At 42.9% G+C, this 144,179-nt stretch overlaps 1 protein-coding gene across 1 annotated transcript; it reads left to right on the top strand.

The window, feature by feature from the left end:
• The first annotated feature begins 82,739 nt into the window (after positions 1-82,739).
• LOC126174809 (uncharacterized) lies at positions 82,740-139,724 on the top strand. The gene is made up of 3 exons (XM_049921184.1): positions 82,740-82,957; positions 96,935-97,130; positions 139,020-139,724. The coding sequence occupies exons 1-3, from the start codon at positions 82,751-82,753 to the stop codon at positions 139,328-139,330; spliced, it is 714 nt and encodes a 237-aa protein (XP_049777141.1). The 5' UTR covers positions 82,740-82,750; the 3' UTR covers positions 139,331-139,724.
• The last annotated feature ends 4,455 nt before the right edge of the window (positions 139,725-144,179 follow it).

The raw sequence follows: 144,179 nt of genomic DNA, 5'->3' as shown, positions 1-144,179 counted from the left end.
CTCATATAGCATCAGCCTATTAATCATAAACATACCTCAGCAGCATAATACACATCGTCATCATAATAATAACATCATAACACCTCAGTCAAATCTCAAAATCGTTGTAGCTTCCTCCAATAATTTCAAAACCTAAAGAAAATTCTCTGCTCATTTCAGTAGTGTCATCTACCTCAAACGTACTTTAAAAATCATGATCCCATACCAAATATATCATTCAAAGTTCTCATAATATCACAATGGGTCTGAAAAAATATGAACAGTTCACAAAGTACAGACAAAATGCAACGCAATCTGACTTTCAAAAATCCCTACAAAAGAATGGCCCTGACTAACATTAACCTATACCTTTCACAAATCACTTACCTCACAAAAATCTTCGTTACTCGAACTACTGCAATACAGCGAGCGCCACTACTGCCAGCTAAATAAAAGATTCAAACTACAGAAGGCACTAACTACTGATAGGTATAGTTAGCAAATGAAAGTTTTTAATAGAGAACAAACATTGTATTTACCTTAATAGTCATAATATATATAGCAGTTCATAACATCCATTCTTACAAATATCAAAACTCCGCCATTTCTCTCCCCACATCCACCACTGCTGGCGGCTCACCTCCAACTGCCCAACACTACGCGCTGTTAACAGCCAACAGCCCAACACTACAATGGCAGACAACAATGCAAACTAGCCACAGACTGCACACAGCACAGCCAGTGATTTCATACAGAGCGCTACGTGGCATTGCCAATATAAAAATATAAACAGCCTACTTACACCTGTACTCGTCGTGGCGAACTATCACAAGTTCATCAGGGCACTGCTGATCCAGATTGTCCCACGCCTCAACGCCGATTCGGCGTAGGTCCCGCAGAGTGTTGGTGGGTCACGTCGTCCATAAATAGCCGTTTTCAATCTCTCCCAGGGATTTTCGATAGGGTTCATGTCTGGAGAAGATGCTGACCACTCAAGTGGAGCGATATCGTTATCGTGAAGGAAGTCATTCACAAGATGTGCACGATGGGGGTGTGAATTGTCGTCCATGAAGACGAATGCCTCGCCAATATGCTGCCCATATGGTACCTCTATCGGTTGGAGGATGGCATTCACGCATAGTACAGCCCTTACGGTACCTTCCATGACCATCAGCGGCGTACATCGGCCCTACATAATGCCACCCCAAATCAGCAGGGAACCTCCACCTTGCTGCGCTCGTTAGACAGTGTGTCTAAGGCGTTCAGCCTGACCGGGTTGCCTCCAAACACGTCTCCGACGATTGTCTGGTTGAGGGCATATGTGACACTCATCGGTGAAGAGAACGTGATGGCAATCCTGATCAGTCTATTCGGCATGTTGTTGGGCCCATCTATGCAGTGCAGTATGGTGTCGTGTTTGGAAAGATGGACCTTGCCATGGACGGCGGGAGTGAAAATGACTGAGCACTATGGGGCTTAACATCTGAGGTCATCACTCCCAGGTCGCACGGTTCCAGACTGAAGCGCCTAGATCCGCTCGGCCATCCTGGCCGGCGGCGGGAGTGAAGTTGCGCAACATGCAGCCAATTGCGCACAGTTTGAGTCGTAAAACGATGTCCTGTGGCTGCACGAAAAGCATTATTCAACATGGTGGCTTTGCTGTCAGGGTTCCTCCGGGCCATAATCTGTAGGTAGCGGTCATCCACCGCAGTAGTAGCCCTTGGGCGGCCTGAGTGAGGCATGCCATCGACAGTTCCTGTCTCTCTGTATCTCATCCATGACCGAACAACATCGCTTTGGTTCACTCGGGGACGCCTGGAGACTTACCTTGTTGAGAGCCCTTCCTGACACAAAGTAACAATGCGGACGCGATCGGACCGCGGTATTGATCGTCTAGGCGTGATTGAACTACAGACAACACGAGCCGCGTACCTCTTTCTTGGTGGAATGACGAGCTGATCGGCTGTCGGACACCCGCTCCCCCTCCGTCTAATAGGCGCTGCTCATGCATGGTTGTTTACATCTTTGGGCGGGTTTAGTGACATCTCTGAACAGCAAAGGAAGTGTGTCTGTGATACAATATCCACAGTCAAAGGCTATCTTTAAGAGTTCTGGGAACTGGGATGTTGGAAAACATTTTTTATGTGTGTATTTCTGAGATGTAGGTTACGTTCGATAGTACGATGTAGAGAATAAACTACTTAGAAATCAGTCTACATGTGGAGCTAAACACCCAGTTGTAGGGAAATTCATGCCAATTCCTACAGCAATGTAACAGTGTGAGAACTGCTTCCTCTCTTAAAATGAAGAGTAATGTTTATTTCCAGCTGAAATGAAGTTCCACCAAGAATAATAAGAAAAAAAGGTTTTTGAGAACGATTACTCGTCAAAATCTTTCGGCTAAAAATAGAAAAACTTTTTCTTTTGATTTCACGAGCGTAATCGGACTCGTTAATTATTTGTACTCTTCCTACTGCTGCATCTGTGGTTCTTAAATATCCTTCCGTTGTCAGAAATGCTAAACGTGCTGCTCACATGTTTACCGTAACTGCGCAATTTACATAATTTGCAGTGCTTTATATTCAAGTGATGGAGACTGTTATACGAAACTCCGAACAAAGCGTGCCATTCTGAATAAATGTCATTTACTCCCTGCATACGGGCAGTAACAGCTGCGTTATTCGTCGTGAACATTGCAATAACCGTTTGCTTCTTTCAGAACAGTTGCAATATGCGGAGACGAGTATCATTTCAGTCACACACAAGGGCACCACAATTTATCTGGTTCCTAATAAACACGACGATAACAATGAATTGATACTATCCCACTCGCTATATCCGAGGATTGTATAGTTCCCTGCAGGGCTTGTAATCGTTAAGTTCCATGCGCTTAGCAGAATTCAGACACAGATATTCTTTCTAACATGAAGCTTACTGAACGAACCAAAATCTACAACGTACTTTTTCAATTATAGTGCGTCGATAATTTCAGTAATCTAGGCAAGATAAAATACTGTACATATTTCAGTATTTATTAAAAAGAAAGATGATATATTTAAAAAATGGAAATGATTAATTTTTTCATGTTTGCAAAGAAAATCTACTGAATTTATGTTTCTAGAGTAGACCCATTTCCTGTTCTCTCTCTCTCTCTCTCTCTCTCTCTCTCTCTCTCTGCTTTAAATCCATTGCATAAAAGTTTATCTTGATTTATAAAAAATACAATTAGACAACAGCATTACGTACTGCATGCTGAATTTTGCTCTCATAAACATATTCTGCCGCTCAGAACTGTAGTAATGTACCTACAGCGTCAAGGCAGACAAAATTCTGAAGAGAAGTTACGGTACAACCCAAGACCTCCTGTGAGTCAACCTGTTGTCTTTTGTTTGAAGTACAATGAATGTACCAAGTTTACCCACACGACCATCTAATCACAGGGAATATTACAATTGGTTTTGGCAAGTTAAGGGGTGGATATTACTTCAGTCGTACTCCGGTACGATGTAACATAGGGTAAACAAAGGACTGATTCGACATAAAATAAGATCTGCAATAAGAGTATACGAAAACGAGTTAACAAGACGAACACGGACCACAGGATCCACACTGGTAGTATGCTGTAAAAATCCTATTATGAACACAATAAGAAATGATAAATCGCCGTTGGTACACATTTGGGATATTTCCAATCCAGTCCACGTTAATGATTATATATTTTTAATAATAAATTGTTCTTTGTACGTCCTGTGAGAATTGTTTCAAAAGTTGCGGATACAGAACTGAATATTTGTACAGGTCTGTAAGTATAGTCTTGATAGGAGAACAGTGTACAAGAACCAGAGTTGTATATTACAGTCACACTTATTACACATGTTTTCAGTCTCGTACACGTAGAGACATACATCTAAAAGCTGAGTGTTCCAGATTATACGCTGCAACACGTAGGGATCTAGCCAGTTAATTGAGATTTGGTCTTTCCCTGGCATTCAATGTACCTGAAGCGTTAGATTAGCAGCGCAGGGACTTGTACCTTGATGTTGGCACTGTTGACGGGCTCGTACAGTAGCTTATACGTTGCAACATCGTTGCATGCTAACAAGGTTTGGATGCTGCTTGGGAACTGATGACCAAGAGCCCGAAGGTTACTAGCAAGGACGTTTGTGTACTGCGTGTTCTGAGGACATCATAGAAATATTTGGTTCGGTTCTTCTCCCTCTCTGCAAACCCATTGAGAGGTGGCCGTTAGGATGTTGAACTTAAATTTCAGTTGTGCTATAATTGACATGAAGCTCCTTGATTATACCTGCTGCATTATTATACCATAGTAGTCTTGGAATCGATGGATGCGTTAGTGCATGAAGCTTGCCTTAATTTTCATTCCGCGACGGTTCCTCATGCCAGTGCGATGACAACCGCTTTCTGAGCATAGGTACTATATCTGTGAGAGAGAGTTTATGATATTTAATTAGCCCAAGCAAAGATGTCTGCTTTGCTAGGGCATATACTTGTTCATTGCCAAGGATACCAGAGTGGCCTTTCATCCACACCATCACGATGTTGTGACAGTTCCTCCGCACCCGAAACACAACGTCGACAACTGCTGCAACTATGGCATTGGCACAGCTACTACGATAGTTTCTTATCAGTTGTAGGGGCTGACTTACTGTCAGAGGTGATACTTACTGTGTCTACTGTGCAGTCTACGCGAATAGTAGGGCTTCCAATATGGCTATCAGTCCCACCATATAATAATGGTGTGTGAATCCAGCTGGTAAAGGCTTTGTCGTTTGCTTTGGGATACCCAGTAAGCACCGCCAGCACCTTCACTAGGCTTGGATCCATGTATGCATGCCACACACGCATCGGAATAGTGAGACAGGAAATTTCATTGATGATGCGTTCGTTGAATCATGGTTCTGACACGTTAAACTGGTCCTGGCATCAATTCCTGGCATCAGTCTGCAGAGTCGACGATTCTTACGTCCTGCTGTAGTGTCGTAGGAGAGGACTCTCCCACACTTGGTGCCTTAATATCTACATCTCCATACATTCAGATGTTCCAGGTGGAAGATGCTTATTTATGAAACGTCTTTCGCACAGTCAGCGGGTTGTTAACTCCGGATTTTGTCGTCAAAGGGTGATGCATCGCTCCTTTCGACACACCGAAATTAAACACGTAACCTGTTTGTAGCTGCCATACACTTCTTTAGCCCGCATCTCGTGGTCGTGCGGTAGCGTTCTCGCTTCCCACGCCCGGGTTCCCGGGTTCGATTCCCGGCGGGGTCAGGGATTTTCTCTGCCTCGTGATGGCTGGGTGTTGTGTGCTGTCCTTAGGTTAGTTAGGTTTAAGTAGTTCTAAGTTCTAGGGAACTGATGACCATAGATGTTAAGTCCCATAGTGCTCAGATCCATTTGAACCATTTTTTTTACACTTCTTTATTACAAACACAGGCACAGATGTTTCAAAATTTACTCAAGCAATTTTCAGTAATCAAAACAATGTTCATAAACCCCGTTAATAAAATTTAACAGACATAACTGAATGCTTCATGATTTACATAGGAACTGGGTTCCATATCAAATTCTAAAACTGCTTCCATGAACTGATTTTAATCAATTGCAGCAAATTAAAGTATTATCAGATTAATGCAGTTGACTAAGCTTCTCTTTAGTATTACTCACAGGTACGAGATCACATACATAATAATAGCATATTAAATAGTCTTAACATAGAGCCATTACAATTTCTTTCTATACTCAACTTTGGGCTACAATTAAGCTTCCAGAAAACCACAACGCTCCAACGGAAAGATGGAATTTGCAGGACACTAACAATGTAACCACAGACACCGATCCAGCTCCTTAAATTTCCCTCCTCCACCGTGATACCCCGATCGGAGTTTGCTCGCGTCGACCACTTCCAATTATCTGAAACAAACACATTAACGGCAGACAACATTCTGGTGCATCAGATAAACATATCTGCCCAACTGGTTATAAATAAACCTTTAATTATACACGACACCAATGAACCCAAGTCTGACTAACCTAGATGAGCACCACACACATCCATGCCCAAGACATGATTCGAACCTGCGACGGCAGGGCTCAATTCGCTTCAACCAGTAAAGCGTTGATTGGTGTTGACATGAACGCCTCAATAACTATATGCAAGGCTTTTTGCTGCATAGTATCGAGTGCAGGTGCTGTGCAGATCTGTTTCAGAAACTGCTGATTGTATACAAGTTTTTATTTAAAATACTAAACTTTCTGAGAGCTGCAGGTAGTGTGAGATGCTACTGATGTATAAAATACTACACTGCTCAAATAACAGCCCGTATATCGAACTATTCCAAACTGCTCGTCATTTATTGGTTTTCTGCGACAGATTATACTTGTCATAAGAAAACACTTCGACCCCATTTCTTTCTACTTACACTAAATAATTAGAAACATCCTGAAACGTTTATAAGTGTCTGCAGGGTACATTGCGCTGAGAAATAATGGTTAAGAAAAAATCGATACTTTGCACCGTTTTCCAGTTAATGAGTAATGAAATGAGCCAGTCAGGCCATTGCGGGGGCAAATTCAAGGGGCCCGCCAGATGCAATTAGCCTTATAGCGCAGATGACAGCGCACGAAACTGCTCAGCCTTTGGCTCCGGTTCGATCCTTACTACCGTCCCAGGTTCTATGTTTGTGTCGCTCTCTTGTCTGGTTTTAGGAAACCAAATGAAGGACACGGTTAGTGTCATCGTCTATACAACGTACCCTGCAATAGCCTTACAAGCATTTAAGACTGTTTCTGACCATCCAGTGTAACAGAATTGTCGTATTAACCCTTCTCGTTCTATGAGTCGCTGGTAGTTACAAATTAGCGCTTCACACACGTGCTCAGCGTCTATCACCAACTTATAGTAAACCTTTAGAATCAATCATCCAAATTTTTGTACATGTGGCCTATAACTTCTTTATCGAATTTTCTGCGTTCCTGGAAACTATCGTTGCTTTTGTGGACATTTCAATAATTTTTCACCAACCGAGCATTTCATTTGGTATTGTGTTGCATCGTTTAGGCTCCTACTTGCCTACTGCTTTAGATCGCGACGGTTTGGGGTTGCCATTGACTGAAACGTCCCACTGCTCTGTCAGACTCTAAAATGGTTTGTCACTCTCCACAACTGAGAAACGATATTGATGTTAATATACCTGTAATGTTGTTTGTCGAATTTTAGAACATGTGAACGTACTCTAGATTACAAAAATTAGAAACTGCATACAAATACAACAAATAGGAACGACATGAAGCAAATGGACAGTATTTCTACCACATAAAGTGTAATACAGAATCATTGATATCCGATCATACTAAGGTACGGGTAATTAAATGTTCGTTCGTTATTCGTACACTGACGTACATACCCATCAAATATCGGGTATCCGGAACACTCAGCCGGGAGCAACATGGTCGAATATGTGTTACTATGTACTCGAACAAATAGATCGGCGACATAACAGCTACTATGTTCCAGCCTCGATCCAGTCAGAGAGTGGTCTCACCTATTAATTAGTGCAGTAGTCTTAGTATCTGACTGCTAGCGAGACTTTCGCCAACATTTCCGAAAGTACTTCACAAGGAGGTCCTTAATTTCCTCCACCAAGCGTATTAGGCAGAATATACTGCCCAGTCAGATGCTCATATATATATATATATATATATATATATATATATATATATATGTGTGTGTGTGTGTGTGTGTGTGTGTGTGTGTGTGTGCAGTCTCTGTTGTTGGTGGAACACACGAGTTCCCTTACGATTTTCCCGTTCAGATATATGTATATTGTGGCTGAACGTGAGCCTAACGGACGTCCAGCGTCATGCCCTTCAATGACCCCTAGCGGAGAAACTGTGCACCTGTGTCACTTTTGCCGCATGATGAAGTGTTTCATTTTATTCCTTCTAAACACTCTACAAACAAATACACTGTAAACTTCTTTCAGTGAAACAATGAAATCAAGCTATTCCTTTTATATGTACGAGGGGTGTCTGTAAAATAAGGTACCCAATTTTTTTTTCACAGTGTGAAACATACCTATTTCATGAATGCGTACAGTTTTGGAAAGTTCAGACTTTAATCTATTTTTCTACACTGTCGCCACTGAGGTCAATTCATTTTTGCATGCGGTGTACGAGCTCTTGAATGCCCGAGTCAAAAAAAATCTGCCGCCAAGCCGCGCAGATGCCTGAGAATCGCTTCTTCGAGCTCTTCTTTGTCGCCGAAATGCGTTCCACTCAGGTGTTTCTTCATGTCAGGGAAGAGCTGGTAGTCACTTAGGGATTAGTCCGGGCTGTAGGGTGTGTGTGTGACAATACCTAATCCAAATTTTGCGATGAGCTCGTTGGTGGCTTTAGCGGTGTGCGATCGAGCGTTATCCTGATGCAAACGCATCCCCTTGGACAACATACCCTCCTCTTGTTTTGAATTGCACAGCGCAGTTTTTTCAGTCTCGCAGTACCCGGCAGCGTTGATTGTTGTACCGGTGGGCAAGAACTCTCACAACACTATCCCTTCCTGTCCCGAAACATTGTTGCCATAACTTTGCCGACACTTTGGGTTTGTTTGAATTTTCGCGATCTCGGCGACTCTGGGTGCTTCCATTGTTTGGACTGTTCTTTGGTTTTGGGTGCGTGGTAGTGCCCCCAAGTCTCGCCTCCAGTGACGATGGAGTCGAGGTATTCCTCACCATGAGTTCCGTGATCTTGAAGAAGTTCTTGGGCCGCTTCAACGCGTTGACATTTGTGGTCTTCGGCCGACATTCTTGGCATCCACTTCGCGCAAACCATAGCATACCCTAGATGCTCCGTCAAAATCTTGTTAATAGAGGTTTTGCTGACATTAGGGATCATTTCTGAGAGCTCACGAACCGTCACCCTTCGATCTGAGAGCACCTCTGCCTCCACTTTTGCGATTGCTTCGTCAGAAACAGATGGCCGTCCGGAATGCTCCTCATCATGGGCGTCAGTACGCCCGTTCTTGAACTCTTTGCATCATTTGCGCACGTGTACGCTCATACACTTATTTCCATAGATTTCGCATAGCTGTGAATGTATTTCTGTCGGGGCAATGTTTTTTGCAGACAGGAAACGGATCACCGAGCGCAGCTCACACCTGGCGGGCGAAGCGAGGGGGAGATCCATCACGTACGCCTGCCAAGCCAAGACTGAGCTCCGCAGGCAGCTCACTAGGGAAGGGATTTGGAGTGGGGGAACCAAGGTACACTACAGAATCGCGGGATCCACCGTAACAGCGCTTTTCAGGACTGTAGCGCCATGGGAACCTTATTTTACGGACAATCCTCGTATATGTATTCGGCCACACAATGAGATTACATCATGATTCATCACAAATGTTATTCAGACAGCTGATTGCAGTATCGTCCCCTGTGAAATTAGAGTGTTCTTTACCCCTCATGGTACCTGCAAGTAGCCGTCACGGTCCAGTTTCCCATCACGTTCACCTCGCGTATAATAGAGGGGTTAAGCTGTAGGTCCTCACCCCTCATACTTGTCCGCGTGATGCGCCCACATTGGTGGACGACATTTACGCAGCTGCCTTGTACACTGTCAAAGGCTTGAATAACCACCTTTGGCCACGCTTACCGCTGCGAGACGTCCATGAAAAAAGTCAGTGGTTTCTCAAAGGTAGCGACAGGGATGTGTAGTCATGCCGACTCAAGTACCATGGTCAGCTGCGCCAAGGTTTCTCTGTTGAGGATCCACACCACGAACAGCCTGATCAGAGTGGTCCCACAGATTCTCGATTGGGGAGTTTGACGGTCAGGAGAGTACGGTAATCTCATCTTGGTGCTCTTCGAACGATACACATACGCTGCGAGATGTGTGACATCCTGGTAGATGCCGTCGTGCCGAGGAGAAACAAACTACATGTAGGAGTGGATATGGTCCTCAGGGATACATGCATACTTGTATTGATCCACAGTGCTTTCCAAAATGTCTGATATTGACGGGGAAGGCCATAAAGACCTTCCCCAGACCCCAAAGCTCACTCCTCCGCCGTGGACCTTTCCAAAGATTGTGGCAAGGTATTTGCTCTCAGACGTTGCACGTCGATGGAGCGTAAAACGGGATTGATCTGTAAAGATCACCTGTCGTCTATCAGTGGACGTCCAGTTGACGTACTGGGATTAAAAATTACAGCGTTCGTCGCCGATGAACAGAAATCAGCATGAGTGCATGAATCATGTGCCTGCCATGGAGCCTCATTGGCAGTAACGCTAGCTGAACAGTCGTTGAGGACGCACTGTTGGTTCATCAGGACTGTCAGTTGCTCATCCGTTGCACGTATATTCGCCCGTACTAACTTCCGTACAGTACACACTGTCGTTCACCCCCATGCCCGATAGTGCACCACAGTTTCCTCGGCGTCTGTTTTTGATAGCACCATTTGACCATGCTTGATATACGTAACTTAGCCGTTTCGGAAATGCTTCCATTCCCGCCCTTCTGGACGTCAATAAATAACTCCGTTTCGGCATTACGACAACGACTGCACTGTTCTCCGCATACTCTGGATGCGCTTTGTGTATTCTTCTCTGCTAGTGCTGCCACCTGCCGCCTGACTGTGGTGATTGCGCGGTCAAGTCGAACGTAGGCGGTTCTCACATTACGTGACTGTACCTTGTAGAAGACAGGTCACTTTATATCCGCTAGTACTAAATGCAGTTCTTACGTTCATCTACATGGATACTCTGCAAATCACATTTAAGTGCATGCCAGAGGGTTTGGACAAGCGTAGTGTAGGCGGTCTCCTTAGTGGGTCTGTTACATTTTCTAAGTGTCCTGCCAATAAAACGCAGCCTTTGATTTGCCTTCCCCACAACATTTTCTATGTGTTCTTTCCAATTTAAGTAGTTCGTAATTGTAATACCTTGATATTTAGTTGAATTTACGGCTTTTAGATTAGACTGATTCATCGACTAACCGAAGTTTAACGAGTTTCTTTTAGCACTCATGTGGATGACCACACACTTTTCGTTATTTAGGGTCAACGGCCATTTTTCGCACCATCCAGATATTTTTTTCTAAATACATACAAAGGAGTGTAATACACAAGAGGCAGTAAGCTGATAACCAGAAAAATGGGAGAACGTACGTAAACTATTTATTGTTCAAAAGTAATGGCCGTATCTATTAACTGATTTATCTCGTTGCAAGACTAGACAGTCAGTGCCGTGATTGTACCCGGGCGTGCACCTCTTCATCCGAGGTAAATCGACGGCCACAAATGACTTTCCATCAGGGAATAATATGGAAATCACATGGGGAGGGATCAGGAGTTAATGCGAAACTTATGCAGCCGGCTCGAAACGACCTTGCCAATATGTGTGAGCAGCGTCGGTCTGGAAACCGCTCTACACGTAGTTCCGACGTATTTTGGTGACATTTGCCATAAAAGTCGACCAATTCTTTTTCAGTAATGGTATACGCATTACTAATGATTCGACTGCCACTATGTTTTACAAGTATCGTAGTGTAAATGAATTGGCCGGCCGGAGTGGCAGAGCGGTTCTAGGCGCTACAATCTGGAACCACGCGACCGCTACGGTCGCAGGTTTGAATCCTGCCTCGGGCATGGATGTGTGTGATGTCTTTAGGTTAGTTAGGTTTAAGTAGTTCTAAGTTCTAGGGGACTGATAACCTCAGCAGTTAAGTCCCATAGTGCTCAGAGCCATTTGTAAATAAATTGCAATACTCCACATACGGCTCTCTCTGTCGTGTGTTCGAGTTCTCCTTCGGGCATGAGTGTGTGTGTTCTCCATAGCGTAAGTTAGTTTAAGTTAGATTAAGTAGTGTTTATGACTCAGCAGATTGGTCCCATAAGACCTTACCACCACTCCCCATAACAAACCTAAAGTAGGAGGGCGTGTTGGAAAGTAATTACTAGAAATTTTAAGTGAAGACTCTTCAGTCCATTTAAATAAAACAGGCATTATTGTCATTTTACATCTTTATTCTTCAGGTCTACACATTTACAGCCCTCTTGCGCTAGATGGCTCCGAATTTTAGCATGTAACACGGCGGGGTGTAATGTGGCTATGCCGGCGGGTGAGAAACAGCTTGCTTTAACAGGGTTCCGAACTCGAGGAGTTGTGTACGAATGGATCACCCTCTCCTTCATCATTACAATGCCACACCACACTCGAGCGTCGCGGGACCTGCAACAAGCCGACACGTTGGGTTTACTGTCATCGATCGTCCGCCATACTGTCCCAATTTGGGCCAAACCAATTTCCATCGGTTTTCAAAACTTAAAAAAAAAAACACTTTCAAGGACTGTGACCGAATGGAGCGGTGCAAGCAGAGGTGACGTCGTAGCTCCGTCACTAAAGTCAAATATTCTACAGAGAAATTGGTGTCTCGTTGAGAGAAATGGGTTCGTCGCCAACGAGATTATGTAGTGAAACAAATACGTAGACATGAACATAGATGTACAATTTTATTGATGTTTGTTTTATTTGAAAAGCTTTAAGAGTTTTCACATATAAAATTCGGAGGCATTACTTTTCGGCACGTCTTCGTATATCAACAGTGGTGCCACTGCACTTCAGTCAACTCTTCCTGACGGCGACTTGCAACTGGCGGCGTATCTCTTGCCTCGTCCGTCGAGGTAGCTTATCATCACGTACCTATCGCCACGACGGCGGAAGATTGCTTGGAGAAGGACGTAAACATCCGACTCGCAGGTCATTCAACAGCTGTAATAACAACACAAAATTCTGTATATTCAATGTAAATTTACTCGGTGATCGTTTGTTTCATCTACAAAAGAGTTGTACCACTGACTTTGCCTCTTAGAGTTCTGTTATTCTGCCACAAAGAAAACCATAGTTCAATTAAAAAAGAAGTCAGTACCTATATATCCGCCGGCCGGTGTGGCCGTGCGGTTAAAGACGCCTCAGTCTGGAACCGCGTGACCGCTACGGTCGCAGGTTCGAATCCTGCCTCGGGCATGGATGTGTGTGATGTCCTTAGTTTAGTTAGGTTTAATTAGTTCTAAGTTCTAGGCGACTGATGACCTCAGAAGTTAAGTCGCATAGTGCTCAGAGCCATTTGAACCATTTGAACCTATATCTCCATTATTAATGCAGTTGCGAGGACGCATTGCTGTCTCATGAGCACCGTTCGTGCAGGGGAATACAGATCATAGATGTCCTTCTTGTCCTTTTTTTTTTTTTTGAGTCATCAGTCTTCTGACTGGTTTGATGCGGCCCGCCATGAATTCCTCTCCTGTGCCAACCTCTTCATCTCAGAGTAGCACTTCCGATCTATGTCCTCAATTATTTGCAGGATGTATTACAGTCTCTGTCTTAATCCACAGTTTTTGCCCTCTACAGCTCCCTCTAGTACCATGGATGCCATTCATTGATGTCTTAACAGATGTCCTATCGTACTGTCCCTTCTCTTTGCCAGTGTTTTCTACATATTCGTTTCCTCTCCGATTCTACACCGAACATCCTCATTCCTTACTTTATCAGTCCACCTAATTTTCAACATTCGTCGGTAACATCACACGCCAAATGCTTCAATTCTCTTCTGAAGCGGTTTCCCCCCAGTCCATGTTTCACTACCATACAATTCTGTGTCCAAACATACATTCTCAGAAAATTCTTCCTCAAATTAAGGCCTCTTGGCTAGGAATACCTTTTTTGCCAGTACTAGTCTGCTTTTGATCTCCTCCTTGCTCTGTCCGTCATTGGTTACTTTGCTGCCGAGGTAGCAGAATTCCTTCATATTATTCGTCACCATCAGTTCCGATGTTACGTTTCTCTCTGTTCTCATTTCTGCTACTTCTCATTACTTTCGTCTTTATTCGATTTATTCTCAATGCATATTCTGTATTTATTAGACTGTTCATGTCATTCAGGACATAATGTAATTCTTCTTCACTTTTACTCAGGATAGCAATCTCAGCAGCGAATCGTACCACTGAAATCCTTTCGCTTGAATTTTTAATTCCACTCCTCATTTTTTCTTTTATTTCCATCATTGCTTCATCGATGTGCAGTTTGAACAGTGGGGGCGAAAAACTACATCCCTGTCTTACACCCTTTTTAATCCGAGCACTTTGTTCTTGGTCGTTCACTCTTATTAATCTCACTTGGCTCTTGTACATATTATATATTACCCGTCTCCTCCTATATCTTACCCCTATTTTTCTCGGAATTTCGAATATCTCACACTGTTTTACGTTGGCGAACGCTTTTTCCTGGTCCACAAATCCTATGAACGTGTCTTGATTTTTCTTTAGCCTTATCAGCCGCAACATCAGAGCTGCCCCTCTGGTGCCTTTACCTTTCCTAAAGCCAAACTGATCGTCATCTTATACATTCTCAATTTTATACTCCTGTAAGTAACTTTGATGCCTGAGCTGTTAAGCTCATTGTGCATTAATCTTCTTACTTGTCAGCTATTGCAGTTTTCGGAACCGTGTGCATGATATTTTTCTGAAAGTCAGATGGGATGTCGCCAGACATATATTCTACACACCAACGTGAATAGTCGTTTTGTTGCAACTTCCCCCATTGATTATAGGAATACTGCTGGTATGTTATCTATTCCTTCTGCCTTATTCGACCGTAACTACTCCAAAGCTCCTTTAAATTCTGATTCTAATTCTGGATCCCCTTTGTCTTCTAAATCGACTTCCGTTTCTTCTTCTAGCACATAAGACAAATCTTCCCCTCATAGAGGCCTTCGACGTACTTTTTCCATCCATCCGCTCTCTCCTTTACATTTATCAGTGGAATTCCCGTTGCAGTCTTAATGTTACCACGCTTACTTAAATGTCACCGAAGTCTGTTTTGACTTTCCTGTATGCTAAGTCGTCCTTCTGACAATCGGTTTCTTCACATTTTTCATGCACCCATTTCGTCTTAGCTTCCCTGCACTCCCTCTTTATTTAATTCCTCAGCGTCTTATATTTCTGGATTCCTCAATTACCCTGAATATTTTTGTACTTTCTTCTTTCATCTATCAATTGAAGTATTTTTCCTGGAACCCATGGTTTCTTCGCAGTTACGTTCTTTGTACCTATGTTTTCCTTCCAACTTCGGTGATTGCCCTGTTTATTGATGCCCGTTCCTCTTCAGCTGTACTGCCTACTGAACCAATCCTTATTGGTTTGTCTATAGCCTTCGAGTCTCAACCTATCTCGTCGTTCCTTAGTACTTCAGTATCCCACTTGTTTGAGTATCGATTGTTCTTGACTCTTCTCTTAAACTTCAGCCTACTCTTCATCACTACTACACTGAGATCAGTGTCTATATTTGATATTGGGTACGCCTTACAATCCAGTATTCAATTTCGGAATCTCTGCTTGACCATGATGTAATCTAATTGAAATCTTCCTGTATCATCCGGCCTTTTCCAAGTTTTGTCTCCTGCTCTTGTGATTCTTATTTATTTATTTATTTATGGATCCTGCGGCCAAATTAAGGAGAAGTCTCCATGGTCATGGAACGAGTCAATACATGAAATTATAACACGATATTAGAAACAGATAAAATGAAATATAAAAAAAACATATTCAGGTGACAAGTCGTAAGTTTAAATAAAGAAAATCAACAATGTAACACTGGAATTTGCTTAAATTTTTTAGCTCTTTCAGGAGCTCCTCGACAGAATAGAAGGAGTAAGCCATGAGGAAACTCTTCAGTTTAGACTTAAAAGATTTTGGGCTACTGCTAAGATTTTTGAGTTCTTGTGGTAGCTTATTGAAAATGGATGCAGCAGAATACTGCACTACTTTCTGCACAAGAGTCAAGGAAGTGCATTCCACATGCAGATTGGATTTCTGCCTAGTATTAACTGAGTGAAAGCTGCTAACTCTTGGGAATAGGCCAATATTGCTAACAACAAACGACATTAAAAAATATATATACTGTGAGGGCAATGTCAGAATTCCCAGACTATTGAATAGGAGTCGACAAGAGGTTCTCGAACTTACGCCACATATAGCTCGAACAGCCCGTTTTTGAGCCAAAAATACCCTTTTTGAATCAGAAGAATTACCCCAAAAAATAATACCATACGACATAAGCGTATGAAAATATGCGAAATAGACTACTTTTCGTGTTGAAATGTCACTTATTTCAGACACTGTTCTAATCGTAAATAATGCAGCATTTAGTTTCTGAACAAGATCCTGGACATGGGCTTTCCATAACAGCTTACTATCTATCCGAACGCCTAGGAACTTGAACTGTTCCGACTCGCTTATAATATGCACATTCTGTCTGATCAAAATATCGGTTCTTGTTGAATTGTGAGTTAGAAACTGTAAAAACTGAGTCTTACTGTGATTTAGCATCAAATTGTTTTCCACAAGCCACGAACTTATTTCATGAACTACATTATTTGATACTGTTTCAATATTACACACAAGATCCTTCACTATCAAGCTGGTGTCATCAGCAAACAGAAATACTTTTGAATCACCTGTTATACTAGAAGGCATATCATTTATATAAATAACAAACAGCAGTGGCCCCAGCACCGACCCTTGGGGAACGCCCCACTTAACAGTGCCCCATTGGGACTGAACATCACTACCACTCTCACTATTGCGGAGAATTACCTTCTGCTTTCTGTTCTGAAAGTAAGAGGCGAACCAATTGTAAGCTACTCCCCTTACTCCATAATGGTCCAACTTCTGCAGTAATATTTTGTGGTCAACACAGTCAAAAGCCTTCGTTAAATCAAAGAAAACACCTAACGTTCACAACCTTTTATTTAATCCATCCGAAATCTCACAGAGAAAAGAGAATATAGCATTTTCAGTTGTTAAGCCATTTCTAAAACCAAACTGTACATTTGACAGCAAATTATGTGAATTGTGCTGCAGTAACCTAGTATATAGAACACTCTCGGTAACTTTAGTAAACAGCGATGGCATAGAAATAGGCCTATAATTGTCAACATTATCCCTGTCTCCCTTTTTATAAAGTGGCTTCACTACCGAGTACTTTAATCGGTCAGGAAACCGACCACTCCTAAAGGAAAAGTTACAGATATGGCTACGTAATGGGCTAACATACATAAAACAATACTTCAGTATTCTGCTAGATACCCCGTCATATCCATGAGAGTTTTTGGTCTTTAGTAATTTAATTATTAACTCAATCTCCCTCTTGTCAGTATCATGGAGGAGGGTTTCAGGTAACAGTCTCGGAACACTTTTTGTTGGACTAGGTTTCTATTTAGTTCACCTGCTATATTCAGAAAGTGGTTATTAAATACTGTACATATATGCGACTTATCAGTAACACGAACATTCCCACTACGCACTGATTCTATATCCTCGACCTGTCTCTGCAGACCAGCCACTTCCTTTACGACTGACCATATGGTTTTAATTTTATCCTGAGACTTAGCTATTCTATCTGCACACCACATACTTTTTGCCTTCCTAATAACATTTTTAAGCACCTTACAATACTGTTTGTAATGGGCTGCTGCATTTAGATTTTCACTGTTTCTAACGTTTTGATATAATTGCCACTTTGTTCTACAAGATATTCTTATCCCTCTAGTCAGCCACCCAGGCTGCCTGTTTGTGCTAGTACCCTGTTTTGAACGTTCTAACGGAAAGCAACTTTCAAAGAGCACGAGAAAAATCTTGAGAAAAGCATTATATTTATCGTATACTGTATCAGCGCTATAAACATCTTGCCACTCTTGTTCCTTGATAAGGCTTACAAAGGTCTCTACAGCAAATGGATCAGCTTTCCTAAACAGCTGGTGACTTTGTTTAACACGTGTTGCTGCACAAAAATCTTTTAGAGTTAAAATTTGTGTATCATGATCTGAAAGGCCATTCACCTTTTTGCTAACAGAATGCCCTTCTAGTAATGAGGAATGAACAAAACTGTTGTCTATGGTTGTTCTACTGTTCCCTCTCGTTGGAAAGAGTACGGTTTGCATAAGATTATATGAATTAAGGAGGTCTACCAGCATCCTCTTCCTTGCACAGCCACTTATACAATTAATATTGAAGTCACCACATATAACTAACTTTTTGTATTTCCTATAAAGTGAACCAAGAACCTTCTCTAGCTTTAGCAAACATGTCGTGAAATCGGAGTCTGGAGATCTATAAATAACAACAGCTAGAAGTTTAGCTCCGTTAAATTTAACCACACCTGTACAACATTCAAACACCTTTTCAGTGCAGCACTTTAAAACATCAATTGACTCAAATGGGATGCCGTTTTTCACATACATGGCTACTCCCCCACACCGCAAAGAGCTCCTCGAAAAGCTGCCAGCCAACCTGTATCCTGGTAAAGGAAACCTCTGAATTATCTCCTTATTTAAGAAGTGTTCAGATATACCAATAATTTCAGAGTCAACATCTATAAGCAGTTCACTAACTTTATCTCTAATACCTTGTATATTTTGATGAAATATGCTAATTCCCTCATTACTCCGATACCTAAGCTTTGTCAAAAGTGGTTCCTTTGTTAGGGAGACTTCCCTTAAGCAGGAATACCTATCAGCTGACTTCAATCTAAAAAAATGTGCAGCTCTAACACCCACTACTGCAGGAATTTTCCCATGAGTGATCCCACCAACCCCACCTATGCTGTCACCTATAAGCTTTGCCAACCTCCCCTTCCCATACCTGTTGAGGTGCAGGCCATGTCTAGTGAAACCCGTCCTGCTGATAGACTCAACCGACACCACTGAAATGTGACCCATGCTTTCTGTCATCAGCGCACCCCCAAGTCTCATGTTATTACGCCTGACGGCTGTATTAAGATGAGGCCGATCGTGACGCTGAAACAGTTCCACGAAATGCACATTCGTGTTGCCAGTCTGAGCGGCTATCTTTTCCAGGTCAACATCGATGTCATATTCCCCATCCCTATCAATCAGCCCCACCCACAATCACAACCTGATCCTCTTTAGTAAAATCCCTAGATAACCCCCCTATGTTTTCAGTCACATGAGCCAATCCTGCATTAGGCTTCACAATGCTGGTGACCTGGTCCTCACTCCCCAGCACTTCCTGCAACTGCTGGCCTACACCCCTGCCATGCGAACTAATTAACAGCAGAACCTTCCTCTTCGACTTTGCAACTGTTCTAGGCACCGTAACTACTGATGTCTGCTCCATACTTCATACATCTACAGCTACTAGAGATTCCTCTCCACTAGACTCTGACAGTTGGTCATATCTATTGTAAACACCAATAGTAAAACTATCTGAAAATCTTCTTCTCCTAGCAGATCTCTTGCCAACAGCCAGCTCCCATTCCCCAACCCCCTTCTCCCTCCTCATCTAGCTCCTCCTGTGCTTTTTTCAAGTGCACCTGAAGGGCACAGATCTTACGCTCCTGCTCCTCTTGGAAAGAGTATTCGCTATTACTAGCTAAAACCTGTTACAGAACTCAATTAGTCTTTCTCCTCTTTCATTCCTTGTCCCAAGCTCATATTCTCCCGTAGCCTATTCTTCTACTCTTTCCCTACAACTGTATTACAGTCCCTCACTACTATTAGATTTTCATCCCCCTTTACATACTGTATTACCCTTTCCATATCCTCATACACCTTCTCTATCTCTTCATCTTCATCTTGGTGACGTCGCCATGTATACCTGAACTATCGATCCCAATGAGAACAACCATACCACTGAACTGTTCTAAAGTTCAAATGTGTTTGAAATCTTATGGGATTTAACTGCTAAGGTCATCAGTCCCTAAGCTTACACACTACTTAACCTAAACTATCCTAAGGACACACACCCATGCCCGAGGGAGGACTCGAACCTCCGCCGGGACCAGCCGCACAGTCCATGACTGCAGCGTCTCAGACCGCTCGGCTAATCCCGCGCGGCACTGAACTGTTAACACTAACACCCTCTCTGCCGTACCTACCTATTCATAACGAATCCTACGCCCGTTATACCATTTCCTGCTGCTGTTGATAATACCCTGTACTTATCTGACCAGAAATCCTTGTCACAAAGGGTTAAAAGCGATTTAGTCAGTCTTGTATTTGGAAACACTTCTTAAAGGCATACCGTAGTACAATACGATTTTCACTCTGCAGTGGAGAGTCAGCAGCTCGTGGTCGCGCGGTAGCGTTCTCGCTTCCCGCACCCGGGTTCCCGAGATCGGTTCCCGGCGGGCTCAGGGATTTTCTCTGCCTCGTGATGACTGGGTGTTGTGTGATGACCTTAGGTTAGTTAGGTTGAAGTATTTCTAAGTTCTAGGGGACTGATGACCATAGATGTAAAGTCCCATAGTGCTCAGAGCCATTTGAACCATTTTTTTTCTGCAGCGGAGTGTGCGCTGATACGAAACTTCCTGGCAAATTAAAACTGTGTGCCAGACAGAGACTCGAACTCGGGACCTTTGACATTTACAGAAAAGTGCTCTACCAAATGACCTACCCAAGCACGACTCACGACCCATTCTCACAGCTTCAGTTCTGCCGGTACCTCGTCTCCTACCTTCCAAACTTCACAGAAGCTCTTCTGCGAACATAGCAGAACTCGCACTCCTGGAAGAAAGGACAATGCGGAGTCATGGCTTAGCCACAGCCTGGAGGATGTTTCCAGAATGAGATTTTCACTCTGCAGCGGAGTGTGCGCTGAAATGTAACTTCCTGGCAAATTAAAACTGTGTGCCGGACCAAGACTCGAACTTGGGACCTTTGCCTTTCGCGTTCAAGAAGTTCGAAGGAGAGCTTCTGTGAAGTCTGGAAGGTGTAAGACGAGGTACTGGCAGAACTGAAGCTCTGAGGACGGGTCGTGAGTCGTGCGTGGGTAACTCAGTTGGGCACAGTCTGCCTTTGGCAGCGGTGCAGCTCGAACTTGTTTACGTCCTGGGTGCGAACGTTCGTGGAAGAAGCGGTGTTTACACCGTCGTCACTCGCGTGTGTTAATGTTTGAATCTAACGCAATGGAGCACAATTTCCGAAAAACTTCGATACAGTTCACGTTCTGTAACGAGTATGCAAGACCGAAGACATTCGAAATCGAAGGTTTCTTGAGGGACGAAGTGCATCTTAATTACACGGAGATTATTGGAATTCACTTATCAATCGTGAGCAGCACTCTTTAGGTAAAGATGATTGACGACGCAGCATGCGATAGAATCAGTTAAGCCGCCAAACAAAGATTCCAGTTCCGACAATCCGATAGTCATATTGGCGAAGTTTTAGTAGCTCATTCGGGCCTGGGCGTGCGTACGATTCGAATCTTCGATCTGCCTTTCGAGGTACCCGAATCATTGGTCACTGAATCACTCCAACCATAAGGCAGAGTTATTAGTCATACAGCCGAACGTTGGGCAAATTTTAGCACGTATCCAGTGCTCAGTGGTGTCCGACATGTGCGAATTGCCCTTACGAAACATGTGCCATCGTACATAAACATCGGCGGCGGTAGAGCTATTGTCATTTATGATGGACAGCCCCGGACATGCTCCAGGTGTGGTGGTGAAGGACATCTTCAATCTGCATGTATGCAGAGGAGACTTATGCAACTCCCCAGCGGAGACTTCCAGAATCCGGCTACACCAACGTCACTGCCGCTGACTTTCGTGACGGCACTTCGCTGGGAGGTGACGCCGAGGTCGGAGCGTACTTTCGAACCAACGCCCCAATTGATTGAGGCGCCTTCGGGCCCCACTGAAGGAGGCATGGCTCCGACCGGCCTCCAATCCCAGACACTGCAGGTGGTGGAGAATGAGAATGACAGCATCACGCAAGGCATGGAAGCAGAAGTGGAACGCCGGCCGGAGTGGCCGTGCCGTTCTAGGCGCTACAGTCTGGAGCCGAGCGACCTCTACGTTCGCCTCGGGCATGGATGTGTGTGGTGTCCTTAGGTTAGTTAGGTTTAATTAGTTCTAAGTTCTAGGCGACTGAAGACCTGAGAAGTTAAGTCGCATAGTGCTCAGAGCCATTTGAACCATTTGAGCCTGAAGTGCAACGACCCCAGGGCGTTGTGACGGTGGCGAGACAGCCAACACCAGAGGCCCAGGCTAGGGCCCCCAAAGAACGCTCGCCGAAGCGCCGCAAGAAGCGCCGACTAAACTCTGCGGAGACGCTCCCTTCTCTTCTTGGGAGCCCTGATGAGTCTAACACTATGGACCCGTCTGACTTGGAACCACAAGCTTCGGATGTCCCTTACCATATGAGTTCGGACAGTGAAAAGATGTCATGTAGTTCAGACGACGTATCCGTTGATGCTCAGGGGCCCGACACCCATTCAGCGGCGGAGTCTAAAGCTGCGAAAGATCCACAGATGCCACACATCAGTGCCGCACAGGGCAGTTTGTAGCACCCCAATAATACCAGCTGGGATGCGCACGACGAAGAAATCACCGATGCGGACCCTTCCATTGGTGGGGACTCGCATCCGTCCGCATCTCAAGAAACCTAACGCCGCAGGGTGACGTACGTCGGGAGACCCTCTGCGGATGTGCAAAGGGTCTATTGATACGGTGAAATTTCGTCATTTTAACAACACGGGGAGATACAGCTACTCGAACCCAGGCATACAGAATAGGGACAGTGAACGTAAATACCATTAGATCGCCCGTGAAACAGCAATTGTTTAGGGACATGATCTACGCGTCGGATGTGGATGTATTGATGGTGCAGGAAATTTACATTCCTGAGTTCCAGGAAGTACATGGATATATCTCCTACACCTCGCCTCACTCGAACAACGACAGTGGAACGGCGATATTGATCCGGGACGGTATTCCGGTTCGCGACCTGGCTTATCTCCCTTCGGCACGAGGACTGGCGATAACTGTTAATGGAATTCGTATTCTCAATGTTTATGTCACTTCCGGCACAGACAACAGACGGGCGCTTGCGAGATATTATTCGGAAGAAAAAAAAATGGTTCAAATGGCTCTGAGCACTATGGGACTAAACATCTGTGGTCATCAGTCCCCTAGAACTTAGAACTACTTAAACCTAACTAACCTAAGGACATCACACACATCCATGCCCGAGGCAGGATTCGAACCCGCGACCGTAGCAGTCGCGCGGTTCCGGACTGAGCGCCTAGAACCGCTAGACCACCGCGGCCGGCTATTCGGAAGAGATTGTGCCCTTATTTACCGACAGATTCGATCATTTCATTATAGGTGGTGACTTCAATGGTAGCCCAAAAAGAGCAGTCTCCGCATTACAATATCTGTAGTGCACTGCGAGTGCTATGCTGGGACCTGGAATTATGCGACACCTGGAACAGGATTCATAGGAACCGTGAGGGATATACTTATTTTACCAGTCACTCAGCGAGCGGACTTGATCGAATATATGTTTCGGTTGGACTACGGGACAAGGTGGTCGACGCGGAACGATGGCCTGCGGCAGTTACTGATCATCTGGCTTACATTTGTACCATATCACTCCCTCGGCAAAGTGTGTGGAGAAGCCCCTGGACATGGAAGCTCATTTAGTCACTTTCGGCGGACCCCGAATGTCGTCAGAGAGTTGAGGAGGTATGGGCCACATGTAAACGCCATATACCAACATATGCCTCCGTGCTTCAATGGTGGCTCGAGTGTACTAAGCCGGCAATAAGAAGAGCTCTAATACAGTATTGTCGGGATAAGACGAGATGGCAAAGAGACACTCTTGATTATTATTACACCATGCTTCGTGAGTTGTCATTTCAAGTGCCGTCTGCAGAACATCATGCAGAAGCTCATTGTGTCCAGGCAGAAATCCTCACGATCACGTGACGATGACTGGGTGGCATCCCAATACGGGCAAGATGTCTCGACACCATCACTGCGGAACGTATCTCGATGCACCATGTGTCGCGGGAACTAAACGTTACCGCCGGGCATTGGTCACAGTGCTCAACGGTTTTGATGGCCGTCAATTGACAACACAACAGGACATTGCAAATGAATTTTTAGGGCATTTCCGCCACCTATATGCCGGAACACCGACGGACCGTCGAGTGGGGGAAGACACATTGCAAAATCTGCAAACGACACTGACAGAGACGGATAAGGCAGCACTTATGGAGGCACTCACAGAAGACGATATAAAGGTGGCACTCAGAAAAGGAGCGGCCCATAAATCACCAGGATCAGATGGGATTACGTTAGAGTTTTATCGAGAATTCGTGGACATGATGTAGCCACAGTGGGTGTCGATGTACAATGAGGCGATGCGTCCTGACATGCGCCTACCGTCGGATTTTGTGACGGGCTTTCTTCTTCCCATACCGAAGATGGCGGGGAGTCGCAGTGTTAATCAATATCGGCCTCTCACTATGCTAAACACCGACTATAAAATCTTTGCACGACTACTAGCGTCTCGTCTTAAACTAGCGATATCCAGGACAAGATCTCCTGATCAGGCTTGCCTAGGGGTGCGAAGCAACATCTCCTCCGCGTTAAGTGAATACCGTGACGTTATCACCCTTGCGGAAACATGTAGAATGCGAGCAGCGATGATATCTGTGGACTTCGATCGTGCGTTCGACAGGATAAACCATGACTTCTTGGTGTCAGTCATTAGCCGAATAGTGGTTCCACCTGTTTTCATCTCCATCGTTATGAGGCTAATACGAGGTGCTACATCGAATATTGCACAATGAGGAGACAACTGGCCCCCACCTGTTGGCGCCAGTTATGACAGGATTATTTTAACGTGTTATAAAATAAAAAATAAAATAAAATAAAACAAATAAAAATAATTAAAAAAAGACGATGGTAACACCGAAACCGCCTCAGATAATGGTCCTTCGAATGGTCGACGCAGAAGAAACACATGCCGCCCTCAATGGCAGATATGGTGAAGATTAAATGGCTGGATGCCAGATTCAAGATGCGACACCGCGTGCTGCGGGGATTGTAATGCAGATGATAACTTTGTTTTCTCTCCAGCCCGTGACTAGGATTGTCATTTACTTTATTCATGTAAAAAAAAGGGGGCGGCCTTTACGTTGACTTTATGTTTTCGAAATTGTTTTAGGTGTCTCGATACTTTTCTTATCCCTAGGACAGCACAACTGTACGATTAAAGATTGTTTGTTTACCCTGCCTTCCTGAAAAAAAAAAAGAAAAAGAAAAGTTGATTGAGTACTTGCCTGCAAAAGGCAAAGGTCACGAGTTCGAGTCTCGGTCTGGCACACAGTTTTAATTTTCCAGGAAGTTGCATACTGTAGTAATTCGTGCACTATGGTCTCGACTGTCATAATGTTAGAAGCACAGCTTCCTTCTAGTCTGCAAAGCAACGTCTCCTAGCATGCGTGAAACATGGTCCTGGTCCGTTAGGAGGCTGCGATACTTGTGCGCATTCAGTGTTCCGTCTGTGAAACGCGGACCTGTGAGCTGAAGGTTCACTGTCCCACACCACACGTTTGCACTGCTTTAACACTGATGTTCCACCTGAAGAAGCCACGGGTACCGTCAACATTGCACGTTTCGGTCGTGGACCTGGCCGTGATTGGTATTGTGGCTTCATATCTGAACTTGATACACTATGAATGTGGAGTATTCTGTGATAATGCCCATGTAAAGAAGTTAATACGATTGTGATAATCGTTTCCATGCAGCCCTTGATAGAGAGGGATGGAACCAATATCGCTGGAGAATGCTTAGGACGCTTGCCTTATTCATGCCACTTCCTCCTGTGATTCCGAGGGAACTAACTTGGGCATCAACTGCAGCAAAAGGAATAGGTTTCCTGTCTTCTGTCGTCACCTGTTTCCTTCCGTTACGTGGTTTAGGTGTTCCACTACCACATTCATTCTACTGATTGAAGAGGTTGACAAATAATTGTCGAGGTGGTTGAAGTCTGTTGGGATATCTTACCTCATATACCGTACAAGAACCAACTGCATTCTTCCTACGCTCTCCATGGACCATGAGCATGCGGTTTTTTCTGCATTAGTGAATCCCATCGTCCACTCACGACCTACTGCTTGGACTATCACACACTGACTGACTAGCAAGTCCCAATGCAATCAAGGAACACACAACCATACTGTAAGCAAACGTAAGAAGATGATGCCTAGCAACTACGCAGGTTGAATGGCACAAGCAAGCGTCAGAGTGGAAACTTTTCGAAATACATCTGTAAATGACACGTACAGGAATCCTAAAACAAACACAGCTGACATTTTAATTTGTGCTAATTGAGTTCTTTAAAGTGAATTAGTTGGTTCAAGTGGCTCTGAGCACTATGGGACTTAACTTCTTAGGTCATCAGTCCCCTAGAACTTAGAACTACTTAAACCTAACTAACCTAAGGACATCACACACATCCATGCCCGAGGCAGGATTCGAACCTGCGACAGTAGCGGTCGCGCGGTTCGAGAGTGAAGCGCCTAGAACTGCTCGGCCACTCCGGCCGGCAAAGTGAATAAGTATTGTTCCATTATAAAAGTGTGTGTTTGCAAAAAAATACACTTTCTAAGTATTATTGCAATGTGTGTATTGGCTAACAGTACGAGGCCCTGACAATCAATCCATTCTGTGAAAACCGCACATCAATATCACTTTCCACTTCCGCAGTATTTGCGATGAAAGCTTTGGGTGATTCAACCTCTATATACAGCACTGTACTCTAGAAAGTGCGGACGAATGAAAGGTGACTGCATCCCAGCCGACACCCTCTGCAGTACATCGTTTGGCGACTGGCGGAGCATGTATGTGGCTAAAAATGTCCCAGCCACTTATATTCGTAAGTTGCTACATTTCGCTTTGTGCATCTCTTGTAGGTGTTATGATCAACAAGATTTTCATGCTGCTCCTTTTGTGGTGGGAAGGAAATGCATGCAAGCTGAAATCGGTATACTGAGAAGATTAACGGTACTACTTTGAGAATCTGTGTGGCTCTTCGGATGCCGGACGACAGTGCAGCGTAGTCTACGTTCTGTCTTATTCGGAGGATTCATTGGTTATAGGCTGATAGGGCGAAGCAGGCCTCAGGAAGTGCTTACAGCCGCCATCTTCCGCTACCGCTACTGTCCTCCGGGGAAATTAACCGACGCCGTGCGTCACGCAGCCGTTCGGCGGAGACCCGCTGCACCCGTCTTGGAATGCGTCCAATTTCCACTGCCAAAGGGACCGCATCGGGACGCGGCACGCCTCAGCCCACCTCCTGATACGCTAGCAGGCCGACGCGGCAGCAGAGATCTCCGGACGGTGCGCGGACTAGAGAGCTGAGGAATATCCATCCACCTGCCGTGTGTTGGTCCCAAACTTCAGTTCTGCACAACAACCACTTTCGGAGTTTTGCAGCTGAAGAGACACTCGTATTAAAAATTTACCGTTTCCATGCGTTGACTGTTAGCATGTGAGCCAATTTCTGAAAAATAGCTCAGAGTTCATTCCGTACCTAGGCAAATAAGAATGTTAAGAGACCGGAATCACCACTAAAGCAACAGACATAGTTCTTGTACACTACACATAGTTGTACTAAACAGCTGGATAAGTGTCTTCATCTATTTGTGGAGTAGGACAATGATCGCAGGACAATGATTCTTTCGGAGACATTTGTAACGACGAACAGAAGAAAGAAACGATTATAGAAATTTTAATTTCCACGTGGGATCGAAACATCTGTTAGTAGTCAATCGTGTTTACCTTCCAGGTTATAAAAATTGTTCAATCTGACGACTATCTGCATCTACGACACCCTATATAACTCACTAGAGACACCATTTCACAATTGTCCGCAGCACTATCTGGAAGGTGGACCTGCAGGGGCGCCGACTTATAAAACATTTGGGGGGGGGGGGGGGGGGCGGCACACTGGGGGTCTTGCCTCGGGAAATTTTCGGTGAAGAATGGTGAGTTTAAAAGTTTTTTAAACATTTTAGATTCATATGATCAACATTAGAACCCCGAAAACTGGATAACTGGACACTGCGGGAAACTCGACAAGCCTGGCATATTTTTTGGCTTTGAAAAAAGAAACAAAACATAAACACGAACGGTATTTTCGTAAAAAGCTAATTTAATTTATACTAGTAATCATGCTTATAGACTATTACAGAGCAGTGAATATACAGCTCTGAAAAGACTGAAATTATATTTAAGTAAATCCTAAACTATCATTAAAAGAATGTCTCACAGTTACAGCACGTTAATTAATAAGTGAAATAGCTAATTTAAGCTTAATTTGAATAAGGCTCAGGGTTCATTAAATAAAAACAATATCTCAAAGTTAATGCTTTAATACAGTTAATAAAGTTAATTCAGTATGCCTAATAGTTTCAGTCAAAAAGTATGTAAATAGCGGGTTTTAATTGGGTCTTTTAAGTATTTGAAAATAACAAATACAGTACTATAGTAATATAGTAATACAGCGCTAAAATAGTACTAATATTTCGAAACTGAAAATTTAACATTATGTACGTCTTTTATTCTCTATTTCATAAAAATTTTTAATATGGCTTTAAATGCCATTATTAGGACTAGAGTGTCTTTGTAGAGGTGCAAATGTCGACCGTCTGACTGGATTACTGAATAAGAAGTCGTTGATGACTGGTCGGATATCAAATTCATCCAAAACATCTCGGTGGGCATGAAGAATAGCCAGGTTGTGCAACCGCTTCGGTCCCATTGTTGATCGGAGGTATGACTTCAGACGTATAAGGGCGCTAAATGACCGTTCTGCTCTTGCTGTTGTGATTGCAACTACTTGGAGAAGCTTAATGCTCTTCACTACGTCACATAACATTTCTCCATTTCTCCCACTGCAGGCTCTTGTGTAATGTACTTTCTTACATCACACATGTTTTTTAAGACCGTTGCTTTTTTATTAGCGATATCGGCTAACATATTCAAGTGTAAGCGCAGTCTCTCAATGTCTAGGTCATTTTTGAAAAACTCAGCTGATTTTTCCAAATTTGTTGATCCCTGTTTAACAAAAACAAGCACTTTTGTTCAACTGCAATAACCTGTGTGAGTCCAGTTGAAGCAAACCGCTCAATATTGCAAGATTGCACCATTACACGAACTTCAATGTAAATAGCTTTGTAGTCTTCCTTTGGGGTTTTGAAAGTAAGCGGTGAGCTGGCTTCGTTGTTTTCATACTTCTTTGGTATACTTCGATTCCGAGGAAGCGAAGGATCATCAACTTGTGAAAGTTTTTCTTTCAAACACAATTCCCAAAAGTCTTCAGAACTATCACGCCCTCCATTCAATATAAAAATCAGGTCTTCATATGTCTTTTTCCAGATCAGCAACACTTAGATGAAGACATTGAATTTTTTCATTGACATCCTCTACTGGGTTCATTGCATGGCAATGAAAACGTAAAAATAAATAAGTCTTGAATTGTAACATTAACTCAAGGTAGCCTTCACATTTGTAACCTGCCTCTGTTTTGTCCTGTGCAGAAAATGTTTCAAAAAACTCTAAAATTTCTTCAAAGTTTTTCAGTATGCTCAAGATACTCCTAGCTTGCATACTCCATTGAGTCGGGTAAAGGGGTCGTAAACCAGCTTGGTCGTTAGCGTTCTCACAGCGTATGCTTCTGACAAGTCCCATCCTTTTGTTGGATTCCTTTATGGTGTTTATTAAGCCATGGCTAAAGCCATAAAATCCCTCGTAGACGTAAGATGGCGGAGACTGTCAATCACTGCCAAGTCTAAACTGTGGGCAGTGAAGTGCTTTTGGTTGTATATCCAAAACCAACTTTTTTTAGTCCTTTGAACTTACCTCTCATATTCGAGGCACCATCATAGACTGTCCTCTTAAGTTTTCCATTGACAAACCAAGACGATCAAAAACGTCTTTTAAAATAATAAACAGGGTTTTTGATTCAGTGTTGGGGTCTCGTATAAGCCAATAAAGTCTTCGTTGATGATTAAGGAAACATCTATAGTACGAATACAAAACGTCACTTGTTCGTGAATCGAAGAATCACTTGTTTCGCGAACCATAATATACACTACTGACCATTAAAATTGCTACACCAAGAAGAAATGCAGATGATAAACTGGTATTCATTGGACAAATATATTATACTAGAACTGATATGTGATTACATTTTCACGCAATTTTGGTGCATAGATCCTGAGAAATCAGTACCCAGAACAACCACCTCTGGCCGTAATAACGGCCTTGATACGCCTGGGCATTGAGTCAAACAGAGCTTGGATGGAGTGTACAGGTACAGCTGCCAATGCTTCAACACGATACCACAGTTCATAAAGAGCAGTGACTGGCGTATTGTGACGAGCCAGTTACTTGGCCACCATTGACCAGGCGTTTTCAATTGGTGAGAGATCTGGAGAATGTGCTGGCCAGGACAGCAGTCGAACATTTTCTATAGCCAGAAAGGCCCGTACAGGACCTGCAACATGCGGTCGTGCATTATGCTTCTGAAATGTAGGGTTTCGCAGGGATAGAATGAAGGGTAGAGCCACGGGTCGTAACACATCTGAAATGTAAAGTCCACTGTTCAAAGTGCCGTCAACGCGAACAAGAAGAGGTGATCGAGACGTGTAACCAATGGCACCCCATACCATCACGCCGGGTGATACGCCAGAATGGCGATGACGAATACACTCTTCCAATGTGCGTTCGCCGCGATGTCGCCAAACACGGATGCGACCATCATGATGCTGTAAACAGAACCTGGATTCATCCGAAAAAATGGGGTTTTGCCATTCGTGCAACCAGATTGGTCGTTGAGTACAACATCGTAGGCGCTCCTGTCTCTGATGCAGCGTCAGGGGTAATCGCATCCATGGTCTCCGAGCTCGTAGTCCATGCTGCTGCAAACGTCGTCTAACTGTTCGTGCACGTGGTTGTTGTCTCGCAAACGTCCCCATCTGTTGACTCAGGGATCGAGACGTGGCTGCACGATCCGTTACAGCCATGCGGATAAGATGCCCGTCAGCCTCGACTGTGTAGTGGTTAATAAAAAAGAAAAAGGAGAAGAGAAGAAAAGATTGAAAATGTGGGAAGAAATGGTGAATAAAAAGAGGTTTTTAAAACCGTTAATGACCGTGAAAAAGGGAAAGAATGAAATGCAAATCGGACTTCGTATTACAGAAAAGTTATCGGGCTTCATGATTTGGAAAAGCTATTGTTGCGTGGTCCTTGTGGCGTTTCTGATCAAAAGCCGAACCAATCTCCACTACAAAAATTATTTGAAAGAGAACAGAGAATAACAAAATTTGATTAACAGGGGGAAATGGCGTAGATAAGAGTTCAGCCTTTACCATGTTAACATGTCTTCTTTCGTGCAGCGTCCAGGTCTTGTTCTCCAAAAATCTCCTGCTGCATTTCTGCGTGAAAAGTCGTAGCTGCTCCGAAATTTTGCAATTAATTTTATTGTCCAGGAAGTACTAATGTATACAAAAACCGTCTTGATATTAAATGCTATGTATTTTACGTTGCTGCTTTCATCCAAATTTTATATAAACTTCCACAATACGTCGGCACATCAATAAGTTTTCTCGTCTTAATCCGACCAAGACTAGCTAATAAGTAAGTTAAGCTTCCGCTCTCAAGACACAAAAGACGGATAGATAACAAAAGGAGTTACAATTTTTTGTACCTTCATTTTCTTATTTTCTCTGCCGTCGAGCGCTCATACCGCTGCGACGGTATGAGGGAACGAGTGTAGCGCGGCGAAATTCAAAGTCCCGCTACGTCGCCGCCTCGACTGTCACGCTAAAACATTTAGCGTGGCAGGCTATCAAACAATATAATAGATATACCTAAATGTCAATATATACATATTTTCATAGGAAAGGCGACGTACATTCATGGGGGATAATCTTTATCAATACTTAGTTACTAAACCTATATACTAAATACAATTGTTAGAGTTTTGATCCGTTTTCAAAATTAATATACATATATTTACATAGAGTTTGTTTGAGCAAGCTGCTCGCCAGAGCAGTTAATGTTGTGCGCTTCCAGCGTTGGTTTTCCAATGCATCTCTGGCAGCACATAGTCTTTGCGCATGCGCAATAGCGTCACTGAATTTCGCGTGCGGCAGTTTCAAAATCGCTGTGTTATGACAGTCTTGCACAGTATTCACTTTCACATAGTGTTCATTACAAGTTGTTATTCCAGCATAAATGGCATGCTAAGTCCGGTGACACCATAAGATTAAGCGTGTGCGCGATCTGAGGCAATGTCCATGTCTTCTGTTACGACACAACACTCCAAGTCCTTGTGTGTTTTCATGACTGTTGTTCCCGGGGCATATGTGGTTGATGTAGTTTTAGGCTCCACATCGCCTATGATAGGTGCTGAGTTTGTTGTCTCCAAAGCATCTGAAGGCCGGCCAGGAACAACGGCGTCGAAGTTCGCAAAGGTAGTTGTTCATCATGTTGTTTCCAATCGCCAACAAACGTTCATTTGCAGTGTGAAAATCCTCATTATCGTCGAAGTAAATTGCAGTTTATATCGGTTTACAAACAGTTATTTGGTTTATGCACCGTAAGTTTCACAAATGACACCAAATTCGTCGTTTATAACGTTCACAGTTTAACACAGTTTGCAACACTTCTTTCCCATATATATATTTAAACAAAGTTACGCCCATGAACCATGGACCTTGCCGTTGGTGGGGAGGCTTGCGTACCTCAGCGATACAGATGGCCGTACCGTAGGTGCAACCACAACGGAGGGGTATCTGTTGAGGGGCCAGACAAACGTGTGGTTCCTGAAGAGGGGCAGCAGCCTTTTCAGTAGTTGCAGGGGCAACAGTCTGGATGATTGACTGATCTGGCCTTGCAACACTAACCAAAACGGCCTTGCTGTGCTGGTACTGCAAACGGCTGAAAGCAAGGGGAAACTACAGCCGTAATTTTTCCCGAGGGCATGCAGCTTTACTGTATGGTTAAATGATGATGGCGTCCTCTTGGGTAAAATGTTCCGGAGGTAAAATAGTCCCCCATTCGGATCTCCGGGCGGGGACTACTCAAGAGGACATCGTTATCAGGAAAAAGAAAACTGGCGTTCTACGGTTCGGAGCGTGGAATGTCAGATACCTTAACCGGGCAGGTAGGTTAGAAAATTTAAAAAGGGAAAAGGATAGGTTAAAGTTAGATATAGTGGGAATTAGTGAAGTTCGGTGGCAGGAGGAACAAGACTTTTGGTCAGGTGAATACAGGGTTATACATACAAGATCGAATAGGGGTAATGAATAAAAAAATACAAGTGCAGGTAAGCTACTACAAACAGCATAGTGAACGCATTATTGTGGCCAAGATAGACACGAAGCCCATGCCTACTACAGTAGTACAAGTTCATATGCCAACTAGCTCTGCAGATAAAGAAGAAATTGGTGAAATGTATGATGAGATAAAAGAAATTATTCAGGTAGTGAAGGGAGACGAAAGTTTAATAGTCATGGATGACTGGAATTCGAGAGTAGGAAAAGGGAGAGAAGGAAACATAGTGGGGAAATATGGATTGGGGGAGAGAAATGAAAGATGAAGCCGTCTGGTAGAATTTTGCACAGAGCATAACTTAATCATAGTTAACACTTGGTTCAAGAATCATAAAAGAAGGTTGTATACATGGAAGATTCCTGGAGATACTAGAAGGTATCAGATAGATTATACAATGGTAAGACAGAGATTTAGGAACCAGGTTTTAAATTGTAAGACATTTACAGGGGCAGATGTGGACTCTGACCACAATCTATTGATTATGACCTGTAGATTAAAACTGAAGAAACTGCCAAAAGGTGGGAATTTAAGAAGATGGGACCTGGATAAACTGACTAAACCAGAGGTTGTACAGAGTTTCAGGGAGAGCATAAGGGAACAATTGACAAGAATGGGGGAAAGAAATACAGTAGAAGAAGAATGGGTAGCTCTGAGGGATGAAGTAGTGAAGGCAGCAGAGATTCAAGTAGGTGAAATGTCGAGGGCCAGTAGAAATCATTGGGTAACAGAAAAAATATTGAATTTAATTGATGAAAGGAGAAAATATAAAAACGCAGTAAATGAAGCAGGCAAAAGGGAATACAAACGTCTCAAAAATGAAATCGACAGGAAGTGCAAAATGGCTAAGCAGGGATGGCTAGAGGACAAATGTAGGGATGTAGAGGCTTATATCACTAGGGGTAAGATAGATACTGCCTACAGGAAAATTAGGAGACCTTTGGAGAAAAGAGAGCCACTTGTATGAGTATCAAGAGCTCAGATGGAAACCCAGTTCTAAGCAAAGAAAGGAAAGCAGTAAGGTGGATGGAGTATGTAGAGGGTCTATACAAGGGCGATGTATTTGAGGTCAATATTATGGAAATGGAAGATGATGTAGATGAAGATGAAATGGGAGATACGATACTACATTAAGAGTTTGACGCAGCACTGAAAGACCTGAGTCGAAACAAGGCCCCGGGAGTAGACAACATTCCATTGGAACTACTGACGGCCTTGGGAGAGCCAGTCCTGACAAAACTCTACCATCTGGTGAGCAAGATGTATGAGACAGGCGAAATACCCTCAGACTTTAAGAAGAATATAATAATTCTAATCCCAAAGAAAGCAGGTGTTGACAGATGTGAAAACTACCGAACTATCACTTTAATAAGCCACAGCTGCAAAACACTAATGCGATTTCTTTACAGACGAATGGAAAAACTGGTAGAAGCCGACCTCGGCGAAGATCAGTTTGGATTCCGCAGAAATGTTGGAACAAAAAATGGTTCAAATGGCTCTGAGCACTATGCGACTTAACTTCTGAGGTCATCAGTCGCCTAGAACTTAGAACTAATTAAACCTAACCAACCTCAGGACATCACACACATCCATGCCCGAGGCAGGATTCGAACCTGCGACCGTAGCGGTCGCTCGGCTCCAGACTGTAGCGCCTAGAACCTCACGGCCACTCCTGCCGGGTGTTGGAACACGTGAGGCAATACTGACCCTACGACTTAGCTTAGAAAATTGATTGAGGAAAGGCAAACCTACATTTATAGCATTTGTAGACTTAGAGAAAGCTTTTGACAACGTTGACTGGAATACTCTCTTTCAAATTATAAAGGTGGCAGGGGTAAAATACAGGGAGCGAAAGGCTATTTACAGTTTGTACAGAAACCAGATGGCAGTTATAAGAGTCGAGGGGCATGAAAGGGTAGCAGCGGTTGGGAAGGGAGTGAGACAGGGTTGTAGCCTATTCCCGATGTTATTCAATCTGTATATTGAGCAATCAGTAAAGGAAACAAAAGAAAAATTCGGAGTAGGTATTAAAGTCCATGAAGAAGAAATAAAAAACGTTAAGGTTCGCCGATGACATTGTAATTCTGTCAGAGACAGCAAAGGACTTGGAAGAGCAGTTGAACGGAATGGACAGTGTCTTGAAAGGAGGATATAAGATGAACATCAACAAAAGCAAAACGAGGATAATGGAATGTAGTCGAATTAAGTAGGGTGATGCTGAGGGAATTAGATTAGGAAATGAGACACTTAAAGTAGTAAAGGAGTTTTGCTATTTGGGAAGCAAAATAACTGATGATGGTCGAAGTAGAGAGGATATAAAATGTAGACTGTCAATGGCAAGGAAAGCGTTTCTAAAGAAGAGAAATTTGTTAACATCGAGTATAGATTTAGGCGTCAGGAAGCCGTTTCTGAAAGTATTTGTATGAAGTGTAGCCATGTATGGAACTGAAACATGGACGATAAATAGTTTGGACAAGAATAGAATAGAAGCTTCCGAAATGTGGTGCTACAGAAGAATGCTGAAGATTAGATGGGTAGATCACATAACTACTGAAGAGGTATTGAATAGAATTGGGGAGAAGAGGAGTTTGTGGCACAACTTGACAAGAATAAGGGACCGGTTGGTAGGACATGTTCTGAGGCATCAAGGGATCACAAATTTAGCATTGGAGGGCAGCGTGGAGGGTAAAAATCGTAGAGGAAGACCAAGAGATGAATACACTAAGCAGATTAAGAAGGATGTAGGTTGCAGTAAGTACTGGGAGATGAAGAAGCTTGCACAGGATAGAGTAGCATGGAGAGCTGCATCAAACCAGTCTCAGGACTGAAGACAACAACAACAACAACAACAACAAAGTTCACTGTATCCCAGCATGTTTACATCGTTAATTATGAAAGCTTACTCCTCGTGGTCACATTTCAAAATATGTTGACAATATGCAAAGTTTTAACACATATATAAATACACATAAATTTACAAGAATATGAATGTGAAATATTTACACTAAAAATTATACTAAGTCCCATTGGCTGTTTTTTTCTGGGGTTTATGGTCATTTTGAGTTTCTTTATTAAGGTTTGGGCGTGCCAAGGGATATCACACTTGATATTTAAAGCACGGGCTTTCCTTCATTTATTATTTCTTTCTTTTCATTCCGTATCTGGCTAGTGGTTGACCAGGCTTGTAATGCTATACTTAATTTTCTTCATGTCTTTTAATTCATACCTGAAAGTTTCCTGTCACACAACATACTCTTACATTCCATAAACAAACAATACCCAGCTGCAGGAGGTGGTAGGATAATGGAGAAAGAAAGAAAGATAGAACGGAAGAACCTATCCACTACCTATAGACTACCAAATCCTACAGCTACTACATAGAAAGAGAACATAATACATTATAACGTTTGCATCACCTTCAAGGGGTGTGTGAAAGGAGGTGCTTAGAATTTACCAAATCATGGGTAAATGTAAGTGTCCTTACGTCAAGTCTGTGTAGTGTAACATCATGACAGATCCTCTGTTTGTGTTCTGACTGTCCATATGACTAAGTGTATTATACATTAACAAATCCTTGCATGAGTAAAGCACATAGCTGCTCAGTACTTCCTTGATATCTCCACTTCTTGTGGATACCGTCTATACAAATGGAAAATATATCTCACAGAGATTGTCTCTCTCATAATGTGTATTATATAATACCGTATCAAATTTCCTCTCACGAATTCAACCATGAACTTCCTTCTACTTTAGTGAAGGTTAAACATCATGTATGTTGTGTATATATATCATTTATTTCTATAAAACATAAATAAAGAACATAGTATTATAATTGACAGTAAAATATCTCTTTCTTGGCGTCCGTTGCTCGACGTCGGCTGCACGGGTGGTCACTGCTCCTTTGCATTTACCTTGCATAGCCTGAAAAGTCAAAAGTTGTCTTCTACGTCGATGTAATTTTGTCATCTGTTCGCTTAAGTGGAGGTGTTATACGAGTCGCAAAACGGCCTTAATAACTCTCCTATCTTTTACTTCCTCAGGGTTTTCTGTTGTGTGTAAGTATAGTAAAGGGTAACATGGCACTAAATTTCACTTCCGTATACACAAATGTATCACACGAGGGATGTGTAAAAACTATATTTCAATTTAAGTTCCTTAAAATATAGTTCTCCTGTCTGAACATGAACTACAAATGTTTTCTTCCACACAGTGGCTTAACAAAACTTAACGAAAGGTTACTAAGTTACACTTCTGCAATAAATTAAAGCTAATGTGTTTCCAAGTTACATTCTTATTACACTTCTTTCAACAGCTGTAATCATCATTATGTTCACTCTGCTTTTCTTGCATTCGTTCATTTTCAAGGGCACTGAAAATAGATTCACATTTAACATCTTGTACCCACGTGTTCTAACTCATCACAAATGTTTTCTTTCATACTGAAATTCTTATGTAATCTTAAAGATGTAGACTGTTTACTCACTTCTCTATGTAGCACAATATTACCAAAAGATTCTCACTGACAAATATACATTAAATATATACCTCATCAAACGTATATATATATATATATATATATATATATATATATATATATATATATAAAACATTAATATATCACATACTTGGAGCCATCTGGCACTTCCATTCTCATAAAACTCTAATAATATTTTCCTCAAATAATCTCTTGTCTCCATCAACTGCTTCACAGTAACTTATCTTCTTATATTAACCTAAATATTAACTCATTCTTATATCCTCATTCATTCTGCTACATACCTATGTCATTACTGATCTCAATAGCTACTATCTCCTGTCATTAGAGTGCCTCGAAATAATTAACTAGTTGTTGATTCACCTTATAATTTACAATTAACAACAAATGTAACTTGCGTAGATCTCATTCCTTTAGGAATATCTTTTCTCATTCAGTACGTGTACTTACCTGGGTTTACATAAGTATGTGTACAAGTGTAACTGCAGTATATAATTTCCATAAATTAACGTTTGTGTTCTTATGCTGTATAACTTAATGTTTATGTATTCAATACAAATATTTACGATCTCGTTTTCACAGTGACTTGCTCATGTTCAAATTAGTTGTCATTATATTATGTTGTTTTAGTGCACAAAGGGTTTCAAATGCCTGTGGGGATGCAGCACCCTTGGCTTGTGAGATAATGGGTATTCTAGGGAGTAACAACAAGGGTAGGTATGCTTGCTATTCTGTAAGGACCTGAATATAATAGCTGCCATTTTCTGTTCAGCTGTTTTAATTTTGTAGACTTGGGATGTGAACGCAAAAGAGCGAGGTCATCAACTTTATAGGTTTGTGTATTTGTAACATGTTTGTCATACTTCTCTTTCCTGATCTTGGCTTTATTGCACAATGTAGTGTATGCCTGTCTTAATTTCTCTCCCAAAGGTATATGTGTTGTGGATGCGGTTAGCTTAAGAATGGATATAGCCCACTTGTTCTGTTCACGTTTGTTTAATAATAATTCCTGTGGTGGGTATCCTGTTGAGGCATGAGGCAAATTGTTTACTATCTGCTCAAAGGGTGCAAAAAATTCAATCCACTTCGTGTGTTTGTGAGGTGAATGTATTCTCATGAATTGACCGAACTCTCTAAAAATCCTTTCTACTGGGTTCCCTTCCGGGTGAAATGCTGATGTAAGAATATGTTTGATGTTATGTGTGGCAACAAAAGATTTCCATTTTCTTCCCGTAAAATAGGGTGCGTTAGCTGTTAGCTGTTAGTCAAACATCTAGCAATAGCAGATGCGTTGACAGTGCGGATAGCATACAATTTTAAGTATTTTGAGAAGACATCAAGTACAGCAACGACGTATTTCACACCTCCACGAGCTCTGGGATAAGGTCCGGCGATATCCAACGATACTAATTCCAAAGGTCGGGTTGGTACAATAGGATGTAATTCATTCAAAGATGATCGGTTGGAAAATTTTGCTTTTTGGCAGAGATACATTTACGAACAATTTGCAACACTCTCCGACGCAGATTGGGAAAATAACAATACTGTACTATTTTATCAGGGCATTTGGTGACTCCGTAGTGTCCCCAAGCTTTGTGTGTGAACAGAATAAAATCGTCAACATGTGCGTCTGGTAGACAAACACACCAATGGTGCGAGTCTGGGGTACGCCTAAGAAAAAGTACATTTTTGTGTATTGTGTAATATTTTTGCAAGTGAGAAGAAGGATCTGTACGTGGTTTTCTTTTGATGTTTGACCACCTGGGGTCGCTGTCCTGAAGTGAAGCAAAGTTCTTGCACTTATTGCGGTAGTATGGGGCGTACGTACCATCGTACATAAGTAAAATGTTAGAGTCTAATGTTTGCTCGGAAAGTTCCGAAAAATCATGTATGCCTTGCCGCAAACGGGACAGGGCATCGGCTACTACGTTTGATTCACCTTTAATGTAAATAATTTCGAAGCTGTACTCTTGGAGTGAAAGGCACCACCGGGTGAGCCGTGAATGAACCAGCTTGCATGATAGCAAGAAAGGAAGGGCTTGGTGGTCTGTGTTTATGCGAGTATGTTTACCCCAAAGAAAGTAGCGAAACTTACGGAATGCCCAAAAGATGGCATGAGCCTCCCGCTCCGTCACCGAGTACGACCTCTCGCACTCCGTGAGCGTGCGGCTCGCAAAACTTATCGGTTTGATGACAGATCGTCTTGATTCGGATTGAATTTGAAATAGAAAAGCTCCAAGGCCGTATGATGACGAATCCGTGGCTAGGCAAAAATCTGACGTCATGTCAGGTTGGCAGAGGAGGGGTGCGTTCACCATTGCTTCTTTAACAGCCTGAAAATCAGCTTGGCAAAACTCTGTCAATCTCCAAATTGCGTTCTTTTTCAGTAGAGTTAGCAGGTGAGAGCTGTTCAGAAGCTGTTGTGAAACAAACTTCCGAAAGAAAGAAGATAATCCTAAGAATGCCTTCAACTGTTTGCGGTTTTGTGGAGGAGGGAAATTACGAATAGCATCACTCTTCTTAGAATCGGGACAAATGCCTTCAGTCGAGACAATATAGCCTAAAAACTTGATTTCACGCCTTCCTACTTTGGACTTCGAAAGATTTACTGTGACTTCAGCTTGTGAAAATTTAAATAAAATTTGCTGTATCAGATCAATATGTTCCTCCCACGTATTGGTTGCCACGACAATGTCATCGACGTACGCCGTGACGCGTGACAACAAACACGGGCCGAGAACGGCGTCAAGCGCCTCGATGAACACGCCCGCGCTTACGCGCAAACCAAAAGGCAACACACAAAACTGATAACTGCGTCCTTCACAAAGGAAAGCAGTGTATTTACGACTGTCACTGTGAAGGGACACCTGCCAGTACGATAAGCGGAGGTCAGTAATAGTTAGGTATTGTGTATTATAAAATTTTAGCAACTGTTCGTCCAAATTGACGGGTCTTGTGTTAACAGGTATAATAATTTTGTTGATTTCACGTGCGTCTAGCTCCAAACTGACATTGCCATCTTGCTTGCCTACCGCCAGGATAGGACTGCAATAAGGGGAATGTGATTTTTCTATGACACCCCAGGTCAACATACGCTCGAGTTCACGTAAAACTGCAGGTTTCTTCGCCCATGGAATATTATAATGTGCCCTACAATAAGTCTTATGTGGCTTAACATCCATTTTATAGCTATAACCTCGAATTACACCAGGCCTCTCACTGAAAACTTGTGCATAATCAAATAATAATTTGTACAATTCTTCTTGCTGTTGTTTCGTTAGTCAGATTCAACACATTTCTGATACAATAAATTCTGCTCAGTCTCCTGATGGTCTGAATCTTCAAGTGTTAAATTACTACACTAACTATGGTAGGATATACCAATTGAAATTGACTTACTTCCTAATGTTTCTGTCGTGGTTCAATCGTCTTGTTAAGTTCAACATTAATTAGTTGTTCTCCTACAGATAACTGACATATTTCTTAAATCTATGATTGCTTTGTGTTCATTCAAGAAATCCATCCCTAGGATGCAGTGTACAATAAGCTTGTCTACAATTAGAAAATTACACTTGAACTGTGTATTGGAAAACGTGAAGTTAACTAGGGCTTGCATGCGTATGTTCTTAGATTTAGTACCTGTGAAACTAACCACGTGGCAATTCTGTACAGGTAAAGTAGGTATGTTTATAATTTGTTTCAATTCATTATAGAATGCGGTTGACATCATACTTGCAGCAGCACCAGTATCGAATAAAATTTGTACATCATAATCGTTAAACTTAACCCATGCCATAGCTTGTATGAATTCTTTAACACAACTGTCTGATTTAATGTTTTCCTCGTCGGTTAATTCCTGTTCTGTTGTCATTTTGTCATCGTACCTGAGGAACAAACCGTCTCAGGCGTTGCGCTCTTACAACACCTCACGACCGAAGCACGAGCGCTTAGCTCGGTCGTCGACTGTTTTCCGTCGTCTGCTGTGTTTGGTTGGGTTCATTGACCAGCTCCACTATGTCTACATTCCGGCCGGTTGGCGCCCACGCGTCATCTGATGGCACGCCGCAAATGTCATTGCTACTTCGTGGCGGGGAGTGCATAACTGTACTAGGGAACGGTGGCGGATTCCGTGGAGGGTTATGATTTGCCATGCGTGAATTTTGTGTGTTCCACATATTCTGTCGGTGATGGTTGGGATTGTTGTTGTTTTGGTGGTAATTATGTCTGTTATATGGCATGTTCCTGTCAAAGTAGCCCGGGTTGTACCGGTTATTCTCACGTCTCCTATTGCGGTTGTTGTTGTACTGTCTACATGTAGTTACCATTTTGATATGGGTGATAATAATAGTAATTATTATTATTATTATTCCACGAATTCCTGCGGTTGTTCCTACCGTCATACACGTTTCCATTTGAATATGTTTCGCGCGCATGCATCGTATTGCGTCGCGCCGCGGACGGATGGTTCCACCAATCACCGTCACTACGGTTCCTTTGGGGTGTGTGCTGATTTTGGTTACTAATATGAGTAAAATTTGAATGCCGTGAATCGCCTCTGTAAACTATGACCATTTGATCTAAGAAGTTTAAGAAAGTCTTAATGTCATTCTCCGGTACTCATATTAATCTGTCTCGGTATGGAAAGGGTAAGTGGCTCTTTAAAGTGTCAATTATCGCTGGCAAGTCGGCTGGTTTGGACCAGTAGAGTGTCTTCTCTAGGTACCTCTCAAAGTATTGTCTTAATGTCTCTTTTTTAGGATCATAGGTCTCGGGGTAGCACACTTCTCTCCTTAGACTCTGTTGCTCATTCTCGGACCAGAATTCGTCCAGGAAGGCTTATTCGAACTGTTCAAACGTAAGGCACCGCCGTTTCATAGCGGCACCCCACTTAGCTGCTCGTCCTCTCATGAGATTGGTGACGTATCTGATTTTATCAACTTCTGACCAATTACGTGGAAAAACACCGTCAAATGTTCTGATAAACATAATAGGGTGGACTTTGTTCTTGTCCTCACTGGAAAATGTCTGGAAATACCCATGCCTTACAAACGTGTCATCGGCCATGCCGGTTGGCATAACTGTATTGACGTGGTTTGTGTCACTTGCTACTCTAGGTGTCGTACCGTAATATTGCTCGTTTGGTGGAAAAGAAAGCGGCACATTGTAATTTTGATTGGAAATAGGTGATTCCACAATAGGTGTTCTGTCTGTGTCATTAGCCATGGTTTTAGCTGTTCTGTCGTTCCCTGACGATGCCTTTGCACCAATCGCCAAATACGGCACAACATTGTCTCGTAATTTTGTCACTTCGTCTTCTATGTGTTTTGTCTCGTCTTTAACATGTATCTTTGTTTTTGAAAGTATGTCCTGTGTAATTGTTACATTCATGTACAATTCTTTCGGCCATGTTGGTGTCGTTGTTTAGTCACGCGAGGTCCACTCGATCTTCTAATTTTTCTATCTTTTCTTTGAGGTAGGTTTGTTCAAGAACTACCATTGTGAGCTGTTGGGTAATATTTTCCACTTCTTCAGTCAGCTTTTCTTGGGTGGAGCTAACTGAAGTGTGGGCTTGAGCTAACTCTTCCACGCGGGTGTTCACTTCCTGCTGCACATTAGAGTTAACTGATTCTCACATCGGATGATATTGTTTTTTGTTTCATGTGTGAATGTAACCAAAGTTTCTTCCTGTTTAGTGACTCGGTCGGACAATCTCTCAAATCGCTGGCTGAGCTGTTGAGTGGTGGTATTTAATTCTGTCATCTGTTTTGTCGTTCGTTCAAAATTTTCGGTCATAGTATGGTTTAATACGTCAATTTTCTGACTAACGTCACGTTTCATGTCTGCAAATAATTCTAATAGTCGGTCCAGTTTGTCAGTCTCCTGTGTCCGATTTGTGTCACATTGCTGAATTTGTCTCATATTCGGTTCTGACATTGATGTTAACAATGGCGCTGACGGTCTAGTCTCGTGTCCATTTCAGATTTCGTCATTTAAAGTCGCCATCTGTGTATTATCACAAATTTTGCGAGTTTGAGGCAAAATCATTGCATTGATCTGTGAACTCGTCCATAGAGGGAAACGCGGACTTTCTTGTTGGTTGAACGATGAATCTAGTTCACTTAACTCATCTGCCGAAACTATCTATACCTTACCGCGTTCCATTGTAATAGGATGTATAATCGTAAGTCAAAAAGGGAATAATATAAGTCTGATTAATAAAGATTTGACTCAAATTTGGGTTGAAATATTTTATCGTCAATGTGAATGATTACTCTATTGCAACAATGGTTTGAGAAAGATGCAGCAGGGAGGGCAAAATTCTTCATAACAAATGACTGTTTGGCGGTCAAATTTACGATCTTATGTGCTACAACAATACTATAATTACCACAAAGTACAACAGAGGTAGATAATTTTGGAAAAATCTAGAAGAAAACTACAAGATGTATGGAAAGGGAAAAATGGATTCTGCAGTTGGCTATTGAATGTTTGAATGAAACATAATTGTGTGACTTACCATTAAATTTTCTGTCCTGCAGCGGCTGGTCAATCACTTCTGCGTAAATCGAATTCGTCAAAATATGGATTTTCTTAATACATCTCCATCGGATAATCACCAAAAGATCTCAAAATAACAGTTTTGCAGCAATATATGCCATGCAAAGAAAAACAGATTGAATTAGTTACAAAAATTCTTTACAATGTTGTTGTATAATCATTTGCTTTGGCACAATAAAGTTGGTCTTTTAGTTACCATTTAAACTTCACGGTTTTTGGTTATTCTCTGTTGGGAAAAAATACAAATTAAAGTTTCAAATTTGCTCAAAAACGACACATCCGAAGATTGTGTCCTGTCACGGTCGCCAGTTGTAGTGGTTAATAAAAAAAAAAAGAAAAGGAGAAGAGAAGAAAAGAAAAGGTTGAAAATTTGGGAAGAAATGATGAATAAAAAGAGGTTTTTAAAATCGTTAATGACCGTGAAAAAGGGAAAGAATGAAATGCAAATCGGACTTCCTATTACAGAAAAGTTATCGGGCTTCATGATTTGGAAAAGCTATTGTTGGGTGGTCCTTGTGGCGTTTCTGATCAAAAGCCGAACCAACCTCCACTACAAAAATTATTTAAAAGAGAACAGAGAATAACAAAATGTGATTAATAGGGGGAAATGGCGTAGATAAGAGTTCATCCTTTATCATGTTAACATGTCTTCTTTCATGCGGCGTCCAGGTCTTGTTCTCCAAAAATCTCCTGCTGCATTTCTGCGTGAAAAGTCGTAGCTGCTCCGAAATTTTGCAATAAATTTTATTGTCCAGGAATTACTAATGTATACAAAAACCGTCTTGATATTAAATGCAATGTATTTTACGTTGCTGCTTTCATCCAAATTTTATATAAACTTCCACAATACGTCGACACATCAGTAAGTTTTTTCGTCTTAATCCGACCAAGACTAGCTAAAAAGTAAGTTAAGCTTCCGCTCTCAAGACACAAAAGACGGATAGATAACAAAAGGAGTTACAATTTTTTGTACCTTCATTTTCTTATTTTCTGTGCCGTCGAGAGCTCATACCGCTGCGACGGTATAATTTATATCTGAGGGAACGATTGTAGCGCGGCGAAATTCAAAGTCCCGCTACAAGTGCTAGTGATACGAGGCCGTTGGGATCCAGCACGGCGTTTCGTATTACCCTCCTGAAACCACCGATTCCATATTCTGCTTACAGTCATTGGATCTCGACCAACGCGAGCAGCAATGTCGCGATACGATAAACTGCAATCGCGATAGGCTACAATCCGACCTTTATCAAAGTCGGAAACGTGATGGTACGTATTTCTCCTCCTTACACGAGGCATCACAACAACGTTTCACCAAGCAACGCAAGTCAACTGCTGTTTGTGTATGAGAAATCGGTTGTCGGTCCGTTGTAGGTGTCACCACCGGTGCCAACCTTGTGTGAATGCTCTGAAAAGCTAATCATTTGCATATCACAGCATCTTCTTCCTGTCGGTTAAATTTGGCGTCTGTAGCACGTCATCTTCGTGGTGTAGCAATTTTAATGGCCAGTAGTGTACAAATGTTCAGTCTTCTTGATTGAAGCCAATACCTTTCTCAACACAGACTTTCCTAGTAGATCAGTGATCTCATCTTGAATATAATGTGACGCCCACTTATACCCCGAACGCCCTAAGCAATCTTTAAACTCAGCTATGTCATTCTTTCGGAGTTCCAAAAACTGAAATAAAATTGAGTTTACACTTTGTGCCTTGTAATTGCTAGTTCTTATCGGCATAGGAATTGCACGGCAGTTGAAAGTGTCTCAAGAGCCAAACGGCCTTTCTTCTTATCACTATCTAATTTTCATTCAATTGGGAGGCCACAATTCGGTTAGTGATAGAATTTAATTTCAGAACACCTTCTTTATGCGTAAACGGATTTTCTTGAAGACGGAATTTTTCCAAAGCCTTTTTCCAATTAGAAAACTCTACGGAAGTAAATGCATCTTCTTTTTTTGAAGAAAATTGTAATAGATATTTAGCATCTGCCTCTTTGCAGGTTCTGCAAGAAACTTTTTAAGTAGATGCTTCACATTCTAGCCATGTATACTTGATCAACCAAGACTTCTGAAATGATCTTCCCTTACTAGATTCTGCAGTTTGGGCTGTGAACGGTTCTTTCCTGAAGACGATGAAGTAATTGATGACACAGCAATTGTTGGAGATTGACTTGCTGTATCATCAATTTCCAGGCGCGCCTTATTGGTAACAAATTTATCCATTGCAAACTTAATTCACAATACACTAAGAGACTAAAGTAAACGAATAAAATATAGTCGTATAAACACTAAACAAGTATGCAGCATGCACTGAACGGAACTATCCACACTGAATGACTGCGACAGCAGGGTGGGCTTTATATATCCGCGGCGTCGTAATGTCTCGAAGCGTCAAGGCGACGCGAGGCGAAGGGTTCCAGGCGTTTCTGCTCCAGTCCTTTTGATGCTGCCGCGGCCGCAGCGCTGGCCCGCCGGCGCCAGACTTTACCCGAAGTTCTCGCACCGGGACAAATCCTAGGTGTGCCCGCAGCACCGTAACACTGTCATGATTCACACCATTCGTGTTCAGTTAACCTGCTTACTACCGTAATAATTATTTGTTTTGACTCATTACTGAATGTATTTTAAAAGGTAACTATTGTCAAACAAGGAAAATAAAAAATTCCAACATAGTTTTGTGATTTTACAAAGCATAATGTAACTAATAATTTTCAACCTGAATAGTCAATTTGCTGCCACTTTCCCCAATGATTTTAGAAATTCTGATGCAATGATATATATCTCTTCTACCTTGCTTGATTTTTAAATCCTCCAAAGCTCTTTTAAATTCTGCGTCTAATACCTTATACCCTATCTCTCCTAAATCGACTCCTGCTTTTTCTTCTATCACAGCAGAAAAATCTTCCCCCTCATTGAGGCCTTCAATGTACTCTTTCCGTCTATTCGCTTTCCTCTCTATATTAAACAGTGAAATTCCCCTTGTACACTTAATGTTACCACCTTTGCTCCTAATTTCACCGAAGGTTGTTTTAACTTTCCTAAATGCTGATTCAGTCCTCCCGACAATAATTTCTTTTTCAATTTATTGACATTTTTCATGCAGGAACTTCGTCTCAGCTTTCCAGCACTTCCTATTTATTTTATTCTTCAGCGACTTACATTTCTGTATTTCCGTGAACATTTTTGCGCTTTTTTCTGTCATGGATCAGATGAAGTATTTCTTTTGTTATCCATGATTTTTTCGCTGTTACCATCTTTGTACCTAAGTTTTTCTTTCCAGCTTCTGTGATTGCCCTTTTTACTGCCTACTGAGCTATTCCTTATTGCTGTACCTATAGACTTAGAGATCTTCAAGCGTACTTCGGCATTCCTTAGTACTTCCGTATCCGTTTCTTTGCGTATTGATTCTTCCTCACTAGTCTCACATTGTGATCTGAGTCTATATCTGCGTCTTGGTACGTCTTACAATACAGTATCTGATTTCTGGATCTCTGCTTGACCACGATTCAATCTAATTGAAATCTTACTGTATCTCCCAGCCTTTTCCAAGTATATCTCCTCCTCTTGTGGTTCTTTAACAGAGTATTCGCTATTACTAGAAATTTATTGTAGAACTGAATTAGTTCCTTGTACCAAGCCAATTTTCTCCCGCAACCTTTTCTTCTACTCCTTCCCCTACAACTGCATTCCAGTCCACCACGACTATTAGGTTTTCATCTTCCTTTACTTAGTGTATCCCCCCTTCAGTATCCTCATATAGTTTCTCTATCTCTTCATCTTCACCTTGCATAGTTACTGATGTTAGTTTGCTGTCGATTCTGATAAGAACAACGCTATCACTGAAATGTTGACAGTATCACATTGTCACCCTATCTTCCTATTCATAACGAATCCTACTCCAGTTATACCATTTTATGCTGCTGTTGATATCACTCTACACTCATCTGACCATAAATCCTTGTCTTCTTTCCATTTCACTTAATTCACTCCTACTATATCCAGACTGAGCCTTTGCATTTCCCTTTGCAGATTTTCTAGCTTCCCTACCACATTCAAGATTCTGAAATTCCACGGCCTGACTCGTAGAACGGTACCCTTCTGTTGCTTATTCAATCTTTTTCTCATGACCATCACCTCCTACCGGAGATCCGAATGGAGGACTATTCTGGAATCTTTTGCCAATGAAAAGGTCATCATGACATTCTTTTCAACTACAGGCTACATGTGCTATTGATACACAGTATGTGCCTGTAATGCAGTGGTTTCCATTGCCTTCTGCATCCTCATACCGTTGATAATTGCTGATCATTTCAGATCCTAATCACCTGTTAATGCGGAATCACCCCTGAAATGCTGTCGAAGGAAGTCACTCAGAAATTGAGTGGCCAGCGGTGTGGCGCTCAGTTCATCAACCATATACCTGGTACATCGTCATCACCGGTAAATAACCGACGCGATACAAACTCGATGCCGTCCCCCTGGCAGACACACCCCCCGCTACCGCTTCCAGCACCAATCTGCCAGAGGTGTAATGTGGACGACAAGGACAAACCTCTGTGCCGTGGCTGTAGACGTATGGTTCCTTCTCCTGGCTGCCATCGGCCATGATTGTCCCCAATATGCTCTTCTATCGGGACGAGATGTATTTTTCACCTTCAAAGACGTATGTGGGCCGGCGTGAGTGACCGTGCGGTTCTAGGCGCTGCAGTCTGGAGCCGAGCGACAGCTACGGTCGCAGGTTCGAATCCTGCCTCGGGCATTGATGTGTGTGATGTCCTAAGGTTAGTTAGGTTTAATTAGTTCTAGGTTCTAGGCGACGGATGACCTCAGAATTTAAGTCGCATAGTGCTCACAGCCATTTTTTATGTATGTGGTTACATGGGTATGGCCGTCCTTTATCTTTTCCAAACTGGCCCCAAGAACGGGATCTATTTTTGGACGTTTTTGCTGACACGACACCACATAATGAGACGTCATGTCAAATACCACTCCACTTTTACTAACTACAGGGCTATTACAAATGATTGAAGTGATTTCGTAAATTCACTGTAGCTCCATTCATTGACATATGGTCACGACACACTACAGATACGTAGAAAAACTCATAAAGTTTTGTTCGGCTGAAGCCGCACTTCAGGTTTCTGCCGTCAGAGCGCTCGAGAGCGCAGTGAGACAAAATGGCGACAGGAGCCGAGAAAGCGTATGTCGTGCTTGAAATGCACTCACGTCAGTCAGTCATAACAGTGCAACGACCTTCAGGAAGAAGTTCAACAAAGATCCACCAACTGCTAACTCCATTCGGCGATGGTATGCGCAGTTTAAAGCTTCTGGATGCCTCTGTAAGGGGAAATCAACGGGTCGGCCTGCAGTGAGCGAAGAAACGGTTGAACGCGTGCGGGCAAGTTTCACGCGTAGCTCGCGGAAAATTGGCTCATGCCACAACTGGAGACCGACAGCGCCGACTTCATCTTTCAACAGGATGGTGCTCCACCGCACTTCCATCATGATGTTCGGCTTTCTTAAACAGGAGATTGGAAAACCGATGGATCGGTCGTGGTGAAGATCATGATCAGCAATTCATCTCATGGCCTCCACGCTCTCCCGACTTAACCCCATGCGATTTCTTTCTGTGGGGTTATGTGAAAGATTCAGTGTTTAAACCTCCTCTACCAAGAAACGTGCCAGAACTGCGAGCTCGCATCAACGATGCTTTCGAACTCATTGATGGGGACATGCTGCGCCGAGTGTGGGAGGAACTTGATTATCGGCTTGATGTCTGCCGAATCACTAAAGGGGCACATAGCGAACATTTGTGAATGCCTAAAAAAACTTTTTGAGTTTTTGTATGTGTGTGCACAGCATTTTGAAAATATTTCAAATAATAAAGTTATTGTAGAGCTGTGAAATCGCTTCAATCATTTGTAATAAACCTGTACTTAGGGAGCATTTTAATCCAACCCGTCCCATAGTTGGAACCTCCCCGTTGAGCAGTTTTATGAATGGATGTCCGAAGGAACATTGCATGGTACCTCTTGACAACACAGGCACTGCATTATAGTACACAAAATGTCATCGTGATGAAGATATGTGCAGGACTTAGTCGTGATGAAAATACATGCAGACGCAGATCGACTGAAGGAATCATAAGAAAGTGTAACTGACGCATGTAATAGGTCTCTTACAAGAACCCTCGTACGTGAAGTTCTTGAGTATTGTTACAGAGATGGTTTAAAGGCACTAATAGAATAGATTCAAAGACTAATGTGCGACTCATCATAAGTTTGTAAAGTCAGCGGCAGAGCGTCGTTGATATGTTCAATGACCTGCGGTGGGAGAAGAAGCTACAACGTAGATGCTACTCATCGTGGAAAGCTTCACTCACAGAATTAAGGGAAGTCACTTTCCACCAGCAGTGGAGAAAATATTGCAGCCTCGACCATATACGTCGCCTAACGACCGCGACGCCGCCATTATACGAATTCTAACGCTTACGAAGGGGGACCGACAGTCTTTCCTTCAGCTTAATGTTCATAAATTGAATGTGATGAGGGAAGGACTTTGTAACGGAACTGAAATGATGGTGGGCTGACAGTAATTTGGATCCCGCGCGTCGGAAACGGGCGCGCTTGTGTGAGACTGCCAGGGAGTGCACCCTGATGCCATCTATTGGCGAAACTGGGAATTAGCGCTGGCTGTCAGACAATGCACTAAGCTCTCAGAGTCAAATGTTTTATTTTTCTTGGTAATTATAAGTTATTACTGTATAATTTAATGTTGTAAAGCGCTAGTAGTAAATTATTATGACTGGTATGGACTCCAGGGTAGTAAATATAAATATTCTTAAATACTAAATGATTTCGGTAAAAAGGTGGTAGGGGAACGCCCCCACTCTTGGTGATACGAGCGTAGCTAGGGGTAGCTGGAGACACAGGGACTGAACAAGGAAATGGCCTGGGGAGTGTTGATGTGATCGGACGTGCGTAACTGTGCTCACGCAAAAGTGATTGTGCAACAGCGAAGAGGCGAATATCGTCGCCGTTTGTGGAGTAGAACGCGACGAATGGTTGTTGAAGCCGCCTCTATGCCACTGGGGCTGATTGTAAGAGTTCCTGCGCCCAGAATTTATGGCGGACGTGCAGTAGCTTATACGAGTGCTACAGCTCGTAGTTCCAGCCGCCATTAAGGGCATGAGGCGTGAAGAGCTGCGTTAGCCACGTGCATCTCACCACCAGCACCGACACGTCTACCCAAGGCAAGACTGCTTGCAATTGTTAAGTCGAACTTTGTATACATGTAAAAGGAGAATACCAGTTTTCTTTTATGCAAGTGCAGAGGACAGAATATAGTAATGAGTAAAATTACGACGCATGTTGTTCATTGTAAAGTGTAGTAACCTCAAACATAGTATAGTGAAATCAGACTGAGGCCACCATCGCCTCTTTCATTTACAATTCTTTTGGTTGTAGAATACTTTAGCGTATAAGAATGTTGAAAAGAGCAATGGTCACACCAGAATGAGTCGCCTATTTACAGTTACTTAAATTTTTCTAAGCAACCTTTCAAGTAAAGTCACCTAACTAATTCTGTATCAATGGTCCAAAGAGTAATATCCAAAATCATTAAATAAGTTGAAGGATAGAATTTTGTTAACCGAAGTTGCATAAACTGTCTTGGTAGTAATTACCAAGCCACCTCACAGAAATTGAGAGAGTATTTGCTTTGTAGAATCATCTAGAATGATCAGAAATAGTAATATTCAGAATTAAGTTTAAATTCAACTCAAGCCATTTCACTTTGAAACGAGCCCAAAAATTGATTTATTCTTTTGCTCCTTCAGAGCTGGCAACTGTAGTTATAAGTATTTTCAGGAGGATTCGACGGTAAGTCTGCTGCTCTCGTCGTGCTGATAGGATTATCCACTGCTGCTAGCAGTGGTGATTGGATACATAAGCTCACTACCAAGTTAAGTGGGTCAGGTAGGCAGTGTTACCGTGTGAACTGTAGGGCACTGTAGGCCGTGGATCGAACCCGTTCAATCATCACAGCTCTTAGGGAAATAGTCCGGTTAGGAGTGTACTAATCATTAGGTAAATACTGGCGAGTAACGGTCAAAAATGTATACGCAAGTGAATTTAGCAAGGTCCACGTAGCACCTAGTTAATGTGGTGCAATGGCGAGGGTAGGAGTGGAGTAAAAGTGAGCTGAGCTTGTGGCAGCTGTGCTGGATTCAAATATTAACTACGTGAATTCACTACTGCCTCTTACCATTGGGACTGAGCTATTTACAGTTAAAATACGTAGCAGTAAGCGCAAAGGCGTGACAGCTACAAGTCCGTATTGGTTTTATACATACGGAATTGGGAAGTGGGTCATTCCGTCAGTGGAGGGGGTTAAAACAACCGAGTCAGTGGAGAACATACCCCATTTACTGATGGAAAGATTCAGCGGTTCGGTCGCAACTTATATAATGTATAGGCCAGGCCACTTTCCGTCACACAAACGTACATATTTAGATGTTGACCATAGTTACTCTTCTGCAGATGACAACAGTAAAATACGCAATGCTTTATTCATCTACCACTTTGTCAGCAACCAGTTCGAGACAAAAGCGGCTGATACGAGCTACACGTCAGTATTAGCTCGTAATGTAAGAGGTAGCAGTAGGAAAAAGTTAATTTCTATGAAAAATATCCTAGGAAAAAATATCACAAGCTTTTTCATTCCTAGTGATAGTGATTCCACCTGAGTAAACTCCTTTTTTTTATTTTTTAACAATAATTTATTATTGCCAAAAGGTCATAACACGTTTTGATATGCCTGTTTACAACAGTTATGACTGGTCCTTAAGAGGGGTGTGAGAAGGGGACGGGTGATGGGGAGGCACGAGCCACAGGTTTCCGAAGGCTATAAATGTATTTCGCAGTCAAATGAAGTTACAAATTTTGGTGGCCACCGCTGTATGAAGTGCTGATGGTTGTTTTCAAAACACAAGATGAATTAACACTTTAAAAATCGTAAACAGCGATAAATCACATAAATTATTTTAAAAAGTTTTATGGCTTGATGTGGAACCACATGATGTGGATGAGACATGCAGAAGCGCTGAACGCAATCGCCCAGTCAGAGCCTCACAAAAAGCCATGAAATGTTCGGAAAATAGGTATTCAGGATTGTCTTTTCCAATACGTAGATGAAATAAAAGCAACGCGTCTACACGAAATAGCCTTAAAAACCTATTCTGTACATAGATTTCACGTCGCAATCAGCATTTTATCGGCATCAGCTTTTTCTGATTCAAGAAAATAAGCTGTCACTTTACTGTACGTACAGAAAATAAATGTTATGTTCAATAATATTCAATGAATAGAACCTAGATAAATTCTTCATAAGGGTCGTACGAGTCAGGAAAGGTCTGATACTGCGCCACGTCGGTGGTGGATTAATATATCAGTCGCAGGAGACTAATACCCAAGGATAAACACCCAGGAAAAGCGAAACAAAATGGTCTCTAATGAAGATCATCAGTTCTAGTATGAAGATTAAAACTACCATGAAATTAACATAATAAATTACGCAAGATATATATGTATTGTGCGAAAAGTGGCAATTGACTATAAATAATGAAATCGTTGCCATCCACATGAGTACTAAAAGGAATCTACCAAATTTCGGTTACACCATAAATTACACAAATATAAAAGTTTTCAATACAGTTAAATAACTAGGAATCGTGATTACGAATAACTTCAATTGGACTAATCACATAGATAATGTTGTGGCGAAAGCAAACCACAGATTGTGTTTTATTGGCAGAACGGTAAATTCAACAGGCCCACTAAAGAGGCTGCTTACACTACGCTTGTCTGTCCTCCTCTTGGTTATTGTTGCGTAGTGTGGAACCCGCATCAGGTGAGATTGACAGAGGACATCGAAAGAGGTCAAAGAAAGGCAGATCGTTTTCTATTATCACGAAATACAGGAGAGAGTGCCACGCGAATTCGAATGGCCATCATTAAAACAAAAGCGTTTTTCGTTGCTGCATGATGTCTTCATGAAATTTCAACAGCAAACTTCCTCCTTAGAGGGTAAAAATATTTTGTTGGCATCCACCTACATAAGAAGAAATAATCATCAAAGTAGAATAAGAGAGATCAGAGCTCGCACGGAAAGATTTAGATGTTCGCTTTTCCCGCGCTGTTTCGATAGAGAAACGGAGAGATATAGCTTGAAGGTGGTTCGATGAACCCTATGCCAGGTAGTTAATTCTGAATTACAGAATAATCATGTAGATGTGGGTGTAAATGGCCTAATTATGTACTCTCATAGCATAATTACCTGTAGGGAATCACAGGAAAGATTGAGACCATTAAATGTAAAGCAGAGCGATCATACATTTCTTTAATTGTAATAAGAGAACATAAACACCGTGTTTCATGGGAAATAACTGAAGAAGTAAATTTGATGACGGAAAACACTGCACTGTCTCCGATGTAGGAACCGTGCACTGACGTCATGACAGCTGTACATGTTAAGCTGAAAGGATATAGTATTTCAGCCCTCGCACTGGATTAATAGGCACTGCGAACGCGCCATCATGGCGCCCAGAACAAAATTATTACAATTAACTGTATTTTAATAGCTGGTATTGTGGGCCTTCGGGACGCTAGTTGATCCTTCTTTTGAATTTCCCAGCACGGACATCCACACCAGTATTTTCAGTTGTTGTAGAAAGCCATAACCAGCAAACGACTGTATACCTCAGATGTTTGTAAGTAACATTTAATACTATAAGAAATTTCTAGAACGCATTGCTAACCCTTCTGTCCCCGTTTCTGTAAGCTCTAGGGGCATGCAACTTTTTTTTTTTTTTAATTGTTACTTGAGTTCAGTCCGAGGAGGTGGGTATACAAAAGCCTCTCTTGATTCGAAAATGAAATCCACTTTACAAACTTTGTACAATACAAAACAAATGAAGTTGTTATTGTGGTTTTAAATACTATTTTATTTATTTATTTATTTAACCTGGCAATATTAGGGCCATTTGGCCCTCTCTTACATCTAACCAGGCATTCTACTTATTTTACATTCGTATGTTTTCGTAGGCATGTAAACTACATCTAGTACAAAAAAAAAAAACAATTACAAAGGCACACTTGGAAAAATACATACATATGGAGTTTATATTCGTAGATGATAAGTACTGTTATAATTAGACATTATGAAAGAGACAGATTGTAGATAGGAGTGCTAGCAGCAGGGAGTATGAGGGAGATTGATGGTGAAGAGAGGAGAAGAATAGAGACATGGTGAAACATAGTTAAGGAAATATAAAGGAATTGGAAATTGCGTGGCTAATGGAGATAGATGAAGAGGAAGAAGAAAATGGAGCAAGATAGGAGACACTAGCTGTGCTATTTGACGGAGTAAAGGACTGGCCTTGGGCCGGATGGAGTTGCCGAGCGGTTCTAGGCGCCATAGTCTGGAACCGCGCGACCGCTACGGTCGCAGGTTCGAATCCTGCCTCGGGCATGGATGTGCGTGATGTCCCTAGGTTAGTTAGGTTTAAGTAGTTCTAAGTTCTAGGGGACTGATGATCACAGCAGTTAAGTCCCATAGTGCTCAGAGCCATTTGAACCATTTGATTGGCCTTGTACATTAACTTCGCGGAAAACGTTATGAGGATGATAGCAGGAAATGCTTCAGCTTCTTCTTAAAAGCATCAGGTGATTGAATTTTGCGCAAGGTAAGGGGCAGTTTGTTCCAGAGGTGGACAGCGGCAACTGAGAAGGAGTTTGCAAAAGTTTTTGTTTTGTGAGTGGGCACAGTTAGGATACCAAGTAAGAGTGACCTCGTGTTTCGATTATGATGGCATGAAAGGTGTTTAATCTCTGAAGCAAGGTACTGGGGTGCTTGCGTGACGGCCGCAGCCACCTTAGCTGGGAGTATGAAGCACTAACAAGATCATATCGGCGAATGTTGCAGGTGTAACGCACACAGGCATTCATGGTTAGCTCTAAACGTCTTTTGTTTTCGCTACTCATGCCTTGTTGAATTACATCACAATAGTGGAGACTCGGTAGAACGAGTGCTTGCAAGAGCTGGCATTCAAGTCCTGTGGAAATACGTTCCGAAACTTCTTGACAGCACAGAGACAAGCGGAGGTCTTCCGGCACACTGCGACTGTATTCTCCGCCCAGTTGAGATGCTCATCCAAAGTTACACCCGGGTTCTTAACTGTTTTCTGATACGGTATTGGAATACCGTCGAGCAGGATAGGAGGCAGTCGTTCGCGGAAATCTGAACTTATTAATTTCTGATGGGCTATTAATATTGCTTGTGTCTTTTTTGCATTTAGTTTAAGCCCCAGGTATTTCGCCCATGTCACTACTGAAGACAGATCATCATTCATCTGAGCGATTGCAGTGTTTACATCTTTAGGTTCAAATGGTTCAAATGGCTCTGAGCACTATGGGACTCAACTGCTGTGGTCATCAGTCCCCTAGAACTTAGAACTAATTAAACCTAACTAACCTAGGGACATCACACACATCCATGCCCGAGGGAGGATTCGAACCTGCGACCGTAGCAGCAGCGCGGCTCCGGACTGGAGCGCCTAGAACCGCACGACCACCGCGGCCGGCTTACATCTTTAGGTCTGACGCTCAGGTAGAGCTGGAGGTCGTCGGCATAGAAATGACATTTACAGGAGGACAGAACCGACGAAATATCGTTGACATATAAAGAAAACAAAAGTGGTCCTAAGACCGATCCTTGTGGCACTCCCGAGGAGACATGTTTCCAGGAAGATTTTTCATTTACGCAGACAACACATTGCTGTCTGTCTTTTAAGTAGCTTTCAAACCATCTCACTGCACTATCTGAGAAATTAAGCTGTTGCATTTTTCTGAGCAATATGTCAAAGTTAACAGTGCCGAAAGCTTTGCTGAAATCTTGTAGCGTCAATATTGTCATTTTTCGGCTTTCGATGGCAAATTTAAATAATACGTAGATTTGAAAGTGTAAATTTAGAACTGACCGATGAATTTACTAGTTGTTTTGTAATGCATTAGATGTCGATGTTGGTCTTTTTATGTAGTGGCAGCTTTGATCATGTAAATGAAAAAGTTTTGTGATTTGTCCTTGAAAAACCGGGAGAGGCAACAAATATTAATTGACGCTAGGTAGACAGAAGGAAGAAGAAACGGAAGGTTAGGTTGGGTTGGAGCTAAGATTTAGCATTGTTTGCTGTAGCTGGTAGTAGAGGTAGTTATGCGTGTTGCGATCCCTTTCAGGGTTCGAAACCGAGTATCAGAAGAGGACATCGCGTACTGGGACTGGCTTTATTGTTAAAGTATTGGGCTCGAAGTCGCTAAAGGCAAACTGTCTTAAATAGACGTCTTGAAGTAGTATGCAAGCTGATGAAGGTAGTTGCATGCAAAAGGTACGTGTTTCCCTTTTTCTATTTCAAGGAATTTACTTTTAAAACAAGTGGAGATAAATCAGGCTTGGCACAAGTTACGATGGGACGAATGATGGTTCAAATGGCTCTGAGCACTATGGGACTCAACTTCTGAGGTCATTAGTCCCCTAGAACTTAGAACTAGTTAAACCTAACTAACCTAAGGACATCACAAACATCCATGCCCGAGGCAGGATTCGAACCTGCGACCGTAGCGATCTTGCGGTTCCAGACTGCAGCGCCTTTAACCGCACGGCCACTTCGGCCGGCTGAATGGGACGAATGAGGAATCTGTAATTGAGGATAACGCTAGAAGGACCCAAGCGCAAATCCTTTGGTCAGGTCAGTTTGGAGTTCCATATGGTACGCGCATATATTCCAGGTAAAATCTTACGTAGCAGCGGACTGCCAAAATTTCTCTAAGTATCTACTTTCCAGTGACGTTCAAGTCGGAGATTGGTTCAAATGGCTCTAAGCACTATAGGACTTAACATCTGAGGTCATCAGTCCCCTAGACTTAGAACTACTTAAACCTAACTAACCTAAGGACAGCACACACATCCATCCCCGAGGCGGGAGTCGAACCTTCGACCGTAGCAGCCGCGTGGTTGAGGACAAACCGGAGATTGAAGTAGCGATCAGACAGGAGACCACTATCCTAGAAAACCATGGAATTTTATTTATTTTTACTTAATTTTGGATGTAGTATTTCAGAAATGTAGCACTGAGAAGGTGTCAGCTTGAAAATAAGAAACGAAATTACTTAGTCCGAACTGTTAATGTGGCTGAACCGTGCACGTATTTATGGCAAATAATACTGCTCGTGATTTGTTTGCGTTGAGCGGAGCTCTGGGTGTTATCGCTTGTACCCAGTTGTAGCGGAACAGGAAAGGTCACGTGGAGATAAACCCCTTGTGTGTGTGTGCTCGCGCGCTAGTCTGCAGTGGCCGAGGCGCTAACCCGCTCGTTGGCTGTTGTTGAAAGCGGTTGTTGACATCGGCCATTCAGTTTCTCGCAGAACAGGTACTGTGACCAGTAAGAGTTTTGTACAGTAAATTGTCCCATTGGGGTCAGTGGTGCAGCTTCCGATACGCGTACCTCGTACGTTAGCGTGATGTTCACTCTTTTCTTCTGAGCTACAGTTCACCTAGCTGTCGCCGTTGACATTTGTTTATTTTATTTTCTTCGTATGGCGGTTTTGCATTACTGTGTGGTTGGCAGGATTTCATTATTTGTTCATTCGGTTGCAAGGGTCTTCCATGGGCCACGTGAGGACTTCTACCTCTCTCGGTGTTGTGGTTGGAATTATTGTTTAAAGTAGAAGATGAGACAATTAAAATTCAGTGAGTTAATGAACTTGGTACTTTAAAAGGGTGGCCTGCTCGAGGAACTGTTGTGCCTGCGTCACTGACTGTGATATCTCGTATGTTGTCAATTTTGTCATGAATCTGCCGTGATATTTCCGTGATTGGGTCCCATAAATTCTTAATATTTAATTTTCCATGTGTACCGGTATCTGCTGTTTTTTTTTTGCCACCTGACTGACACGTAACTGGTATCCACTCGTTAAGCCCCGAGATGAGATACTATACACGACCGCAGGTAAGACTCTCGCTTTATTGAGACGCACTTTCGTATTAATGTCCAGTTATCAGCTGAGGAAGAACGGTAGCAGCGGTTTCACCGTACCCATAGACCACTGTGGTTTGTCTTGGACTTGGTATCTGACAGCACGTTTCAAGTCAAAATTGCCATCGAGGTATCTGTCTGCCCACGACATTTGTATTTGATGGCTTATAGTTGAAGTCATGTTCCAATCTTTGGAATTTTGGTGGCAAAATCGAGGAAGATAGTATTTTAGGACTGAGTTAAACCTTAGTTTTGCTGCATTATCTTTCTCTTTCTGTCTGTTGAGTCTTCTGTGGTCGAATGTTCGCCGCATGGTATCATCTACTCGTGAGAGACACAGTATCGCCTGAAAATTGGGCAAGGAGTGTACTGTAGTGGATCTGGGTGTCTTCAGCAAATATCGAAGAGTGCTGAGGAAAAAAACTTATCCCTAAGAGAGTTTTGCTTTTGACATATTTGTTTCTAATCTTTGGCCTATTTTTACCACGATTCATCGTCGTTGGAGGTAGGTGGCTATCAGCTATCGAGAATCCTGGTTTGTTGTCGCAGGCACGCCATCTGCTAGTGACATCTTCACCTATATCTCTTCCTATGCCGCCTGGCAGCGCTCTGGCCATGTCGCAGAAAGGTACTTGAGGGATCTCTGTATTCCCTGCTCTAACCTCTTGTAAATCGAGCTAATTCGGACTGCTTTGCCGATCGTGCGCTGTCCTTGCTTTCGCGTCAACTAACAAGCTGTGTATGTCAAACCTTTAACAGCGACAGTTAAGAAATATGTAGCTGTTTGCGATGTCCGTAAATTCCGCGATTCAGCGTCGCGACTTCTGAGGGATTCCCACACTTTCTTGATTTTTGTACTGGAAAGCGTTACGTATTTATAAACTAAAACCACTAACTAAAATGATCCGATTCTATTAGTCAGGAGAACCGTCCGAATTTTTTTCCAAAATACATACATTAAATCACAGAGCTGCACAAAATAATCTTTTATTTTACTTGCTCAGAAAAGATGAACAGGTTCAAGAGAATATTACATATAGATCAGGTATATCCACATATAAAAACGAAATACCGTCGAAGTTCAGTGAATTTTCTCGAACAAAATTCCAGTTGAGGATGTGAATATTTTGCGGGACTGTCATTTATGACAACTGTAATCCTACATCTACATCTGCACGGATACTCTTCAAATCACTCTTAAGTGCCTAGCAGAGGATTCATCTAGCCACCTTCACAATACTTCTTTATTATTCCTCTTTCGAACAGAGCGCGGAAAAAATGAACACCTATATCTTTCCGTGCGAGCTCTGACTTCCTTTATTTTATTATGATGATCGTTTCTCCCTATGTAGGTCGGCATCAACAAAATATCTCCGCATTCGGAGCAGAAAGTTGGTGACTGAAATTTCGTGAGACGACCCCGCGGTTCCGAAAAAAGCCTTTGTTTTAATGATGTCCACCACAAACCTTGTATCATATCTGTGACACTCTCTCCCATATTTCTCGATAATACAAAACGTGCTACCCTTCTTTGAACTCCCTCTAAGTACACTGTCCATCTTCGTTTTTATTCAGTTTGAGTAATATATAGAGTGCGAAATTTTCTGTTGAGTTCCTTCCGAAGCATAAACACATACGCAACTGATGTATTCGTTAATTTGTAACTATTTTGTGGTTTCCTCAAGACACACAACTTCTTTAGCAACACACTCATTTCATTTGTACATGGTTCCTCGCAAGCTGAAATTGTTTTCATATTTTGCGATTCATGATCAACATCTTGGTCGTGGAGGTTAGTTTGTGACGCTTTTTCTCTAAATCCTAAAGATTCGTTGTGCATTTTTGTATTTCCTTCCTTTCTTTCGACTGTGAGTGAACTGATACTTTTCTTTCTCGGATTCCACATTTCATTTAGAAGCGTTATTTATACTCGTATTGAATGTTGTGAGTAAGTATTGTTTCCCACGCTACACGTAAAATTGTGTTCTTGTGCACTTATGTGTCGTTGTAACCTTCTGTAGTTTCTATTAGGTAAATAGCTCTCGTGATAGGCTATGTATGTTGTATTCTGCATTTGGACCATACTTGCGCGACAGAGGAAAAAAAAATGAGACAGTGTAACTGAGAGAGGAGACAGCAACAGTGGGATATGCTGTAAATCAATGGGTGAAAAAGGAGACAGCGGGAGAGAGTCATGTATAGGCAGTTGGAGTGAGAGAGAGAGAGAGATTGGGTAAAAGGATCTGGAATGTTCTGCGTTAAGCGGGAATATGTGCGCGGCCAAAATGTTTGGTGACGGAGGCGGAATGAGGATTGAGGAAGCTGGTTCCCCACTTTTCTGTAAGCGTCATTTAAAGAGGGGCATATTCAACTTTTTTGTGCTCACTAGCTGTATATTGTATTGTGCTGTCTGGAACTGGGGACCTAGAAACGACGGAGAGGCTGTGTCCCTGCCGTAGCCCTCAGTGGTTCACAACCCCCCAACAGGCTACAGCAGTCCACTCACCCCACCGCCACCCCACACCAAACCCAGGGTTATTGTGCGGTTCGGCCCCCAGTGGACCCCGACGGGATCCTCTCATTCCAGACGAGTGTAACCCCGATGTTTGCATGGTAGAGTAATTATGGTGTACACGTACGTCGAGAAAGTGTTTGCACAGCAATCGCCGACATAGAGTAACTGAGGTGGAATAAGGGAAACCAGCCCGCAATCGCCGAGGCAGATGGAAAACCGCCTTAAAAACCATCCACAGGCTGGCCGACACACCACGCCTCGACACTAAATCGCCCGGTGGATTCGTGTCGGGGACTGGCACGCCTTTCCCTCCGGAAAGCAGTGCGTTAGACCGCACGGCTAACCGGGCAATATTTAGCTGTATATTACGTCTTTTTCTGTAGCTTTCACCTATTTTCGAACATCTTGCACCATTTTACATGTCGAACAGGGAAGGGGAGCAAACAGCAAGGTTCAAAAATGCTTCAAATGGCCCTGAGCACTATGGGACTTAACATCTGAGTTCATCAGTCCCCTAGACTTAGAACTACTTAAACCTAACTAACCTAAGGACATCAAACACATCCATGCCCGAGGCAGGATTCGAACCTGCGACCGTAGCAGCAGTTCGATTCTGGACTGAAGCGTGTAGAATAGTTCGGCCACAGCGGCCGGCAAAAAAGGTCATTGGCTCCGTCGGATTAGGGAAGCATGGAGAAGGAAGTCGGCCGTGCCCTTTCAAAGGAACCATCCCAGCATTTGCATGAAGCGATTCAGGGAAATCACGCAGAACGTAAATCAGAATGGCAGTAGGTGGGCTTGCACTGTCTCCTCCCGAATGGGGGTCCAATGGCTAACTGCTGCGCCACATCGCTTGGTATTTTCTAGGTCGACGAATCCTATGAAGGATTCTTCCATTAACAAGCTTCCATTAACAAGCGCGACGTCAGTGCTGCCTCTCTGGTGCCCTTACCTTTCTTAAAGCCAAACTGATCATCTAACAAATGCTCATTTCCTACTGTCAAGCCCATATGCTCCATGTCTTCTGTTCCTTACTCTGGCATCAAGTCACCCATAATTATTCAACTTTCATCTCGATGGACGTATTAAACTACACTTTCAGAATCCTCACGTACTTTCTCTCTCTTTTTGATCTTCTGATTGTGACATCTCATTCTCTTCTTTGCTTTATCATCCATGCTGTATCCTACACTTGTTACACAATTTGTTGTTGCTGTTGAGCTTACTTTATATTCGCTTAACTAGAAATGTTTATCTTCTTTCCATTTCACTTCACTGGCCCCCGCTATAAGTAGTCTGAGTCTTTTCAGACTTAATGATTTCTCTACCACATTCAGGCTTCTTGCGTTCCAAAGGCTAACTTGTAGAATGTTATAATAATATTATCTTGGAACTGTTTGTAGAATGTTACCCTTCCGTTAGTCACTGAATCTTTGACAATTCCCTCCCGGAGATTCGGGAGGAAAACTAATCAGAAATCTTTTGCCAATGAAAAGACGATGAGAGTTTTAGGTGACATGTCCTGTAAACAAACATTGTTTCTCTAATGCAGCTGTCTCCATTGCCTTCTGAATTCTCATGCCGTTGATCTTCGATGAATCTTCCGCATTTTAAGTGTTGTTGCCCACCCTAAGGCCAAGAGGGTGCCCAGAACCTCCGTCCGCTTCCCTTACCCTTCCCAGATCCGTGTTTCTTTTGCATCGTTAAAGATTTCGTCGTCAACAGCTTACTACCTATCCACCTTGTCCTTCTCTTTTTGCTTCTTTATGAATAGCGCTACAAAGGAACTGGCATAATGGGCCTTTTAGGGCCTTCAGTCGCCGTTAAAGATTTAATATTTCCGATATTCATCTGTTAACTAAAACAAAGAGAAACGTATACATCCGCATGTCTTGTAAAATTTCTAGCAAACGTAATGATACTTCTTATCGGCGTCCTGCATCTGGAGGTTGGCTGTTTTCTTTGACATGGAATGTACTGTACATTTCGGAGATCTGCCGTATTTTGGTAAAACTCGGTGATTTTTATCTCTGATGGCATGTCTTAGTGCGTCCATATGATTTGTGGATTAGGGAGGTCGAATTTATTCCCCATGGAGAAAAGGGGGAGGAGGAGTTAAGTTCAAAATTCAATGTACCATCAACAATTAATGTATTCGGAGAATATGGTACATTGCACCTTATTTCTGGGTTAACATACTGATTAAAATTTAAAATGAAAGAAAGATTTTACTGAGTTTCTCAGACAGCTCAGTTCAACAACTATACCTCTTCTTTTTATTTGTTAGTCTGGGAAACAAACAAATCAGCTTTTTGACATATTTTTTCATATTTCTGCTCACTAATGCAATATGGAATAATTTTCGGAACAGCGCATTACTTCGAAACAATACACTGATTGTCGAAAAGCCAGCAATGAGAATAATGCGAGATCAGCTGTAGTAGTGTTGTAGGCTCTTCTTCAATGAATGTAAGCGAACACTGATAGAAAGCCTATTAAAGCTGAAAGTTATGTTTACTTTGGTCATTCCCATCATGACGGATGAAAGACAGTTACATCAGTTTTTGTAAATTTACGAAACTGAGCTGGTTTGTATTCAATAAACGGCCAGAAAGTATACATACCAAAAAAAAAAAAAAAAAAAAAAAAAAAAACTTATACGCAGTCCGTAAAATGACTTGTTATAATTACACGTTACACATCGTTTTGACAGAAACTGCTCAAGTAAACAACCAACCAACCTATCTATATACCGATTTGTATCCGTCGATTTGAAGGACTTATTCGGGTTATATGGATGTTTCGGAGTGAGCTTTGTATTTGGGCTGATGGTCTCATGCTGTCCATCCATAAAAACGAGGTGGGAAGACGGTGGCACTGAATAAAGAGGCTTTTGTTTTCATTGGCAAATAGTTCCTAATAAATACTGGTGCTTCTACTAGCCACACGGCATTTCCATTTGCTCTCACAAGTTATACATTTTCTAGTTCCCCTATTGTGCATAGGTTGAATACAATGATCTAATGTAACACATGTCTTTCACAGGAGAACCCGTAAAGTTATATATTATTACTGAATTGTGTTCTGTTTTTTGAAAAATATATTGTCTCGGTCTTCTCGGCATTTTTTCCTGTTTGATATACAGGATATATCACTTCCAACGTAAGCACCGTGTCAGGCGCTGCACGTAAACCAATACACAGGCGACAAGGCTCCAATCGCTGCTTGCGCTGTGGACCATTCCTCAGACTATGCCTGGTAGCGTATCGGCTTTAGCCAAGCTTGACAAGTTACTAGCGGGCTTGGAAAATAGTCCTAGAAAACTGTTATCCAAGTTATAACTGGAGGTTTCCGTGTCATTAGGTGCAGCCCACGGGGCTGTAGACAAGCTGAAGCTGAAAATTTACAAAGTAACAGCAGAGATTCGGATGACCTGTTCCGATGTCCTATAATTCTGTCGCTTCTCCGTATTATGTTTTCCACATACTCCTTTGCTCTTCGATTCTGCGAAGAACCTCCTCGTACCTTACCTTATCAGTCCACCTAATTTTCAACATTCGTCTGCAGCACATCTCAAATGCATCGATTCACTTCTGTTCCGGTTTCCCCACAGTCTATGTTTCAATACCATACAATGCTATCCTCGAGACGTACATTCTCAGAAGTTTCTTCCTCAAACTAAGGCCAATATTTGATATTAGTAGACTTATCTTGGCCAGGAATGCCCTTTTTGTCATGGCTAGTCTGCTTTTGATGTCCTCCTTGCTCCGTCCGTCATTGGTTATTTTACTGCCTAGGTAGCAAAATTCCATAACTTCATCTATTTCGTGACCATCAATCCTGATTGTTAAGTTTCTCGCTGTTCTCATTTCTACTACTTCTCATTACCTTCGTCTTTCTTCGATTTAGCCTCAATCCATACTCTGTAGACTGTTCATTCCGTTCAGCAGATCGTGTAATTCTTCTTCACTTTCACTCAGGATAGCAATATCAGCAGCAAATCGTATCATTGATATCCTTTCACCTTGAAATTTAATTCCGCTCCTGAACCTTTTATTTCCATCATTGCTTCCTCGATGTACAGATTGGACAGTAGGGGCGAAAGGCTACATCCTTGTCTTACACCCTTTTTAACACGTGCTCTTCGTTCTTGGTCGTCCACTCTTATTATTCCCTCTCGGCTATTGTACATATTTTCAGAATTTCGAACACATTGCTCCATTTTACATTGGCGAATGCTTATTCCAGGTCGACAAATCCTATGAACGTGTCTTTATTTTTCTTTAGTCTTGCTTCCACTATTAACCGCAACGTCAGAATTGCCGCTCTCGTGCCTTTACCTTTCCTAAAGCTAGTTTCCTAAAGTCATCTAGCGCATCCTCAATTTTCTTTTCCATTCTTCTGAATATTATTCTTGTAAGCGACTTGGATACATGAGCTGTTAAGCTGACTGTGCGATAATTCTCGCACTTGTCAGCTCTTTCTGTCTTCGGAGTTGTGTTGATGATGCTTTTCCGAAAGTCAGATGGTATGTCGCCAGACTCATACATTCTACACACCAACGTGAGTAGTCGTTTTGTTGCCACTTCGCCCAATGATTTTGGAAATTCTGATGGAATGTTATCTATCCCTTCTTACAGAAATCAATTAGTCTTTCACCTCTCACATTCATTGTCCCTATCCCATATTCTACTGTAACCTTTTCGTCTACTCCTTCCCCTACAATAGCATTGCAGTCCCCCATGACTATTAGATTTTCATCCCACTTTACATACGGTATTACCCTTTCAATATCCCCATACACATTCTCTATCTCTTCATCTTCAGTTTGCGACGTCGGCATGTATACCTGAACTATCGTTGTCGGTGTTGGTTTGCTGTCGATTCTGATAAGAACAACCCTGTCACAAATGTTCAAATGTATGTGAATTCCTAAGGGACCAAAGTGCTGAGGTCATCGGTCCCTAGACTTACACACTACTTAAACTAACCTATGTTAAGAACAACACACACACCCATGCCCGAGGGAGGACTCGAACCTCCGGCGGGAGGGGTCGCGCAGTCCGCGACATGACTCCTCAAACCGCACGGCCATACTGCGCGGCACAACCCTGTCACTGAACTGTTCACAGTAACACACCCTCTGCCCTACCTTCCTATTCATAATGAATCCTACACCTGTTATACCATTTTCTGCTGCTGTTGATATTACCCGATACTCATCTGACCAGAAATCCTTGTCTTCCTTCCACTTCACTTCACTGACCCCTACTATATCTAGATTGAGCCTTTGCATTTCCCTTTTCAGATTTTCTAGTTTCCCTACCACGTTCAAGCGTCTGATATTCCACGCCTCGACTCGTAGAACGTTATCCTTTCGTAGATTATTCAATCTTTTTCTCATGGTAACCTTCCCCTTGGCAGTCCCCTCCCGGAGATCCGAATAGGGGACTATTCCGGAATCTTTTGCCAATGGAGAGATCATCATGACACTTCTTCAATTACAGGCCACATGTCCTGTGGATACGCGTTATTTAATTTAATGCAGTGGCTTCCATTGCCTTCTGCGTCGTCATGTCGCTAATCATTGCCGATTCTTCCGCCTTTAGGGGCAGTTTCCCATCTCTAGGACAAGAGAGTGCCCTGAACCTCTGTCAGCTCCTCTGCCCTCTTTAACAAGGCCGTTGGCAGAATGGGGGTGACTTACTATGCCGGAAGTCGTTGGCCGCCAATATTGATTGTTATTCAAAATTTGAGCAGCTGCGTGATTCGAACCCAGGACTGAAGACATTTTGATTATGAATCGAAAGACGCTACCACGTGTGCTACAACAGATTACTTTACTGTTTGTGACGGATAGATTGATCCTGAAATGCTGTTTCTTCTGATGAAGCATGGTTTTACTGCAACTAACTGCTGCAGGGTGTGCGTCATGGATAGACTGATCAAGAAATGCACTTCTTTTTTTTCTGATGTGTGTGGCTTGCAGAACAGTTGACGTTGTTCTTCTGGAAGTCCTCATCAGTTACACCAAGAGCCTCTACAAGTTTTAAAAACAGGAGAGCGATTTGCAAATAGTGCAACAGCTCTTTTCCACCCATACTATAACCCCTGATATGTTTGTGAACAATATATTCCCATCTATTTTTAGAGAACTAACAAGTAACGGAAACACCTATAGTTACTTCGTGCAAGAGAGCACAAAAGCACACACCGCCAATGCACTTGGCAGTATTATCAGGTGATTTTTTGATAAAATCTTTCCAATAAATTGTCGCAAAACTAGTGTCCAGCAACAGTATCCGAATCGGTGAGTTTACTCACTACCACAGTTTTGCGAGGTTTCAGTTTGAGTGTGTGCACTACTGTGAGAGAAAATGCCGATGACACAACAGTCTGAAGTACTTTATGGCACAACGGCTTTCCTCTTACTTCTTGCCTATGCCGGTCCTCACTCGTCTGGTACAGATGAAATCGTTACGTTTCCAGTCTGAGGAACAGGACGGAGTGAATGAGGTGATCGGTGTCGTATTGGTTCGCATGCAACGCCGAACACAGTGCTGCATTGTCTGTAAGACACCGTGGAGATGCTTTATCAATCTGTCTTTAAAGTGTGTAGATATTGTTGTTGTGGTCTTCTGTCCAAAGACTGGTTTCATGCAGCGCTCCATGCTACTCTAACACAAAAAAATTAGCATGTTCGATGTCCCATCTACGCATTCTCTTCGATAGGAAGACCCACCTCCTGTGAATGATGTTTGTATTCTTTTTTTCACTGGGAATGAGAAGACTCTGGGAAGATTCTTACTATAGATCAGTGCGATGAAACGCGTCTGGTTGTAGCCAGCCTCGCACTTCATTCTAATTATTCACGTTTACCGAATCAGTAATATGACAGGGAGATTTGTTTTTCAAGAATGTATGACTTCATTCTCAGGGAAATACGTGACGATTTACCGCTCTTAATTTTAATACATCTTGCTATACTGAATCTCTGTGTAGTTAGAGGGCAGAACAGCAGATCGGTGCCCAGAGAACCCCTTTAGGCTCGGGTGGCGGTCAAGTCAGTGTCCAAGGAACTAGACGTCAGCAGTCTACAGTGTAGGCGAAGTCGCGGGAGATTTCGCCACGGTCCTTCAGGCGGGCAGCCGGTTTCCCTGTTTAACGAAATTAGCATTTACTTGATCTAGCAGCGCCTGGGCTGCCGTTATTCGCAAGCCTCCCCAAACGCTAGGGCGATGCCATGATATTTTCTATATAGTGTCTCCAAACTGCTTTTGACCACCTGCATAGTGCGCGCTGGTGTCCGGTCGGCAGGCGGTAAAGGCATGTGACTCCCGGTGCCTCAACAAGATAAGATCACTTCGTAACGCTGGCAGAGCAAAACTCCATCGTTAGGACCAGTTTCGTAGCTCGCGGGCCCTTTATGGGGCCGCTATTAGAAACATAGTCCACTTGTACTTTATGTGGGGAAAGTATGGCTGAGTTACGACTTGTCGGCATTCGCAAACTACGGAACCGATGGCTTACCATTCGTCAGTACCCACAACTTTCGAAAAAGATCAGACTATTTTGCATTATGAGTTTGTGGGACAAGATTCCACTGGCAGAGATAGAGACGTTCATTTAGAATGTCTTGCGAGTAGTTTTAGGCATCCGGTCTCGTAAACTGATACACGGCTGGGAGAGCGGTGTGCTGACCACATGCCCCTTATCCGCTTCCGGTGATGCCTGTGGGCTGAAGATGACACGGCGAACGGCCGGTAGCGTTGGGCTTTCATTGCCTGTTCGGATTTAGTTTAGTTTTAGTTTCATTAGTTTTTGCCACCATCACGAGGGCTGAAGCGAAAAGCACAAAGTTTTCGAAATCAAATGGTTCAAATGGCTCTGAGCACTATGGGAGTTAACGTCTGAGGTCATCAGTCCCCTTCAACTTAGAACTACTTAAACCTAACTAACCTAAGGACGTCACGCACGTCCATGCCCAAGGCAGGATTCGAAGCTGCGGCCGTAGAGGTCGCGCGGTTCCAGACTGAAGCGCCTAGAACCGCACGGCCACACCGGCCGGCGCAAGTTTTTCGGAACAGAACATTGAGACTTGAGCCTACTTGAGACATTCCGGAGATAGCCTTTTTCGGAGACACCTGAGGAGGGGGAAGCAGGGGCAGAGGCTGATGTGTCGCTTACGTAGCAGATCACCACTCACTGCACTTCTTCGTACATCGGCACCGTTTAACTTGTTTAAGTTTACACAGCAACGTGGCAAGCAAAAACACTTGCGGAGCAAATGCACTGTTCCCGACCTCTTGCCTATGACTTTGTTGTCAGACTTTCTAACATGTTTATCAATCTCACTTAGCAATTCGATGCAATCATCGTGATCAGAACGACTCCGCCTATAAATTCAGTTACATTCCCCGTGAAGCTTTGTTTCCAGAGTTAATTCAATTCCTTTAAGAGTTGTACCCCTCACCCCTACAGTTAACGTGATTATTTCCTGAACTCAGGTTCAGCACTTGTTCCTTCCCAGAGAGAGAATCTAGTAGCTAATTTTGTCCAGTGATAATTTACGTGTGATTAAATTGTCAACAAACCAAAATGTCTGTGAATTCTTGTTTCATTCTAGTAGCCACCTGTCCCCAGCACTACTCCAATATTTATTAATTTCGTACAAGACACACAGCTGCGGTTCATATGTCAGAGTCATTCTTAGCTGCCGTTTCCTTGCACTTACATCATTACCACACATCTGAATCGTTGTGGGGCTATACTGCGTATAGGGGTATTCGCTGCATATCGAAGTCTCATTTAATGAAGTATAGTCATGGCGTCTTCCAGTGAGTAGTATTAACTGTTTATGTCAAAGATTCTTAAGTTCCTGTGGTTGCTATAAGATCGATACGTCACGTTTCTCTCTTGACGGTTTTTTTACTTTAGTCTGTGTTGTGAGTACTGGTAAATTTGTTGTGGATCTGTTTTGGAATTCTTAAATTAACTGGCCGTTCGTTATATATTTCCCTCCTGAATCCTAGATGCGGATGCAAATTTTGCGCATTATTAATTTCCATTTTCTCCAGTGTGTAGGAAATGAGATCTCTTTTCGAGCCCATAGTTATTTACGGTTGCCTTGAGATTCTATGTCTTTTAATGATTGCCATAATTGTTAGTTAGTTAGTTTCATGTTCATCACTTGAATAATAAATCGTAATGATGTGGAAAACGAGATCTTTCACATTCACATCGACAAATTAATTTGTAAATATGGCTGTATGCAGGAATATTTACAAGGTCTTTTTTTAATTTTCTTATTGATGAGTACATCTTGTCCCCCTATATTTCTTTATTCTGCTGTCATGATACGTAACTCGTATTGAAATTTGTGTGTTCTGCATTTTATGCGGATGTCTGTAGATCTCTCAATGTCTCCTGTGTTAGTGTTCCTGATGCCGTAATTCCTGTAGTAGTTATCAAAGTTAATCCTGTTGATTAGGATACACGTCAGCGTTTGTCGATTTACCGATAGCCTTCTGAGTTAGGCAGTCATTCGCTGTTTTTATGATTTATTTTAACGCTTGCTTGTTTTGTTATAGAGCCCTTGAGCTTCTACCAGTTGATAATTTGTCTTGACAGAGCCGCTGACGGAATTGACATTCGTCTAAGATTTCTGAGGACTAGGTCGTTTTTTCTATGGATCCCACTTAGTGCGTCGAATTCAATATTTGTTGTTACATTTCCGTTTGTTTTACTTACCAAACTTTTATCATATTTCACTATCTTATGCACAACTATCATGGCTTGTTATAGACAGTCAGGGAAACTTCCGTAACTCTGTCTCCTCCACCGGCTTATCAATGAATATTGTCACTCATACCTCTTCTCTACAAAACGCTCTTGTCTAAATAATGTAGCAGAACACTCGTTCGGGCCGGCCGCGGTGGTGTAGCGGCTCTAGGCGCGCAGTCGGGAACCGCGCGACTGCTACGTCGCAGGTTCGAATCCTGCCTCGGGCATGGATGTGTGTGATGTCCTTAGGTTAGTTAAGTTTAAGTAGTTCTAAGTTCTAGGGGACTGATGACCAAAGATGTTAAGTCCCATAGAGCTTAGAGCCATTTGACCCATTTTTTCCTGTGTTTGTTTGCGCAGTAACCATTAAATGCCTTCACTGGCTGTGGCAGGTCTTAGTTGCTGTAGTTTCGGTCAGTTCTACTTTTCACCTTTCAAAGTTTGAAACACTCAGTGATACGAATCTGCTGTCCCGTTGTTTTTCTGTTTTAATCCGTTTCAGTCCGGCTGCTTCAATGAAGTCTCTATTGACGGGTTCTCTGGTTGCTTATTTACTCCCGTACCCTCCCACCCCCCCTCCCCTCCTCCCCGGCAACCTTAAATGCTATGATCTTACGTTTCGGGCCTTCTTGATAGTCTTTGATATTACCTCGCCTTATTAATGAGATTAGAACTGAAATGATGTGCACCAGTTCTGGCTCTGGGATCGACAGCCCGCGTATCATCTTTTGCCAATGCCGTCAATGAAAGTGGTACGGAGCGGGGTGGGGTCAGCATATCGTCCATTGCTGGTGTTTTTTCTTACCATGGAGCCACTACTTCACTCAAGTAGCCACTTAATGGACATCAAGACGCTGTGTGCACCCTCTTTCCAGGTATCCAACAAAAGAAAAATCTCTAGCAGTATCGGAAATCAAACCCAGATACCCATATAGTAGCCACACATGCTGAGCACTGGGATATATATATATATATATATATATATATATATATATATATATATATATATATATATATATATAATATCGTTTTCAAATCATTTTCTTGTCCAATATTTACGTTCAGTATTGAAGTTGTCACATTTAATAAAAAAAAAAGTGTGCCTGTATTTCACATATTCACTCGAGTTCCACTTTTCTCGTGGCATAACACAAAGCCGCTGCAACATTATTTCATAACATTCTGCTGCAGATTGCCATTAGTGTATATTTCACAGTCGAAGTTAGGCTTCATCCGGTGGATCTGGTGATTTGTTCACCCAGGATACAATGGTTTGCTTCGCAGCCGATTTTTACATCTCACTCAGTTCTCTGACATGCAACAAAAAGATTGGACGATTTTACCGTCCTTCTTTTCCCTTTTGACTTCGTTAGTCTTCAAGACTGAACTTTGGGTTTTATTTCTCAACTTCTTCAGTGTTTGTCTTGTCCGTTTTGAACAAGGTACTGTTGCTGTTTTGCACCTTAGCAATGAGAATTTTGACAACTGTCTCAGTGTAAAACCGGTCTCGTTATTGCATCTATGGCCCAAGAAGTTTTCGAACATGGTGCTCCCATCGGTGCAAGACTCATTGTCTCATTTGTTGGCTGCGTGTTCAGAACAGCTACATTGCCCATTCGTACTAATGTGACCACCGCGAATGTTCGATTTAAAGGTGCAATAACCACTTAGACGGTAGGTGGCAGAACTAGCAGTGGAGGGTATACAAAGTATATCGGGGGGAACGCGGGAAACGGTGCAGTCGTTGTCCTAATGCGGAAATGGCGCGATTTATCTGATATCCAAATGGGCACAACCATTGGTTTTCGGACCAATAGTGGAAGCATTTCCGAAACGGCTAAGTCTGTAAATTGTTCGCAGCGATTAAAGTATACAGTGTATGGCAAAAAGGCGCTACTGGAAACCAACACCGAGGCAAGTATGGTGCACCACAGGCAATAGATGGCAAGGGTAAACAATGGCTACGGAGATGTGTATGGACGAATAGACATACAAGTGTTGAGAAACTGACCGCCCAGATCAACCAAGGTGCTCCTCTACGAACACTCAGTGAACGTTGCTGTGTATGGGCCTCCTCAACAGGCTCCTGGTTCGTGCAGCCTTGCGGCCTTCTGTTCATCGGCGGCGAAGGTTGAAATCTGCACGCCATACCGGAACTGGACGGCTACTGCGTGGCGACAGGTGATCTCTTAAGCTGAATTACGTTTTATGCTCCATCGGACAGATGGCCATTGGCGTGTACGGCGTGAATCGCCTGAAAGCAAACACCCTTCAACCAGGAGGGAGCGTGATGGTTTGGGGAGTGTTTTCGTGGCATCTGCTGGGTGATTCTCGAAGGCACAATGGATTAACACAAGCATCCACCTACCCTAAGGGACCACGTACACCCCTACAAGCAGTATGTTTCTGCTCGGTATGATGGCATCTACCTCTAGGACAATGAAACACAGCTCGCGTTGTACGTGCGTGGTTCTAAGAGCACCAGTATGAGTTATTGTACTCCGCTGGCCGGCAAACATCACGGATCTTAACTCAATCGTTAATAAGTGGGACCACCCCGGGTATTTGCGCCATGGATCTTCAGCCAAGAAACCTAGCTCACCTGGCCACGGCACTGCAGTCTGCTGGGCCCCTTATCCTTGTCTTTACCTTCCAGAAACACTCTCTCTGCCTGCACGTCTCACGCGCTGCAGAAGGCACATTAGCGTTCCTGGACAGTGCAATTTCACTGTGTTTCAGTTTTCCTATGCTTTCATTAACGCTTGCTGCCACTCCAAATTTTCTTCCGTCTCTATAGTCGCATTCTGATATTTCTCATACCGTACGTTGTCAGTGACGTTGATTGATTCACTTCTATCGTTTGCTACGCCGCTCTAAACTCAGTTCCCTCGCTCTTCGGCAATAGTATCACTGACGCTTTTGCCATCTCCATTTCCATAGGCGCAGTCTTACGTTGCACATCGTGTTTGTTATAAATGACATTAATTGTAACCTCGTTGGTTGACATACTTTTATTGTCTGCATCATCGCTAACCATTTGACTACCTTGATCTTTGGCGATAGTTTCTGTAACGTCCCCATGTAGATTTCTCCCACTTTCAGCCCCTGAAGTTCTCACCGTCCGGTCTGTCTGCACTAACGCAATAGTTGCTTATGTGATTACACCTGTTTGATTTGTTCCAACAGGCAACTATACAGGTCTATGGGCACACTTTCCCTCAGGCGTTCAATGGAATTGCATGTGGATTATGTGCAAGGTTGGTTTCCGTATTGCTTTTTGTATAGAACGTACGTTCTATGACTGCAGTCAGTTACGTAAGGGTATATCTGCTTTTTTAATTCTACTTAAGCTATTCTATTGCCAATTAACAAGTCATACCAAAATTTTGCTGACCAAATTTCTTCTCTGATGTCATAAACTGTCCCGTTTAAGCTAAGCACTTCTCGGGCCTTTTCGGTCGCCACTTGTGCGCGGTATATTACAAACTCTCACAGATTGCAAATCAATAGCTATGTAAGTTTTTAACTCAGTGCTGTCAGATCATCCATTATTCTTGTTCCTGACTATTGCTTCACAAAACTTCCTTATTTATACATTTTGTATATAAACAGTTCACAGCGTCGTTAAATTTAGTACCTAACACTTCCTCATCATGCAAGTTTACTCCATCAGTCGTCAGTTTCCCTGTAAGTGGAAGGCGTAGTCTTTTCGGTGTTCTTCTCAAAACTAAATGTGAAGGTTGCTCTCCTCGAGGAGGAGGAGGAGGAGATTAGTGTTTAACATCCCGTGGACAACGAGGTCATTAGAGACGGAGCATAATCTCGGATTAGGGAAGGGTGGGAAAAAGACTGGCAGTGCCTTGGGTAACAGAAGAAATATTGAATTTAATTGATGAAAGGAGAAAATATAAAAATGCAGTAAGTGAAGCAGGCAAAAAGGAATACAAATGTCTCAAAAATGAGATCGACAGGAAGTGCAAAATGGCTAAGCAGGCATGGCTAGAGGACAAACGTAAGGATGTGGAGGCTTATCTCACTAGGGGTAAGATAGATACTGCCTACAGGAAAATTAAAGAGACCTTTGGAGATAAGAGAACCACTTGTATGAACATCAAGAGCTCAGATGGAAACCCAGTTCTAAGCAAAGAAGGGAAAGCAGAAAGGTGGAAGGAGTATATAGAGGGTCTATACAAGGGCGATGCACTTGAGGACAATATTATGGAAATGGAAGAGGATGTAGATGAAGATGAAATGGGAGATACGATACTGCGTGAAGAGTTTGACAGAGCACTGAAGGACCTGAGCCGAAACAAGGCCCCCGGAGTAGACAACATTCCATTGGAACTACTGACGGCCTTGGGAGAGCCAGTCCTGACAAAACTCTACCATCTGGTGAGCAAGATGTATGAAACAGGCGAAATACCCTCAGACTTCAAGAAGAATATAATAATTCCAATCCCAAAGAAAGCAGGTGTTGACAGATGTGAAAATTACCGAACAATCAGTTTAATAAGCCACAGCTGCAAAATACTAACACGAATTCTTTACAGACGAATGGAAAAACTAGTAGAAGCCGACCTCGGGGAAGATCAGTTTGGATTCCGTAGAAATACTGGAACACGTGAGGCAGTACTGACCTTACGACTTATCTTAGAAGAAAGATTAAGGTAAGGCAAACCTACGTTCCTAGCATTTGTAGACTTAGAGAAAGCTTTTGACAATGTTGACTGGAATACTCTCTTTCAAATTCTGAAGGTGGCAGGGGTAAAATACAGGGAGTGAAAGACTATTTACAATTTGTATAGAAACCAGATGGCAGTTATAAGAGTCGAGGGGCATGAAAGAGAAGCAGTGGTCGGAAAGGGAGTAAGACAGGGTTGTAGCCTCTCCCCGATGCTATTCAATCTGTATATTGAGCAAGCAGTAAAGGAAACAAAAGAAAAATTCGGAGTAGGTATTAAAATCCATGGAGAAGAAATAAAAACGTTGAGGTTCGCCGATGACATTGTAATTCTGTCAGAGACAGCAAAGGACTTGGAAGAGCAGTTGAACGGAATGGATAGTGTCTTGAAGGGAGGATATAAGATGAACATCAATAAAAGCAAAACGAGGATAATGGAATGTAGTCGAATTAAGTCGGGTGATATTGAGGGTATTAGATTAGGAAATGAGACACTTAAAGTAGTAAAGGAGTTTTGCTATTTGGGGAGCAAAATAACTGATGATGGTCGAAGTAGAGAGGATATAAAATGTAGACTAGCAATGGGAAGGAAAGCGTTTCTGAAAAAGAAATTTGTTAACATCGAGTATAGATTTAAGTGTCAGGAAGTCATTTCTGAAAGTATTTGTATGGAGTGTAGCCATGTATGGAAGCGAAACATGGACGGTAAATAGTTTGGACAAGAAGAGAATAGAAGCTTTCGAAATGTGGTGCTACAGAAGAATGCTGAAGATTAGATGGGTAGATCACATAACTAATGAGGAAGTATTGAATAGGATTGGGGAGAAGAGAAGTTTGTGGCACAACTTGACCAGAAGAAGGGATCGGTTGGTAGGACATGTTCTGAGGCATCAAGGGATCACCAATTTAGTATTGGAGGGCAGCGTGGATGGTAAAAATCGTAGGGGGAGACCAAGAGATGAATACACTAAGCAGATTCAGAAAGATGTAGGTTGCAGTAGGTACTGGGAGATGAAGAAACTTGCACAGGATAGAGTAGCATGGAGAGCTGCATCAAACCAGTCTCAGGACTGAAGACCACAACAACAACAACAACAGTGCCATTTTAAAGGAACCATCCCAGCATTTGCCTGAAACGATTTTAGTGAAATCACGATATTCGGAGACGTATTTGAACCGTCCTCCCGAATGCGAGTCCAGTGTGCTAACCACTGCACCAACTCGCTCAGTTGCACTCCTCCAAGATGTCACGTTACTTAAAGTTCTGTTCACTCTTCCCTTCAGCGCAAGCGGCACTCCACAGTAAGAAATGGTCCGCTGTACACAGTCGCAGCATACACCCGCACGGCACAACAGCCAAACACGGACTGAGCAACGGAGATGGACTTTTGAAGAGAGGAGCTGTACGATATTTCCAAGACTAGCTTCGTTTGTTATGTTCATCTCTTGTGAGGTCGTGCGACGGTGTTGGCGATGCGGAGACAGCCTCACTCTATCAGAGTTGGTGGTGTGTCGCTAGTGAACTCTTTGTAAACGTTCCTTCTTTGAATCGAGTCTAACAAAATGGAGATGGCATCCACAGACAGGTGTTATGCACATCTTCCAGAATCATACTAACGGAATACACTCACTGGATAAAAAGTTGGACTAAGTGCATTTATCCTACAGAGGATACAATGAAAAACCTGTTTGACGTAGAAAAAAGCCTGCCATTGTCATTTCACATTTCGCTTCTAAATGCAATTGCAGTCTGACTAGCTCCTGTTGATTATAACATCCCCACACAACATTCTCATCTGGTGTTGAGATCCGATCCAGAAAGATGGTCTGTGTATTGATCAAAAAGTGAGAGAACCGTCTGCAAAGTACACCCGAACACTGTTGACAAAATTTCGGAACTGTTCAGGAATACTTCCTGAATATTTTGTTGTTAGGGATACTTGGATTTCTGCTGCACGCAACAGAGCAGTAATGTAATTAATAATAATCTAATTGTTACTAGAATTACCTTTGTTTCCATGAAAATACCTTCCAGACAGAAAAATCCTGTAATACGCAGTAAGTAAAGTGTACGAAACAAATGATAGTAACGCAGGGAACTCTGACAGATGCAAAAGTACTGTGATGTGCTGCCGCCACCACGAGAGCAGCTCAGGGTAGCACCTTTGTGTCACTCAACGGTGAAACCTCACACAAAGTGCATATTTGCTAACTATCCATCAGTAAACCTGTCCATAGCTCTGTGTATCACTGGTAATGGAAAACTAACGTTGCCGAACGTACAAACCCTAGAGAGAGCCGTGCAGTACTGAATGCAGAGTCAGGTCTAAAAGTGAAGTGGAATTGCTATTGTTAACAGAAAATATCGTGAACACACAGAGCGTACCATCAACCTTTGCACTGATGTGTAGATACTTTCAGTGTAGTACTGATAAAAAGATAAAGTAGGGTAAAAAATCAAACGAAATGCAATTACCACTGCTCCCTAGGATACTCAGCAAATATCCCTAATCAATCTCCATTTTGTTTGTGGCATTCGGGTTCACAGTGTATATCTGTTTAGGTATTTGTGCACATTCAGATGACTGCCTGCCAGTTCTCCCAAGCGCTAAGCAGCCGATGAGAATTTAACACGAAACGATGTTGAAAATGCTTATGGTACTACTGTTGCGTCCCAGGCGTGAGTATGGCCTGAGATTGGACGACGGGGTTCGTAAGAATGGTGTTAGCCATTGTTCTATTTGAAAGTGAGTCTTGACCTGGCTATAATATTAAATCCCGTACTACAAAATGTATGGATTGGAAACTGACTTGAAATAACCTCAACTAGAAGTTGTCAGGTTGCAGCAGTTAGTGTGTTAAGATGGAGTAGAACTTCTGGTTTTGTGTATCTGGCATACAAGAATGTGATGAGCACGATATGTAATCCATGACATAGCAAATCTGACTGATAATGGCTCACGGCCCAAATTAGCTAATAGCACGAAGGAGTTGTACCCATGAAGAGGCCAAGTCTTAGAACAGAGACGGTGACTGGTTAGCAGCGTTCCGTCTGCTTTGAAATGAGGCTGTCAGTATCAACTGAGCCGGCACTCACTATACGTCACACAGAGTTCCCCAGCTGTTGGCCACTGATTTTATTAACCGCGCTGACACTATTGCATCTACCTCCTGGCTACTCTCATGCTTCTCTCTCTCTCTCTCTCTCTCTCTCTCTCTCTCTCTCTGACTCTCCTCAAGTAGCTGATTCACTGCTGACTTCCCTTGTTTTGATCGTCCTGCTTCAGATTTTTGTTTACATTTCCCTTTCGTCCAGCCTCTCCCTGACATGGCATGACGCTGAAGGGCGTCTGCCACCTCATTGGCTCTAATTGTGCACTGTTCTTCAGTAGTTTTCTGGAGGCTGGTGAGCAGTGCGTGGCTCGTGTTCCCGCCATCAATTATTTTACACCCTGTTTTTAACTTACTTCCACTTCACTACTGAGTTGCTGCTTTGCCTGACCGTGACCGGAGCTACCAGCGCGTATCGATATATCCCCTCCCGTAGTGTATTTGCTCGGCTGCTATTACTTCCCGGTCGTTGTCTGTCGTAAGGAGTTCGGATAGAGTGTTCGTCGCAGTTCGTGTCGCGAGTTCAGGGGTGTCAGTTCGTTGGAACGCGCCTGGAGCGCAGTCCGGACCTGCCAGTCGGGAGTTGCAATGCGGCACTAGTGCAGTCGGGTTGGAGCAGCAGTGAGGCATGCATCGACATGGCTCGCCCGACCCTTGCCGCCACGTATCACTTGAGCCGGGCCACGGTCTTTCTGGATCGTCGGTCGGTCATCCTACCGGACGACGTGTTTTGGCTCTCCGATCGTTCATGAGTCGGCCGTGTGTGTGTGTGTGTGTGTGTGTGTGTGTGTGTGTGTGTGTGTCGACTCCCGATTTGTCTTCGTGTGTGCTTACTGTTGCGTATCGTTCAGGTCTTCGTGCAAGTGTTTGTCAGGTTGTGTGGGAAGTTCGCGTTATTTCCGTCGACAAGTTACTTTGAATGTTGTCCGCGTACTGCCTCTGAAAGGTCGGTCGTTTCATCGGGCGACGTGTAACTGCTTCTCTGAGTCTTCTGGCCCCTTCAATTACCATCTTGTGGAATTTAGCTCGGTCTCTTCCCGGGGGGCAGGGATGTCGGGTAGCCAGTGGCCGTGTTTCCTCTGCATGGTTGGGTCCGAGGTAGTATTTCCGCCGTCGTGTGTCTGGAAGTGAGTGGGAGACGCACCAGCAGTGCAGTCGCGACGGAGCAGCAGTCGCCGACGGACCAGCACGGAGTCGATCGGTTGTTGCGGACGAGGAAAGTTATCTCCGCCCGGTGCAGTCGGCTGGGGCCGCTGGCAGCCCCCGTGCAGTGTCGGAGCGTGTGTGGAGCTGTCCGATCGCTACGAGCTTCGTGATTCCCCGACCCAGGACGTCAAAGTTGAGAGGGAAGTTTTCTGGTGAGAAACACTGAGTGATTCTACTGCTGAGATTTAGCCGCCATGCGGTGCAATTAACTATTTTGGTTGACTAAGATTTGAGTGCACCAGTAGAATTTTCTGTCTTGTGGCCGTTAGTGTTCTGGTTACCTGCCATAGGCACTGACGTAAATTCAGGCAGCGTCCTTTCCTCACCTGTTGTCGCTGTCCAACATGCTGAGTAATTTTGACAGCTAATACATACTCCATTGTGGATTATCACGTTTGTAACATCGCCGGTTTGAGTTCTCGTATACTGATTGACTGGAAGCAAGTCGTTGTGTCAGTCTGTCCGTGGCTGTCCTCTGGTTGGGTTCCGATGCAAGTATAGTTGGGCTCACCACCTGTCTCACCTAAGTGAACGAGGGCAGACCAACCTCCCTAGAGGCCTTCTGAGTACCACCGGTGTTTAATTATCTGTTGTCAGCTATTTTAAATTTTAGGCTGATGGTTTTTGTTTGTTCCTTAAAATTTTGCAAATTTTCTTTTAAATTTATCCTTCAAACTTAAACACTGTGGCTTTCTGCCTTTAAAGATTATGGAAATATATTTTGAAATTTTGAAGTTTGATTGTGGCCATCAGCCACCGGTATTGCACCTTGCATATGTTGTTTCCTTAAATTATTTTATTGCTATCTTAATTGAAGTTTTCATTTAAGATTTCTAGTTGGCCTTCTGCCTTTAAAGGTCTATGGTAATATATTCTAAAATTTTGGAAATTAATTGTGGCCCTCAGCCTTGGTACTGCACTTCGCATATGTTGTTTTTTGAATTATTTTATTGCTATCTTAATTGGATTTTTATCTTGTTAAGATTTCTTGTTGGAGGCCTTCAGCCGTGAGAGAGTTGCTAAATTACAATAAATGGCAATTAGAAGCAGAAACTGACCTCAACCCTTGGCCCTTTCCACAATCCTATTACCTGTTCTGCCAAGCGGGTTGAGCGGGAGTTTCATCTGGGTAAAGAGGGACAGGAGTCTGCCCCTGTATGGTCACACCCTGCGTCCCAACACCGTCATTCGCTTTCCATGACGAATTGATGTCCCAAACGTCCTGTTGTACCATGCTTTCTGCAGAGCCAAGAAATACTGACCTCGCCATTGCTGTCCATGTGTTCTGAGCACACTTGGAGTTATGTCTGCCAATGGTACTCTGTAACGTTCCTGGATCATTGTGTTCATAGCTTATACTGTTTAGCTATGCGTGGTCGCCCGACATGCCCGCGCCCGAGTGGCCCACTGGCTGTCTGGTAACTTTTCCTTACCACACCCTAAAACTTCTAAGATGCAACTTTATACACCTTTTTTACTATTTTTCTACCAGACGGCTCTTTTCTGTTGATACGACACTGTCGTTCAAGGCAACATGCAATTTTAACACATTGAGTGCCATGCCCATAATATTATGTTGTGTTCACAGCTGGAAGAATGCCATTTCCATAGTATTTTAGGCATATTAAGGGCACAACACTTTCGTGAGGACTCAGTAACATGTGCTCACAACGTTAAGGGCGTGATTGCAGGCTTTCTCAGCTTATTCCAGTGACAAGTCTTATTGGGTGATCATCCGAGTGGTGGCGTCGTCTTGTCACAACGTTCCGATGACCTTCGTACCCATCAACTTCACCTGAAGTTGGTGGGTACGAAACTCATCGAAAATTTGTGACAAGACGACGCCACCATTCGGCTCACTTGAAATGATGGGTATGAAATTCATAAAAACGTTGTGACAAAATGATATCTCTAATTGCCTGATCCCCTGAGAAGATTGTATCATCGGCATGGCATTGTTTCCAACGTGGTGAGTAAATGCGGTATTAAGTGCATGGTACTCAAAATGTTTAAGAACATCAATGCAAAACAGTCATTGACAGTACGAAGCTAACCATATCAATGCACAAGCCGTTTTATTGATGTAGTATTTTATTCGTATTCCAGAAAGCGAGTAGAGAATGAGACGGGGAGAGACGGAGAGGAAGCGCAGAGGCAGGGGCGGCACGCAGAGGGCGCTGGCGGCGTGTGTGCTGTGTGTTCTGTGGGTGCTGCTGGCATCTGCCGTGGGGGCCGCCACTGTCGCCGACCCTGCAGCGGACCCCTCGCACGCCACGCGCTGGCTGGACCAGCTCGTCACGCCGCTGAGAAACGTCTCTCTGTCGCAGGTAGGCGGTCGCTGCACTAAAAATCTGCATTTGCAACCTTGTCACCGGAGGCCAATGAGATCAGCTCAAGGGACACGTCATTAGTCATCCTGTACATGAGTACGCTGGGCACGATGGAGTACTGTACATGGTGTGTGTACCACCAGCACAAGACGGCTATACCACGCTTCATCACTGATGTAACTCATGTCTGTGAAGTCTGCGCCAGTCAGTTACATGCAATCACCACGGTAAAATGGGTCGCAATGAAGGCATGACAGAGTGGTAGAAGGAAGTTATTGTGTTTGGCCGAGGCCACGAACATCCCGTGTACGAAGTTGCCCGAATTGTAGTGTATCATCACGACCTGTCCTGTCTACAAAGAACGGTGCATCACTCGCAGCCAAAGTCTCACGGCGTGAGAACAGCGATCTTTAAAACGTCAGAGAGAGACTCATGCTTAATCAACAGTTGTTTCCACTTCCAACAGGAATTACTGTTATCAGAGGATACAGGTATATGTCAACCAGTTCATGACCTAAACCTTTGGGCAGGAGGGTGGAGGGCGATGTAAGGGGATGTTTTTCATACCATCAAAAATGGCTCTGAGCACTATGGGACTTAACATCTGTGGTCATCAGTCCCCTAGAACTTAGAACTACTTAAACCTAACTAACCTAAGGACAACACACACATCCATGCCCGAGGCAGGATTCGAACCTGCGACCGTAGCAGTCGCGCGGTTCGGGACTGACGGCCTAGAACCGCTAGACCACCGCGTCCGGCTTTCATACAATCTATAGGGCCCATTATTCAGATTACCATAAAAATGAACCACAGTGTTAAAACATTCTGAAGTTTTCCAACTCAGCTGTTTTTAAGAAGTATTCACGTTATTACATCTTACACGACTGACCAATTTAGGCCTCTCTGGCTAATTTCAAAATCAGTTTACAAAGAAACACATCAAATATTAGCTTACTGACATACAAAAATATTTCACAACTGCCAGCCTAAAATTGTACCCACAGATATCGATGTGTTGTACAGTCACTCTGTTGTTAAAGGTGGTATAGCCGATAAAAAGCGAGCACATAACATGCACAGAATTAAAACCAGAAAGCTCACAATTAATGCCAATTCCTAGAACACTACATGTGCTCACTTTCTTTGTTGGATACCAGCTGTCACATCTTCAATGTGGGAACAGTTAACGCAAAGATACAGCGATCTGAATAAGTGTGCCCATAGACCGATACATGCGTCAGAGATGCAACGAATGGTATGATACTAGAAGCACATATTTAAAGTTCGAAATCGTAAAAACCAAATCTAGAGCGAAAAGTGTGCTAAGGTGTCAAATGCGTCTGCACAATGCCGTGAAATCCAGGAAAAGGTGGTAATTAAGTGTTTATTACGTTTTGGATGTAAAATAATTAGAAATACTAGCCTGTCAGACGGCAAATCATTATAAAACAACCTGCGGCTACATAGCTTCGTATATGAGACAAAATAATGTTTATTTTAGCTAGAAAGCGACATTTATGACTGAAGATATCTTGCATTTAGAGTATGAATAGTAACTCTAACACATGACACATAAACATCCTCGCCGCATCAAGGCCATTTTCAAGGCTAGAACCGGTGTTACACCGTATTAGTTCAAAGGGCTCTGAGCACTATGGGACTTAACTTCTGAGGTCATCAGTCCCCTAGAACTTAGAACTACTTAAACCTAACTAACCTAAGGAAATCACACACATCCACGCCCGAGGCAGTATTCGAACCTGCGACCGTAGCGGTCGCGCGGTTCCAGACTGAAGCACCTAGAACCGCTCGGCCACACCGGCCGGCCCATCGTATAAGTGTCAGGTTCATTTGGGGGGGTGGATTAATTTTTTGTGCGCTGTGCTTATGAATACTTACTTATTAAAGCGAAACTCTTATTAGCATTTCTGTTAGTGTTTAAGTATACATTAATTTTCTTCCACTGTGCACTGATTTCATAACTTTTGTACATCTTCGGTAGGTAGCGTCTTCAAAAATCGGCAATACATATTTCAGAATATGATGTATATTACACTGTTTTCTTTATAGCAGATTAACTATAGTCCGCTTAAAATTACTTGACAGTTGATGTCTGTCACTTGCTATACGGTGTTGCCACATCATCTGCCGCACAAATGCTGTTAGTGTGTAATGCGGAACAAGGTTACAAACGGCCCGCGCAAAGGTTGTCGGAAATACGAGACGCTCTGTGGACAATTGTCTAGGCTAACCACAACCTCGTGATGCGTAATGTATCCGAGAAAACGGCGGTGAACAATCTGCGACAGAAATAGTCACGAACAGTTTTTTCATGGCTATTAAAGCTAACCTCTACGAACAAACTCAAGACAGAAAAATTCAGTTTCAGCGCTAAAAGCAGACTGTAATTTCTTGGCATAATTGGTTGCCTGAGATTATCCTCTCACTGGCTAGTGGACTGCCGCTTTACAGACCTCGTTGGCATTGGTTGTAGACTATAGACGACACATTCAGATTCTAGATGAAAAAGAATGATAGGTAGAAAAATAAGATCAAATTAAGACGTAAATATGTCGATGAAAATGAAGTGGCAAAGAATTAGATATAAAAAATTACATTTAAAAAATTACATTTAAAAAATTACATTTAAAAAATTACATTTAAACATTAATTGAATAAAAATGATAATCAGACTCTTTTGATTAGATTCATAAATAAAAATTTCATGCGATTTTACGAGATTCAGACCCACAACCTACAATAATGGATCAACACGCTAACCATTGCGCCATATTACAACGCAATGTCAACTTGTTATATTTTCGATTGTGATCACTCAGTGGCAGTGATGAATTGCAGCCTTCAAAAACTCGGTTCCACGCAACGTTGTGCGAAGCTTATTTAATGTAAGCCATCTCCGTGATTATGACAATCGCGGCCTGTGCGGAAGTATCCAGTATTGTTTAGTTAGTGATCTGTATGAAACTGTGTGTACTTCATTAGCATCGTTACATGTGTGTGTCGTTTGTGGTGTGGTTATCAGGTACGGTGAAACACGAAATAAAAGCACCAGGTCCCTGATTCGGGATCCACACACACCAAAAAACAATGGCGGTCAAGGAACTGGAAGAGAACTGATCAATAGCAGTGGCAGTTCCGCAACAGCGGAACGGTTCGGTCGTGCCATTGAGCGCTCTGATTGGAGGACACTGACTCCAACGGGTGAAGTGTCAACTATCAACTATCATCTACATAGGCTTAAAGTCTCTTAGTCATATGTCCTACTAGTAATGGTTTTTCGGAACTTCTGCCTTCAGCTAATCCTTCCAGTAACTCTTCATGTCTAACTTTTCCGCTAAAAGGGTTGTGCTAATCATATGTGGCAGCAAATTTTTTTTATATCTGCTTTGTCGATTTCCAAATAAAAAAAATCTGCTGGTAATAACATGATTACCTCCATTTTATATTTCCTCCGAGTTTTGAACTCACGACTCTCGATGCACCAGTCTAGTATCATAACAACTACACCACAGTGACTGTGCTACTGAGCTTCTTCTGCGACATTGCTCCCTCCTAAGAGAACAGCGTCTCGGTGTTACGTGCTCCTAGTCCGGGAACGAGTCATCGGTCCTGCATACTCCGACTTCTGATGACTGATGTTCGCCCTGGCGGTGATCTTAGAACTTTTTGCCGCTACGCTCTTCGTCACCTTTTCGCTTGTTGCCTGTCGCTGGAGCTTCGAATTTACCCTGGGTTGCAGGATCCTTATAGGGCTTCATTCGAAGGACGTGGACCGTATCTCTGATCTTTCGTCGTCTTCAACTTCATAAGTAACATCAGGCAACTTTTTTACAACCTTATAAGGTCCAAAGTAGCGCCTGAGGAGCTTCTCAGAGAAGCCAACCTTCCGAACAGGAGTGAAGCTCCAGACGAGGTGACGAGGCTGGTAGACAACAGGGCGGTGGCTCGCGTCATACCTTCGGCGATCGTTTTCTTGAGCCTGCAGCGTGCGGAGTCGAGCTAACTGCCGAGCTCACTCAGCTCTGTTTAAGACCTGGCCCATGTCCACGTCTGTCAGCATGCAACGGAAACACGGTGTCCATCGTCTTAGTCGCCTCACGCCCATGCACCAGGAAAAATGGTGTAAATTCTGTGGTGTCTTGTTTGGCAGTGTTGTAGGGCAAAGGAAGCACCTCATCCCAGTTGCTCTGCTCAACATTGGCGAACATTATTGAATTAAATTACAATAATTATTTATTTATCGTTGGATAGTAAGAGTACCTCATCGACTAGCTATCCGACGATTCACGCCAGAATTAGGATGCAAAATGGCCGCTCTGTTACATAATTATTCGCGTAATATAACGAGCGCAAGAGGAAGATATCAAAAAATTTTAAATTTCGCGCGCATAACAGTTCAATCTCTAGTGAACGTCGGGAGACTGCTAACGTCACAAGTAGAGGACCGCCCGGTGGGATGATCCGCAGGCAGGGCTACGTGTGGCCGGGGATCGTTTCGGCAGCTGCGAAAAGTGGCGGCTAACGGGGATCTGGCGGAGATGATGTCTTTTGTGGTATTTGAGGTTATCTCGCCAAAGGTTAAGGGAACATAATCCTGATTAAAAATTAGCAGTCCTATGGAAGAGATTGGACTCCTGGCCGACAAGCAACACCGAAGAAGGAAAAAAAAAGCGAAACTTCTACAAAAGGATACGAAAAAATAATCTGCAGCTAATTTGTAGGTACCTGGCAGATCATTGCAGATTCCCTGCAGCTTTGCGTTAAGTGTTAGAAGTCACAAAGCTTCAGCCATATAATAATGAGCCGCAAAGGAGAAGAAAGCTACGCAAAATGAGGAAAGGCAGCACATGTACCTGCCTCAGCCTTACCATGTCCTGCCTTATACGTCTTTCGGTTTGGTTGCCACCCAGTCTGAAGATGAGACTGACCTGTGTTCACTAAAGAGGGAAAGAATCAAAAATAAATGACAGAACGTATGCCGTAAGCGAAAATTTAAGATGGCGAAAACTCAAACCTTTTCCACCTCTATGCTTCCATGATAAACAAACACGCACTAATGTAAATGCTTCGACTCAAAAAATTTATTGTGAAGCAGTGACCAACAACAGCATATATACCAGGAAACGAAAACAGGTCTTTTTTTTATTTTTGAGTCATCAGTCCTCTGACTAGTTTGATGCGGCCGGCCAGGAATTCCTCTCCTGTGCAAACCTCTTCGTCCCCGAGTAGCATTTTCGACCTAGGCCTCAATTATTTGCTGGATGAATTCCAATCTCTATCTTCCTCTACAGTTTTTTCCCTCTACAGCTCCTCTAGTACCATGGAAATCATTCCCTGATGTCTTAACAGATGTCCTATCGTCCTGTCCCTACTTCTTGTCAATGTATTCCACATATTCCTTTCCTCTCCGATTATGCATAGAACCTCCTCACTCCTTACCTTATAAGCACACATAATTTTCAGCATTCGTCTGTAGCATCACATTTCAATTGCTTTGTTTCTCTTCTGCTCCAGTTTTCTCACAGTCCACGTTTCGCTACCATACAATGCTGTGATCCGAACGTACATTCTCAGTAATTTTTTCCTCAAATTAAGGCTTATGTTTGATACTAGTAGAATTCTCTTGGCCAAGAATACTCTATACTCTTTTTGTCAGTGCTAATCTTCTTTTGGCGTTCTCCTTGCTCCATCCGCCATTACTTATTTTGCTGCATAGGTAGTATAATACCTTAACTTCATGTACTTCGTGACCATTGACCTCGATATTAAGCTTTTCGCTGTTCTCATTTCTACTACTTCTCATTACTTTCGTCTTCTTTCTATTTGCCCTCAGGCCATATTCTGTATTCATTAGGCTGTTCATTCCATTCAGCAGATCACGTAATTCTTCTTGTGTTTCACTCAAGATAGCAATATCAGCAGCGAATCGGTCATTGATATCCTTTCACCTTGAATTTTCATTCCACTCCTGAACCTTTCTTTTACTTCCATCATTGCTTCTTCGATAAACAGATCGAACAGTAGGGGCGAAAGAATACATCCCTGTCTTACACCACTCATATTCTCCGACTCTCCATAGAGCTTACCCCTATTTTTCTCACAATTTCGAACACCTTGCACCATTATGATTGTCGTATGCTTTTTCCACGTCGATAAATCCTATGAACGGGCCTTGATTTTTCTTTAGTCTTGCTTCTATTGTCAATCGCAATGCCGGAACTGCCTCTCTAGCGCCTTTACCTATCCAAAACCCAAACTGATCGTCATCTAACACATCCTCAGTATCCTTTTCCGTTCTTCTGTATATTATTCATGTAAGTAAACTGTTAAGCTGATTGTGCATTAATCTTCTTACTTGTCAACTCTTGCAGCCTTTGCAATTGTATGGATATTTTTTTCGAAAGTAAGATTGTATGCCGCCAGACTCGTACAACCTACACACCAAAGCGAATAGTCGTTCGCCGGCCGCGGTGGCCGTGCGGTTCTGGCGCTGCAGTCCGGAACCGCGAGGCTGCTACGGTCGCAGGTTCGAATCCTGCCTCGGGCATGGGTGTGTGTGCTGTCCTTAGGTTAGTTAGGTTTAAGTAGTTCTAAGTTCTAGGGGACTTATGACCTAAGATGTTGAGTCCCATAGTGCTCAGAGCCATTTGAACCATTTGAATAGTCGATCTATTGCCAATTCCCCCAACGCTTTTAGACATTCTGACGGAATGTTATCTATACCCTCTGCCCTACTGGTCTCAAGTCCTCCAAAGCTCTCTTAAATTCTGATTCTGATACTGGATCCCCTACCTATTCTAAGCCGACTCCCGTTTCTTATTCTATCACATCAGACAAATCTTCCCCTTCACAGAGGCCTTCAGTGTACTCTGTCCATCTATCCGTTCTCTCCACTGCATTTAAGAGTGGCATTCCCGTTGCACTCTTAATATTAACACCCTTGCTTTTAATTTCGCCGAAGGCCACTTCGACTTTCCTGTATGCTGATTCAGTCCTTCCGACAATCATTTCTTTTTCGATTTCTTTACATTTTTCATGCAGCCATTTCGTGTTAGCTTCCGTGCACTTCCTATTTATTTCATTACTCTGTATTCCTGAATTTTCCTGAACGTTTTTGTACTTCCTTATTTCATCTATCAACTGAAGTATTTCTTCTGTTACACGTAGTTTCTTCGCAGATACCTTTGTTGTACCTATGTTTTACTATTCAAAGTCTGTGATTGCTCGTTTTAAAGATGTCCATTCTTCTTCAACTGTATTGCCTACTGAGATATTCCTTATTGTTGTACCTACAGCCTTAGAGAACTTCAAACGTATCTCGTCATTCCTTAGTACTTCTGTATCCTACTTCTTTGCGTATTGGTTCTTTCTCACTAATGTCTTAAACTTCAGCCTACTCTCCATCACTACTACATTGTGATGTGAGTCTATATCGGCTCCTGGGTATGCCTTACAGTATCTGATTTCGGAAACTCTGTCGGATGCAATCTAATTTAAATCTTCCAGTATCACCAGGCCTTTTCCAAATATATCGTCTCAAAATGGCCAAATGTGTGTGAATTCCTAAGGGACCAAACTTCTTAGGTCATCGGTTCCTAGACTTGCACACTACTTAAATTAACTTATTTTAAACATAGCTGCGCAACAGCAACGGTTCCACGTAATTAGATTAAAACCAGCCGACCAGTTGCAAAGGATAAAGTAATCTTTACCTAGGTTTCGATAGATTTAAATCTATCTTCTTCAGAAGGCGGCAGTATTACATTAACATGGAGTGATATGTCATTGCCATTTTTACAAACATCTCCATAGCTCCATTAGTCCAAATAAAATATAGCCCTGAGAATAGGGTTTGTCAGATAAATAAAATTAAGTACATGGAAGTTGGAGAGCGCATAAGCAACTAATTAATGTAATACTGCCGCCTTCTGAAGAAGATAGATTTAAATCTATCGAAACCTAGGTAAAGATTACTTTATCCTTTGCAACTGGTCGGCTGGTTTTAATCTAATTAAATTAACTTAAGCTAACTTATGCTAAGAACAACACACACACAGCCATGCCCGAGGGAGGACTCGAACCTCCGGCGGGAGTGACCGCGCAGTCCGTGACATGACGCCTTAAACCGCGCAGCTACTCCTCGCGACATATCTTCTTCTCTTGTGATTCTTGAACAGAGTATTCGCTGTTACTAGCTGAATTTTATTACAGAACTCAATTAGGCTTTCCTCTCTCTCTTTCCTCGTCCAAATAACACATTCTCATGTAACTTTTTCTTCTACTCCTTCCTTACAACTGCCTTCCAGTCCCTCATAAATACTAGATTTTCATCTCCTTTTACGTGCTGTATTACCCTTTCAGTATCGTCATATACTTTTCCTATCTCTTCATGTTTACCTTGCGACGTCGGGACGTATACCTGAATTATTGTTGTCGGTGTTGGTTTGCTGTTGATTCTGATAAGAACAGCCCTATCACTGAACTGTTCACTCTCTACCCTACCTTCCTATTAATAACAAATTCTACTCCCGTTGTACCATTTTCTGTTGCTGTTGGTATTGCCCTATACTCGTCTGACCAGAAACCTTTATCTTTTTTTTCCATTTCACGTCACTGACACCTACTATATCTAGAGTTAGCCTTTGCATTTCCCTCTGAAATTTTCTATCTTCTCTACCAGGTTCATGCTTCTGACATACCACGCCTCGACTCGTAGAACGTTATCCTTTCTTTGGTTACTCAATCTTTTTCTCATGGTAACCTCCCCTTCGGTAGTCCCCTCCCGGAGATCCGAAAGGGGACTATTCTAGAATTTTTTCCCCATGGGGAGATCATCATGGTACTTTTCAATTAAAGGCCACATGTCCTGTGGAAACACGTTATGTATCTTTAATGCAGTGGTTTCCATTGCCGTCTGCGTCGTCATGCTGTTGATCATTGCTCATTCTTCCGCCTTTAGGGGCAGTTTCCCATCCCTAGGACAAGAGAGTGCCCTGAACCTCTGTCCGCTCCTCCGCCCTGTTTGAAAATGCCTATGGCAGAATGAGGGTATCTTCTGAAGTCAGAAGTCTTCGGGTGCCAATGCTAATTATTAATCAAAATTTAAGCGGTGGCGTATTTCGAATTCGGAACCGAGGACATTTTGATTAATAATGAGATTCTACCCATAGACTACGGGTCCGAAAATAAAACTGTCCCCAAAGTAAAAAAAAAGAGAAAGACAAATTCAAAAATGTGGAGAAAAGACAATCGAAGAATAAAGTGCCTCACACCTTACCCGTTCCCCGTGAGCCACAACGAGAAATGAGGTTGTGAGCAGGGCACCCCATTTCGTTAAACAGGTGTACCAAGAACCAGCGGATATGATGCAGAGGACATCATGCATCTAGGCAACTCGACACTAGAACAAGCTAGCCCACCAACCATAATTTGTCAGTGGCTCACATTCGTCTGAAATCATGCAGATGTCCCCAGAAACCATTAACGTTCCACTTAAGTGCGGGAGCCATTTAAAGGTGTTTACCAATTCCTCCTATCTATTTTAAATGGCTCCCGTACTTAAGCGGGACGTTAATGGTTTCAGGGGACATCTGCATGATTTCAGACTTCGTAAAATAAAGACTTTCCTGCCTATATTTACGAGGGACACATTTTAAATAATTATTTAAATGAAAATAAATTATTAATATAACACGCTTTAAAGTCAGACTAAAAGCATAAAATAATTTCTCTTAGAACCATCAGATTCCTAACACCATACACATAGGCCGGAAAATTTATGCTTGTGAATTTTTAACAGTTATAACGGTACTTGAATTACGGAAGACATGAAATCCAATAAGGAGATGAAAATGAGTATAGCAGTTGCCAAGGAGACATTAAGAAGAGGAGGCCAGGGAGCTGAGGGAGAAACTGACGAAGTGCTTTGTATGGAGCATATGGACTCCGAGGATAGAGGAAGAAAGAACAGATGCATTTCAGATACGGTTTTGGATGAAGATGGAAAGGATAAAATGGATAGACAAAGTGGTAATTAAGGGGTGTTGATAAAGAGTGGGAGAAGAAAGAGAAATATTGAAGGGAATCATGAAGAGGAAACGCGATTGAGTTTGACAATGACTGAGAAGAGATTATTTACTGATGGGTACTATCGAACGACTTTGAATGGAAGAAGAAGAAGAAGAAACAATATGATGGATAGTATAAGGACAGAAAACCGTTATGAGGAAACGAATAGGGTAGCAAATGACAGCAGTGCATTGAGAGCTAGACGTGAAGACCTGTCCTGGGGCAGAACACTGATCATGATGTAGTTGTAAGATTTATAACATAAAACGGGGGTGCTCACAATAAATAATTAACGCATAAACATGTATGATCATGCTGATCATGATGTATCGCCAATAGGACATGATTATCAGCATGTAAAACGCAATAAGACTTCAAAAGAAGAGCCATTTATATGAGATGAAACGTAGGTCAAGAGCTTTTGACTATTACCTTTTGACTATTACATTTTCACGTTACTGCTGCAGCCAAGTTTAAGATTCTAATGGCCTGCAGAGCAGCTGAGGTGTCGGATATTACTAACAACCCCACCCCCACCGCTACCTAACATTCCGACAAGAAAGCGAGTTCCCACTGCACTGCCATCCAGATCTGAGCTGTGCCTAAAATTTCAAGTCTCTACCCAATCGGGAAATTAGTTTAAAATAAATTTCGAAATTGGTACCGATCAGACCGATAGCAAAATGACCCGTTCAAAACGTGTTAAAATATCGACGCTCCAGTGCCTCTAAATCTTCCCCAGAAAAAAATACGTAACTATGACAGAGCAAAGGTCGGTGTATCTGCCACATCTGCCATTTGAACCAGTGAGACCTTTAAATTATTGTTGGACGTCCCCATTTTTTACAATACAGGCGACCAAAATTAAAGCAACAAACGGAAATTTTGCAAGGTTGCGTTTATTTTGCCACAATACAGTATAAACAGGTGATAGTAAAGTAGAAACAATATAAGGAATACAGAACGTAATCAACTGCAACATGCATAAAGGTAGACAAAAATGTTCTTCGGTTGTTTTATTTTTTTTCAGCTTCACGGATTTACACACACATTCTGACAACTGGTTAATGTGCTGTACGGGGTGTGCCCACCTTTGGCTCCAAAACAGGACTGACAACGTCGGGACATTCTGTGAATGCTGTCATCGATCTCATGTTGAGGCAATAAGATCCATTCTCCCTGCAGAGCTGCTCGCAAGTCTTGCAGAACGGTTGGTGGATGCTAACGTAATGTAACCTGTCTTCCTAGTTCATCCGAGACATGCTCTATGAGATTCAAATTGGGAGACCGTGCTGGCCACATCATGCATGCAATGTATTCCATTTACAGAAAAATATCAACCATCTGTGCTTCATGAGGTCGAGCATTGTCGTCCACCAGTAAGAAATCTGGGCCCACAGCACCTCGCAACAACCGCGCATGAGGTCCCAAGGTCCCGTCACGATACCTGACAGCAGTTAAACCTTGCCGATTAAACAGTACAATTTCATGAAGAGTTTGAGTGGTCAGCATAATCCCTACTCACATCATTAGGTTTCATCTTCGATATGTCTCTGGGCTCTGAAATCGTGTTCCACTTTCCCTCAGATGCGAATCCGTCGAGAATCATTGTCCAGACAAAATCGGGACTCATCTGTGAAAAGAACATTGGCCCATTGTGTGACCGTCCAGATGGCATGTTGGCGGCTCCACTCTGGACGTTCCCTTCTGTGAAGACGTGCTAGAGGTACACATACAGTAGGTCTCAGACAATAAAGGCCACTTTGCCAAAGCCTTCTGTACACCATGTGCCTCGATACAACACATCCAGCGGATGCTGCCTTGTCAGATACCAGTTTCAGTACAGTACTAAGGGGTACCGTCGAGCCCTCACAGTCAAATAATGGTCCATTCATTCCGATATCACACATGGTCGGCCCTTTGCAGGTCTCTGTGATAAACTTTAGGTCTCTGTAAAGTATCGCCTCATCCGAAAAGAACATAACGATTCACATTACGTCATGGGGCCTCATCAGTTTGCAACTCTCCTGCTTCCATTCTTCCTGTGGCTCTCCACAGCAGAGCGCCTGTAGACGTATTCTTTGTGACTGCGTATACAGCGATTGTGATCGTGGGACTACCCTGCAAACACTACCCCGCTTGATAGGTCTCCTGACATCATTGCTAGCGTGGCTGTCCGTTGATCGGAATGTCATCTTCCGTGCAGAACACGATCGTAGCAATATTAGTTGACAGTTTGTTCATTATATCCCGAATTAGACACAGGAAATAGCATTTCGCTGCTTTAATTTTGGACACTAGTGTATTTTAGAAACTTTATTCCATATGAATCTGGAATCTGCGGTTATCACACAAACTGAGGATATCATGTTGATAAGCAGGGGTCATGCTACTCATTGCAACTTTGGTACGGCAGTTGGAAGTAGATCACAATCTTCACATACGTGGCTACTCCCCCTTCTGGACCTCTGTGCTATATTCACACATCCTATGAAGAGACCGCATGTATACATATGCTCATAAGAGATAATGGACTCTTTACAGTTCTGAATCTGTTTTCGAATAGCGTAAAGCCGTGTAGGGCTCTATGGATGTCTTCATCGCCATGATCGAGCATGTTACTTATGCATCCACTCCAGAGGCATCAATAAAATCTAGGAGGTTGGTGGAACAATGATCACCATACCACACACAGTGATGGTGGGGGTCGGGAAGGGAAGGGGGAGGAAGGGGGGTTGGAGCTACCTGAAGGGTGATGTCCCAGTGCCAAAAAAACATTTAAATATTTCTGGTAGCAAGACTAAGGACGAGGAGAACAGTTAATAATATGTCATGCCGACAGTTTCCAAACTCAATAAATCCACAGCTAATGTAAAGTACGCTAAGTCATTAATAGGAATTTTATGTTGCATTCACTTCAGGAGGTATTTCTGCACTTGCGATAACCTGACACAGCTGGAAGCACCAATTCAACTGGTTTTACTGCATAAGCTGTACCGAGTGGGTGAGTACTATCTAAAGACGACTACAGTCTGATGATGATGATGATGATGATGACGACACAAACACCTAGTCCCTGGGCAGAGAAAAACACCCACCCGGCTGGGAATCGGACCCTGGACCCCGTGATCCAGACGCAGCAACGCTAGCCATTAGACCACGAGCTGTGGACATGTGTGATCTTGCGGTCGTTTCTATACACTCTGAACGTTTTAAGCAGTAAAACAGCATACCTTGACGATGTGTTTCAAACCTAATGGCGTTCGGCACCGTGATAAACTATATACCGTAAAGACCCCTGTAAAGCGTTGCTTATTTGTGGATCGTTTTGCTGCCGCCGTCAGTGCATCCTCCATGTTCATAAAAAAAACTGCCCAAGAGATCTGAGGAATGGATGAAAGCCACAAGATCGGTGTGGTTTGTAATCACTCTAGGTCTTCCTTTAATTTATCTAGTAATACCCTATTCAGTTCTAAGGAAAAAGTGAAATTTCCGCTTCTCATTTGTATAAGACTATCACAGCCGCCCTATCTCAAAGACCCGGCATTTATGCTCCATTTCATAAAAGCTTCGAGCGGTCCCGGCTCGAGGGCGGGTAACTGATTCACGTAACAGAAAGCTCTTCGTACATTAAAATGCTGTACGCTGCACACGGTGCCGAAATTAGATGATTAACCGGGGTTTGTGGCACAATCTCAAAAACTAGCTTGTGCGTGGAGGCTGTCTGGCTAGCGCAGAATGTTTGGTCTACACTTTGTACTCTAGAGTGTCACAGTATACCAACATATAAGGCCGCTATCCATCTCTGATGCCCGACCACCACTAATGTCAACAAGACAGGCAAGAGACTTATTCTTCTTTTCTTTCGGTCCTTCTCACCAGATACTCGGCCGTTGGTTTGAAGTAGAAGAAGTGCGAAATTTTGCGCTGCAGCCCATAGACCTTTGCGAGACATTCGACTTTTTCCGGAGTTCCGACAATGGCACGGTGCTGTTGAACCAGTCCCTCAGCAGGGGCTCTGAATCGTTCGACCTGAAGGAACTGACCGTTCTGCCCGACGCTTCCTGGATGGTTAACAGTGAGTCTGTCCATAACATTTATTATTATTATTATTATTATTATTATTTCTTTCTATTCTCAAACGTTATGTCTGGTCAAAAATGTACAGTGACGCGGACCTTGATCAAGCGTGACTTCCTTTTAACTGTACGGTATATGTTATATTGCATTTAGGAACTTTCGGGTCACTGAACATGTATCAATAATTACAGATTTTTGTAGTTGTGTATATACACTCCTGGAAATTGAAATAAGAACACCGTGAATTCATTGTCCCAGGAAGGGGAAACTTTATTGACACATTCCTGGGGTCAGATACATCACATGATCACACTGACAGAACCACAGGCACATAGACACAGGCAACAGAGCATGCACAATGTCGGCACTAGTACAGTGTATATCCACCTTTCGCAGCAATGCAGGCTGCTATTCTCCCATGGAGACGATCGTAGAGATGCTGGATGTAGTCCTGTGGAACGGCTTGCCATGCCATTTCCACCTGGCGCCTCAGTTGGACCAGCATTCGTGCTGGACGTGCACACCGCGTGAGACGACGCTTCATCCAGTCCCAAACATGCTCAATGGGGGACAGATCCGGGATCTTGCTGGCCAGGGTAGTTGACTTACACCTTCTAGAGCACGTTGGGTGGCACGGGATACATGCGGACGTGCATTGTCCTGTTGGAACAGCAAGTTCCCTTGCCGGTCTAGGAATGGTAGAACGATGGGTTCGATGACGGTTTGGATGTACCGTGCACTATTCAGTGTCCCCTCGACGATCACCAGTGGTGTACGGCCAGTGTAGGAGATCGCTCCCCACACCATGATGCCGGGTGTTGGCCCTGTGTGCCTCGGTCGTATGCAGTCCTGATTGTGGCGCTCACCTGCACGGCGCCAAACACGCATACGACCATCATTGGCACCAAGGCAGAAGCGACTCTCATCGCTGAAGACGACACGCCTCCATTCGTCCCTCCATTCACGCCTGTCGCGACACCACTGGAGGCGGGCTGCACGATGTTGGGGCGTGAGCGGAAGACGGCCTAACGGTGTGCGGGACCGTAGCCCAGCTTCATGGAGACGGTTGCGAATGGTCCTCGCCGATACCCCAGGAGCAACAGTGTCCCTAATTTGCTGGGAAGTGGCGGTGCGGTCCCCTACGGCACTGCGTAGGATCCTACGGTCTTGGCGTGCATCCGTGCGTCGCTGCGGTCCGGTCCCAGGTCGACGGGCACGTGCACCTTCCGCCGACCACTGGCGACAACATCGATGTACTGTGGAGACCTCACGCCCCACGTGTTGAGCAATTCGGCGGTACGTCCACCCGGCCTCCCGCATGCCCACCGTACGCCCTCGCTCAAAGTCCGTCAACTGCACATACGGTTCACGTCCACGCTGTCACGGCATGCTACCAGTGTTAAAGACTGCGATGGAGCTCCGTATGCCACGGCAAACTGGCTGACACTGACGGCGGCGCTGCACAAATGCTGCGCAGCTAGCGCCATTCGACGGCCAACACCGCAGTTCCTGGTGTGTCCGCTGTGCCGTGCGTGTGATCATTGCTTGTACAGCCCTCTCGCAGTGTCCGGAGCAAGTATGGTGGGTCTGACACACCGGTGTCAATGTGTTCTTTTTTCCATTTCCAGGAGTGTATATATGTTTGGATGTAGCTGTATTGCGTTGATGTACTGGTGGATATTGTGTGGTATGACTCCTGTAGTTGATAGTATAATTGGTACAATAGCAACTTTATCCTGATGCCACATGTCCTTGACTTCCTCAGCCAGTTGGATGTATTTTTCAATTTTTTCTCCTGTTTTCTTCTGTATATTTGTTGTGTTGGGTATGGATATTTCAATTAGTTGTGTTAATTTCTTCTTTTTATTGGTGAGTATGATGTCAGGTTTGTTATGTGGTGTTGTTTTATCTGTTATAATCGTTCTGTTCCAGTATAATTTGTATTCATCATTCTCCAGTACATTTTGTGGTGCATACTTGTATGTGGGAACGTGTTGTTTTATTAGTTTGTTTTATGGCAAGTTGTTGATGTATTATTTTTGCTACATTGTCATGTCTTCTGGGGTATTCTGTATTTGCTAGTATTGTACATCCGCTTGTGATGTGATCTACTGTTTCTATTTGTTGTTTGCAAAGTCTGCATTTATCTGTTGTGGTATTGGGATCTTTAATAATATGCTTGCTGTAATATCTGGTGTTTATTGTTTGATCCTCTATTGCAATCATGAATCCTTCCGTCTCACTGTATATATTGCCGTTTCTTAGCCATGTGTTGGATGCGTCGTGATCTATGTGTGGCTGTGTTAGATGATACGGGTGCTTGCCGTGTAGTGTTTTCATTTTCCAATTTACTTTCTTTGTATCTGTTGATGTTATGTGATCTAAAGGGTTGTAGAAGTGGTTATGAAATTGCAATGGTGTAGCTGATGTATTTATATGAATGATTGCTTTGTGTATTTTGCTAGTTTCTGCTCGTTCTAGAAAGAATTTTCTTAAATTGTCTACCTGTCCATAATGTAGGTTTTTTATATCTATAAATCCCCTTCCACCTTCCTTTCTGCTTAATGTGAATCTTTCTGTTGCTGAATGTATGTGACGTATTCTATATTTGTGGCATTGTGATCGTGTAAGTGTATTGAGTGCTTCTAGGTCTGTGTCACTCCATTTCACTACTCCAAATGAGTAGGTCAATACTGGTATAGCATAAGTATTTATAGCTTTGGTCTTGTTTCTTGCTGTCAATTCTGTTTTCAGTATTTTTGTTCGTCTTTGTCTATATTTTTCTTTTAGTTCTTCTTTAATATTTGTATTATCTATTCCTATTTTTTGTCTGTATCCTAGGTATTTATAGGCATCTGTTTTTTCCATCGCTTCTGTGCAGTCGCTGTGGTTATCCAATATGTAATCTTCTTGTTTAGTGTGTTTGCCCTTGACTATGCTATTTTTCTTACATTTGTCTGTTCCAAAAGACATATTTATATCATTGCTGAATACTTCTGTTATCTTTAGTAATTGGTTGAGTTGTTGATTTGTTGCTGCCAGTAGCTTTAGATCATCCATGTATAGCAAATGTGTGATTTTATGTGGGTATGTTACAGTAATATTGTATCCATAATTTGTGTTATTTAGCATGTTGGATAGTGGGTTCAGAGCAAGACAGAACCAGAAAGGACTTAATGAGTCTCCTTGGTATATTCCACGCTTAATCTGTATTGGCTGTGATGTGATGTTATCTGAATTTGTTTGGATATTAAGTGTGGTTTTCCAGTTTTTCATTACTGTGTTTAGAAACTGTATCAATTTAGGATCTACTTTGTATATTTCCAAAATCTGTAGTAACCATGAGTGGGGTACACTATCAAAGGCTTTTTGGTAATCAATGTATGCATAGTGTAGGGACCTTTGTTTAGTTTTAGCATGATATGTCACCTCTGTATCTATTATCAGTTGCTCTTTACATCCTCGTGCTCCTTTGCAACAGCCTTTTTGTTCTTCATTTAGAATTTTGTTCTGTGTTGTATGTATCATTAATTTCTGTGTAATGACTGAAGTTAATATTTTGTATATTGTTGGTAGGCATGTTATGGGGCGATATTTAGCTGGGTTTGCTGTGTCTGCTTGATCTTTAGGTTTCAGATAGGTTATTCCATGTGAAAGTGTATCAGGGAATGTGTATGGGTCTGCAATGTAACTGTTAAATAATTTAGTTAGATGTGAATGTGTTGAGGTGAACTTCTTTAGCCAGTAATTTGCTATTTTATCATTTCCAGGGGCTTTCCAATTGTGTGTAGAATTAATTGCTCGGGTGACTTCATGTTGCAAAATTATCACTTCAGGCATTTGTGGTATCATCTTGTATGTGTCTGTTTCTGCTTGTATCCACCGTGCATGCCTGTTATGTTGTACCGGGTTTGACCATATGCTGCTCCAGAAGTGTTCCATGTCTGTTATGCTTGGTGGATTGTCTACTTTAATGTGTGTGTTATCTATTGTCTGGTAAAATTTCTTTTGGTTTGTGTTGAATGTTTGGTTTTGTTTCCTTCTATTTTCACTCTTTTTGTATCTTCTAAGTCGTTTGGCCAATGCTTGCAATTTCTGCTTTTTTTCATCTAATTGCTCTATTGCTTCTTGTTGTGAGATTTTACCTAACCTTTTTCGTTTTTTGTCTGATATTTCATTTCTTATAAATTGTGTTAGCTGTCAGATGTCTTTTCTCAGTTTTTCTATTCTGATCTGTAACCTGTGTTGCCATGCTGGTTTTGTGGGTTTCTTCTGTGTGTTGGTTTGTTCTGATCTCTGCCTAGTGTGTATATTTAGTGTAGTGAGTGCTCCTATATAAACCAGTAGTTGTAACTCTTCCATAGTTGTGTTTTCATTTATTTTGTTGTGTATAATTGTGTTGATAGTTTTTATTGTTGTTTCGACTTGTGGGTTATTTGGCGGTCTATGCAAGAATGGTCTAATGTCTGTATTTGTGTCTTTGTATTCTCTATATGTCAGCTGAAATTTCTCTTCTATATCTAACACGTGTCTCTCTTCGTGTTCTATTTGTGCTTGTTCTGGTGGCTGTCTTAAGATTTCGTTTTCCTCTGATTGTTTAATTGATGCGTGTTGGTCTTTGTTTGTTTGCTCTGGGATGTTTGAGTCCATTACTGTGTTTTCTTCCTCTTCTGATTGCACATTATTTTGTTCCAGTATTTGTTGTACTTGTTGTTTGATGTTTTCTAATTCTGACTGGGGTATCCTGTTATTTTTGATTATTACACGGATCTGATCAGCTAGTCGTTGTTCTGTTAAAAATTTTAATTCCGGGTATCTGGTAATAAATGTTGTGTATACTTGTGATCTGTATCCAGTTGTGTTGGTTCCTAGGTTTGTTGCTTGGTAATAACAGAACATGAGGTGTCGATTAACTTCATCTGACCATCTCATCCTCTGTCTTTGTTTTCCTTCTAGGGTGGTTGCAGGAAGCATATCCTGCAAAACACCTCTATTAGGATTTAAATCCTTTTCCAGTTGGCTAGCAGTGTCGTTACCATTGTGGGCGGGCATAGGGTTCAAGCGTCGTCCCCGACCATGACGGCACTTGTCTCACTTTTTATTTACATTTGACTCGTAGCGATTTGTGTTTTCATCATACTCTGAAATGGCATGTTAGTAGTATCACCCTTCGACAACATTAGTTCCCTCGATAGAAAGCCGCACGGAGTAGCCGCGCGGTTTGAGGCGTCATGTGACGGGCTGCGAGGCTACTCCCGCCGGAGGTTCGAGTTCTCCTTCGAGCATAGGTGTTTGTGTTGTTGTTAGCATAAGTCAGTTTAAGTTAGCTTAAGTAATGTGTAAGTCTAGCGACCAATGACCTAAGCTATTTGGTCCCTTAGGAATTCACACACATTTGAACCTCGATAGAAAGAAAGCAGCTAATACACGCTAATGGGATAATAGGAGGATTCGTTCCAAAAGTGTCCGCTGTTGAAAGCTTTGGTCGATCATATTTATAGCAACAGGATTGGTTCGGCAAGGGAAGGAGATCGAAACATGTATATTTCTTCAATGAGTGACGTTGTGTAAATATCCTACATTAAATCATTATCACTTCTGCAGTGCCTCATAGAATAAAAGGCATCAGCGATTTCATTGTCGTTTTATCTGACGGCGAAAAACTCAGTGACGCCCATGGTGCTACTGTAAGTCTTATCTTTCTCACCTCGTATTCGTTTTCCAACGCACCTCTACTTGAGAAATCTATCAGGGGCCTTACAAAGACGTACTACTGTTGCATGCCTCCGTATCTTTATTGAGTTCGGACAAGGAAGGAGTGGGAGAGTGGGGTCTGAATATCATCCGTTACAAGAACAGTACTAAATACCATTTATTCCTAAATAAAGACTAACTTAAAACCCAAAAACACATAAGATTTAAGTTAATAATTTCATTCTCAGATAAAAGAACAGAAAGTATTTGATTAAGACAACAATATTACACGAACAGCCAGTTAAATTTAAACTCAACCGTAAATCTCAAGAGTAGCAAAGGCTGAATAATAAATTCGTTAATCCCTAGAAGACTTAGAACAGATTAAACAAGAATCAACAACAAATACATTGAATTCAAATTTCAAAATTAGTAAATAAGGTGAAGTCGGGCATTAAATTCCCAGAGAAACTCCGGAAGTGGTCGTGCTTTAAACCCATCGCCTCTGGCGTCACCACTAAGCGGTGCGCCTCACAACCACCCGCCCGAGCAACTCAGGCCGACCGTGGTGACCGAGCGGTTCTAGGCGCTTCAGTGCGGAACCGCGCGACTGCTACGGTCGCAGGTTCGAATCCTGCCTCGGGCATGGATGTGGGTGATGTCCTTAGGTTAGTTAGGTTTAAGTAGTTCTAAGTTCTGGGGGACTGATGACCTCAGATGTTAAGTCCCATAGTGCTCAGAGCCATTTTGATCCGAGCAACACAGATTATCTGTCTCGAAAACACACGTGAAATACAATTTTAAATATAAAAGCAAAGGCACGCACGCACGCGCGCACACGCGCACACGCACGCACACGCGCACACGCACGCACACGCGCACACGCACGCACACGCGCACACGCACGCACGCAGTCATGCAACAGAAATATGCTAACTCCGGTTCCCCGCAGGTTAAGTAAAGGAATCGGTCTCTCCTACGATAATTCAGGCAACGGGAAGAGTATGTATACTAAATACACAGTCACATACGGAACACCTTCCATACATAACGTAAGTAACAGTATTGACAATTACTCAATGAACACTGGCCGCACAGGCGATAACAAGCAAGTAATGAAATCCAACAGCTACATGCAATGCTGTCAATAACACTCATTACATTTATAAACCACCAAATATATTAGTAAGACATATATCAGGATGTAGGCATTAAATAAACAAGTGAAGACGTCAGAAGGATCTTCCCCATTGGAGACTGAACTTAGTCGAAAACGGACGAAGGATTACAGTGGCAATAGAAACGATTTGGAGGTAGAATGTTCACTCGGCAACTGCGATAAGCTAGCAATCACGCTCTTGGCAACGACACAGCCGGAGGCGCACAGGCGGAATTGCACAACGTGCAAATAGCACATGGAAAGACTCTGCAGGACACCACAATTCTAGTAAAGCATTCAAAAACTTGTTCATCCGGTGTTTTGAATGGAGACTCGTCGGGAGCCTGCTTCCCATCCCAAGATGTAAAGTGCTGTAGCCGATGGGTATTACGCATCAGTGGAGGTTAAATTTTGTTATTTTCGCAACACAAGCTGCTCTTTATTTAGCGACTCCTAAAATATAGCCTTTCACTAGAGTTTATTCTCAATATACACTCCTGGAAATTGAAATAACACCGTGAATTCATTGTCCCAGGAAGGGGAAACTTTATTGACACATTCCTGGGGTCAGATACATCACATGATCACACTGACAGAACCACAGGCACATAGACACAGGCAACAGAGCATGCACAATGTCGGCACTAGTACAGTGTATATCCACCTTTCGCAGCAATGCAGGCTGCTATTCTCCCATGGAGACGATCGTAGAGATGCTGGATGTAGTCCTGTGGAACGGCTTGCCATGCCATTTCCACCTGGCGCCTCAGTTGGACCAGCGTTCGTGCTGGACGTGCAGACCGCGTGAGAAGACGCTTCATCCAGTCCCAAACATGCTCAATGGGGGACAGATTCGGAGATCTTGCTGGCCAGGGTAGTTGACTTACACCTTCTAGAGCACGTTGGGTGGCACGGGATACATGCGGACGTGCATTGTCCTGTTGGAACAGCAAGTTCCCTTGCCGGTCTAGGGATGGTAGAACGATGGGTTCGATGACGGTTTGGATGTACCGTGCACTATTCAGTGTCCCCTCGACGATCACCAGTGGTGTACGGCCAGTGTAAGAGATCGCTCCCCACACCATGATGCCGGGTGTTGGCCCTGTGTGCCTCTGTCGTATGCAGTCCTGATTGTGGCGCTCACCTGCACGGCGCCAAACACGCATACGACCATCATTGGCACCAAGGCAGAAGCGACTCTCATCGCTGAAGATGACACGTCTCCATTCGTCCCTCCATTCACGCCTGTCGCGACACCACTGGAGGCGGGCTGCACGATGTTGGGGCGTGAGCGGAAGACGGCTTAACGGTGTGCGGGACCGTAGCCCAGCTTCGTGGAGACGGTTGTGAATGGTCCTCGCCGATACCCCAGGAGCAACAGTGTCCCTAATTTGCTGGGAAGTGGCGGTGCGGTCCCCTACGGCACTGCGTAGGATCCTACGGTCTTGGCGTGCATCCGTGCGTCGCTGCGGTCCGGTCCAAGGTCGACGGGCACGTGCACCTTCCGCCGACCACTGGCGACAACATCGATGTACTGTGGAGACCTCACGCCCCACGTGTTGAGCAATTCGGCGGTACGTCCACCCGGCCTCCCGCATGCCCACCATACGCCCTCGCTCAAAGTCCGTCAACTGCACATACGGTTCACGTCCACGCTGTCGCGGCATGCTACCAGTGTTAAAGACTGCGATGGAGCTCCGTATGCCACGGCAAACTGGCTGACACTGACGGCGGCGGTGCATAAATGCTGCGCAGCTAGCGCCATTCGACGGCCAACACCGCGGTTCCTGGTGTGTCCGCTGTGCCGTGCGTGTGATCATTGCTTGTACAGCCCTCTCGCAGTGTCCGGAGCAAGTATGGTGGGTCTGACACACCGGTGTCAATGTGTTCTTTTTTCCATTTCCAGGAGTGTATATCTGCTCAATGACATTGCTATCCTCAGTCAAACTGAACAAGAGTTATAGGACTTGTTGTATGGAATGAAGAATCTAACGAGTGCAGAATATGGATTGAGAGAAAATTGAAGGAAGACGGAAGCAAGTAGAAGGAAGGAAGTAGAAAAACTTAACATCAGAATTGGGGATCACAAAATAGAGGAAGTTAAGGAATTCTGCTACCTCTGCAGCAAAATAATCCATGACGGACGAAGCAAGGAAGATATAAAAAGCTAAGTAGCACTGGCAAAAAGAACATTCCTGGCCAAGAACGTCTACTAGTGCTTTAATTCGAGGAAGAAATTTCTGAGAATGTACGTTTGGAGCACAATATTGCATGATAGTGAAACATGGACTGTGGGAAAACCGAAACAAAAGAAACTCTAAGCATTTGAGATGTGGTGCTACAGAAGAATATTGAAAATTAGGTGGACTCATAAGCTAAGGAATAATGAGTTGCTCCGGGGTATCGGCAAGCACTCGCTAGAAGAGGGGACGCAATGATAGGACATCTGTTAAGGTATCAGGGGGTGACTTCCATAATATTAGACGGAGCTGTAAAGGGTAAAAAATGCAGAGGAAGACAGGGGTCGGAATACATCCAGCAAATAATTGAGGACGCAGGTTGTAAGTGCTACTCTGAGACGAAAAGGTTGGCTCAAGAGAGGATTTCGTGGCGGGCTGCATGAAATACAAGCAGCCAACATTGCAACCTAATGATGAGGGATTTTAGACGAAACACTAATACCAAAATATCATAAGAAATATAGTGGACATTAATACTCTAGTGGACATTAATACAGCGTCATAAACAATCACCGATATAGTGTAAATCACTGTAGAAGTATACGCTGGCTGTAGAATAACACGTACGTTCTTAAAATGAACAATATTTTATTGTTCTATTAAATGTTTTCCTTCCATAAACACATATATTTTACAATGTGAATCAAAATCTCGCAATGGCATCGATTTTTACATCACAAGAATGGCTCTCTTCTTGTAAAATTACTCTTAACAAGAAGAAAAGCTCTATATCCTAATAATAATTATGTGAGCGCTGACCGCCACAGAGTAATAAACAATATCTCTCTCTCTCTCTCTCTCTCTCTCTCTCTCTCTCTCTCTCTCTCTCTCTCTCACGGCAAGTTACTCCGCATGAGACATCATATATGCCCCTCTTGTGGACGAACGTTTTTGGGCAAATAAACACGAGCGTTCACACAACACTATATCGGTGATTGTTTATGACGCTGTATTAAAGTCCACTAGAGTATTAATGTCCACTGTATTTCTTATGATATTTTGGTATTCGTGAATGACTATCTAAATGTAAATTATAGATTTGGGTGCATATACTGCTGCCAAAGCCTGTGCTGCTTGAAAATTACTGATGCAGCTTATATGCATAGCTTACTTGCTTGCTTCTATTCATTTGTCGAGGATGGCATGAGATGTGATCAGAAACATTTTTCATCATCGCTCAAAGCTTCTGTCACACGCCTTGGGATGTCTCAAAGGGGTAATCTAGCCATTCGGCCAAGCCCCACAAAGGAGAACCAAGGAAAACCTCGGGGTAGATTTACCATCCGTATTTCTCATTTGCAAAGAAAATTAATTGAATTACAATGGAAAAAATTTACAATATGGATTTTTTTGAATGAATTTAAACACTGTTCACAAAAGAAACACAACACCGTTAATCTTCTGTGTCTTGAGGTGAACCGTCGACGCATTGGTTTACGTCAATCTACTATTCCCTTCTATCTGTCATCTCCGGGTAACTGATTGAATTCTATTCCCATTTCACCGTATCCTCGGGGGTATTATGGTTTTCCGCGTATGGTTAACAAGAAAATAAGTCGGTGTAAGTTCCGTGGAAAAGGTGTTTGATCTATGCTGAGCTGAAATAGAATCTAATCTAAAGTTCTTTCTAATTCTCTGTCCTGAGTTCGAAATATTCGGAAGTCATAAGGTGTCCTTCATTTCTATCAACAACCATAGAATGCACTCACTATACACTAATCCAACTGGTGATGCCGTCTCAACTTATGCTCGTCATCTTTCAGATGGACTTTAACACTTGTTGATGTTCTTGTAACTGATCGGCATTCGCTCAGTTGGTAACTTCGCGAGCAACAATTGACATAACATAATTTACTTACACAGGTATGTTACAACAATAGTACAATTATAATGACAACGTCCATCACAAAAGATTGAAACAAAGTAATAGGCGGATTTTTTAAACTGAGAACGGGTTACGCCTCCCGAACAGCATGACTTCAGCTCAGCGAGTAAAAAAAAAAATATAAACGTACACTAACATTGTCAAATTGACATAAGAAAAAAATATCTTGCCATAGACCAGATTCATTTGAGTCACTAACCAATGGTCATTATGCATTGTGAAACTTGAAGTTACTATAAACTAAATAAAAAAATTAAAAGATTCGTACTATAGCTAAATTCTCTGCATACTGAAAAGAAAACTTATCTTTACAGTGGAAAACAAATACATAATGTCTGCATATCTCTCGTACATTATGCTTGAAAAGAAAAACTAACTACTCAATTGCAAAAAGAAAGAAACTATCCTAAGTATGATTCATAGGTTTAATGAAAGTTGTCTAATCAATATTATTTGGTAAGAATAGTATCTTCAATCTTCAGAATCTTCAGTTATCATAAAATTCCTTTAACAAGTGATGAGGATACATTCCTTTTACCTTTCAATTCTTCACATCCTTCAAAACATAAGTTCCTGGAGGGGGTATTTTGGTAATCACAAATGGTCCTTGATACAATAATTGCCATTTTGTGTTCTTACTCTGTATAAGTGAAGACTTAGGATGAGTTTTTACTAAAACTTGGTCTTTCACTTTATATGTTTTTATTTTTCCATGTCGATTGTCGAAATATAGTTTCCTTTTCCTTGCCTTGTCCACTATATTGAGTAAGGATTGTTGTACCTTATTTTGTAGGACTATTTTGTTAATAGCTACTTTAGGAATTGGTCGAATCTAGTCATTATGTTCCTGTTTTCCAAACATCAGTTCGTATGGGGTGTATTCTGTCGTAGTATGTGGCATATTGTTCACAATTTCCTGAAAATCGTCAAGATAATCGATCTATTTGGGTTGAGGGTTGTGGCAATGTGTTCTCATGAACCGGTTTAATTCACGAAAAATTCGTTCTACGGGATTCGCCGAAGGGTGGTACACTGATGTTAGAATTTGTTTTATACCACAACTGGTTAACGTTTGCTTCCAACGAAATCCAGTGAACATTGATCCATTGTCAGAAAGAATACCTTGCCTATATAATACTTGACCAGTTACTTGGCTATGGATGCACCAGTAGCTGATTTTAACGGATAAAGTTTGACATACTTAGTGAATATATCAAGAAAAGCTACAATATATTTGCATCATCCCCTTGATTTTATTTATTTACTCGTTCGGCATCAGAGGCATAATTTACAATATTCTTATCACTATATTCTAAAAAGAAAACAATATAATTCTACACTATATTAGATATGTTTTTGAGCCACTCTATGGCTGAGTCACTGAGTCTATGCATGTCCATGAGTTCACCACCATAGCCACACTTTGCACACGAGTAGATGGTCCATTGTCTGTATTTCACCGCACTCACATACAGCGCTGTCTGCCAGGCCCCACTTGTTCATCAGGTGTTTACATCTCCCTACACTCGTTCTGACCCGGTTTAGAGCTGTACACACTCTTCTTGGTAGGTTGAAGCCATCAATCTTCTTGTTAGGATCGTGTACTAAGTTTTTGTTCTTAAATTCACTTGCCGACCATACTTCGTTCCAGGCCGTTCTCGGCTCAAAGGCTTGTAGTTCTTCACCGATTTTCCAAAAAGGTGATCTGGATTTAAGCCTGTTTTTTGGTGTCAGATCTTGGTGGATAGGGAGGTCCGGGTTGTCTATAATTTTCCTGTAGGTTTTTAGGGCTAGCTGTGATCGCCTGATTTCTGGAGGCTCTATGTTCGCTAGTACAGGAAGCCATGCACAGGGGGTGGCCCTGAGTGTTCCCGAGATTATTTACATTTTGTCCCTCAGCTGGACCCACTTTAGATACGTGTGCACTTCTCCTCCAGACTGGTGAACAGTATTCAGCTACACTGTAGACAATGGCTAGTGCTGAAGTTCTCAAAGTGCTCGCTCCACATCCCCATGTTGTTCCAGCCAGTTTCGAAAGGATAGCATTGCGGGATTTTAGTTTTTGCTTTGTGTCTTCGAGGTGTGAGCTGTACGTTGGGATCCGGTCTAGTTTCACTCCCAAATATTTAGGCTTATCCTCATGTCTTATGCTTTGGCCATTCGAAAAGATCTGTAATTTTCTGTGTCTCTCTGTTGTTGAGGTGCTGGTTGTTTTGTTAGGGTTGGGAAGTAGGTGCCACTTGGAGTAATAGGTGTTCAGGACTTCAAGGTCTGCATTCAGTGTTTCGTCGAGATCGTTGTAGTTTTTACTCTGATATGCGATGGCCAGGTCATCTGCATATGCAAATTTGCGTGATTTAGTTTCTAGCAAGTCAGCTATATATAGATTGAAGAGAGCGGGTGCTAGTGCCGAACCCTGTGGCAGACCATTATTCAGAACCATGCTCTTACTGTTCGTACCATGGAGTGAGACCTTGATTTTCCTGTTCGTTAGTATGTTCTTGAGTAGTTTGTAAGCCTGCTTGCAATTTATGATTCTAGTTAGCTTAAGCAGTAACCCTTCAATCCATACTCTGTCGTAAGCTGATGTGAGGTCTATGAGGACCAGGCCAGTTTTCATCTTGTTCTGGAAGCCTTTCTCAATATAGGTTGTGAGGGACAGCACTTGATCGCAGCAGTTTCTACCTGCTCGGAAACCCGCTTGGAATGTTGGGAGGTTGGCTTCGATGTATGGAGTTAATCTAGTCAGCAATATTCTCTCGAATAATTTATAGGAGGTACAAAGCAGGGATATTGGTCTGTAATTCCTAGGATTATCTCCAGTCTTTCCGGGTTTCAGCACTGCGATGACTTTTGCTTCTTTCCATTCCTTAGGCACAACCCCCGTGCTTGTGCATTCCGTACAAAGTTTGGCCAGCCACCTTCTTCCTAAAGTTCCCAATTCCTTTAAGAATTCTGGTAGGATGTTGTCTGGTCCGGCTGCTTTTCCTGTCTTCATTAGCTTCAAGGCCTGGGATATCTCTTCTGTCTCCACTTCTTTTACAATGCCCATGTTGGTTGGGTTATTAAGCAATAAACTGCTTAGCTCTTGGGAAATTTCTCTTTTTTCGGCTGTTTTTAGCTGGATTTTGGAGGTCTGTTTCAGGACAGCTGCAATCTCAGATGCGCTGGTTCCAAGAGTCGGCCTGTTAGGCGCTGTGGCACCGCCTACTTTCCTCAGCAGGCCCCAGCTCTTCCTGCTGGAGTGGGTAAAATCTAGATTTTCCATCGCCTCCTTCCATCTACTCCTACGTTCCTCATTCATGGCGTTGATCAGTTGGTATGCAGTCTCCTCGTCCCCAGTCTTCTCATATTCCTCCAGTAGTGTTTCACACTATTTCGTCCAGCAGGGGGTGTATTCCTTTATCGATCCTCGTGGAATTGCATTTAGGGCCGCTTTTCGTACTAAGTTTACGAATCTTTTGTAGTTCTCAGGTTTTGGTGGTATCCGATTTATCGTTTTCTCAACATAGGATCGGTATTCATTCCAGTCAGCTTTCCTCAGGTTCCACTGGGGGATTGGGGGGCTTTTTATGACTGGGATTGATAATCTGATCTCCACTATTACTGGATTGTGCTGGCTCCGGGGGAACGCCTCGAGGACCCTTCTTATAGCTCGCACGGGTGTACCTGTTGCTCCACGTGTTACGAAGGTCAGGTCAGGTCAGGTGTTGACGTTGTGTCCCACGCCTTCGATTTGAAGGTCGCTGTGTCCTTGGGGCCGAAAAGGAGGTGTAGATCCCGGTTGTCTGCCCAGTCACTTAGTCCAGTCCCTTCAGCTGTGGATCTCGGGTATCCCCCACCTGGTGTGCTGAGAGTTAAAATCGCCAGCGTAAACTGCTGGGTGGTTAGCCTCGGGTAGGATACCTGTGGGCCATTTCTGTGATGGAGGTTTGTGGACATTATACAGTGTCATCTCTCCCAGTTTTATGCCTATCGCATGCTCTGTTGGTACCACTTTGGTGTCCAAATTCCGTAGGAGTTCGTTCTTCACTAGGGTGGCTATGCCATGTTTGTCGTGTCCAGTATAGCTCACAGCTGTAAATCCTGGTATTTTGAGTCGATTGATGGTTTCATCTGTGAGGTGGGTCTCTTGTAGGAGTACGACACTTACTCGTTCTCTCGTTAAGATCTTTTCGAGGATTTCTCCCTTGGTCCTCGTGTAGCCTTCTATGTTGAACTGGCATACGTTCAGCTTCTTCAAGCGAAGACTCTGCTCTATTTGCCTCTGTGTGGGCCGGGAGGCATTGTCGCGTCCGGCCGCCGTGGATGTGTAGACTTTTCGCCGCTGTACCATGTTACAGTGTTGCCCGGGGTACACCATCTAGGAGGCTGTCTACACTTCGTACCCCATCCCCTTGATGATGGTAGAGGATCACAGACGTCAACCGAAATGATTGACAGCGGTTTAATGGGTATAACAGGATGTAGGAAATCTTTCACACAAAAATTTCCTGTCTTGGCTAGCTGACAAATTTTACATTTCCTTAACTGTCTGTGAACATCCCTGCGAATATTTGGGAAGTAGCAATATGCTTGAATCTTCCGAGCACACTTTAATACTCCAAAATGTTCCTGAGTGAAGTACATGTAGAAAATTAAGTCATTCTCATTCTTCTCGGGAATACACACCTTCCAATTATCTGAATCAAGATGCCCTTTTAAAAATAAAATGTCGTCCTCAACCTTGTACACTCTCTTCAGATCATCGTTTCCAGGCTTTGCTAAAGGTTCCTTTATTGAATGCCAACGAGGATCTTCATTCTGTAGTTTTCCCATGTTCTTACACATTTCAAGAAAATGTTTCCTATATATTCTATCAGTCATTATAAGAACTTTAAATTCGGACGGATTGTCCGTGATGTTGATAGTTGACAGACCTGCATCTGGCATCCTAGACACTGCATCGGCGATGAAATTATCCTGTCCGCTTATGTATTTAATTTCAAACTGAAACTCTTGGAGTGAGAGCGTCCATCTTGCTAGTCTTGGATGTAATAATTCACATGTTTGAAAAAAACTTAACGCTTTGTGGTGACAGTATACCTGTCTTCGCTTCGTATAAGTAATAGTAAAATTTCTTAAATGACCAGAGTAAGGCCAATGCTTCCTTTGCGGTAGTCGTATATGTTCTTTCACAAGCAGGTAAGAGTCGGCTAGCAAAAGCTATTTGACAGAAGGTTGGTTTTCTATCTATCATCTTTACTGGGAAGAGGAATGAACCTATTCAAATTTCTGAAGCGTCTGCCATTAAACCGAATTCTTGGCTCATATCTGGATGATATAATAGTTGTGATTTGACTAAGGCATGTTTTATTGCTTCAAATGCATTCTGGCATTGTTGCGTCCACACCCACGGAGTATTTTCGCGCAACAAGCTGTACAACGGTTCTGCATTAATAGAGTGGTCGTGAATGAAACGCCTGAAAGAAGAGAGCCGGGCTGTGTGGCCGAGCGGTTCTAGGCGCTACAGTCTGGAACCGCGCGACCTCTACGGTCGCAGGTTCGAATCCTGCCTCGGGCATGGATGTGTGTGATGTCCATAGGTTAGTTAGGTTTAATTAGTTCTAAGTTCTAGGGGACTGATGACCTCGGAAGTTAAGTCCAATAGTGCCCAGAGCCATGTGGACCATTGTTTTGAAAAAAGGGACAACTTCGAGGAAGCCTTTTAATTGCCTTTTTGTTGTTGGAACTGCAAAGTTTTTGATTGCCTTTAGTTTCTCGGAGTTCGGTAAGATGCCTTTTTCATTTATAAGATGACCCAGAAATTTGATTTTATCTCGAGCTAAATGAGACTTTTGCAGATTTGCGGTTATGCCTGCTTCCTTGAAACGTTCTAACACTCTTCTCAATAAACCAAGGTGCTCCTTCCATGTGGTCGTAGCTATGAGCATGTCGTCCACAAACAAAGTTAAATTGGTTCGAAGTGCAGGTCCCAAGGCGTAATCTAGTGCATTTATAAGAACTCCTGAGCTCACGTTTAGCCAGAAAGGTAAAACCTTAAATTGATAGCTTCAACTTGCATGTACAAACGCGGTGTACTTCTTTGATGGTTCGTGTAGTGCAACCTGCCAAAATGAACTTTTCAGATCAATATTTAAGTATTTTATCCCATCGAACTTTTGAATTAACTCATCGATATTTTCCGGATGAGTTCGCACGGCACGATAATTTTATTTATCTGCCGTGCGTCTAGCACGAGACGAACTTTTCCTCCTTTTTTCGGGACAATATGAAGCGGACTACAGTATGGACTCGTCGAAGGTTCGATCAGATCCCATTCAAGTATCTGTTGGATTTCCGCATCAACCGCCTTTGGTTGGTGCTACGGTACTGGATAAAAATTACGGCAGAAAACTTGGTGTGGAATCGCATCTAAATGGCATGTGTATTCCTTGATTACACCAGGTTTGTCTTGAAAGACTTCATGATATTCCTGTAGAAGATCATATAATTCCTTTCTTTGATGTTGTTGCAAATATTCAGGTTCCTGCACCTTTTGGTATAACATATCTTCAGGTTTTAAAACTGGTTCCAAGTAATTAATTTGGTAATACCGTGCAGGTTTGCTATGTATCCGCTTTATTTGCAGCTTCGGTCCCTGACAATACCTTCCATGGTACTATATTCCCTGAGAAGATTCGCTTGATATTTCTGATCCATTATTGTAAAACTGGCACGGCATAGAGAAAAATCGATATGCCAATTTCTCTCTCTAAATTCATCTATACCCAGGATACAGTCCTCAACCAATTTTTCTATTACAAGGAACATGCAACTTATAGCTAAATTTTCCTATATCTAACAGGAGTTGAGTCTGCACTTTAACGTGAGAAGACTTACGACCAGTAGGGCATACAATTCTACAACACTGAACAGGAAAAATCGGTGGATTTGCTTTCTGAAGTATTCTTTGAAATAACTTCTCAGAAACAACATTTACTGCTGCTCCTGAATCTAAAGTAACTTGCACAGTAATGCCTTCAATTGCAGCCTGAATTTTAGTAACAGGTTCAGTGATATGTTCATCTTGACAAGGCATAATATCCTGCTGATGTTCTTCTATTAATAATCTGCCATCATTGTACCGAAAAAAATTGACGCTTGAATTTTCGCCCTTCAAAACTACCTCGACTGCACCGTCGGGGTTTCTGACAGTCGAGTTTAGTTTGACGATTGTGCATTATTAGTAGATGTCTGCTCCGTTACGTCAGTTACTATTGGTGGTTGATTTCTCCATTCATTTGCGTTGGCATTTGGTACCCAACCTGAAGTTTGTGGTTGGTTGTGATATTCTTGAGTTGGTTGCTGATATCGGCGTTTTGGCTGATAATTCCCTTCTTGATAGTATCCTTTCCTCTTCTTATTATCCTTCCTCCATTTCCGTTTATATGTTTGTTCACATTGTTGGTCATGATTACACTGGTAGGGATTTTCGTTACCAAATTTCACGTTTTTCTGGAAATAATTCACCTGTGGGTTTGGTGAATTGTGTGCAAAAGGTTTGTTTCCATACTGTTTGTTGTTACTATTGTATTTATTAAAATGTAAACTTTCACGGCCGGAAATATCATGTCCATTATAATTATCCGGGCTGTTATGCCGTGGTCGGTTGATGAATGCTGTGGTGATTCCCAACGTTTCGTCTCCGACTGTGGGAGACATCTTCAAGGGGGTCCGTAGCTTGATGGAAGGTCCAACACACACACTCGTCCACTACTGGGTGATGGCAACGGCGATCGATGGCGACGGACAGCGGCCAATTGCACTGACGTTTTCAAAACACGTGACGTCACGCCGCAGCGCGGGGGCGCGCGGACACGGAATTTAGCGGCAGTCAGTAGCGAGCCAGTGTGTGTGTTGGACCTTCCATCAAGCTACGGACCCCCTTGAAGATGTCTCCCGCAGTCGGAGACGAAACGTTGGGAATCACCACAGCATTCATCAACCGACCACGGCATAACAGCCCGGATAATTATAATGGACATACTATTGTATTTGTTAGGTTGGTAACTTGGTTGGTTATAGCGCACACGTGATTCTTCGAACAGAATGTCTATTGAATCCAATGTGGCTAGAAAATCTTCCACATGTTGTTCAGGCACATGTAGAAGTTTTTCCTTAACTTCAAGTGGAAGTTTGCCCTTTAATATTCGAATGATATCCTGCGTCGGGATTGGTTCATTCCAGTATTTGCTTTTATTTATATACTTCTCGAAATACTTTCTTAAAGATCCATTTTTGAAAGAAAAACGTTGCGGATCAAAAACCTCCTTACGTAGTCTTTCTTGTACTCCCTTATTCCAGTATTTGTGCAAGAAGAAGCGTTCAAATTGGTAATAATCTTGACACCAATCGGATGCTTCTGACGCCCACATCGATCCATCTCCATGTATGAATCCTGCAACGTGCATAATTTTTTGTTGCTCAGTCCACATTCGTGGCAATATCCCTCTAAATTACTTGATAAATACCACTGGATTGATCGCCTTCCTTTCGGGAATAAATATCTGGAATTGACGATATTTAAGCATTTTTTCTTCATTCAGTCACAGGTGTATTCTGATGGCGACTTCGCGGAGAGTGATAATCTTGATAATTTGTTTCTGGTTGATTACGTGAATATGCACCAATACATGGATATTGTTGCATGGATTCGGTTTCACTGGCTTCATCAGGAATAATGTCTGCTTTTGATAAACCGTAAGTAGTATTGCCCCTCTAGTATTAATTAGATCCTGTTGGCATGCTTTTAATGTATTTTCTATCTTTGCTTTCCAAGCAGGAAATTCATCTCCTATGTTCTCCTTAATCTCTTTAACTTCTGCATTAAGTTGTTCTTGTGCAGTTTCGTTGTTAACTTGCACGCTAGCGACCGTTTCTTTCAAGGTTTGGTCAACATAATTTCGCACTGTCTCGGTTTGCTCTTTCGCCCAATCTTCAATGTCCTTAGAGAATGCGATCTTATGTTCATTGAAAAGTTTCTCTATGTGTTTCTCGCCTTCGAGACTGAGAGTATCTATCCTCCGAGTAAGCTCAATAACAGCCTGCTCGTTATCGTGCTTAATTGTATTCAGGTCCTGCGCAATAGTGTTCTGTACATGAATAACTTCTTGCACTTGATGATTTAGTGTATCTTGACGACATAAGATGTCTTTGTATTTGGTTGTTAATTCCTGATACTGTTGTTCTTGTGTAACTATGAGTTGTGCCTGACTGGCAGTCAAGTGACTCTGCTTTGTTTCCAAACTTTGGAATTTTTCAGTAATCTTATCATTTATTTCTTTTGGTTTATTAGATTGCTCCTGATCCAAATTAAATTGCGCACTCTCCAATACTTGGAATCTACGATTCATGTCATTTGCAAACATGGATTGCGTGGTTTTCAATGCTTTAATCCCTTTTGTTATGACAGTCAAACTTGATATCAGCTGGGATAACAAATCGGCATTATCAGCAATTGACGATTGCACTGGGCTTAATGAGGATTGTACCGACACATTTTTCGGTACAGTCATTTCGTTTTCACACGCGTCTGTGTCAGATGAAATTCATGTTGTTTGTCGGTTGCTGCACATTTCTCTGGACTTCACTCTACATATGAATGTCGGAACTAGCAATCGTTTGTGTCGACGGCGTGAGCGCATTAATTACTGCTGGTTGCTCAGCCGCAATCGACATATCGCTGACTAAGCCGGTATTAAATTCCGTTGCACTAGTTGACGATACATCCACACTATTTAATTCATTTTGTGGCATTGTGATGCGTGCTTGCTTAATGGCTTTGAACATAGATCTAGTTATCACCATGTAAATAAGCAATTGACAGTTTCTCCACTAAATAAGTCCCACATAAGTGACTATTAAATTTTACACACGCAAAAAAATTAATGTCCTACTGCTGTTAATGTACAATTTACAATGTGACACAAACACAGTACATAGATAACACATAAAATATTGTCTTACTATATCTACTGAAATACTGGAATTTTAGTAAAAGTAATGTAGCAACACTACTTATACTTAGAAAACCAATACGTGAAAGGTCACTACAACGCATAAATGCTCAAGAAAGCTAGTAAATCAAATGTTCTGGCCTTTCTGAAGTTTCTGCTCGGCTGCTGGGACGGCGTACTCGTTCTTTTCACAAGATACTCCCGCACGTTCCGTTAGCACGAAACATACAAAGGACCATAATGTAGTTACTCCATAAAACTAGAAATATATACACGCAATGAAACATTAATTACTAAATTAATAACATAGTTATATTGCAGGTTCACTATGAGTGTTCATTTACTGTTGTATCAGGATCGTGTCCTGTCTAACGGTAGACATATATAAAGGCTCTTTTGAAAAAAAAATTTGTTTACTACTACTACTAGGCTAATTACTGTTTAGTTCTACAGGACCTTTATACCGAAATGTTTTCCACACCACCTTGTATTGTCTTTCTATGTGTGTGAGTAACTGTATGTTCACTGTGGTGGGTAAATATATACAGCGTACACACGGCGGTGTGTGAAACTGATAGCGATTACACGCTTCCACTGTTGTAGAAATCTGCTCCAGCTGCTGCATATACCGTGTTGAGCTGAAAGTGGTAACCAAAGTACTGAAAAATATTCTTCAGGGCTCTGTTGCATAGCAATCAGATTGCTTTCAGTTCTGAGAAATGTCCAGGTACAATTGTGGATTTGAATGATCCATGAAGTGGCTTCTTTTCCGAAGAAAGCATCGAACTATTTCACTAGAACTGAACGCTCCCGTCGGAACTGTTCTCAAGCTGGTATTTATTATTAAATCACAATAGAAGTATACGCTGGTTGTAGAATAACACGTACCTTCTTGAAATGAACAATATTTTATTGTTCTGTTAACAGATTTCCTTCCATATACACATATATTATACAATGTGAATCAAAATCTCGCAATGGCGTCGATTTTTTACATCACAAGAATGGCTCTCTTCTTGTAAAATTACTCTTAACAGGAACAAAAGCTCTATAACCTAAGAATAATAGTGGGCGCCGACCGCCACAGAGTAATAAACAATATCTCTCTCTCTCTCTCTCTCTCTCTCTCTCTCTCTCTCTCTCTCTCTCTCTCTCTCTCGCACTGTCACAGCAAGTTACGCTGCATGATACATCATAACATCCAGCAAATAATTGAGGACGCAGGTTGTAAGTGCTACTCTGAGATGAAAAGGTTGGCTCAGGAGAGGATTTCGTGGCCGGTTGCATGAAATACAAGCAGCCAACTTTGCAACCTAATGATGAGGGATTTTAGACGAAAGTATCCTAATATTAAAACAGTCCTGTTTTAAACATTCGTTTATATTTTGGTCATTCATTATTTAGTACAGTTATAGTTAAACAGGCCGTTTCTCATATCGTTTTTTGCTGTAGAGCACTGTCAGTCGAAGGAACGTTTATCACAAGGAGGAATAAAGACCCGAAAACCTATACAAATGACTGTCCAAACGTGAACAGTCGTCTGAAACTGAACGTGTCGGTTCGAAACAGGTAATTCCCTATTTGTATAAATTAGTGGTATTATTAACAGTGGATGGTCCCTGTTTCCTTCCCAGCAATAATCAACCTGTGTTTTATACATAGCCACGGTATCAAAATGTCAGATTTCGACAAAGTAGCATTATTACCCCCTCGTCCTCCCATCTTCAGAGCGTTATCGATTTCACCTCACCCTGTTAGCTATAACTCGCACAGTTATTTCCAGTCTTCTCATATTTTCTACAGTCTACATCTACAGTCCATGTACGTGTTCGATGACATTCGTGTCTCACAGCTTTGACTCCACAGATGGACTCTCTAGATGGGTAACTGTAGTCTGCCTGCAGCTATGACTAGGTCACAGTCAAATCAAACATACTGAACATATAAACATTTCTCAGCTTTGACAAGTTACTCGTTGTAACGATGTTGTATATACATTTTATAACAGGCAGCAATTCCATAAGCACGGTTTCGAATTTGTTGATTTCACCGTGCTGCTTTATTCAACTTTTTTGTTGAGATTGTTACTCATGTGGACATGTTGTATAAAAGATGTAGGGTTTTCAATACGCTGTGTGCTGACACGTATTGTACCCTGAGTGATCTAAAGATAGTTAATCAACTAAAACTAGTAATCACATTTTAACGTTTTGTAGTGTACCCGATCTAGACAATTATATTTTTTTATTTTTTATTTTTAAGAAACAGCGTCACAATTTTGCCAAGTGCACAATCTGTGGAGATGTCGTTTCGTGTATCCCGAAGATCTGAACACGATTGCGTTACTTTGCAGGACCAGCTGCAGCTGACAAAATGCCGATAATAGGAGGTTTGGAGAAGCTCTCTCTGCTTAATGTCACAATAGTTCAGTTTGTTTGGTATCAAATTTTTATCTATCACGTGTCTGTCCGCTGAAAGATTCTACAGTTTCAGCTCTATATAGATAAACTGGTTTATGCCTGATTAAGTCACGTGTGATTGAATGTCTTCATGTAATATTAACCGGATTGCACTTGACAGCACAAAACGTGGTGGTGGAAAATTGTTGTCAGATTCCAGTCCGGTACAGTACGAACGCAAACTCAGCTCTAGATACCGTTTTTTCAGTGTACGACGAGAGCACGTGGAGGAGGCATTATTAATTATCGCGCAAAAATTACCCTAGCTGTTATCTAGACCTATTCAAACAAGACATAAAAACTTTTCTGCAAATAAATGACGCTGTTGTTACTACTAGGTACACTACGTAAGGAAGTTTTGCTGTTCTTTTCTCTTTTTAGAATGTATTGGCATTCTCAATGTCAGTTCAATTATGAGAATGTGAGTGTAAGGACAACACAACACGCAGTCTCCGAGCTGAGAAAATCTCCGACTTGCTCGGCAATCGAAACCGGGCCCCTTTGCTTAACAAATCTTTTACAGCTACCGAGGCAGACTAGTTTCTGGTCTCCGACACTGTTTCTGAATGATCAACTTGTGTGCTGTATAAGGAGACACATATTCGATTCCACGTGAAGATGAAACAGGTTTTCGTTGTCTTTCTTACCGTGTGAGATATATACTTCATAGAAAACAACCCTCTACCCCGCTAACGTACAGTTAATTTTCCACAGCAGAAATCACACTTTCTAGGGTGTAAATCAGCGACGGTCACTTGTAATAGCCAGTATGATACAACTGACAGCAACATTCGCTCTTAGCCCCCTCATGTAGGATGACCCTGGCTTCTGAAAAGAAGAAAAAAAAAATGTAAAACCTTCATCGCATTCTAACAGGAGAACGAAGATTATCAAAAACAGATTATTCAGCCTACACAACAGCACGCAGGTTTGTTACTATTATGCTCCTGAATTCTGGCAAGAGAAAGCTACACTGAATGACTAACAGCTTTCGCTACACCAATATGGGACCATTCAAAAGAAACCGCTGTAAAAGAGTTCTGGTCATAAGGGCATAATTTTCGAAAAATATCGCTTCGTACAATCGTTCAGTCTCTTCCTGAAATTTTTGATAATGCGTCGCGAGATTGAAAGACGTAAATACTCTGCGGTTTTGAGTTAAGGTGTTACAGAATGTTGCTGGACTAATAAGAAAAACAAGATGAGTGAAGTGATAGTGAGCTAAGATAGTGAGAGAATAAAGTGCTATATCAAATAAACTTTTACATTTCAGTTATTTTATTTAACAGTAAGTGAAACGTCGAAAACAAGAACTTTTAGCTCTGTTAATGTACGAGGCATATACTTCAGTAAAGCTATTTACACCATATTAACTTTTCTTATCTGGTAAACACTCAGTATAATGAGGGCGCAAGCAACAGAATATGAAAAATAATTGCAACTATTAGCTGCCTTCAAAACCAATAGAATGAAGAAACACGATAATTAACTAAGTGCCTTCACAGCGACCAATGTGTTTAAATACAATTTTGAAACAGATGCTGTTAGTAGCTCGCCTTAGTCGGCAATGAAGATTAGTAAAATTTAAAAAGTAGCATTTGGCAACTAGCAGTGATAGCAGACAGACTAAATTAAGCAAACAAAGGACATCGGAATTCAACTATCCGCCTCAGGCGACGAACTACGTTTCCTAAGATTTACCAAAACTTAGAAAACAGCTCTTGAACAGAGACCTTCAGGAAACAAGGTTATCCACTGGGCTTTCTTTCAAGATTGTCAATTGCTTGCAATGTCAAGGCCCATACAGAGCGAGGTGGAGCAGTGGTTAGCACACTGGACTTGCATTCGGGAACACGATGGTTCAAACCCGCTTCCAGCCATTCAGATTTAGGTTTCCGGTGATTTCTCTAAATCGCTACAGGTAAATTCAGGGCTGGTTGCTTTCAAAATGGATCAGACAATTTCCTTCCCTATCCTTGATACAATCCGAGCTTGTGCTCCGTCTCTAATGGCTTAGATGTCGACGGGACGTTAAAACCAATCTTCCTTCCTTCCTTCCTCAAGAGCCATGAACAATAACAGACTGCCTGAAATACACCAAAAGTCTTTGAACTTACAAATTCTACTTCGACAAGTACATAGAATTAAACATGAATTTTAAATACACAAATCAGGTCAAATATTTAGTCTCCAGACAATCGTCAAACGGCCACCAGCCTGAGAGGCCACAAGAAACAAAATAGGAGTATAAATACCAGTTAACACCGAAGTAGCACAGAACAACTCCAAAGCCAAGTAATAATAAACGTGGCCAATACTTCTGCCAGTCAACCAACCTCACGCAGTTTTGTAAACGACCCATCCATGTACGCTTGCCAGCGTATTGCATGTATACTGACAAGGCAACCCTCCGCCAAATGTGAGACAGAACTTAATAAAAATGTAACAATTAATAACACATTTGCTTATTATAAAAACAGAGTACAGCCAGCGTGCACACACATATCGGGACCGCACAATTTTACAGCGCAACGTGTCTCGATAAGCAGGATGGTGGCACTATATGGGACGACACGTGAATTTTCCAAAATATTCCATACAGCATCCGATGGTGTTAAAGATGCTCACAGTAGTTTGCGCGTCGTTCCTGGATGAAATTAAAACCGCCATCAGTCCCTTGCCCGCCAGACAAGGCAGCATACTCAGTGACTCAGACTTCAACCTGCGACTCGCCGCTGCCCAAACAGGAAGCAAACAGCCACCTTCAACAGAGTAGCCGTCCTGTTAATGGCCAACACATCCGCCTCGATACTTTAGACATAATACGAAATCCAGTCCCTCAGACGTTACACAGAGCAATCAGCAAACTGTCGCTCACAAGTCGTAGTACTGCAGTGGAGCTTAAGCGACCTCCTTCTTGCCGTAACTCATGCACTAGTATTTGTCCTCATGATGCACTACGTCGACTTTGTGATCAAATCAGCCGTTAACAGAGCTACCCACATCATCTTAGTGACAGAATATGCTTGGATCCTTGCCAGTTCTTAGCAGAAAAAGAACAAGCGCCAACGTGAATGAGGTACGTATGATCTAAGAGAGAGGTCATAAAACATTCGATCGACTTGCCAATGTATTACGTAACAGTGTGTGCAGCAGCTATGAGTAGACGTACATTGTGTGATCAAAAGTATCCGGACACCTGGTTAAAAAGACTTACGAATTCATGGCGTCCTCCATCGGTACTGCTGGAATTCAGTATGGTGTCGGCCCATCCTTAGCCTTGATGACAGCTTCCACTCTCGCAGGCATACTTCCAATCTGTTTCTTGGGGAATGGCAGCCCATTTTTCTCGGAGTGCCGCACTGAGGTGACGTATCTGATGTCGGTCGGTGAGACCTGGCACGAAGTCGCCGTTCCAAAACATCCCAAAGGTGTTCTATAGAATTCAGGTCAGGACTCTGTGTAGGCTAGTCCATTACAGGGATGTTATTGTCGTGTAATCACTCCGCCACAGGCCGTGCTCGATCGTGTTGAAATATGCAATCGCCATCCCCGAACTGCTCTTCAACAGTGGGAAGCAAGAAGGTACTTAAAACATCAATGTAGGCCTGTGCTGTGATAGTGCCATGCAAAACAACAAGGGGTGCAAACCCCCTCCATGAAAAACACGACCACACCGTAAAACCATCGCCTCCGAATTTTACTGTTTGCACCACATACGCTGGCAGATGATGTTCACCGGGCATTCGCCATACCCACACTCTGCCATCGGATCGCCACATTGTATACCGTGATTCGTCACTCCACACAACGTTTTTTCACTGTTCAATCGTCCAATGTTTACGCTCCTTACACCAAGCGAGGCGTCGTTTCGCATTTACCAGCGTGATATGTGGCTTATGAGGAGACGCTCGACCATGAAATCAGTTTTCTCGCCTCCCGCCTAGCTGTCGTAGTAATTGCATTGGATCCTGATGCAGTTCGGAATTCCTTTGTGATGGTCTGGATAGATGTCTGGCTATTACACATTACAACCCTCTTCCACTGTCGGCAGTCTCTTTCAATGAACAGACGAGGTCGGCATGTACACTTTTGTGCTGTACGTGTCCCTTCACGTTTCCACTTCACTATTACATCGGAAATAGTGGATCTTGGGACGTTTAGGAGTGTGGAAATCTCGCGTACAGCCGTATGACACAAGTGACACCCAATCACGTGACCACGTTTGAAGTCCGTTAATTCCGCGGAGCGCCCCATTCTGCTCTCTCACAATGTGTAATGACTACTGAGGTTGCTGATACGGTGTACCTGGTAGTAGGTTGTAGCTCAATGCACCTAATATGAAGACCGTATGTTTTGGGAGGGTGTGCTGATACTTTTGATCACAAAGTGTAAGTTTCGGTTTCCTTACCGCTTACACATGCCACAAAATTACGTGCCCGTCTGAGTACTATCATTTGCCGAAAACTTTGTCTTGATGTCTTTAGTCGTTTACGAAATGAAACGGTAGATATCCTGTATACAAGGAACAATGGAGGACGTTGGCTCTGCTGCTCTTTGTGAAGCAATGGGCACAAAGGGAATACTGGCATCTCGCATCAGACCTGTCATAAAATTGAAAAAATAGTTGGACACAGGGTAAGCAATTTAGAAATTGTTAAAGGGACAATGGAAAGAAAAAGACATACGTAACAGATTATTTAAGATGTTGGAAACAGCAGATACGAAAAATGACAGGGTTAGTATGTAAGAAGAAGAGTTATAGATGTCAAATCATGTTTCTTTGGTAACAATGTAGCTTGACTGAATAAATGGACGGGGATTGGACAAAAATACGGAAACTCCAAAAAACACTTTACCATGCCTGATACGGTTTAGCAAGCCCGTTGTCATCCAAACCATCTCGTAGTCGTCTCAGAATGGATAAATATAGATCTTATATGGTTTTCAAGGGAATCTTACATCATTCTCCGTGCAAATTAGTGGCAAGTTCAGGTAACGATGACCGAGGCGTGTAGCGATCAGGTACCCTTCTCTCCAAAGTAGACTATAAAAGCTCAATAATAATGAGATATGGCGACTGTGGTGGAGACGGGAGATGCGACAATTCACCGTCGTGCCCAAAAAATCGGTCCTGGATTAGGCGAACTGTATGGACAGTGGCCATATCGTCTTGCAACATAGCATTACGATTGGCGAATAGACTTAGAACCATGGGACGGATCTAATCAGCGAAAATGGTCACATTATTCTTGGCAGTAATGCAGCCTTGCAGAGTAACTATAGGGCCTATGGAATTCCAGTGTCTGGATGCCCAAATCATTATGAATCCCAACCATGGTTTACTCGTGGGACGTGAATTCGGCAGACGTTGGAAATAGTGTGAAATAATTCATCCGTCCAAATGACTTTCTTCCACTGCTCCATAGTTCAGTTTTTAAGACTTCGGCATCACATTTTCCACCACCAGTTGGCCCTGCAATTCCCTGAGTATGAAGTTTACTTCGTGTTATTTTGGTGCTGACAGGATTCGCGAGTGCGACATTCGGTTCTACAGCGACTTTTTCTGGTGATGTTCTGTTTTTGGTCATAGTTCTCTTCAATGACCGTCTGTCACGATCAGCCAATGCACAGTTTTGTTCATGCTGTAACTTAGCGGGCGACGTTTTCCCGCTTTCCCTGTGTGAGGTGCAAATCTTCGACACGGTGGCTCTTGAATTACCAAATACTTCAGCTTCATTCCTTAAAGAAGCATCCGACATACGAGCGCCAACTATTTGACCATGGTCGAATTCACTTATCTCCGACATAATGGACTTAGAGCTACATAGGACATTGTTCTGACCACGACTGAACTTGCAACGTATTGAGGACATGGCACAGGTTCCTTTCGTAGACAAATAGACTGTCCCGACACATTAATGTGACGGTATGTCAAAAGCCTGAGAAACAACCGTTTGCTGCGCAGATTGCTGCGAGTCGTGCAGAAAGAGTCACTGAGGTTCTGGAAGGTACGGACCACCATGCCGACTCCAGTGCTGTGGCCAGCTGCGTTACGCTTTTCGGTTGAGTATCCATGGCGAGGACAGCACAATCGACGTGATCCCACAGATATTCGACTGGGTTGAAATCCTTCCAGCCTCGTGGCTGTGGGAGTACGAAAAATTCATCGTGGAGCTCCTCGAGTCACGCACGTAAACTGCGAGCTGTTTGACACGTTGTACTGTTGGTAGATGCCATCGAGCCAAAGAAAAACCAACTGCTTGCAGGTGTGCACATGGCCCCCAAGGATAGATGTATACTTTTGTGGTTCCATTGTGCCTTCCATGATGACGAGATCACCCAAGGAGTGCCATGGAGACATTCCATAGATCATGACGCTCTCTGCTCTAGCCTGGACTCTTACGAAGACTATAGTTACCTGACATCGTCGGCAGCAGCGCGAGCTCATATTATGAAACATATAATCTTCTGGGTGGAGAAGTTTTATTAGGCCAGATAGCAAGAAATGCATATGTGACGACTAATTTCGGAAAAAATTTTAACGTCATCTTCAAATCCATAACATACAATAATTTATTGCCACTGTATGTACTGCACTGTCATGGCCATTAAAGTTTGCTGAAACTAGCCATCCACAAGGGTATTTCGTACGATATTGGCTAATAGAAACTCACCAACCAGAATAATATTTTGTCCGAACGCTGTTTGCTTTCAGATGTTTCATGTCGTACACGCCAACGGCCATCTGCCCGATGGAGCATAAAACGTGATTCTGTCTACATCTACATGCACACTCCGCAAGCCACCTGACGGTGTGTGGCGGAGGGTATCTTGAGTACCTTATCGGTTCTCCCTTCTATTCCAGTCTCGTATTGTTCGTGGAAAGAAGGATTGTCGGTATGCTTCTGTGTGGGCTCTAATCTCTCTGATTTCATCCTCATGGTCTCTTCGCGAGATATACGTAGGAGGGAGCAATATACTGCTTGACTCCTCGGTGAAGGTATGTTCTCGAAACTTCAACAGAAGCCCGTACCGAGCTACTGAGCGTCTCTCCTGCAGAGTCTTCCGCTGGAGTTTATCATCTCCGTAACGCTTTCACGATTATTAAATGATCCTGTGACGAAGCGCGCTGCTCTCCGTTGGATCTTCTCTATCTCTTCTGTCAACCCTACCTGGTACGCAACCCACACTGCTCAGCAGTATTCAAGCAGCGGGCGAACAAGCCTACTGTAACCTCTTTCCTTTGTTTTCGGATTGCATTTCCTTAGGATTCTTCCAATGAATCTGTCTGGCCTCTGCTTTACCGACGATCAACTTTATATGATCATTCCATTTTAAATCACTCCTAATGCGTACTCCCACATAATTTATGGAATTTACTGCTTCCAGTTGCTGACCTGCTATTTTGTAGCTAAATGATAAGGGATCTATCTTTCTATGTATTCGCAGCACATTACACTTGATTACATTGAGATTCAATTGCCATTCTCTGCACCATGCGTCAATTCGCTGCAGATCCTCCTACATTTCAGTACAAATTTCCATTATTACAACCTCTCGATACACCACAGCATCATCTGCAAAAAGCCTTTGTGAACTTGCGATGTCATCCACAAAGTCATTTATGTATATTGCGAATAACAACGGTCCTATGACACTCCCCTGCGGCACACCTAAAATCACTCTTACTTCGGAAGACTTCTCTCCACTGAGAATGACATGCTGCGTTCTGTTATCTAGGAAATCTTCAATCCAATCACACAATTGGTCTGATAGTCCATATGCTCTTACTTTGTTCATTAAACGACTGTGGGGAACTGTATCGAACGCCTTGCGGAAGTCAAGAAACACAGCATCTACTTGGGAACCCGTGTCTATGGCCCTCTGAGTCTCGTGGACAAACATCGCGAGCTGGGTTTCACACGACCGTCTTTTTCGAAACCGATGCTGATTCCAACAGAGTAGATTTCTAGTCTCCAGAAAAGTCATTTTACTCGAACATAATACGTGTTCCAAAATTCTACAACTGATCGACGTTAGAGATATAGGTCTGTAGTTCTGCACATCTGTTCGACTTCCTTTCTTGAAAACGGGGATGATCTGTGCTCTTTTCCAATCCTCTGGAACGCTACGCTCTTCTAGAGACCTACGGTACACCGCTGCAAGAAGGGGGGCAAGTTCCTTCGCGTACTCTGTGTAAAATCGAACTGGTATCCCATCAGGTCCAGCGGCCTTTCCTCTTTTGAGGGATTTTAATTGTTTCTCTATCTCTCTGTCGTCTATTTCGATATCTACCATTTTGTCATCTGTGCGACAATCTAGAGAAGAAACTACAGTGCCGTCTTCCTCTGTGAAACAGCTTTGGAAAAAGACATTTAGTATTTCGGCCTTTAGTCTGTCATACTGTGTTTCAGTGCCATTTTGGTCACAGAGTGTCTGGACATTTTGTTTTGATCCACCTACCGCTTTGACATAAGACCAAAATGTCTTAGGATTTTCTGCAAAGTCCGTACATTCATCTGAAAGGGCCACCTGTCGCCACTCCACGGGCGTCCAGTTGCGGTACTGGCGTGCAGATTCCAGCCTTCGTCGCCGACTAATAGAAGGCAGCGTGGGTGCATGAACCAGGCGCCTGTTGCGGAGTCCCATACACACTAACGTTTCCTGAACGATCGTTGAGCAGAAACTGTTGGTAGCCCCTTGGTTCATCTGGGCGGTCAACTGCTCTACAGTTGTACATCTATTCGCCGGTACAAATATCCACAGCTGTCGTTCACCCCTGTCATCTATGGCCCGCGGTGAAGAACGGTTACCGGTTTTGGATAGCGCCATTTTGCCATTCACGGTATACTTGAACGCTAACGACGTCGGTATGCTAACGGCTCGTTTTGGAATGCTTTCTCCCTTGGCCCGAAAGCCAATGGTGATGCCATTTGGACGTCAGATAAATCGTTCGACAATGATTACTCTGTTTTTCACGCACATACCCTCCAGTGCTAGTGCTGCCACCTGCTGTCTGTGATTCGTTATTGCATTTAAGGAGAACAAAGGCGGTTGTCACATTAATGTGACAGGACTGTACACAAAGCTGCAACCTGTAGGCTCTGTCAGCATCTGTATTTTTATTATTACTTATTATTGTCATTAATTCCCCTTAACGATAACGAGAGAACTAAAACCCAATCAGTTTGCAAGACATTCTTTTCTGTCTCTTTCTCTTTTCTTCCCAAAAACCTCTCATATATTCACTTTGTGTGTGCGTGTTTTTTTTCAAATCCACACTCCCTATAAACTCTTCCAAGTACTGGTCTGCTTTCCACTACCTTTCTGGGAACCGCCCTACCATGCAGTACCCTCTCTATTTGATGACCGTCCCTTTCCTGACATCCTCAGAAATTGTTGCCACTTTGCCTCCCACCAGTTAGATGTATTTTCCATTCCAGATGATCCCCAGTTTCATTATTCCCTCTTCCCTGACATCATCGCACATACAGATACCTCCACTTCTCCCCTTGCTCCTAGCTTTCAGTACTTGGGCCACACGCCACCATCAGAATTCAAGACTCCCATAACTCCACAGGACATCAACTTCACACTCCACACTAAACGCAACACCATCCCTGGACATGACCGCATTAGCCATCTTAAACACTGCCCTCCCTCCTTCGTTGCAGTCCTTACTGCCCTCTGCAACGTAATCCTTGCCACCGGCTTCTACCCCGACCTGTGGAAAACCTCCTGTATCCTTATGTTCCCCAAACCTAACAAGCCTCCATCTGATGCCTCTTCCTATCGCCCTACATGTCTCACCTTGGTGTTCAACAAGCTCTTGGAATCCATCCTTAGCAGGCGCATTCTTCACCACCTCCACCGACACAGCCTCCTCCCCAAAACATAATGTGACTTTAGACCTACGCTCTCTGCCTATTACCAACTCCTAAATCACTCATCTCCTCTCCGTCCAGCTTAACTCCCGTCGTTCTGTCATTTTTGCCTCCTTAGATCTCGAAAAGTCCTATGACCGCATATGGCATCCCAGTCTCCTGTTTAAACTCCAGACCTACACCTTCATATCAACTATGTTTATCCGATTGCCTCCTTCTTCTACCACTGCCCCTCCTATGTTACCATCCATAACGCTGATTCCTGCACCTTTTATCCATCTATGGGTGTGCCCCAGGGCTCTGTCCTCTCCCCTCTCCTCTACCTTCTGTACATAGCAGATATGCCCAAACCCTTCCCCTCCAGTCCACCTTCTGCTGTATGCAGGTGACACTGCCTTCTTTGCACCCTTTCCTACCCTTAAATGGTCCCAATGCCTTCTCCAGAATCATCTTGACCTTTTTGCCACATGGTGTAACAAATGGCTCCTCAAAATCAATCCTTCCAAGATCAAGGCAATCATAAGTTGTACCACTCGCTCCTTCCGTCTCCTTGATTTTTGCATTACCATCTGCGCCTGTCCTGTCTGCCTCTCTCTCCCACTCCCACCTACCTTGGACTCACCATTGACTGTCACCTCACCTGGATCCCTCATCTCAATTCTCTCCAATACAAAGCCCACAACCACCTCTGTCTCCTTAAACTCCTCTCTGGCCAGACATCCTCAACCCCAACAAATCCTTAATCTGTACCATCCTCTGTTATGCCGGTCCTGCCAGGATATCCACCCCCCCCCCAAAATTCTATAAGTCCCTCCAGATCCTTGAGCTCCATGCACTACACCTCAACTTCCACCTCCCATCCCCTATGCAGATCCTCTATGACCTGATTCATTTCCCCTATCTGCTCCTTTTCCTCGAACATATCAAAGTCCTCTACACCTCCCACTGACTTGATTCCCCCCCCCCCCCCAATCTCTGGTTGCTCCTCTCCTCTCCAACTCCTGCCCGCTGTCGCACTTTCACCGTTGTCCCCCCCTACCCTCCATCTCTACACACTTAATCTCCTTTCCTAAGGTGGCTTCTGTCATCTACCCCTCCCAGATGATGGCCTCTCTTCCGCCATTTATCCCTCATATCAAATCTGATCCTCGCCTCCCCCTCCCTCCCTCTGTCCTTTTCCCAGGCTCCCTCTGCCCCCTTCCATCCTGTTCCTTTTTCCCTAGCTACCCTCTCTTTGACAACTTTCTCTTCCTTAAGTCCTTTGGCTTTCCCCTCCACTGCCTTTCCCCACTCCTTCTCACATCCACCCTGTGTGTGTCGTCTCCCTCCATCGGCTCCGCCCCCCCCCCCCCATGTTGCTTTTCCCCTCCTCCCCAATTTTCCTTCCTCTTCTGTCCAGGTCTTCCCCCCCCCCCCCCCCCATCTGCTTTCGTGTTGCCTTTATAATGCAGTGTTTAAGTGATGTGTCAGTATTGTGCGTCCCGTTTTTTTTCTTTTTTTTCTATTTTTTTACATGTTATGAACGACACCATCCTGTCACTAGGTGTCTTTTTTAACTCTTGCGAACAAAATTCAGACTGTCGCCATGTTTTCTTTAATTGAGCCTGTCTAATTACTATGTGTTTTAATCAGCATCACCAACCCTTTGTTTTATATTTTAAATCCCGCAACTTTTCGCCCTGTTACAGATTTCACCAGTCACCTTTTTATCCTCTGTTTTTATTGTTTATTCTCTACTTATTTTTTTTAAACTCTACTGTAGGCTGCAGAGCTGCATATTACGCTGCTGCCAGCCCGCTCCCTCCTCTGGGGACGGTGGGAATCGAAATTCCTCTTTCCTTCTCTATGGATGTTTGCTGAAATTTTTGATTTTTTCTCTATATTTTTCCCTGTCTGTCGTGTCTTATATCGAGATGTTTAATTTGTTGAGGTCTTCCATGATTTCCTTTACCCACTTGTTTTTCACATTATTAGTTGTCACTACGTTAAAAATTTTCTTGGCCAATCTATTTTCGTTCATCCTATTTGTGTATTCGTAGAGCGTTGCCCTTATTTTCCTGATGTTGTCTATAATCGTCAGCATCTGTTCGTACAGCTCTTTTTAGATATCTTTATTGCTATCCCCTCTTTATGAATCGGCGCGTAGATCCTTCTGCTTTTTCCTCTCTTGTTTTTCCAGCTCCTTGATTTTCGTCCTTCCCTTGATTACTGTTGTTTCTGAGGCCTCTGATAAGACTACTGTGTTGTAGTGTATTAATTTGGCGTTGATGGAAATCCTTCTGTTATTGTAATAAAGTCTGTATGATTTTTGTCATCCGTTGGATGTCGAGTTGAGTCCTATTTTCTGTATAATCTCTCCCAGAAATATGAAACTTTCTATTTGTGTTAGCTTTACATACTTCCTTATCAGTGGTTGTCTGTCTGTGGATTTTGTGTCAATGTACTGCAGTATTTCTCATAAGATTTGTAGCTCTGTTTTGGCTAAGATTTGGTGTAGAGTCTGTAGAGCATCTTTAGCTTCTTTTCCGTTATTTGTTATCATGACTATATCATCGGCAAAGACCAGACATGTTATGTTGACGGTTTTATCGTTGTATCTGTACCCCGTTGACTCCTTTGTCCCATGTCCTGATTTTTTTCTCCAAAACTGAGTTAAGTAGAATGAGTGACAGGCCATCTCCCTGCCTGATTCCCGTCTTGATTTCGAATGGGTCCTAGATCTCTTCCATAAACTGTACTTTGGATGTTGCATTTGTTAATGTTTCCTGGATCAGCTTTCTGGTCTTGTTGTCCTCCATTTCTTCCAACTTTTCGAAGCCTGTTTCTCGTTCTGTGGAGTCATAGAATGTTATTGTGGTGTTCCTGGACTCTAGTGTTGTTGATATTGTTTTCAGGTGCCAGCCGGGGTGGCCGAGCGGTTCTAGGCGCTACAGTCTGGAACTGTGCGACCGCTACGGTCACAGGTTCGAATCCTGCTCGGGCATGGATGTGTGTGATGCCCTTAGGTTAGTTAGGTTTAAGTAGTTCTAAGTTCTAGGAGACTGATGACCTTAGAATTTAAGTCCCATAGTGCTCAGACACATTTGTTTTCAGGTAGCAGATCTGCTCGTTGCATGACCTTCCCTTTTTGATGCATTCTGGGTATTGTTTTATATGTGGAGCTAGCCGACTTAACAGGGGTTTGGATGCAATGTTATACACTGAAGAGCCAAAGAAACTGTTACAGAAGTGCCGCAACAAGACGTGGTATTGACGCGGCTAGTGTCTAAGGTAGTGCTGGAGGGAGTTGGCACGATGAATCCTGAAAAGGCTGTCCATAAATCCGTAAGAGTACGAGGGGGTAGAGATCTCTTCTGAACATCACGTTGCAAGGCATCCCAGATGTAATCAATAATGTTCGTGTATGGGGAGATTGGTGACCAACGGAAGTGTTTGAACTCAGGAGAGTGTTCTGTAGCAATTCCGGAAGTGTGGGGCTTCGCATTAAGTTGCTGGAATTGTCCAAGTCCGTCGGAATGCACACTGGACATGAATGAATGCATCTGATGAGATACGATGCTTACTTAGCGTCACCTGTCAGAGTCGTATCTATACGTATCAGGGGTCGTACATCAATCAAACTGCACACGCGCCACACCACTACAGAGCCTCCACCAGTTTGAACAGTCGCCTGCTGACATGCGCGGTCGATGGATTCATAAGGTTGTCTGCATACCTGTACGGGTCCGTTCGCTCGATACAATTTGAAACGAGACTCAGCCGATCAGGCACCATGTTTCCAGTCATCAACAGTCCCATGTCGATGTTGATGGGCCCAGTCGAGGCGTAAAGCTTTGTGTCGCGTAGTAATCAAGGGTACACGAGTGGGCCTTCGGCTGTGGAAACCCATACCTATGTTTGTTGATGGCCCAGCACTGAAATCTGCAGTAATTTGCGAAAGGGTTGTACTTCTGTCACATAGAACGATTCTCTTTAGTCGTCGTCGGTCCCTTCCTTGCAGGATCTTCTTCCGGTCGCAGCGAAGTAGGAGAACTGGTATTTTATCAGATTCGTGATATTCGCAGCACACGTGAAATGGTCGTACGGAAAAAATCCCCACTTAATCGCTACCTCGGAGATGCTGTGTCCCGTCGCTGGTGCGCCGACTATAACACCACGTTCAAACTCACTCACATCTTGATACACTGTCATTGGAGCATAAGTAAACGATGTACAAACTGCGCCAGACACTTGGTGTCTTACATTAGCGTTGCCGACGGCAGCGCCGTATTCTGCCTGTTGAAACGTCCCCTTAGAACAAGTATACATGATTGTGCTTAAACTGACACACAATATTTTTAGCGCAACGCAATCTGACTTTCAATAATCCCTACAAAAGAATGGCCCTGACTAACATTAACCTATACCTTTCACAAAACACCTCACAAAAATCTTGATTACTCGAACTACTGCAATACAGCGAGCGCCACTACTGCCAGCTAAATAAAACATTCAAACTACTGAAGGCACTAACTACTGATAGGCATCGTTAGCAAATGAAAGATTTTGATAGAGAACAAACAATGTATTTACCTTAATACTGTTCAAAAGTCATTATATATATATTATTATTATTCGTTACAGTCAACTTTGGACTACGCTAAGCATCAGTCATTTCTTGTGCTTTTTCTTGCGTTCTTCCCAGTACTTCTTCATTTTTTCTGAGTGGGCTTCTTTACGTTCTTGCGACCAGGTTGTTCCCGTCTTCTTTGATTGCGTTCGGTCTTTGAATCCCTGTATTTTGTTGATGGCATTCCTATATTCCATTCTGTTGTAAACTGTCTCTGGTATAATGTTCATTTCTGCAATGTCTTCTTTTACTTCTTTCAGCCAGTTAATTTGTGTCTTTCTGCTTTCCATGTATTCCAGGATTTTCTTTGCCGTTCTTTCTGGTGCCATTCTTTTGACATGCCCATAGAAACTCAGTCTTCTCTTTTTAAAGGATGTTGTCATTTTTTCAATTTTCTCGTATAACTCTTTATTGGATCGCAATTTATATTCTTGTCCATCCTTTTTAGGTCCTAAGATCTTTCTCAGTATTTTTCTCTCTTTTATTTCCAATTTCTCCAACAGACGTTTTCTGTTCAGTGGGATGCATTCAATCGCATACAAACTTCCTGGTTTTATTACCGCATTGTAGTGCCTGAGCTTGGCATTGATGGAGATCGACTTTTTATTGTATACATTTCGGCATAGCTGGTATGCCGTTTCCATCTTTATATATATATATATATATATCAGTTCATGACATCCTGTCTTACTAATTTACTGTCTCTGTCCAAAACTCCGCCATCTCACTACCCACATCCACCACTGCTGGCGGCTCACCTCCAACTGCGCAACGCTACGCGCTGTTAACATCCAGCTGCCCAACACTACAATAGCCAACAACAATGCAAACCAGCCACAGACTGCACACAGCACAGGCAGTGATTTTAATACAGAGCGCTATGTGGCGTTCCCAATATAAAAACCTAAACAGCCTACTCACACTGTTTACATATCTATGTATCTGAACACGCATACCTATGCCAGTTTCTTTGGCTTTTCAGTGTATGTTATCGGCAGAAGTGAGATGCATCTGCGTTTATGTTCAAGCACGTACACTACTGGCCTTTAAAATTGCTACACCAAGAAGATGACGTGCTACAGACGCGAAATTAAACCGTCAGGAAGAAAACGCTGTGATATGCAAATGATTAGCTTTTCAGAGCATTCACATATGGTGGTTGGCGCCGGTGGCGACACCTACAACGTGCTGACGTGAGGAAAGTTTCCAACCGATTTCTCATACACAAACAGCAGTTGACCACCGTTGCCTGGTGAAACGTTGTGATGCCTCGTGTAAAAGGAGAAATGCGTACCATCACGTTTCCGACTTTGATAAAGATTGGAATGTAGCCCATCGCGATTGCGGTTTATCGTATCGCGACGTTGCTGCTCGCGTTGGTCGAGATCCGATGACTGTTAGTAGAATATCGAATCGGTGGGTTGAAGAGGGTAATACGGAACGCCGTGCTGGATCCCAACAGCCTCGTGTCACTAACAGTCGAGATGACAGGCATCTTATCCGCATGGCTGTAACAGATATGCTGCCACGTCTCGATCGCTGACTCAACAGATGGGGACGTTTGCAAGACACCAACCATCTGCACGAACATTTCGACGACGTTTGCAGCAGCATGGACTATCAGGTCGGAGACCATGGTTGCGGTTACCCTTGACGCTGCATCACAGACAGGAGCCCCTGCGATGGTGTACTCAACGACGAACCTGGATGCACGAATGGCAAAACGTCATTTCTCCGGATGACTTTGTTCTGTGTACAGCATCATGATGGTCGCATCCGTGTTTGGCGACATCGCGTGTATTCTTCATCGCCATACTGGCGTATCAGCCGACGTGATGGTATGGGGTGCCATCGGTTACACGTGTCGGTCACCTCTTGTTCACATTGACGGCACTTTGAACAGTGGACGTTACATTTCAGGTGTGTTAAGACCCGTGGCTCTACCCTTCATTCGATCCCTGCGAAACCCTACATTTCAGCAGGATAATGCACGACCGCATGTTGCAGGTCCTGTACGGGCCTTTCTGGATACAGAAAATGTTCGACTGCTGCCCTGGCCAGCACATTCGCCAGATCTCTCACGAATTGAAAACGTCTGGTCAATGGTGGCCGAGCAACTGGCTCGTCACAATACGCCAGTCACTACTCTTGATGAACTGTGGTATCGTGTTGAAGCTGCATGGGCAGCTGTACCTGTACACGCCATCCAAGCTCTGTTTGACTCAATGCCCAGGCGTATCAAGACCGTTATTACGGCCAGAGGTGGTTGTTCTGGGTACTTATTTCTCAGGATCTATGCACCAAAATTGCGTGAAAATGTAATCACATGTCAGTTCTAGTATAATATACACTCCTGGAAATGGAAAAAAGAACACATTGACACCGGTGTGTCAGACCCACCATACTTGCTCCGGACACTGCGAGAGGGCTGTACAAGCAATGATCACACGCACGGCACAGCGGACACACCAGAAACCGCGGTGTTAGCCGTCGAATGGCGCTAGCTGCGCAGCATTTGTGTACCGCCGCCGTCAGTGTCAGCCAGTTTGCCGTGGCATACGGAGCTCCATCGCAGTCTTTAACACTGGTAGCATGGCGCGACAGCGTGGACGTGAACCGTATGTGCAGTTGACGGACTTTGAGCGAGGGCGTATAGTGGGCATGCGGGAGGCCGGGTGGACGTACCGCCGAATTGCTCAACACGTGGGGCGTGAGGTCTCCACAGTACATCGATGTTGTCGCCAGTGGTCGGCGGAAGGTGCACGTGCCCGTCGACCTGGGACCGGACCGCAGCGACGCACGGATGCACGCCAAGACCGTAGGATCCTACGCAGTGCCGTAGGGGACCGCACCGCCACTTCCCAGCAAATTAGGGACACTGTTGCTCCTGGGGTATCGGCGAGGACCATTCGCAACCGTCTCCATGAAGCTGGGCTACGGTCCCGCACACCGTTAGGCCATCTTCCGCTCACGCCCCAACATCGTGCAGCCCGCCTCCAGTGGTGTCGCGACAGGCGTGAATGGAGGGACGAATGGAGACGTGTCGTCTTCAGCGACGAGAGTCGCTTCTGCCTTGGTGCCAATGATGGTCGTATGCGTGTTTGGCGCCGTGCAGGTGAGCGCCACAATCAGGACTGCATACGACCGAGGCACACAGGGCCAACACCCAGCATCATGGTGTGGGGAGCGATCTCCTACACTGGCCGTACACCACTGGTGATCGTCGAGGGGATACTGAATAGTGCACGGTACATCCAAACCGTCATCGAAGCCATCGTTCTACCATTCCTAGACCGGCAAGGGAACTTGCTGTTCCAACAGGACAATGCACGTCCGCATGTATCCCGTGCCACCCAACGTGCTCTAGAAGGTGTAAGTCAACTACCCTGGCCAGCAAGATCTCCGGATCTGTCCCCCATTGAGCATGTTTGGGACTGGATGAAGCGTCGTCTCACGCGGTCTGCACGTCCAGCACGAACGCTGGTCCAACTGAGGCGCCAGGTGGATATGGCATGGCAAGCCGTTCCACAGGACTACATCCAGCATCTCTACGATCGTCTCCATGGGAGAATAGCAGCCTGCATTGCTGCGAAAGGTGGATATACACTGTACTAGTGCCGACATTGTGCATGCTCTGTTGCCTGTGTCTATGTGCCTGTGGTTCTGTCAGTGTGATCATGTGATGTATCTGACCCCAGGAATGTGTCAATAAAGTTTCCCCTTCCTGGGACAATGAATTCACGGTGTTCTTATTTCAATTTCCAGGACTGTATTTGCCGAATGAATACCCGTTTATCATCTGCATTTTTTCTTGGTGTAGCAATTTTAATGGCCAGTAGTGTAATTCTTGCAGTGTTCCTATGTTGTTGCGCGAATTTTGAATATGTGTGTGTGTGTGTGTGTGTGTGTGTGTGTGTGTGTGTGTTTCGGCTGACACTTTCCTTTTTCCCCCTCAGGATACCAGGTGGGATACAAGGTGCTAGACGTATCCGCTGACGGCGGCCTGCTGTCGCTGGCCTCGTGCAACAAGTTCGCCCAGCAGTGCTACGGCGTGATCCTGGCGCGCGACTTCAACGTGACTGGCCGCGACGCCGAGCTGCTGGCGGCTCACCGCGGCCTGGCGCGGGCCGGCCTCAACGACACCGCCCTGGGCCACCGCCAGCACCCCGACGCCTGCAGCCAGGGAGGGGTGGGCGCAGGCGCAGGGGCAGGCGCCGGAGCCGCAGCGGGAGACGGCGCCCTGCAGCCCGTGCGCTACGACGTCTGACTTCTCGCCGCCGCCGCTGGCGCTGGCGCTGCCGCCTACCAGCACGTGGTCCACCCGCGCCCTCGAAACAGCAGCACGTGGTACTTGCTGTTACAGCAGACGTCGTATTTTACTACTGCTGCAGTCCGTGCTAAAAACAAAACTATGTTGCTGCTCGAATCACAAGTTACACATCTCTAGGCAAATTAAATTTAGAACTCTCATTAACATTTCGTGTATGTACTGAAAACAAATTTTGGGGCTACCTGTCCGCATATAACCGTTTTATAATTCACTGTACTTACTAACTGTGAATCTCGCACCGAAAGCACTGTATAATAGATCTGAAATAAAATGGTCTGTTTTACTATGGCACTAAACGCCAAACATAAATAAACTGCACTATTACACCATGGCTCTGAGCACTATGGGACTTAACATCTATGGTCATCAGTCCCCTAGAACTTAGAACTACTTAAACCTAACTAACCTAATGATAGCACACAACACCCAGTCATCACGAGGCAGAGAAAATCCCTGACCCCGCCGGGAATCGAACCCGGGATCCCGGGCGCGGGAAGCGAGAACGCTACCGCACGACCACGAGCTGCGGACTATTACACCATGTTTATTTTGTAACATAAAACTATTACTTCTACTGTTTATAGCCAGGTAACTGTCATATAATCTTACGTTACTCAATGGCTTTGTTTTTTTAACTATCAGACAGATTAATACTCTTGAATGCTTGGTGCTCCACAACACTCAGAAATTTATCAAAGCTGCACAGAAATGTTTATTTGCCAAAATCGGTCTGCGGGTTAATAACCCTTCATCTGACACAGGGAAACAATCTATCTATATTGGTTTCTACAAAATGACAAGTGTATATATAGCGGCAGTAATAAAAGTCTGCTTACATTATTTACGTCTGTATCACTGATAAGCATGTCGGTTAACACGACAAGAAATGAAATCTGTTCTGCAACATAGTATAGTTTATCATGTATATTACTGCTATCAGGTCTTAGGCAGTCACAATTCTTGATAACGTTTGACATAGTTGTAAATACGGGACTGACAGCTTGAACAGTCTACATTATCTGTCTTTTGTTATTTCTAAGATAATATTTTGCGACATACGTTCATACATGTAAATTACAATTTTTAGACATTTTTACATGAAGGTAGAATATATTAAAGGTACAAAATTTCGAATAATCTAACATATCACGTCTAATTAGACAGTTTTACATGCGGGACGTAGACTCCAAACCATTCTCCATAAAGCAGAAAAAGGCAAATTATTAAATATTCTAGAAGTATTTGAAATATACGCCCATATGACGAAACAAACGGACAACATGCTTAACGGATAAGATGCACAAACAAAATTTCAGAAGTGTTTTAACCAGCTAATGTTTGTTTGGAGTCTATGTCCTCCATATAAAACTGTCTAATTGGATGTGATACGTCGGAGTATTTTGCTATTTTATACCTTCTTTTATGTATTCTACCTTCACGAACGATTTGTTGAAAAACTGTAATGTGTGTGTGTGTGTGTGTGTGTGTGTGTGTGTGTGTGTGTGTGTGTGTGAATTAACAAAAGACAACTAATGTAGACTCTTTGTTCTGTCAGTTCCATCTGTTCAGTATATCATAAATATGTCAAATGTTATGAAGAATTGTCACTGCCTAAGATTTGCAAACTGTATACTATGCAATAGGACGCGTTTCAGATCCCATCATATTAACTGACAAGTATGTCACTGCTTTATTTTACTTCTAGTTACGTAGGACCAAATTGAGGACCAAATCTTCAATGTCATGCAACGTGTCAGTACATGAAATTAAAACATAAAAATAACACATAAAATAAAATGTTAATGAATCCATAAAAGACTGCCCATAAGTTTATGTAAACGCAATCAACAATATAACACAAGAATCAGCTTAATTCTTCAAGGAGCTCCTCGACAGAATACAAGGAGTGACGCATGAGGAAACTCTTCAGCTTAGATTTGAAAGCACGTGGATTGCTGTTAAGATATTTGAATTCTTGGGGTAGCTTACTGAAAATGGATGCAACACTACACTGCAAACCTTTCTGCACAAGAATCAAGGAAGTGCGATCCTAATCCAGACTGGATTTCGGCCAAGTATTAACTGAGTGAAAGCTGCTAATTTTTGGGAATAAACTGATTTGGTTAAATAGTAATGACGGTAAAGAATATATGTATTTACATACCAATTTCAGAATACACAGACTAGTGAACAGGGATCGATAAGACGTTCGCGAACTTAACACATCTTGTTGCCCGAACTACCCGTTTATGAGCCAAATATATCGTTCCAGAATGAGAAGTTACCCCAAAATATAAAACCATACGTCATACGAATCAAAACCAGCAAATTACTTTTCGTGTTCAGCTGTGACTTACTTCACATACCGTTCGAATAGTAAAAATGGCAGCATTAAGTCTTTGAAGAAAATCCTGAACGTAGGCTTTCCATGACAGTGTGCTACCTATCTGAACACCAAGAAATTTGAACTGTTCAGTTTCACTAATCGTATGCCCATTCTGTGAAATTAAAAGGTCGGGTTCTGTGTGTTAGAAAATGTAAAATCTTAGTTTTACTGTGATTTAGCGTTTGTTTTCTACAAGCCATGAACTTACGTCATGAACTGCGCTATTTGAAACAGTGCCAATGTTACACACAACATCGTTTACTACCGAGCTGATGTCATCAGCAAACAAAAATGTTTTAGAATCACCTGTAATACTAGAGGGCATATCATTTATAAGAAGGAACAGGAGAGGCTCCAGCACTGATCCCTGAGGCACTCCATTCCCCCCCCCCCCCCCCCCCCCGCGCACCACCACCATTTGACCATGCCCCACTCAGACAGTGCATCATAGCTATTCTTAACACTGTGTATAATGATCTTTTCTTATCTGTTGTTAAAGTAAGAGGTGAACCAATTGTGAGAAACTCTTCATATTCCTCAATGGTCCAACTTCTGGAGTAATATTTTGTGAGCAACACAATCAAATGCCTTAATTAAATCAAAGAAGATGCCTAGCGCTCGATACCTTTTGTTTAATCCATCGATTACCTCACAGAGAAAAGAGAATATAGCATTTTCAGTTGTTAACCAATTCTAAAACCTAATTGTTAATTTGGTAGCAAATTGTGTGAAATAAAATGATCTCTTATCCTTACAAACACGGCCTTTTCAGCAACTTTAACAAACACTGATGGCATAGACATAGGTCTAAAATTGTCTACCGTATTCCTTTCTTCCTTTTTATAAAGCGGCTTTACTGCTCAGTACGTTAATCGTTCAGAAAACTGACCATTCCTAAAGGAAAAATTACAAATATGGCTAAGTAAAGGGCTAACATGTGCAGCACAGTGCTTTAATATTCTTCTAGGTACTTCACCATATCTCTGAGAGTCCTTTGTCTTCCGTGATTTAATTATTGAATCAATCCCCCCTTGTCAGAATCACAGAGGATTACTTTAATCATCAGTCCCGGAAAGGCATTCCAAGAGAGTTATATGATTCCTTGAAGAAACTAGGTTTTTATTTAATTCACCTTCAATTCTCAGAAAGTGATTAAGTGCTGCACATATATCGGATTTAGCAGCGACAGAAATGTTTTTACTACCAACTGGCTTAATATCTTCGATCTTGCGATGCTGGCCAGACACTTCCTTCGTGACTGACCATATGGTTTTAAGTGTATCCTGTGAATTAGCTATTCTATTTGCGTAGCGCACACGCTTTGCCTTCGTAATAATATTTGAAGCACCTTGGAATACTGCTTGTAATGAGCAACTGTAGTTCCATTGTGACTGCTAACATTTTGATATAATACCCACTTGGTTATACATGATATCCTTATGCCGCTAGTCAGCCAACCATGCTGCCTTTAACTGCTAGTACCCTGTTTAGAACGTTCTAACGGAAAGCAATTTCCAGAGAGCATGAGAAACCTGTTAAGGAAAGCATTATATTTGTTATCTACATTATTGGCTCTATAAACATCCTGCCACTCTTACTCCTTCACGAGGTTTGAAAAACTCTCTATTGCCGCTGCATCAGCTTTCCTACGTAGTTTGTAATTATATATGACAGCTGTTTGAGTACAAAAACGTTTTAGAGTTAAAATTTGTGCATCACGGTCTGAAAGCCCATTCACCCTTTTACTAACAGAATGACCATCTAATAATGAAGAATGGCTAAAATGGTTCAAATGGCTCTGAGCACTATGCGACTTAACTTCTGAGGTCATCAGTCGCCTAGAACTTAGAACTAATTAAACCTAATTAACCTAAGGACATCACACACATCCATGCACGAGGCAGGATTCGAACCTGCGACCGTAGCGGTCGCTCGGTTCCAGACTGTAGCGCCTAGAACCGCACGACCACTACGACCGGCAATGAAGAATGAATGAAAATATTGTCAATAGCTGTGCTACTGTTCGCCTGCACCCTGGTTGGAAAAAAAAAAAGAAAAGAAAAAAAAATGCATCTGATCATATGAATTTAGGAGATCTTCCAACATCCTTTCCCTTGCACAGTTACACACTACAGAGGTACATAATATGAGTAGAGTTATAGTACTGCTTCTATATATGCAGTTGTCATTTGGTAGAAATTAGCTTACTTACATTTTTTCGTTCCTCTGTATCATATGCCATTGATGATGTCAACCAGTTTTGGAAAATAAACATTTCTAGTGCACCTCATGGTGTATAGAAGACGTCCTTTAATAAATTATTGCGTAATATTGGTAAAAGGATCTGCGACATGTAAGGTCTATTCTTGAGCACTGAATCCAGTTTTTCTAATACTGGTC

The sequence above is a fragment of the Schistocerca cancellata genome, chromosome 3 (genome assembly GCF_023864275.1).
Source record: "Schistocerca cancellata isolate TAMUIC-IGC-003103 chromosome 3, iqSchCanc2.1, whole genome shotgun sequence".
In the NCBI taxonomy this organism is placed as follows: Eukaryota; Metazoa; Arthropoda; class Insecta; order Orthoptera; family Acrididae; genus Schistocerca; species Schistocerca cancellata.
This window is presented reverse-complemented; position numbering and strand designations above follow the sequence as displayed.

Bases quoted from the DNA above. Each gene is read 5' to 3' on its own strand.
- LOC126174809 (XM_049921184.1), top strand. From the start codon at position 82,751: ATGAGACGGGGAGAGACGGAGAGGAAGCGCAGAGGCAGGGGCGGCACG. The intron at 82,958-96,934 runs GTAGGCGGTCGC...CCTTCTCACCAG, and splicing joins GAAACGTCTCTCTGTCGCAG to ATACTCGGCCGTTGGTTTGA. The intron at 97,131-139,019 runs GTGAGTCTGTCC...TTTCCCCCTCAG, and splicing joins CGCTTCCTGGATGGTTAACA to GATACCAGGTGGGATACAAG.